Genomic DNA, 105855 nt, shown 5'->3' with positions numbered 1-105855 from the left:
GGTGGATTTTACGGACCAACCACAGAGATGAGGCAGGGACTCTGAGCATCATAATGCTATAAGATGCAGACAGCAGTGCCAAACTGTTTTTTACGGACCAACCATGTTCGTGTACCACCAGCCCTATAGGCACACCAAAAACAGTTTACAACTAAAGTGCGATCCTGCACACAAGTTTATAAAAAGAATGAATCAGACAATAAAAAATTATGCTTTTATTAATGTCAATGTTAGCAACAATGAGGCTCAGTTGTTTTCTTATACAACATTACGGTTCTGATGGCTGCAGTTATAGTGCATTGTGAAACACTGGGACACTTATTGTGATATGTGGTTCTTATATCACATATATATTTTATATCACTATTGTGTCCAATTTTGTCCAGACAGACCGAATAGATGTTCAATGCTAACACTAACATATATACAGTTATTTAAGAGTCATTAAGTTGGCAGGATTTTTTCAATAGTATTTGTTCACCAACACAGTTATTTTTCTCAATTGTTATACAGCTGAAGACATAACAAGCAATGTCACAGAAATTCATTATTCTTTTTTACCCTGGCAGTAAAATCAGATAAATTTCCCTTATGTAAAGTCCTTGGAAACAGCTTCTATAAAGTTCGGTGCTGACATCAAGATTGCAATTGTACAGATAATGGCAAAAAGCGAGAATGCTACAAGACACAGACGGTCAATGACTGCAGCAGCAAATTTCCATTCACTGCAGATCTCTTCACCTTCATCTTGATCTCTGAAACGCCGAGCAATGTACTGCACCTCCTCTAAGATCTTGGTTATTTCTGGCATGCATTCTCTCAAACATTTCTTCTGGATGAGATCACTGTCTTCCAGAGAAGGGCAGGTTACTCTTCCACACATTACCCCAGAGTCACTGTTAGGTGGACAGCAAGGGCTCTCCAGGTTGTGGTAACCACAGTAGAGAATGTTGCCATTGGTAGATTGGTGCCCGGATACAATGTTCATTTCAATACTGCTCATGCTTGAATGAGGATTTGGGTATATATACCTACAAGGGATTGGTCTTTTATTTTCCCCAGGTTTCCTCATCCTTAAAAACCATGCGCACCAGTTAAGCAAGATCACTCTTACCTGAAACAGAAAATTAGAGGGAGTGTTATTTCATGTCAACATTATTATCCATCTAGTTCTGTGGGGTGACAATGTGGTTAGCTTTTCAGGGTACAGGTGTATATATACACTTTCATCTGGCTTCTGACATTGTACTAACAGACTGACACATAGAGAGAGAGATGAGACAGATGAGAGATGATGAGATGCAGGAGATACCTATTGCAAAGAGGCATGGCTGAGAAGAGGCTGACAGACTTTTACACTGCCAGCTTTGCTACATCTCTGTTCTCACAGATATGTGCCTGCCTCCCCCTTCCCCCGGATCACTTATCTCCTTGTAGTTTGTAGTTAATAGCTCCTCTCTGCTCATGATTTGCTTGCATGAAGAGAATCAGTGAGTGTTTGTGAACTCCATGCAGGGGGCGTGGCTACAGGCACAGAGCAGAAAGATACAGAAATCTCAGCTCCACACTGTTACACAGAAATCCAAGATGGCAGGCACCCGCCATGGTTGTGTCTAGAGGCAACTGTCATTGTGCACACTAGGATCGATAGAGACAGGTTGGTCTTATATTTGTGAAATGACAAGAAACTTGTCTTTGTGGGAATACCCCTTTAACCACATAGTTTTTTTCTTGTTTCTATTATGATTCTTCACATAAAACATGTTTTTCCCAGGATCTGTTTAAAATATTTTTGAAATAGTGTGACCACACTAGCTTTTTTTAACTTTTTTTTTTTTTACATAAACTCTTTTTAGTTTTTGCATAATTATTTTACATGAATTAAGTAAGCCATGGTTGTAGATTCTTCTTCATTCTTATTTGCATTGAGAGTGATCCATTTTTTAAATAAATGTGGATCCCACATAATGGCCACTCCAGTCTCACATTTAGGGTACAATTTCACACATTTGCACTACACATTACAAAAGAACTTAAACCTGTAAATCTCTGGTTTTACCCCCACTGTGTCAGTAAGGTGCACATTTTTAATGCTTTATAAGTAGGTCTTTGGAGACAAGTGAAGCAGCCAACCATAATAGTATGGCAGAGACATCCGGACCAAATGGCTTTATCTGTTTTATATTTCATATTAATCATGCAGATTATAGTCTTAGTTACTTGTGCATCATGACTGGATTAAAAACTTTTATGGGCATTTTTATATCTTATCCTACCAAACATCAAGAATAAAAAATAATCATGAAGCCCTCTTACTTTTTATGAATACTAGGATGCTTCATACATGCTAACAAGGATGGGTGGAGGATGTCAGAAGTTATTAAGCCCTGTACTCTAGAAGGCTACAAAATAGAATTTTCGAAAATGTAATATTTTTTCACCTCTAATGTCAATGTTAACAAATAAGTGGAAAATTAAAAATAAGTGGAGATTATCTGCAAGTTATTTTTTTAATTGTTGCAAAAAATTATCCTAATCTCACTCCTGTAGGAGAAATTGGAGTAATAGGTCAGGACAAAAATGTTAGAATTAAAGGGATATTCACACCTGGGCATTCACATTCAGTTTCATTAATCTGCCATATATAAACATTTCTTCAATTAGATGTTATTAAAAAAAATGTTCCTGTGTGAAGATAATTTCTCATAAATGTGGTCTTATGGTGCCTTAGAAACAAGACTGATTCATCGGTTACGGCCACCTCTGCTGGAGGGATTGCACAAAGAAACAAAAAGTTTTTGTATATGAAATGTCCGGGAGTTACTGTATAGACTACAGCCGTCCTATGGTAATGATTGCTGAAGCCAAGTGGTCAGAATGGGGTCAAAAGTGCATGGTTGTATCTGAGGAGGTTATTTTGTTTGTAACTGACAGCAAGGTTACATTTATGAGAAATTATCTTCACACAGGAATATTCTTTTTAATAACATCCAATTAAAAAATTATTAAATTTGAATGCCCAGATTGGAATACCCCTTTAAGTATGTAAAAATGTAACCTAACTTTTATGCAATTTTACAACATTGGTGCTAATTAAGCCGCTTAGGCTCCAGTAATAAGCACAAAACACTCCCACATGATCAACAAAACAAATGTCAATAATGACTGACATAAAAAACTTTAATTCTCCATTTCACACAAAAGTTAGCCTCATATATCATCCAAGGATCATTAGATCTCTGCTCAAGCTTTTATTTCACTTGAAGCCTCATGAAGAAACTTATGAGATGTGCTGTCAGAGTTAAGACTGGAACATATGTTGCCTTCTACCTGCTTTATGTTTAGCTAAACAAAATATTCCGCCCAGTGTTTGCCATACCCTATGCATTAACTTTTCTGTTCACTAAAGCGTTCAAAGAATAATTATGCCCCTGCAGTTACTGTTTCTTACGACTTTCTATTGGCAATGCAAGTCTAGTTTACTCAGCAAACAGCAAACAAACCTACTGCAAATACAAAGCATGTTGTCGTCTTTAGCGAGAATTAAAACACTGAAAATCATCAGGCAAAAATATAGTCAGCTAAAGTGCAAACCAATATCCAAGACCTCTGATGGCTAACACCAATAATTTTTATTTGATTCACTTTCTTTGGTACTATAATTCCAAATTCTTTAATATTTGCTGACCTCAAGTTTTCATACTGATTACGTGAATGATTAGGCTTAAAATGTAGACATGACTCTTAGAGACCCAGGTCATTCTGCAAATCACTTGCTAGAATCAGGGGCATCTTAAATCATATTTCTTTTTTTGTTTCATACTTCAGCTAAATATATTTTTTAATTTTTTTGCAGCTTAAAGGGAATGGCCACTTTACCTCATGTCTTTTTGCATTGGGTATATACTTTTGCCAATATAAAAAGTATCTATAATTCTGATAACAAGTGATCTCGGCAGTTCATTTTACATGGAATATTATTGACACTTTACAAAGCTGCATTTTTTTTTCACTAGGAACTGATAATGTCAGTTCCACAGAATGCAGGACATGTGGGCCAATAATTTATATTCCAGGATTATGAACTTTGGATACAAAAACAAATGATGCTATAAATAAATGAATACAACAAAACTCAATTTAATTATCATAAAATGGAGCACATATAGTTTGCGTTTATGATTCACAAAAATGTATGGGCTTTCTATAGTAGGCAAAGTTATCTTTAAGATGGCCGGAATCTACAACTACAACTCCCATGATCCGTCAGTTCTCAGTAACAGCTCCTGTCTCTTCAGCTCTGCTCCCAGTGATGATATAGCATGCTTTCTTGCTCTGTTATGATAGTAATGATGTAACTGCCATCACTGCCCATCACCTCACTGGACATACTGGATGCATTGCAACCAACTGACTGCAGCCAAACATAGTGGTGATCACATGACCAGCCCAGGCAGGTGCTGGACATGTGATGTGGACATGTGACAAGCAGCCATCTTCTGTCCTGTGTCTCTTCCACAGGGACAAGGTCCCAGGACTGATTAAAGGGCCAGTAGCATTTTAATTCTTTATTACAGTGTATATTCACAGCATTTTTTCTGCTAAGGGGAGCAACATTTTAAATATGAATACCAATTCACCAGATCCTAAATGTACAATGCACGGCCTGCAAAACTCTAAATGTACCTATCTACAGACTTTAAGGACCTATCTAAGAATTTGTAAGGACATATAGCCATAAATCACAAACTGATTTATCAAAGATACATATTTTATTAACATAAACAACAAATATCAATAGTACGGTTACCATGACAATAAAATCAACCCATAAAAAACAATCCACATATCACATGAGTACATCAATGGTCAATCATATTTGAAAGTAAATACTAATCAAAATCGTATATTGGCCACTCTAATTGTTAACTTACAAAGAAACCATTTTTACATATGAATAAAGAGCCAGTACATATTGATCAAATATTAGAGCAAAGTGCAATGAAACTCTGAAAATAAATAGCAAAATGAAAAAGACACAGGTTTTAGTCGGTGGCAATATAAATGCAATACCGGACCAGACTATATATCAGATACATGTATACAAACACAATAAAAGTGCTTAGTGCATATCAGAAAGTGTTTAAATATACCGACCCGGCTGCATAGTGAGATGGACACAATTGATGTACCACAGAAACCCCGATGCACGTTTAATCGTCGCTTCCTAATTACATATAAGCTTATTTTCTAATGACCCACTTAAATATGAATTATGCTTATTCCTGGAATACCCCTTTAACTTCTTTGATGCCAAATCCCTATGCAGTACAATCTGCTGTGAAAGAGAGGACTGTAGATTTAAGCATTGGCTGCACAGGATGTAGATGTAGATCTACAGATTGGAGGAAGGTTATGAAAAACTTACCCATTTAGGCATTTTTCCTGCTTGTGGGTCATGGTGATGGAACTGTAGTACAAGCACTGTAACAACCACAGAGAGTCCTACAATGACCATGATACTTGCAAAATACTGAGCTGCAAGTTAAAGAAAAAAGTACTGTTACAACAATATATTGAATATATGAAATGCTGGTTTAGAAAATAAAAAAGTAATTTCAGTGTTATGTCATATTTGCATGTATCATATTTCCATGAAAGTGCAAGGGCAAAGGCTCTGAATGTTCCTAGAGGAACAGTGGAAGTTCAGGTCACAACTCCAACTTAAAGGACCACCGACTATATTGCTGAGATTTGGCAGAAAGAGGAAGCGATTACTGACTGCCACCGGATCACTGAGGAGGACAAAAGAAAGAAAATTCTCTAGCATCTAATAAAAGTATGAAGTTTAATCCATAACATTTAAAAACAGTATATTTGAGCAACCAAGCACAAAACAAGTAGTGTGACTGCCTCCCGCCTACATGTTTCAGACAGCAACGTCCTTATTCATGTAACAGAATTTTCTTTCTTCTTGTATACTTACCTGATGGACCTGATCAGTGTTTCTCTGTGCCTCCAAGGACATTCAAAGCCATAGACATCCTCCAGGACCAGGTGAGCTGGATAAAATTTTTACAGTGGTTTTCTTTTTTTTTTGTGAATAACTGAGGAGTAAGTTGATTGAAAATCCTTTGAGTGAGTGTACAAGACCTGCTTCAAAATTAGGGGGCAGCAGGCAATGAGGTGGTAGCTCTGGTTTTCATGGATTTGTCACCGTTATGTGCCACCGGCCTAAGGTGAATACTAAACATGGAGCAATCTCTGCCTACCAAGCTCTGCTGACCACAATGCATTCTAAATGCCTCCTCAATTATCCTTAAAACTATAAAAATAAACAAAGATTCCATTCTCTAAATCCATTAAACTGTAAGTTTCTGGTTCCAACAAATTCACCAATAATAACACCTTGCCTTCAGTAAAGCAATGATCTAGACGAGTGGAGGTGGAAGATAATAATAATAATAATTCTTTATTTATATCGCGCTCACAGATTACGCAGGCCTGAACAAAGCATGACAAATTAGTGATGGCCTTAATCAAGTGTCAGGAAAGCCAAGAGAACATCATGCCTGTAAGGAAGCTGAAGCTTGGAGGTCTCCAACAAGACAATAACCCCAAACATACCTCAAAGTCCACCAATTCTTGGTTGCAGCAGAAGTACCATATATACTCGATTATAAGCCTAGTTTTTCAGCACAAATTTTGTGCTCAAAAACCCAAACTCGACTTATACTCGGGTCAACTAAAAAATGGGCTGGGCTGGCTGTATACTACAGGGGCTGGGCTGGCTGTATACTACGGGGGCTGAGCAGGCTGTATGCTAGAGGGTCTGGGCAGGCTGTATGCTACAGGGGCTGGGCAGGCTGTATACTACAGGGGCTAGGCAGGCTGTATACTACAGGGGCTGGGTAGGCTGTATACTACAGAGGCTGTGCAGGATATATGCTACAGGGGCTGGGCAGAATATATGCTAATGGGGCTGGCAGACTATATAGTACAGGGGGCTGGCAGACTATATACTGGGAGACCACTACATTTCCCACCCTTGGCTTATAATAGAGGCAATAGGTTTTCCCAGTTTTTTGTGTTAAAATTAGGGGTCTCGGCTTATACTTAAGTATAAGTAACTTGAACTAGGCAGTTGCAGCATCCAGACTTAGGAATTTTACTAAGCTGGAGGTGTTTGGCTTTGCAATATTTTTGCAGCAGGTCATATTAGCAAAATGGTGCTCTGCAAAGTACTAAAAATATCTAAATCATCTATTTACCTATTATTTTCATTCAGACAGGTATTTGACTTTATTCATATATTATAATAATAAAATGACAGATGGACAGATTCGGATCATGAACTGTGTGAAGATGTGTGGATTGTTGCATGTAATTTATTGTGCACCCAAATATAAACAGGGAAATAACAGCAAACCTGTTCTCCCCTGACAATACCTTATGTCACAGTATAACAAAGTATTATGGCTGCAATCATCTGGAATATGGACAGAAAACATCACAAGATATTACAGTGTGCAGTATCAGACTGGGAGGCGATGAAGTTTGACAGAGAGGATGGATAGATGCCAACCATAAAAATAGATGCAACATGGTTATAAAAATAAGCAGTAATCGGCAATGTATACGCAACATTCTCAGGATCAGTCCATATTACAAGTAATAGGACATGGCAGACAAATGTTTCATGATAGCTTGGGCTGCCACACAGAACATCTGCACATGAGAATCAGCCTAACGCTGACCAAGGACACAGTCATAAGTAATGTAAAAATATAGTGGCAAATTTGTTAAGACTGGTGCTTGGAACAGTATGCAGCGAATACGTAAGAGGTGCAGCATATATAAGAGATTCGACCGCTTAGTAGGTCTAGAAGCGTGCTCCGCCAGGTAAGGCCAGTTTGGACCAGGACTGACCTAGCGGAAATTTCAATTATATAAAACTGGTGGAGACTATGGAAAATACATCAGGCTAGGGCATTCATACAACCATCTGCCCCTCGCCTGCCCCATCACGCCCAAAGTGATGTGCAGCAAGGAGAAAAAAAAACTTTTGGAAATGTAGCTAATCTGTAATTTTATTATGATATTGTTCTTATCGATTTTGTATCCATGATTATCAATGTAGTCATGTTGCTTGAGCTTTTGTTAACTGCATTTAAAGCTCTAATTTACACAATAACCTGGAGATAACCCACTGGAGTTTTTTAGACACGCTCAATATCATGTGCAGGGGTTATTGTGCAGAGAATTAACTGGAAAGGACCACCAAAGGACTGATGAAAGGAACAAAATGATGTAAACAGCAACATAAAACATAAAAAATAACATAAAATTAAACATTTCATTTTTATTGAATTATTGACTCCAATAGAATAATAATAATAAATAACCTTTATTTATATAGCACCATCAAATTCCGTAGCCTTTACAAATCATAGGGGACATATACAAATATAATATTACATTACAGAGTACAAACAGTCATATGGAACAATAGGAGTGAGGGCCCTGCTCGCAAAAGCTTACAGACTATAAGGATGAAGGGGGTGACACAAGAGGTTGTAGAATTGTCCAGCCATTCTTTATAAGGGAAAAGTATAAAATAATTTAATAAATAAAAATTCTGCGGAGAAAGTGACTGCAGGAAAGCTTGGAGCTTGGTGTATATCTGGTGTTTGCCGGATAACCGACAGGAGGAGGACGTAGGATGGATATGTAAAGACATTTCATGTAGTTAGCCAGTGTGATATGCTTGCCTAAAAAGCCAGGTTGGGTATTAGTCTGATAGTCCAGGGAAGATTAAGGTCAGAGAATTAGTGCAGCTCCGGAAAAGTCTTGGAGACGTGCATGAAAATTTCGAATTCAGGTACAGATTAATCTTATATCACTGGCAGATCGAAGAGCACGGGTTGTGCTATAGACTGAGATGAAAGAAGAGAGATAGGGAGGTGAGCTTTGTGGATAAGGGTTATTATTTTAAACTGAAACTTAAGTTTCAAGAAGAGAGAGAACATGATGTTAGAGACAGCAGAGAGACATTCACTAGTGTTCTGGATTAAGGCAGGGGTGATGTTATGTGCAGAAGTATATAGCTGGGTGTCATCAGCATAAAGATGATACTGGAAACCAAATCTGCTGATGGTTTGTCCGGTGGGGGCAGTATAGAGGGAAAAGAGAAGAGGGCCTAAGTTTGAGCCCCGAGGAACCCCAACAGTGTTAGGAAGAGAAAATGAGAGCGATCAATAGAAGTAGACACTGAAAGTGTGGTCAGAGAGATAGAAAGAAAACCAAAAGAGTGCATTGTCCTTTAGCTCAATGGAGCGAAGCATTCTAAGGATCTAACGCTGCCGAGAGATCCAAAAGAATGAGGAAAGAATAGTCACCTTTGGATTTAGCAGTGAGGAGATCATTGGAGACATGGTAGAATGTATGGTAGAAAAACAGAAAAACTGAACAGCATACTCCAGATGAGGCTGAACCAATGCTTTGTACAGTGGTAATATTATATCCCTATCCCTTGCTGGCTTTAGAGGCAGCTGATTGACATTGTCTGCTGTTTAATTTATGATCTACTAGTACCCCCAGGTACTTCTCAACAAGGGAATCTCTCAGATTTACTCCACCAAGACATATGTTGCATGTGGATTATTAGCCCCCAGGTGCATAACCTTACATTTATCCACTGTGAATCCCATTTACCAAGTGGATGACCAAACTCTCAGTGTGTCCAAGTCACCCTGCAGCCTATGAACACCCTCAATAGCCTGTATTACACTACATCTTTGTGTCATCTGCAAAAACAGAAACAATACTATTAATTCATACCTCTATATCATTAAAAAATAAATTAAATTGGTCCAAGCACAGAACCCTGGGGTACACCACTTATAACTGGTAAGGAGGAATCATTTACCACAACTTTCTGGATATGATCCTTTGGCCTTTTTCCAATCCAATAAGACAATTCCTTCCAAACCAATAGATCTGATTTTACCCATAAGGCGTCTATAAGGGACATTGTCGATTGCCTTTGCAAAATACAACAACACAATATTCACAGCAGCTCCTATATCCAGACATCTGCTCACCTCATCATAGAAGCAGATCAGGTTAATCTGACAACTTCTATCCTTAGTAAACCCATGCTGGCTGTCACTTATTATACTATTTGATGTCACATACTCCTGTGTGTAGTCTTTTAGTAACCCTTTGAATATTTTCCCCACAGTTGAAGTTAAGCTTAAGGGCCTATAATTGCCTACCAAAATTCTAGGGACTTTTATTTAAATATTCTTATACAGGAAAAACAAGTGTTCTATATATGAGCCAAAATGTCATAAAAGGAGCTATATTTATTTCTATCAAATACAATGATAAAACACATACAAGTTACATATAAGATACCCCTGAGGAAGTTGCTTGAGCAACGATATAGCCTACCACCCCGGTCAGGATTTGGATCAGTTGCCTGTCTTGTCAGGTCTTTTTCATTGATCATTCACTTGGTATTATACTTGGTACTACTTATGCTCGGTATATGTGACCAGGTTTCCAGCGACTTGGCCAGGATACATCCCATATAGGAATTTTATCTTTTATCATGTATTGTATTTGGTTCTTCTTTGAATTGCAATATCTATTTTGAGACTGACATACCAGGGACAAATAATCCTATACAATATTTCTCTGTGTTGGCTTCTTATTTATTGTGATACACTTGCCTGCAACTACCAGACTGTTTTATGCCTCATTAGGCATTAGGCTTGAGGTGTGGTGGATTCAGTGGTGTTAGCAGACTACTGTTTCCCTTTTTGTTCGGTGGATATTTGTACTTTTAATTGCTTTCAGAACTTATATGTATCAGTATTTTGTCACTGCATTTGATAGAAATAAAGATTGTTCCTTTTATGAGCTTTCGGCTCATATATAGCACAGTCTTTTTCTTGCATATTAAAGTGTGTGGGCGTTATCAGATATTTAGCTGTGCATACCCTTCTCTTTTCTAGACTTTTTAAAATATTGGCACCACATTCACCTTCCACCAGTCACTTGGCACCGTACCAGTCATTAGGGAATCTCTGAAAATTTTAGACACGGCACAGCAATAGCAGAACTTTGTTCTTTAAGAATTCTTGGGTGTAACTAGAGATGAGCGAGCACTAAAATGCTCGGGTACTCGTTATTCGAGACGAACTTTTCCCGATGCTCGAGTGCTCGTCTCGAATAACGAGCCCCATTGAAGTCAATGGGAGACTCGAGCATTTTTCAAGGGGACCAAGGATCTGCACAGGGAAGCTTGGCCAAGCACCTGGGAACCTCAGAAAAGGATGGAAACACCACAGAAATGGACAGGAAACAACAGGGGCAGCATGCATGGATGCCTCTGAGGCTGCTTAATCGCACCATTATGCCAAAACTATGGGCAACAGCATGGCAATGACAGAGTGACCGAATGAGGCTAGATAGCATCTAAAACATCCAATAATTGACCCTGACACTATAGGGGACTATGCAGAGGCAGCGGCAGCAGCGGCAGGCTAGAGAGTGTCTTGGCAACATACCCCAAATGGACTCAGGCTTAAAACCAATGGGTGGCAGAGAGGAACCAAAGGAGGTAAGCAAGAAGCGCTCAAATAATATCGGTAAATGATAAAAGTTTGCCAGTATATTTTGTGGATTACACAGCAGGGTGGCGACAAAGTTAACAAGTTTGATGAGGAAGCCATGAAAACAACCCAAAATTCTGCCTGACACAGCTCATTTGATAAGGGGACGATGTATGGAGGCAGTGAACTAGTAGTAGATTAAAGGTGCTGCAGTTAAAACTATGTTAGTTGGATCTTGGGATGGAGCTGGCGCTCCGCTGCCAGGCGAGCTTTCGCCAATCCAAGCCCCTGTCTCTAGGCTACTCCCCAAACAGCACTTCTAAGAACCTTTTGTATAAGATCAAGTGTAGTAGCGTTCTTATAAGTTTAGGATATGGCAGGTGAGGGGAATGTAAACAGATGCGCAAGAAGCGCTGAAATAATATTAGTAAATGATAAAAGTTTGCCAGTATATTTTGTGGATTACACAGCAGGGTGGCGACAAAGTTAACAAGTTTGATGTGGAAGCCATGAAAACAACCCAAAATTCTGCCTGACACAGCTCGTTTGATAAGGGGACCATGTATGGAGGCAGTGAACTAGTAGTAGATTAAAGGTGCTGCAGTTAAAACTATGTTAGTTGGATCTTGGGATGGAGCTGGCACTCCGCTGCCAGGCGAGCTTTCGCCAATCCAAGCCCCTGTCTCTAGGCTACTCCCCAAACAGCACTTCTAAGAACCTTTTGTATAAGATCAAGTGTAGTAGCGTTCTTATAAGTTTGGGTTCTGGCGGGTGAGGGGAATGTAAACAGATGCGCAAGAAGCGCTGAAATAATATTGGTAAATGATAAAAGTTTGCCAGTATATTTTGTGGATTACACAGCAGGGTGGCGACAAAGTTAACATGGAAGCCATGAAAACAATCCAAAATTCTGCCTGACACAGCTCGTTTGATAAGGGGACCATGTGTGGAGGCAGCTATATGGACTACTTTTGGAGGCAGCTATGGCGATGACGTGTGGAGGTAGCAATGGAGACAACGTGTGAAGGCAGCTAAAAAGACGACATGTGGAGGCTGCTATGGAGACAATTTAATTTGGATAGTGCCTGTATGTGGCAGTCCAAAAAAGTTTTCAAACCAGAGGAGCAGGTAGCTGGTCCTCCAGAAAAAGTACATAGATTGAGTGCCTGTATGTGGTAGTCCAAAAAAGTTTTCAAACCAGAGGAACAGGTAGCTGGTCCTCCAGAAAAATTACATAGATTGAGTGCCTGTATGTGGCACTCCCAAAAATTGTTTAAAACAGAGGACAGGGTAGTTGGCCCTCCAGAAAAATTAAATACATAGAGTACTATAGCCAGAGCCAGTTGGCCCTGGCAAAAAAATAGCCAGTTTCCTCTGCTTTAGTGTACAAAGAGGAGGAGAAGGAGGACAATGAGGAGGAGGAGTGCATACATTATTCAGGTTCAGCTCCTTTCACCTGGTGGAGAGTGGAAATGCGGAGAAATCCAGGCTTTATTCATCTTGATAAGCGTCAGCCTGTCAGCGCTGTCAGTCGACAGGCGTGTACGCTTATCGGTGATGATGCCACCAGCTGCACTGAAAACCCGCTCGGACAACACGCTAGCGGCAGGGCAGGCAAGAACCTCCAAGGCGTACAGCGCCAGTTCGTGCCACATGTCCAGCTTTGAAACCCAGTAGTTGTAGGGAGCTGTGTGATCATTTAGAACGATGGTATGGTCAGCTACGTACTCCCTCACCATCTTTCTGTAAAGATCAGCCCTACTCTGCCGAGACTGGGGACAGGTGACAGTGTCTTGCTGGGGTGACATAAAACTGGTAAAGGCCTTGTAAAGCGTACCCCTGCCAGTGCTGGACAAGCTGCCTGGTCGCCTACTCTCCCTCGCTACTTGTCCCGCAGAAGTACGCCCTCTGCCGCTAGCGCTGTCAGAAGGGAAATACTGTTTCAGCTTGTGCACCAGGGCCTGCTGGTATTCATGCATTCTCACACTCCTTTCCTCTCCAGGGATGAGAGTGGAAAGATTTTGCTTGTACCGTGGGTCCAGGAGAATGAATACCCAGTAATCGGTGCTGGAATAAATTCGTTGAACGCGAGGGTCACGGGATAGGCAGCTTAGCATGAAATCTGCCATATGCGCCATATGAGTCCCAACGCGCAAGAATTCACTCCCCTCACTGGCCTGACTGTCCATTTCCTCCTCCTCCAACTCCTCCAACTCCTCTTCTTCTGCCCATACACGCTGAACAGTGAAGGACTGAACAATGGTCCCCTCTTCTGTCTCGCCAACATTCTCCTCCTCTTCCTCCTCATCCTCCTCCACCTCCTCCAATATGCGCTGAGAAACAGACCTAAGGGTGCTTTGGCTATCAACATGTGAATCTTCTTCCCCCGTCTCTTGTGACGAGCGCAAAGCTTCCGACTTCATGCTGACCAGAGAGTTTTTCAACAGGCCAAGCAGCGGGATGGTGAGGCTGATGATGGCGGCATCACCACTGACCATCTGTGTTGACTCCTCAAAGTTACTCAGCACCTGACAGATATCAGACATCCACGTCCACTCCTCATTGTAGACTTGAGGAAGCTGACTGACCTGACTACCAGTTCTGGTGGAAGTTGACATCTGGCAGTCTACAATCGCTCTGCGCTGCTGGTAAACTCTGGATAACATGGTTAGTGTTGAATTCCACCTCGTGGGCACGTCGCACAACAGTCGGTGAGCGGGCAGTTGGAGGCGGCGCTGCGCTGCCCTGAGAGTGGCAGCATCTGTGCTGGACTTCCTGAAATGCGCACAGATGCGGTGCACCTTCGTGAGCAAATCAGACAGATTGGGGTATGTCTTGAGGAAACGCTGAACTATGAGATTTAACACATGGGCCAGGCATGGCACATGTGTCAGTCTGCCGAGTTGCAGAGCTGCCACCAGGTTACGGCCGTTGTCACACACAACCATGCCTGGCTTCAGGTTCAGCGGTGCCAGCCACAGATCAGTCTGCGCCGTGATGCCCTGTAATAACTCTTGGGCGGTGTGCCTTTTATCGCCTAGGCACTGCTGCTGTGCCTAGTGCTACCGACTGATGGCGCCATGCCCACGAATGGTAATTCAGAGGAGGAGGTGGAGGAGGGGTGGGAGGAGGAGGAGGCATAGTAGGCCTTTGAGACCTGGACCGAGGTAGGCCCCGCAATCCTCGGCGTCGGCAGTATATGACCAGCCTGACGCTTTCCCTGACCAGCAGCAGCTCTCTCCCTAGCGGCATCCAGACACAGAATGATCCGAGCAGCGCAGGCAGGGGCTCGTCTATTCCAGGGTCACCTGATCTGGCCAGCCAACCACTGCTATTGACGTGTAAGGGTACCACGTCATGCTGGGTGGAGTGCAGAGTCTCTTGGCTTGTGATTGGCTCTGTTTCTGTTTCAAAAAGCAAAACGGCGGGAGATGCCATTTTCTCGAGCGGGCGAAGTATTTGTCCGAGCAATGAGCAGTTTCGAGTACGCTAATGCTCGAACGAGCATCAAGCTCGGACGAGTATGTTCGCTCATCTCTAGGTGTAACCCATCTGGCCCAGAAGCCTTTTACACATTTATTTTATTGAACTTATATTGGATCATGTCTACATTCAGCCAGTCTAGTATATTACAGGATGCATGACCCGCAGCGGCACCAGCCACATCAAAAGTTCTTTCTTCGATTGTATAAACGGAGCTGAAAAAACCAATGTGGTTACATAAAGTATATAATGTGTGAGTGGTGTACAAAGGTGAGTGAAGAAGTGTGGCATTGATGTGGATAGTTGGTATTGGTGGAAAAGATGGACTGTAGGCGAGTAAAACAACCAAAGCAATCAGAGAGAAAACAGAAAAGATTTATAGTAACATTATTGTTAGTTTTTTCTTCTATCTTAGTCCTGTCTATCTGCAATGTATAACTGCAGCAGCATACGTGTCAGAATATTATAGAGAATGATAATAAGGATCTTATATACGGTTCTGCTATAGGTATCAACTGTTACAATCGTGCCAGACAGTTTACAGATATACAGCATAATAGGACATTACACATATAATAACCACCATCAATATTCTCCTTGCTCACAAGTGTCTTATCAATAGAAGTAAAAAAATCTATTCATCGAGTAAATTCGGTAAGAATATGGCATTTTTCAGACACTGAATTGAAACTGAATCTCCCCTTGCAAATTTTGGGACTGTATCTCGCCAGGAACTCCACCAAATCATATAACAACACTGATTCTATGTGTAACACTGTCAGGTTTGGTGTGGGGTAATAGAGAATGGGGTACTCAGTTGATTAGAGACAGTAGTGCCAGTGTGACAATTATCTGCGGAGAGTTATCCAATTTAAGTCTCAGAGGGATCCATATAAATGGGAGGTGACTTTTTTGCATTTGTAGTGTATGTATATATCTTGGTAACCATTTTTCTATTTTTTTTATCACACAATTGTATTTTTAATGACTGTACTGCACATTTGTGTATGAAATCTTAAAAACTTATTAAGTAGCTATTTGTAGCCTTAAAGAACATAAGTTCCTGAAGAGATAATGCTACTGGTATTATTTTTAATTAATCTTATAGCTAATTGGGTTATCTGTCTTTTAGGTCTCTAAATTGTTGAGGGATTCATGTAGAACAGCACCCATTTGCCTTCTTAACATGAATTAATAAGTAGTATAGGTGGAAGCAGTAAAGTTTTGTGGGTGCCAGGGCTAGGATAGTAGAATTTAGTATAAATACAACATCTTGCATTGATGGGTACAGTTTTATTTGCTAAGTTGCCAGGCCTTCTAGCATAAGTGCACCCCATGACACGACCTGAGAATGGAGGAACTTCACAGACACCAACTGTTTTGCAATTGAAATGTTGAAATCAAATTATCAAAATAGATCATAGTAGGCTGCAAGAAGAAGCAGGTCCATGAAGTCCAATTCTATAGGATTAAATAAGTGTTTTATTCCCATAACCCGTAATATTTTTTCTCTCCAGAAAGGCATCCAGGTCTCTCTTGAACATGTGCAAAGTATCCGCCATAACAACCTCCTGTGGCAGAGAGTTCCATAGTCTCACTGCTCTTACAGTAAAGAATCTCTGTATATGGCAATGGTAGAATCGCCTCTAGGCTTAGGTCACAGGCCTAGGTATAAAAAGACCTTTGGACAGATACTTAAAGACTTTCAGGTATTTGTGCATAGCAATGATATTTTCCATTAGCCTTCTTTTTTCTAAATAGAATAACCCCAAGTTTTGTAAAATGTTCTTTTCTAGTCCCCCCATTCTCCTAATAATCTTGGTTTCTGCCCTCCGTACCCATTCCAGTCCATTTTATACACTGGTTCCCAAAACTGTACACAATATTCCATGTGCGATCTGACAAGTGATTTGTATACATAGAAAACAATATCCTTATGATGATCAGCCATTCCTCTCTAACAAACCCTTTAAATATTTTTCACACAACAGAAGTTAAGCTCACAGATTTGTAGTTTCCAGGATAACTTTTTGATCCTTTTTGTATATTAGCACCACATTTGCCCTGCACCAGTCCTGTGGCACAGAACCTGTGAATTTTCTCTCCAGGTGATTACCCTGTTAGTTTATAGCCACCTTAATGGTAGGTAATGAATTGCCAAATTCCAAAATTTGTCTGGCAAACTTTCGCTGTCGACGATTTGGTGGCAGTTTTTATTTTAGCTGAACAAATACCATTATCATCCTGCCTACAATTCATACAATGCCTTGTCTAAGTGAAAGGCAACATGGGACTTTAGTAACCAAAGCTACAGTCTGCGGTTCATGAGTCATTTAGATTAAAACAGGGAGATAATAATTGAATTACGTGGAAATGTAGATAAATGTTAATAAAAGGGAACATTTTCATTATCACTTGTGGCAAAAGATACCAACATTTGTAAATTGATTCCAAATGCAGGGAAATGCTGCTGTGCGTTGTGCACATTGCTAACAGATGCTGAACTTCTGACCCTCCAAAATACTCTCTAAATTTTGTATCTTCAATTCTGCTCATCCTTTCAGCAGGAGTTATTTTAACAGATGTTGTCTAGAATATGCTACAATTTTTCCATTTTTCAATTTGTTCTGGTTACCACTCTATTGTCCCAGCCCTTTGGAAATAATAAACTGAGACATGTGTACAAGAATTTAGAGAAGATCTCAAATTTGTATGATTTATGAAGCAATAAATTCTGCAACTTACTAGCAATTGTGTAGACTTCTAATGTCAATAGTTCTAGACGAATGGGACTAAACAACAAATAGTATGTACAGAATGTACCCTCTTCATTTATTATTCCTTTGTTACTTCTGAGTTCTGAGTTATCATCACAGAAGTTTTCATGAAGATCTCACACTTTCATGAACCCTCACACTTATAAATATACATTAGATTGGCAATATTTGGAGAATTTGTCTTTGGGGCAGGTTTTACATTATTTAGATATTGTTTGCATTATACTTTTCCAACCAGCAGTCAACGGCCCAAGACCGGCAGATCTCTGTATAAACAGAAAAAAAAACATTACTTACCTTCACTGTTCCCCTGCAGCAGTCTTCTCTTCCTTTACTTCATTTCCACGTTAATGCACTGCTCTATTGCCAGAGTGCATGATGATGTCATCACATAATTTCTCCTGACAATAGCACCATGCACTAATTCCGAAGAGAAGTGAAGGAAGAGAAGACCGCTGAAGGTGTAGAAGATAGGTGAGTACTGGATTTTTTTTTCTTACAGAGTTTGGCTGGGAAAGGGCACATTGGAAGGAGAGGATGGGGGCAGCTAAAGGAAAGGGGATATGGGTGGGGTGCTACAGGAAAGGGGACAATATAAGTGGGGGCACTTCTTCAGGAATTGGAACAATATAAGCTAGGCACACAGGGAGTTATGGTGGGGCTTGCAAACATACCGTATTTTTCGGCCTATAAGGCGCACCAAAAATCCTTTAATTTTCTCAGAAATCAAAGGTGCGCCTTATAGGCCAGTGCGCCTTATATATGAACTTATACAGAAATGTACTGCAGACAAGATGTACTGTACATTTACCAATGTTTAAAAGCTCCATCCCCAGAAATTTCCTGCACCTTCCCACACATTATACAGGGTCCTTGGCTCCTGAAGTGCCCTGGTACCACAACTAACATTGTGCGCATCCTGCCCTCCGCTAGCACAGAGAGACCGGAGCTGACATAGTGCCGACCACGAGGCAATCATCATCATCATCATCAGTAAACAATCCCCCATACCTGACAGCCCTTTAACAGGGGAAAGAGAAGGAGCCAAGAGGAACCCCACAGGAATAACACCCTGGCTGAGGAGGGAAGGAGAAGGGGCAGAGGGAGACCGCTTAACCCCTGCAGCATCACCCTGCATTAACCCCCAGCAGCCCATACCTCTGAGATCGGAGCTCTCTGACACGCTGAAGACAAGTTTCCCGGGAAGTGTAGATGGCTTGAACTGTGCACAGGTCTGCCACCTGCTGGTCATTTTTAGGTACAGCATTTGATCCTGTGCCTTATACTCCAGTGCGCCTTATACATGAACCTAGATGTCTTAGCAGGCATTTATCAGAGGTGCTCCTTATAGTTCGGTGCGCCTTATAGGCCGAAAAATACGGTACATTTTTGGCTATGAAACTATGACACCAACCGCATGCCCCTCCCGGTCCCTGGAGAAAATGTATGTTTACAGCCGGTCCCTGGGGAAAAAACGGTTGGGAACCACTGTTTTACGTGTCACCTTGGTTTACAGTCTTTCACATCTCACTGTCACCACATTGTGACTCTCATTCTCTTATACTCTTATTTTAACCATTTAAGGGCACAACTGTTTTAAATTCGGTAGTGTCCCCATACAATAATAAAAAAAAAGAGTGTAATAAATATTTGTTGTATCTTCCCTCACTAATTCCTTTCTTCTCCTTATAAATAAATTATTTCTTGGCTTGGCAACAACACAATTGCTTCTGGCTGCCTTTACTGTGTAGCTCTGGTGATAGCAGGTACAGCTTTTTGGCAGAGGGGCCAAACTCCCAATATTGATAGATCATCAATATCAAAGCTCCATAAACTCATTGAAGGCCATTGTGGATCAATTTTATACGAGAATGATTGTGATGCAGCACTTGTAGGGTCACATTATTTGCTTTACAGGAGAATGTTTGTTGTGTCATTGTTTCAGTAAAAAAGTTTGTAGTCTCGTGTGGGATTTTGCTAAGATATTTTTGTAGGTTTTCAAAGGTATGCTTTTATAGATTTTTTTTTAATAAATATATTTTATATTTTTTACTCTAACCTGTATAGTTTGACATTTTTCCAAGATATGTTACCAATTAGAGAGGAGTATTGCTTCCTCAAGAATACAACAATCTCCAGCTTAGGTGGTGTAGCTTTACAATTTCAAGAATAACCAGGCCTAGAAATGTAACTACTGTTAGCCGTAGTTTATAGCACCATATAGATTGGCCCTACACACCATCTTAAAAGGGCATCAATTTGGAAAAAGCAATGCCTAATTCAGCACACTCTAAAATTACGAAATGTATTATGAGTTAAGCACAATTGAATCATTGCAGTCATGATCACAGTCTACGAATAACATTTTCATAAAGATTACAGATTATTTCATACTTATACAATGCAGTATGACTTTGTAATTCTTTTTGAGTCTTTATGAGCAATAGTCTATAAAGCTGGATTCTTTGTATTTAAGTGTTTCTGTTGCTAGCTTAGATAAGACAGCAAAAGATTTCATAAAAGAAGTCCAGTTATTAAATGAATTGTGAGAATACAATAACATTAAAAAATAATCCAGGGAAAAGTAATGCAAAAAATGCAAGGCACAGTATGTATTTTAAATCTTATTCCATTTTCAGAGGTTTTGTATTAATTTCTAAATTTAAAAAAATCGGAATACTTTTTCTGTATTTTTAAGCTAATGTATAATACCGGCGCTGACCTAAAAATCAAGCATTCATAAGCAATATGTTAAAACTATAAAGGAAAGCATAAATAGCTAACACAGTATCCACTGAATGGAGAAGCGGGTGTTTTGAGAACGTTATATCTAAAAGTTCTCTGTGGAATAGATAAAGGTGAGCGAAGCTTTGTTAGTTCCTTAAGATATGCTCTTCATAGTATATAGGTCAATCTTTATTACTTGTACACAAAAAAAATACTCTGTTTGACGGAAATACCAAAGACTAATAAAAAGGCTATCACCTAACGTGTTTTCAAAAGCAGTGGCTTCAGCCCCGCTGCTGAAGAATGAATTTATAATCACTAATGAGTGTACATCCGGTTCCTTCGCTACTAAGTAATGAGGACAATTGGAACTAAATGTTGAGTTTATTATTTGAACCCCAAACATCACCTCCATTCTTCTATCAATAATTATGAATATAATTATTCTTAAAGATGTTAATAAATGTGTTCTGGATAGGGCCTAACTTGCTGATCAGTAGGGGTCTCAGCGTTCGGCAATTTCAGTCAGATCCATAGAGATTAAAGGAGCAGAACATGTCATGTGCGGCCGTCTGCTCCATTAATCTGACGGAGTGACGATGGGTCCGACGGAGGTACGCGGGACCCCATCAGACCCTTCATTTTTGTGATTTGTGGGGGTCTCAGCACTGAGACCCCCACTGATGAGCAAGTTAGGCCCTATCCCATGGATAGGGCCTAACTATTCTTTGTGGGAAAACCCCTTTAAGGAGCTAACAAGGCTCCGCTCACCTATATCTATTCCACAGAGAACTTTTGGATGTCACGTACTCCAAAACCTGCTTCTCCATTCAGTATAGATATAGATACTATACTGTGCAGGTTATCTATTTAAGCTTTCCTTTATTGTGTTATCATATTGCTTGTGGATGTTTGATTCTAGGTCAACACAGGTATTATTAGTTTGATTATTGATTATCTCTTTCTAAATATGAGTAAGGGGCTAAGCAAAGTATACCAGCGAGGACACCACGTACCACTCCTCACTTATTTTGCCTCTACTATTTTGTCTCCACTATTGTTAATTTACAGTAGCTTTGCTGACGCACAAAACCCATCTATATAAATTTCTTCTTTATAATTGTCTGCCATTTTCAGATTATATATAACAATCTAACAAATGCCATTAATGGTTTTCAAATTTGAGACATAACTCTAATAAATAAACCTGTTTTGGAAAGAAAAACAGTCATGTAAATGATTCTAATTAGTGAATAAAATGTAAATTTTACATTTCAATGACTAATTATTGAACAGCACTTAGTTCTCCGCAATCAGTCTCACATTCTTTCTCCTAATAAGACAATCCCAATGTTTATGACTTTACTTTGAAGACACATTTTCATATTATCTTTCTTGCTCATTTCCCTCATAATGATACTAGTATTTTATACTGAAAACAATATTATGCCTCATTAGGAGGCGTATGGTAATTAGCTAGGAAAACAGAGTTAATGATAAAATAATAGAGAAAAGCAGTGACCTAAAAGCCTTGTTAAAGCGATTGTCCATTTTCATCAAATGTCCTTGATTGTATACAGAAAATATACTTTCTGTATCAATTTCCTCACATTTTTTTAGATCTCTGCTTGCATTATATTGGAAAAGTCATTGGGCCACATTTATTTAAGCGTGTGCGCCAGTTTTCTGTCTGACTTTGCACTAAAAAGAACATGCATACTGCTTGTACATGTATTTATAAAGTGTCTGCGCCAGTTTTGTGTCATGGCTGCACTGTGTCCAACAAGACAGAAACAATGTCCACCTAAAAGGGAGTGTTAGTGCTTAGTCAGAGTTTACGCCAGATTTATTACTGACATGCACCACAGTTCTGTCTGCGCCACAATTCTGCAGCATGAACAAAGTGCACCAAAAAAAGAATGGTTCGCACTTCCAGAGCAGTGTGGGGGGTGGCGGATAAATGAAAACCGTGTGCCAGTTTTGATTAATCTGGTATACCCGACACACTCCACAGGCAAACTGCACATAGTACAGATTGCTCTAGTTTTGATAAATGTGGCCCATTGTTTACTTCCAGTGGATAATAATCTGTCCAAAGTCATGTGATATCACATATGACTTATCATAACCCACAGCTCTGATTAGTGTCTGTGATACAAACCGTGCATCTGTGTGACTTTAACAATGACAGAATTATCCACAGGAAGTAAGCAATGAAACTTTCTATTGAATTATAGCAACTAGAGATCTCAAAAAACGTGGAAAACTGAAGGCAATGGCGCACATTTATCAAAGCTCCTGCACCAGTTTTCTGTCTGACTTGGCACTGAAAGGAGCAATCTGGTGCACAGTAGGACTGTGTGCAACATATATCATAACATGTCCAACAGAATTGTTTCACATGCTCTATGTTATAGATGCACAAAACAAAATTTGTCGGAGCAGTGCATTAATTGAGGCGCCCATTCTTCATGAACCCTGCACACTTGACAGGCAAACATAGTGAAGTTTGTACAGTTTTTGATAAATGTGGGGCAGTATTTTGGAATTGTATAACTTTGGATTATACCAACAATAATATGAAAGGGGTTGGCCACTTTTCAATAAATCTCTTCCATGTATACATATACATATAGAGACATGTCTAATGGAAGAGATTTATTGAAAAGTGGCCAACCCCTTTCATATTATTGTGTCTTTGCCTCCTGTGAGAGCCTCAGACTTTCCCTGTTATCCACATGCTGCACTTTGCATCTCTACATAACTTCCTGTTTCTCCCTCCTGCAGTCCATCCGTAATGGCAGCCTCCAGTGTGTCTTTTTTCTCTCAGTCTGTCTCGGGGAGAAGGTAGCAGGATGAGTCATAATCTCCTGCAGGTCCCTCCTATTTTCCAGTGTAGGATCTTTGTTTACATGACTATACAGACTGCACAGAGTCTACACACCGCAATAAAGGAAACATCAAGGATGATGAATCAATTGGGAGTATTCAGGGATTATTATTATGGGAGTAAAGGCAATTTATGTTAAAGAGTGGACAACCCTTTTAATTTGATAAAATTGGACAAACTCTTTAACTATATAATGTAATGTAAAACTTTAAGCCAAATGTTGGACAAAGACTCATTGATTTGTAAATAATACATCTTATCAACCACTACCACTGTAGCATTTGAAAATTCTGTTCATGCTCTATCTTGAGGTTGTCCATGACACAATGGGCCAAGGGCCTTGGTCTCACTGCACTCAGCCAAGGCCTTTGACTTGGAGTGGAGTGGCCTTACCGTTGGCTAGTGCTGGAGCGGTTTGGCCTCCCTAGGGAGTTCGCGGCCCGGGTTTGCCTGTTGTATCACTCCCATGTGTCCTCTGCTCTGGTAAATGGATTTCCCTCCAGGCAGCTGTCACTAGCTAGGGGAACCCACCAAGGCTGCACCCTATCTCCCCTCCTGTATGCTATTAGGGTTGACAATGGGTAGGGAGGTGGAAACGATTTGTTTATACGCTGATGACACCTTGCTTTTTTGGAGGCCTGGGGCCCCCTCTGAGTGTAGTGCTGTAGGAAATTACAGAGTTTGACACCCATTTGGGCCTTAGGATTAATTGGACTAAGTCACATATTCTTCCTATTGATTACTTTGTTCCCATGGCTGAAGCTGCATCTCAACCTCTTCATGTGACATCCTAGGATCACATACCTAGGAGTGCGGGTTACATGATCTATTGTGGACTACTATTCCCCATCTGGCCTTGGTGCGTTGCGCACAGTGGCATGGTCAAACTATTCCTATCTGTCCCTGTCTGTGTTAAAATGGTTCTCCTACCTAAAATCCTGTAGATTCTGCGCCAGTCCCCAGTGTATATTCTGTGCCAATTCTTGTCGGCCCCTATTCTAGTCTACATACTTCACATGAACCTTTCCTCTTTGGTGGGGACAGAAGGACCAGGGGACATCCCCCTTTCTGCACCAACTTCTTCTACTGTGCCACTGGGTTTGACAACTGCACCCCCTTGTGGAATAACCCAGCTCTTTCTGAACTTTCCCTGTTGCCTAGATGAAGGGCCAGGGGGATGTTCAAATGGGGGATGTCTGTATAGATGGAGTCCACCACTCATTTTAGCAGTTAAATGATTCCTATGACTTGCCAAACTCCTTCCGCCTGCTATACCTTCAACTCCGTCATGCTATAAACACACAGTTTCCAGGTGATCAGTTGGTAAAAAACTCCCTTCCTGTTCCCGTCCCGGAAGCCTTGGTTAGGGCCCACATAGCCTAGTTGTACAGCAAGTTACTATCCATACACATCAAACAAACACCTGCCCCGCTGAGGAAACGGTGGGAGAGGGACCCTGGTACCTTCACAGACGAGAAGTGGGATCCTGCCCTCTCTTCACCTAAGATGGCCTCCCCCAACTTGGGGGACAGAATGTCTCCAATATATATACTCTATCAAGCATACCTAACAACTAGTAGGATAAGTATATTTCTGCCTGGGTTTCCGGACCTCTGTCCTAAGTGCTCTGAACCTTCTTTCACCTATTATTGTCCTGCCTTTCACCGGTTCTGGTAGCAGGTTCATAAATTTATGATCATTAAAATGGGAGTAGCTGTCCCTGATGACCCTAAGCTCTGTCTCCTTCTAATAGACCCTGAATTGTTCCAATCCACTGCAGAGTGTGCTGTCAGTACCAAAACTTTGTATTAAGCCAATAATACAGTTGCTAGATTTTGGATGGCTGCACATCCCCCCTCTCTCTGTGACTGAATCAAAACAGTGAAAACACCATCCCGCTCAAAAAGTGGTTATTTATGCATAGGAAGAAGAATAGGAGGTTCCATTACATTTGGGATAAATGGCTTGACTCTTCCATTACTGCGGTTCCCCAAATACCCTAATATGTATGGGTCTTACTCGCCCTTATCTGGTTACACCATTAGATGGGTGCTTTGTGCTGTTTATATTTCAATTTGTTTGTTGTTAAAAGGTCATGTACTAAATTTTAATGAATTCTCTGTATTTTTCTCCTTTATGCGGGCTCCTGCAAGACCACCATTTATGTGCTGTGTATGTGTTTTATTGTTGATTTAAAAAAAAATAAATATAGATGTTCAGTTTAACAAAACCAAAAATTATGTTACTGTATATACCGGCGTATAAGACGACTTTTGAAGACAGAAAAATCTTCTGTCTTCTTTGGGGTCGTCTTATACGCCGGTAATCGTCTTATAGGGCGGGTCCCGGTGCATGGAGAGGGCTCACGGGCTGAGTATATAAGTTTATTATTTTCTATTAATGCTGGGCTGGGCTGTGCTGTATACTACTGGGGGCTGTGCTGTATACTACTGGGGGCAGTGCTGTATACTACTGGGGGCTGTGCTGTATACTACTGGGGGCTGTGCTGTATACTACTGGGGGCTGTGCTGAATACTACTGGGGGCTGTGCTGGATATTACTGGGGGCAGTGCTGTATACTACTGGGAGTTGTGCTGTATACTACTGGGGGCAGTGCTGTATACTACTGGGGGCTGTGCTGTATACTACTGGGGGCTGTGCTGTATACTACTGGGGGCTGTGCTGAATACTACTGGGGGCAGTGCTGGATATTACTGGGGGCAGTGCTGTATACTACTGGGGGCTGTGCTGTATACTACTGGGGGCTGTGCTGTATACTACTGGGGGCTGTGCTGTATACTACTGGGGGCTGTGCTGAATACTACTGGGGGCTGTGCTGGATATTACTGGGGGCAGTGCTGTATACTACTGGGAGCTGTGCTGTATACTACTGGGGGCAGTGCTGTATACTACTGGGGGCTGTGCTGTATACTACTGGGGGCTGTGCTGTATACTACTGGGGGCAGTGCTGGATATTACTGGGGGCAGTGCTGTATACTACTGGGAGCTGTGCTGTATACTACTGGGGGCTGTGCTGTATACTACTGGGGGCTGTGCTGTATACTACTGGGGGCTGTGCTGTATACTACTGGGGGCAGTGCTGTATACTACTGGGGGCAGTGCTGTATACTACTGGGGGCTGTGCTGTATACTACTGGGGGCTGTGCTGTATACTACTGGGGGCTGTGCTGTATACTACTGGGGGCAGTGCTGTATACTACTGGGGGCTGTGCTGTAATGGTAATGTTGTTGTTGTATGCCTTATGTTTATGAGCGACAGTTTTCCTGCTATATACCTGCATGTCATAAGAATTTAAATTAAAAAAAGGACCATGTTAAATTTAAATCTGTTTTTTATTAATTTTTACCGGTGTTTTGTATGCGTTGGAAAAGAGGTAGTCTTATACGGCGAATATATCTTAAACTCTATATTTTAAACAGGAAAGTAGGGGGGTCGTCTTATACACCAGGTCGTCTTATACGCCGGAATATACGGTAATGTGTCTGGGGAATGCATACATAAATGAGTTATGTCTAACAATGTAGTATAATGAAAACAACGATTTCTGCTCATTTACATAATGATTCTACCTCAGGATGTTTTATTATATTCTTTCGAATTGTGTCAGATTTGTAGCTAAACGGGTGTCCGGTGGATAGGGCCTAACTTGCGTTCGTGGGAAAACCCCTTTAATGAAAGAAATTATTACATTTAATTTCTTTATGTATGCTTTATGCTGTGTATATTGAGCTTTGGTTCACTTAAAGGGGTATTCCAGGAATAAGTATAATTCCGCTTGGAATCAGTCATTAAAATCTAAGATAATGGGGAGGATTTGTAGTTGCACTTGCGCCACGATTCTGGTGGTTTTGCGCCAAAAACACTGTCTAAAATACCTTGCACCACAGTTATCCAGGCTTTTAGACCCCTTTTTTTGGGACTTTCACGACTTGTCCGAATAAGGGTGCGTGGCCTCTTGGAGATGGGTGTGGCCTTGAAAGAAAGGTGGGTGTGGCTTGCAGGAAATCGTCCATGCGCCAAAATTCTGGTGCACAGTTTAGGCCAAATAAAAGTAGGTCTAAAGAAGGAGCCAACAGTCTTTTTCTGCTCCAGCAAAAGACAATTGTTTTCCAGCTAGAAACTGACAGAACTTTAAACACACTGTTTAATCCCCCCCTAATGGATAATTAGTTGTGAGTTAAAAATTTTGCTTCCCTGAGCAGAAAAACGCTGTGTACATAGACTATATTTAATAATTAAAATGGTACTGGATCTTGAATCAGTCTATTGATGTTGTCCCTGCAGAGGAGACACAGGACAGAAGACAGTCACTGGTCACATGTCCAAATCACGTGGCTTGCACCTGCCTGGGCAAGTCATGTGACCATCATTATGTTTGGCTGTAGTCAGTTGGTTGCAGTGCATCCAGTATGGCCAGTGTTGTGGTGAGCCCCATCTCAGTGAGGTAATGTGCAGGGATGGCAGTTACACACATCATTACCATGGTAACAGAGCAGGACAGTGTATTAGATCATCACTGGGAGCAGAGCTTAAGAGGAAGGGGGGTTACTGAGAAGGATCATGGGAGATGTAGTTTCCAGTGGTGGCCATCTTGGAGATAACTCTGCCTACTTTAGAAAGACCTATAAGAATCATAAAATTCAACTATTTAAAAGGGTTTTTTAAATAATTAAACAATTAAGGCCCTATCCATAAGATAGGACCTAACTTGCTGATCAGTGGGGTCACAGTAATGAGACCCACGAGATCACAAGCACTGGGGGTCCGATGGGTCTGAGTTACCTCCATTGGACCCCTCTTTGCTCCCTGAGATGATAGGAGCAGCCCCAAATGTCCGGGCTGCCCCATTAATCTCTATGGAGCTGAAAGAGATTACCGAGTAAGGTTCTCTGCAATCAGCTACATAGAGATGTATGGGGCAGCCCGGCCATGCACAACCGGCTGCTCCACTCATCTCAGGGAGCAAATAGTCTCCATTTTATGATTCATGACATTGAGTTTTGTTGTATTCATTTATTTATAGCATTATGGAATTTTGTATCAGACATGCATATTCCTGGAATACCCCTTTAAACGGTAGTCACACTGTAGGACTGAGATTTTCAGATCATCGGTATAATGCTGTGGCCATACGTACAACATGATAAAGTTGTCCAAAGCAGTTAGGAGTTACAGTTTTTTGTAACATTACTGTATTGAAATAGTTCCAACCCTCCTGAGTTATAGAACTCTAGTGAACAATAATGCAATGAAGTCCACTGCTCGGCGGAGCCTGGAGAATGTAGGAATAATTACATTGGATTGCTGCCCGTAATACAAGACAAGGTCATGTAGCAGGTGCCATCACTGTTATTGGGGATGCATTATCTTCAGAAACACGTCTCATCTAATAAAATGATAGCTATACATTTACATTCAGCGGCCACATTGGGAGAAATGAATGGGTACATGGAACCAGTTCCCATTGTAGTATTCCCAACTCTAGTCACAACTCTTCACTATCTCCATATTCCCAGCAGAATGATTTCCATTCTACAATTAGGAGAATCAGCTAGGGCTGTTTTAGACAGTCATTTAGAGATAGCTGCAGCCAGCCTCCAGGGCTTTTCAATTCTAGGGCATGAAAAGCTTTATCCTCTTATTTCACATGGGAAAGAAAAAATCTAATGAACAGATGAACAAAGTATGTTCTGACCTAAATGCCAACTTCCAAAACGCTGTATATCAAATATACTATTTCATATGCTCTAATTATTTAGCAATAAAGGATCTAAGGTGCAAATGTTAAGGTCATTAAGAACACTTAGATCTTTCAGGCGATGAAATCTTCCTTACAAACAATATAAGTGCTGTGTGATATAAAAATGCAGATAGTTTTGGAATTAAAAACTTTCAATTCTGTCATTCCAGTTCTCGCAACATGTATATTTTGTAGATTGCATATTTTGATTTTGTCATGCTTTGTTTGGAAGAGGAAAGTGGGGTTGAAATTTTATACATTTGTTTACTTTTTATTGAGATTTGGTTAAAATAAACATATATACATGACGTTTGCAATGCACAGTACCACTACTCTATGACTACATACAAGACCACTCTCCAGTACCACTAGTCTTCAACTGTATTCAGAGATAGTGCAAAGTATCAATGCTCTCCAACTGTATACATGGCCACTGCACATTACCACTACCCTGCTACTGTATTCATAGATACTGCACAGTGCCACTACTTTGCTACTGTGTACATGACCACTGAACAGTACAACTACTCTGCTACTGTATACATGCCCACTCCACAGTACCACAGCTCTATGATTGCATACTTGGGACCACTGCCCAGTACTACTATTCTGCTACTGTATTCAGAGATATTCCACAGCATCAATACTCTGGTACTGTATACATGGCCACTGCACAGTACCACTACTCTGCTACTGCATTCATTGATACTGCATAGTACCACTACACTGATACTGTATACATGGCCACTGCACAGTACCACTACTCTATGACTGCTTACATGACCATGTGAATGTATTTGTATACACAGGGTCTAGAGGGAAGTGCAAGATTATATATGTAGCATTTATGGCATGAACTTTCCCCTAGATAATGCTTGGGCATTGTTTAATTTTCGATATATATTCTACATCCACGTATGATAGTGTGTCTCATCCCTTGCTGCAATTTATGGGTATCAGGGGATGGTTGTAAAGGCTTTGAAGTCAATGTCACCAAATGGATTAGGGCCTGGTCTTCTTTCCAAAACTGTTGGATAATAATAATCTTTAATTATATAGCGCCATCAAATTCCGTAGAGCTTTATAGATTATGGGAAACATACAAATAATATATTACAGAGTAATAACATTGTCATATGAAACAACAGGAATGAGGGCCCTGCTCGCAAGGGCTTACAGTCTATGACAGGCCTTTTAGATATCGAGTGCCCAAACTACATCCAAGACCCACTTATTTATCGCAAAGTGCCAACACAGAAATGTAATTTGTGATTTATACTCCCTGCTCTGTCACAGTTTTCATTGATACCAGCACCTGAGGACACCAATAAAGCAGAAAATAGTCCCAGGTAGTCCTGTCACTTTAAAATAGCTCTGTGCACAGCAAGTCCTGGGCTGTCTGGGACTGCAGGAAGATACCTGGAGTCATCTCTGGTGATGGCCTGGGTGCCCACAGAAAGGGCTCTGAGTGCCACCTCTGGTTAGCCATCACTGGTCTATGAGATAACTGGATGATTCGGTACGTCCAGAAACTATGTTAGAGCATACATCATCCCAACCAAATCACACCCCTTCCCCCCCTGGGTCGCTAACCGCCAGAAAACAAGTGGATCTGGAAAGAGGTTTGATATGATAACATTAGCAGTCTATACATCCATAAATGCCTCCGTGTCCATTCCATGGATGTTTCTAGATCAAAATGCTTTGGCCAGATACAACTATTTACAAATTATATCACAAAAGATCATAAAATAATACCTTACATTTTATTTAGCATTTTTTTCCGAAAATGCAACATTCTATGGGTGTAACATTATTTATGGCATTTCCCCTATATACTTTAAATATTACAAATTGCACAAATATTACAAATTTAGAATATTAGCAAACATTTGAAACCCACAGTATTTAGAGGCAATTCAAAATGCAGTAAAAATAGTGAAGGAGCCATAGCTGTTTCCAGAGTTTTAAGAATGTGTCCCCGGTGTTAATCCATCTGAAAGTCAAGCAGTTTGGTCCTGAGTTTGATGTGTATTTTTTAAAGACAAATTCAAGGTTGAATCCTTAATAAAGTATAAAGGAAATATTAATCTGTCAAATCTTTTAAGTCATTCTATTTGACTAAAAACTATGGAAACCACTGTGCTGTGTATATCTGGCCAAATAAAGGAGGTAAATAGTTTTAACTCTTTGAGGAATGAGATTCATGTGCAATTATTTTTGTAAGGATTTTTTTTCACTCAAGTCATCTAATTCAATGATTATTTAAAGACCTTATTATATGTGGCCAGGAGGGGGCAGCTTAAAAAATAAACATTTACTTACCTCTGTGGACCCTCCAGGCGTCCTGTGCTGCCGTCTCTCCAGACCCTTCCCCCGTATGTTTGCAGGGACTCAGAAGCTCCAAGGTGGCCGGCCACATAAACCCAATACCATATCTCGGTGCATGATACAGCACTGGGAATATGGACAGGTGGTCTTGGACGGCCGCCTCAGAGGAGCTTCTGGAGGGATGGCGGCACTGTACCACGGCGTTAAGTAAATGTTTATTGTTTTAAGCAGCCCCATCCCGGCCACATAGAATTTTGTGGAATTCAAGAATATTCAAATTAGCAAGTAGAGATTTTTATGGTTTAATTTATATTGTACATGTTCAGGTCCACCAATCACCTACCTATATTCTGTTCGTTTCCTTTCCATTGCATTACTGTAGCCATTGTATAGATGGGAAGACAACAAAGTCACATAACACATAACAAGTGACTCACCAATTAGAGGAACTGAATCCGATGTTGCAGGCATAATCTCTGCCACCAGTAACATGAAGACGGTAAGTGACAGGAGGACAGTAATACCTGAATTAGAGATGCAAATTGATGACAATTTACACACATATATTGTTGTATAATGTTACCTTAAAGTGCATTCAGTAAATCAAATACATACATTTCAATTTGTTAAAGAGGACCTGTCGCCTAAAATTTCGGCACTAGGAGCTGCTTACTTTGGTAGTGCTTGAACAAACGCTGCAGTGTTAGAGTGATAGCGTTACCAGAAACCTAACACTGCGGCGGGGTGCAATGTAATCATCGGACCTCTCGCAAAGCGGTCCGATGTATTCATGAGGGGGCTGTCCGAGGCGCTGCCTCTTCCCCGGACCGCCCCGCTCGCTCCATAGGGTGGCGGTGACTGTCGCATGTCATGCGGCAGTCACCGCCCCTAACCACGCCCAAATACCGCCCCCTCATGAATATGTCGGACAGCTTTGCGAGCTGTCCGACAATTACATTGTATTGTGGTTTCCGGTAACGCTATCACTCTAACACTGCGGCGTTTGTTCAAGCACTAGGAGCTGCTTATTTTAGTAAGCAGCTCCTAGTGCCGAAATTTTGGGGGACAGGTCCTCTTTAAAGGCCTAGGGAATACATTATGATGGTGGTTGGAGAAAGATTTATAAATGAGTGAGTCTATGGGATATCTTGGATAGAAATAACTGGTGCCTTATTGTAGTGGAACCTTTTTGGCAAACAGCAACACTGTAGTAAGGCTACATTTATCTATTTTTAAGACTACCAAAATTTTCTGTGCCAATGCTTAACCCCTTCAGGACCAGGCCGTTTTCAGTTTTTGTGATTCTGTTTTTTCACTTCCCGCATTCCAGAAGTTTTTCTTATTTTTTCTTTAGATCAGATTGTCCAGATGAAAATTACCCTTTATACTTTAGATCAGTGCAGTCAAATAGATATCAAAACATGTCTATAGTTTTTACCTAACTTGGTTATGATTTTATTTGTTTACTTATATATGCATTCTAGGATAGCTACTTTTTTAAATTTTTCTACTTTTTAATAAATTGTTATTTATTGCTTTTTCAAGTCCTTTAGGGCTTTATCTTCTTCCTTACAATAATTTATCAATAATCATTTTTCATTTGGACGAGTTTACAGTTGGCTTTCTTCTTCAATTTCTCATTCTATTCTATAAAACTAGTGATCAAGCAACCAAATAAAGGAAATTTGCTAAGTGCTTTGAGAGAGGGATAATCAAAATGTAGTCAAGCTTGGAGGATTTGTATGTTTTACTGTCAGTGAAAAAAGTTTTACATTTTAGAAAGGGATACAGTATATTTTTACTATATTTTTACAAATCTTAGATGTCACAGATCTGAAGCTTTGTAGAAATAAAGTGACAAGATGCATTTCTACTTTTGATTGATTTTGATCCCATAAAGTGTACAGAACATTACTGTCCAATTTTACAAGCTGTCCCTGCTCAAAACTTGAAATATGACCATCTACCTCTGTGCTGCAGACATAGAGCTTTAGGTGATACAGTACTATGACATCTGTTGTATTAAACCAAATATCCTATCTACCCCTGAGGTTACCAAACTAATTTACTGAAACTGTGGTAGTATTATACTAAAAGAAGGCAGCTTTATTATATCATAAAAAAGTAAAGATTCTCTCTTCAGTGTCTACACATAGAAGAATTGTCTTTAACAATCAACATATCTTGGAAAATTCAAGCCAATGAAAATAACAGCTTTAAAGGGGTATTCCAGGAATCAGCATAATTCATATGCAAATGGTTTCTCAAAATATAAGCTAATGTGTAATTAGTTGTTATTTAAAATTTTGCTCCCCTTAGCAGAAAATGCTGATGACATAGAGTGTAATGAAGAATTAAAATGTTACTGGCCCTTTAATCAGTCCGTTAATTTCCTCCGCGCGGTCCGTCGCAGATCAGAAGATGGCCGCTGGTCACATGTCCACATCACATGTCCTGCACCTGCCTGGGCAGGTCATGTGATCACCACTAAGTTTGGCTGTAGTCAGTTGGTTGCAGTGCATCCAGTATGGCGCGTGTTTTGGTGATGGCGATTACACATTATTACTATGGTAACAGCAAGAAAGTCTGCTAGATCATCACTGGGAGCAGAGCATAGGAGGGAGGAGGAGGAGTTACTGAGAACTAAAGGATCATGGAACTTGTATTTTCCAGTGGCGGCCATCTTGGTGATAACTCCACTTACTTTAGAGAGGCCATAAATTTTGTAAATCATAAAATCAAACTATTTAAGCTCCGTTTTGTGATTAATGACATTGAGTATTGTTGTATTAATTTATTTATATCATGGGTTTTTGTGTCAGACGTTCATATTCCCAGAATACCCCTTTAATTCAAAATACTAATAGGACAACAGTGATGACAGAGGTTCCAAATGTAAAATAACTTTTTACATTTTTTATACTATGAAGAGAAAAATAGAAAGAGAGAGAGACAGAGATGGATTCTACTGTATTTTATTTTACAATGACCCAAGTTCCTTTCGACAAATTTCATGTAGTAATTTGCAGTGCCATTCCGGAAAAGAATAGAAAAAGGCAATGTAGGATCCTGGGTTAAAACCCATTCTAAAACACCTACCATGCCCAACCAGTATTGTGCATTGACCCAGGTATTAGCTACATTGTGGCAGTTCACTTTGAAGATACCAAGGTAAAAGCTATGAGTATCTATGAGCAAGTTCAAAGGCAATGTAAGATGCTGCAGATATTAGTATTCTTTATTTTCCCTTAGCTGCCTTATTTATATTGATACTGTTCAGAAACTCTTAAATGTACAATAAAATGTTTCTTTGTGACAGAGCCGAAATTTCTGGTTTCTCCATGTTTAGAATGGAAGACACCATTCCACCATCTCTTCTCCCCAGACCTGGGACAGTTAAGCAATTTAGATAAAGCTTGCAGAGAGAAAACTGATCAAACTGCAGACCACATGTAATGGCCGGAATAGTGTGCAGTATTGTTGAAATGTTAGTGACCATTTGAGAAAACTAATTTCTATATGTTCTGACTTCTAGTATAAAAATACAAGGAATGTTGTTATCTATATAATAAACAATTTTTACAGTGATGTAAGAGGAATAGCAAGCTTATATATTGTCACAATTACTTCCTCACTTACTATACTAAATTTCTACATCTAAAAGATTTGTTATGTCCTGGGAGCAGTAAGCAATATATTTTGTTTTCATGTTATAGTAATTGCATGATGATAAAATAAAAGAAGAAAATAATTACTCTGGATTTCTAACAAAATCCTACAGTCGCGTGCCTGACTTTTCATAAAGTTTCAATTGCAGTATTGCTCATTTTTATTAAAAAATAAAGTGTATACCAGGCAGTCACTAGGTTACGTAAAACATAGGTTATGTAGGTTTGTTCTTAAGTTGAATGTGTATGTAAGTCGGAACTGTATATTATACAATTCTAGCCCCAACCAAATTATTTTTTTGGTCTCTGTGACGATTGAATTTTAAAACTGTTGGGTTGTCATAAGAACCAGGATTAACAATAAAGCTTTATTGAAAACACATTTGATAATTGTTAAATCTGCTTATTGTAGCCTAAAGCAAAAGTATATTAAGTTACCTACATCCAGAGGTCAGTTTGTAACTAGGGGTCATATGTAAGTTGGGTGTTCTTAAGTAGGGGACCGCCTGTACTGGGGAACAAACCTGATGTCATTGTTCACTGAAATTTCTATGTATCTTCACACATTATCCCTAATATTTTGAGCATAATAATAATAATAATAATAATAATAATAATACTCCATAAAAATGATACAATAAATAAGACAGATATTAATAAATTAATGCATGTATACAATGCAATCTCAACAACACAATCTAATAAAACATAATAATAAAATCCTTAACAGACCAAACCCCATGATAATAAATAAATTCATTAATATACATTAAGCATTACAGACGGTCCCCTACTTAAGAACACCTGACTTGCATACGACCCCTTGTTACAAACGGACCTCTGGTTGTTGGCAATTTACTGTACTTTAGCCTCAGGCTACAATAAGCAGCTATAACAGTTATCACAGGTATCTACAATTAAGCTTTATTGTTAATCCTGGTTCTAAAGACAATCCAACATTTTTAAAATCCAATTGTCAGAGAGACCAAAAAAAATTTGGCTGGGGTTACAATGACAAAGTATACAGTTCCGACTTACATACAAATGCAACTTAAGAACAAACCTACAGACCCTATCTTGTATGTAACCCGGGACTGCCTTTACTACCTATGAGCTTTACCCTCACGGTGAAATCTAATAGAAAATGTGACGAAACTGTTCTTCATTTTTACTGTTTTGTAGTTCCAGTGATTGCACCTACCGCTGAATACACTTTTCTGTCAAATGTATCGTAATTCAGGTTCCACCCATAGGCAGTCATTTTCTTAAAACTTCTAAGTACATGTTTTCTAATCACCAACTCCCAAGATTCCAATGGAATTCCTGCCACGGACCCAGCCTTCTTAATCTGACTGCTAAGTCTAGATCTATCACGAGTTGTGATTCCTGCGCCCCACGCTGCAACAGCAAAAAACATCACGCTTTCCGATACCAATCGATAGAATCTATAATTGGCTGCAGACATTGAGCAATCTGAGGGAACATAGATGATTTAGCCTGCTTTGAAATTTTTAAACCTGTTGGTTAACATGAAAGTGCCAATCAAAGTACCCCTAACATGAAAGTACCCCTAAGTACTTGTATTCCGAGACTGCTCAACAGCAGAATGGTCTATACAAATGGGAGAACACACAAAACCTTTCTTCCGCCTAAAACCGAGCAGAAACTCTTTTGTTTTCCCAAAATTCAGCAGTAGCCCATTTACCTTACACCATTTGGCATAATGATTTACTGTGTTACAGTACACCGCTTCATCATTATTCTGATACCACTACCATATTGTCACTAAATTTCTGTAAAAAGCATTCCTTACTATTCTGTTTTATGTCTGCCTTATAGACACAAAACAGGAAAGGTGGTTATTGGTGGTTATTGGCTTCTAATATTTTATAGACATGTTATTACCTACCCAGTGATATCTTTTCTCCTGAATCAGCAGGAAGCAGGAACACCAGCAAAGCTAACCCAGATATAAGGACACAGGGTATTAATAAATTCAATCCATAGTATAAAGTACGCCTGCGCATTGTCACTGTATATGTAACATCTGGGTATGGCTCCTTACAGCATTCATAGTACAATTCATTTCTTTTTCCTGGCACATCTGCAAAACATAAATATAATGGATTTCATGGAGCCAATACACATCATTAAATACAATATATATATATAGGTATATTTTGTATATATCCCTGTCTTGTTACCAACCTTTTCTGCACAATCCATCACTAGCTTTTAAGCCACTAGACTAGCCACACCATCAGGACAGGTATGATATATCCTTTTTAGAATCCCCTCTTTTATGACACTGCGACTGTGATAATCTTATATTTGCTTTCCATGACCACCTTCTTTCTAAAATCAACTTTTAAAGTTATGCTCATGAGCCTTAAGGACTCCTGGAGGAATTACCAGAGCCCCTCAGTGGATTACTGTGAGCAAGGTACAAAGTTGGTATTCTTACTATGTATTAGACAGTGGTCATAACTAGAGAAAGAGGGCTATAGTAGAGTAGAGAACCTAATTGTAAGTTACACATTTTAGGGGCACAAAGAGGAATCATTATTGGGCGAAGGGCTAAGGAATTTTTCTTTGAGATAGACAAAATGGGGCATTGTGTGTTGCTCAGTAAGGCTGGAGGTGTGCATAAATTTTCAATGTACTGTTTGGGTATTAAAAGAGAACCTATCACCAGTGACCTTCCCCCACAAACCACAAACAGTAACTTTTAATTGTTTTTATACATATTTCACTGCTATCTCTATCTATGGGTTTAGACCCTCCATTCTTTTTGAAAAAAAGACTTTTATTGATGTCTTCTGTACCAGTCATGAAGGCGGGGAGTTGCAGTATACAGTCACGCTAGCCTGCCTCCCCACTGATGCTGACACTGCTAACCCAGCTGAAGTTAATTCCTCAGGGAGGGGTGAGTAGGAAGGTTGATTGTGTCACTCTCTATCCCCATAATCTTTAGGAAGTGGTTAATGATATTAACTTTGTGTGACTCAACTCTGCTATATCTCTCTCACCTTCTCCTCAACCCACCCTAAGAAATTTTCTGCAACCGGGTAAGCAATATAAGTGACGGGGAAGCATGACTGTATACTGCGGCTTCCCTCCTACATCTTCTTTTAGAAGAGTGGTGGCTCTATCCTCATTTATAGAGCCATCAGTGGAATATGTATAAAAATATCTTAAAGGTAGTGTGTGCGGTTTGTGGGGTGGTTGCTGGTGATGGGTTCTTTTTAATGCACAGTACATTTTTACCACATTCTTCCAGCAATTTTGTACTTGGCAATTAACTTACAAAGTACAATGATCTTAAAAGGAAATCTGCCACCAGGATGAAGGGTTGTAAACCAAGCACACTGACATACAGATGTGTGCCCTCTCTGGCAGATTCCACTATTCTTTAAGCAGTTTTTTTTTTAAAGGCTACAAATTATGCAAATGAGTCTGAGGGCCCCCGGGCTCAATTAACAGTTATGGAGCCCTTCAGGCTAATTTAATAAATGTTAAAGCCTTATTTGTTAAAGGAAAGCGCATGAAGGAGCTAAATGAAGAGTGGATCCTGCCAGAGGGGTCACACACCTGCATGTAAATGTGCTTAGTTTCTAGTCCTTTATCCTGGTGGTAGATTTGTTTAAAAATGTGTAGAGTATTTTCTGGCGTCTGTTTTATTTTACTAGGTCTTTAGTTTTTAGATGTTTGGAGTCTAATATTATCATGTTGTACATTATTTATTGCCAAAATGTCTGCCATTTGGATACTTCTGACATAACAGTTATTTTTAGGCTTGTCCTATATTCTGAATATGCTTTCCTCTCATTATAACAGGTATTTCTAAAAATGGTTCCATGATTGTTAATGCAGAAACATGGTTCTCCAGTCACATTGATTATTGTGCTGTCAGTAAACTCTCTGCCTGCAGGAGATCTGTTTTCCTGTTTACCACAGTCATCTATATGTTTTGCTAATAAATTAGAGATGTGCTTTATTCTTTTATAAATAGAATGAGATACAGTCTAGTATAATCCTGGGCATTTTGCCTCATTGCATGTAAAGATTATAACATGTGTCTAGATTTATGTAGATTTTATTTAGTTCATATAGTCCTGACTTTGTATTTGATTGTCATTGTTGAAATATTTCCATGGAATAACCCTTCAAATGCCAAGGATAAGGGATGACATCAGAACTTGCCACAACTGGAACATAAATGTTGGTACAATATTAAAGCTCAGAGAATGAATATTTTGATTTCTACTTATTTGGCGAAATTATATGCAGAGTAAACATTAGCATAAATAATCTGAATTATCTCATTTTGATTTCCTTTTAGCTGTTTTGCATCTAATTCTTGCTTGAGTCAGACTTTTTGCTAGAAACATGAATATTTATGGATGTTTTTACAATTAAACTGTTTGAATAACGATAATTAGCAAATTTGGATTATTTCTTATTATGTATGGTTAAAATTCATATACACAAGACTGAAATCTACTTGCTTTTTTGATTGATATTAAATATGAAATAGATTGGGTTGTGACATTTGACAGTGATTTGTAAAGCACTACGGAATATGATGGCGCTATATGAGTATACATAAATTTGACTGTGTGGTGCAGCATTGGATCTTGTTAATTTATACCGTACAGAACAAAAAAACTGTTTTTGTACATTCTTCCTTGAAAGTCTTACCTACTAAATCCCATTCTCCATTTGAAATATAGTTTGAAATATCTGCTTCTAACATTTGTAGATCAAGTAGCCAGCCATTATGTGTCCAGGAACCAAATTTTAGTTTGCACTTTTGAACATCAAAAGGAAACCATCGTACATCAATGTAACATGTGCTCTTCAAAATCCCTGAAAAAAATGAAATACATTTAGAATTGACTTACAAAATGTATGTAGTATTATGCTACAACGGTTGGCTACATATTTACTAAAATGAATTGCCTGGAAAAGGGGATCCATGTTTGTATTTCTTTTCCACTCATGTTTAGATGTTCGGTTTATTACTGTACAACCAACTATTTGTAATGAAGTATGTACATTTTTTGTTGGTACGTGGTTGTGTTCTCCCTTAATTCCTATTTGAACCATTTCTAGCTATTAGTTCTGCACCTTTTATGTAACATCTTAGATTACATATTGGCAATAATAGGACGGGATGATGTGATGACATTTATTCATAAATTGTTTTTGGCTACTGGCTTTATCCATCTCATGCTAGAGGGAATTATGTTGTGGAAGTCACTAGGTTTAACGTATCTTTGTACCATGTTAGCCAGATGTTAAATATATAAAAATTGAGAGTCCTCAGCTGTTAATGTCTATTGGACGTGTCCCATGGATTTATGTCATTTTATGATTCTTCAGAAATCTGATGCATAGTTCTGATAAGGTGATCCCAGCCATGGACCAGATCTCAATCAAGAATCAATGAAAGTCTCACAATGCTACAATGTTTACTGCTATTAGTGTTTACTCTTCTCTTAACATTAGATTATGTTACTTATTACTCCCTATTACTTATCTCATCAACCATAACATTGATTTTCCATTTGTCTATAAAAATGTGTTGTCTTCAGATGTTGTCTCATACCATGCCTGATGAAGACAAACTCAGTCACTGAACGCTCCAAGGTGGCATTCATCCTTAGCCTCCTCTCTGGGAAGGCCCTTGCTGGGCTACTCCGCTGTGGGACAGAGACGACTCAGTGACGGCTTCCTATACCACCGGCTGAATTTCGCTCTGTATTTGCTTGTGCCTCCTCAGCTGAAATGGCCCTGCTGAACCTGCGCCAAGGAGACTCTTCTATGGGCGAATATGCTGTAAAGTTTCGCAACCTAGCCTCCAAGCTTTCCTGGAATGATGCGGCCTTGTGAGCTACCTTCAAGCAAGGACTGTCTCCCCAGTTGAAAAACGCACTGGCTGCCCGTGATCTGCCAGCTACTTTGAGTGGTCTCATCACCCTGGCCAACCGGATAGACGCACGATTCACGGAACGTGATGGAGAATTGCATTACAAGCAACCTCAAGTCCGCCTTCCACGATGGCCACACTTAGCTCCGGTTTTCCAAAAGCCCCCTCAGCCTCCAGCAGCACAGACTGAAGAGGAGCCCATGCAGGTCAACAGAGTCCATCTCTCCATTGAGGAACGTTCCAGACGTCGTTGGGACGGACTTTGCCTGTACTGCGCTAGCCCTGAACACTTCATTGGGGCTTGTCCTGTCCGTTCTCCCACATCCAGTAAACTCTAACATTCTTGGGCTTCTAGGGGGTACTTCCTTTGGTGTTAATGCAGTGTCTCCACGTCTGTCGGTTCCTGTGCTCCTCGGTGTCGGTGCTCGCTCTCCTGTAAGAGTCTCAGCATTCCTGGACTCTGGTTCTGCAGGGAATTTTGTGGATGCCGCTCTGGTCTCCCCATATCACATTCCGGTGGTTCCTCTCAAGAATCCGTTATCGCTGTCTTCCGTGGATGGTCAGGTCCTGTCTGAACAAGTCCGGTACCGTACTGAGGCAATTTCTCTCCAGGTTGGGGCCATCACAAAGAGACTGTTGTTTTCTATGTCCTGCCACGATCCACATCGTCTCTTATTCTAGGTCTTCCATGGCTACAACTCCATGCTACTGTCCTCAACTGGAAGACTGGTGAGATCCTGAGTTGGGGACCAGATTGTCACTCTCGCTGCATGGCTTCACCACTTCCTGTCCTGACGAATTTCCAGCTTCTTAGTCCCCTCCAGAGATGTCCTGGGACTGAAAAGAATAAGAGGAGATTGAGGTAGAAGAGGGGCCCTAAATGGGGGAAGTACTGTCACGGATACACCCACAATCCTTATTGCAGATCGCGGGCACACTCGTTCCTCATTGTGTGGCGCAGCACCCTCTGGTCCGGACTTACCGTTCCACGACCCTGCTTTCCCGTCAACTAGGCCACGCATGACCCCACTCCTAGAGTGTGTGCGACCTCCTGATTGGCGCTGGTTACTCTGGCTCGGCCTTGTAATCCGCCACCTCCCTTCCAGCCTCGTCGGATCTTCAGCATCATTTCCTGCTAAGTGAAAGCCCTCCAGTGTTCCCTGTGATTCCAGTGTTCCTCCGTGTTCCTGCGATCCACTGTTCCTCCGTGTTCCTGCGATCCACTGTTCCTCCGTGTTCCTGTGACTCCCATGTTCCTCCTTGTTCCTGTGATTCCAGTGTTCCTGTTATTCCCGAGCCTCCCATCATCCGTTCCTGCCTGCCTGTTTTGTGTGCCAGTCGGTCCCTCCATTCCAGTACCGTGTGCCAGCTCCTGTTTTCCTGCCATGAGTTCCAGTGTATCCTCCCAAGCTGTTCTCCTGCTGTCACCCCCAGTCTCGGACTTTGTCCTGCATCTCGGTACTACCTTGGCTGTCACCGCTGGCCTAGTCACACCTGGTGACACCCCGCTGCAGTAGGACCATCCCGCTTTGTGGCAGGCTCTGGTGAAGACCAGGAACCACTTAGACCCCGGTCCCGGGTGTAGCATCATCTCCCACGGTGGTCCGGAGCGTCCACTGACTCTTCCCTAAGAGACTCTGATAGTTCGGCCCTACGAACTGTGACAATAACATTGGATCCATCCTTACTAGAGACTACTAATAACAATATTTTTCTGTGACATACTCTATTGAATATCATTCTTTTGGTAATTTTTAATACATTGTTGTATGTTTAATAAATTAGATAATTTTCATATGTGTTTAAAGAATTTTGAGACAGATTCTATGCAGTGCCCACATCTGTGTATACAATTGATAATATGCCATGCATGCAATTTCTATAGCCAACCTCAGGCCTTAGTGGCATTTGAACCTTGACCCCATGTAAGTATATACAGCATATACTCATTGCAGGGAGTACCATAAACAAAGAAGAGCAGGAAAAACCTGAGTTGCTCTGGAGCTTGTTCCTTGCTCTTGGTCAAATTTCCGTAATGCCTGTTCTGTATATCTTCTTTAAGAGATAGGTAACAAAATTTGATTTTCGTGGCAACATAAAAGTACATAAAGAGGAATGGACTGTATTATTACATGTATTACTGCCAGACAGAAGAGGCAGTGAATTCTGTGTTTATTATCACACAATGGGTTTACCTGGAGGAATATATTGACAAGCTCCAGAGGAATTCACCAAGACATTAGTGTGAAATGTTGCATCAAATCTTTCATCTGCACTAAAACACACAGAGCATAAAAAAAGAGTTAGAAAAGTATACAAATATTGTAAATAACAGGGTCAGAAAAGATCCAAATTTAATAACTTTTTAAGACTTCCATATTTCGATAGCAGTCTAGCACTTTTAAATATATCAACTATCAATATATATCAATTAATTTGAATATTTAGTGTCTTCTATGATAACACTTATTCATTTATATAGTGCTAAGATGAACTTTACACATGCAGGTAACAGGTCTCATTAGGACTTACAACCTATTTTGATTAGGTTAAGGAGTAGGGCTGAACAAAGATTGACAGGGATTGGAGTTGAATAAAGGACCCAAAGGAAGATAGCAGCATTACTGACCACTGGGCCACCATGCTGAATTTGTTTTCTGTATTGCCTTTTATGTCTCATATTGCAGTTAAAAAGTAATCCAGCAACACCACTTTAAGGGCTGTATATGCCAAATATTATATCCAAAAACATCTCAACACAGTTTAGAGTTTTCCTGAAAGTTTGTAATTCTATATCCAGTTTTGGAGAACTAGTATTGTAAGGACACCTTACCCAATTTGATGTGCCTTAGCATTTGGTTTTACATTTCCTAAGCAAGATGTGCATTTCTGCTATAGTCTGAATTTCAGTGATCCTGACCCCAGCTATGTTGTTGTGACATATGCTTGACCTGACCTTATTTACTAGACATACTTATGTTGCTGTTATACTACCATGTGTCATGTAAGTAATTGTTTTTACTTACCTATGCGTTTTTACACTGTTTTTGGCCTGATGATAGGACCGGTTCCTGAAATATGCTTAACCTTTTCCACTAATAAATGCTATACTCAACCAGACCAAGCTAGAGCAGTATGTGAATAACTTGACAGATTTTTCTACTATCCTCATAATGACCTGACCTTGAACAGTATCTGCTGGACCTGACTCCCAACTCCAGACAGTCTTTGCCTGGCCCCTATTGCTGTACACAGTTGTTCTCTGATCGGCCACCTTTCACCTATACCAGGACTACTCTGAAAGGTACTGCCATTGTGTTCTTGCCACAAAGAAGTTCAGATCCATGTACAGGAGTTAAAGAATGAAAACCATTGAGGTCATCTGGATAACGACTTTGAAAATGGCACAAAACCAAGATGGTAAGTTGACAAAGGTTCAAATCCCACTGCTTGCTATAGTTAAGTCAGGTCATAAATCTACTGGCCACGTTATGTAAAGTCCAGGTCATGCAAGTCTCTGTCTATGTTGAGACTAGCTCATGCAAGCAGCACATTTTATTGCTGCATGCCTGGAAAATATGTCTCCTCCTGTTTCTCTATCTCAAGTCACTCCTCAAGCAGCTACAGGTAAGTCTCCTGCACCACAGTCTCTTCCAAGTCCCCTCTTCCAAGTTCCCTGAGTGTAACCATGACTGGAACAAGGTATTTTGGTGGCATGGTAGACAAAGCTAAATTTCCGTAGAAAGTAAAAAAGTTTACAGAGCTGTCCGCTCACTCACATGGGCCACTGTTAGAAAGAAGGTAGGATCCTCTGCGTAGTCCCGGTGCACAAGTCCTATACAGCTTGTCGGAAAACCAGTCCAAATATCCAAGAAAGGTAGAGTATGACCGGCACTCAAAATCGCTTAAAATAAAGACTTTATTCCATATCCATTAAAATCAGGATGTTACATTGCAGATTACAGACGACCCACGCGTTTCGAACTTAGATATTTAGTTCTTATTCATGGTCTACCATGAATAAGAACTAAATATCTACGTTCGAAACACATAAGTCGTCTGTAATCTGCAATGTAACATCCTGATTTTAATGGATATGGAATAAAGTATTTTAAGTGATTTCGAGTGCCGGTCATACTCTACCTTTCTTGGATATAGCTAAATTTCCCCACACCATAAAGTAAATTCCTAATTATAGTGTAAGTGGTAAAGAAAATAAAATAAATTCCAATATTTTGGTTTAATACAAAAAAAGTATGAAAAATGCCTTTATTTGACAAAATTAATTGTTGAACCTTGATATACAAAACATCTTTTTAGATTTAACTTTCAGAACTTTGTCAATGATATTGTAAGTGTGCTTCATGACCGAAAAACCTGATGGAAATTTCCAATTTAATGTTTATCAATTTTCCCTTCCTCTTTTGAATAATTAATGACCTTCTTGCGTTTCAACAGGGTTTCCACTTTATTTCTAATTATGTAATCTACAAGACCACACACACTCTGTGGACAGGCATGGTAGTGTTTATGGCAGACAGCAGCAACACTTTTCTAACCCTAGGCAAACCCTTTCTAAAGCATAATATTTACTGGTGATTAGTATTATTTTGGGGTGTAACACTCTTGATTTACATTTATCATCGTATTATATGCACATTTTGTGCCATATCAATCTCAAAATAGTACTATAGTGCTAAAATATACTATATTATGATCTCTGTGATATGATTTATATTGTTGTCAGAATCAATAAGATTTTTTATCCAGTCCATTGTTATCATGAGTTATTTACATTTTGAGTGACATCTACATAGAACATTGTAATTGTTTCTATACTGGTCTTATTTGAACTTACCGTATATTTCACCAGTGAATTGTGCTCAGTGTGTATATAAGAAGTGATCATTAAAGAATGGAAAATCTAAGCTAATACAGGAAAAATACAAATTTATAATTGTAATTGTTATTTTGCAATTTATTTTGCAATTTATTGCTTAATTCAGGATTTTCCTCAAAAGATTGTTTCATATATTTGACAACTGATTGATTGATAATATGTATATAGTGTTACGTGATTTTCAAAATAATTAATTTAGACAAGATCCGCACTATGTTTCCAAATATATGCAAGTAACCTTTATAAATAAACAGGATGCAACTGTTAAGGCTATATGCAGCTAGTTCACAAAGGATAGGTCAGACCCCTTTCCCTATGGAGAGGGGAGGGGTGAGCAATGCTCACCCCTCCTTCTCCAGCCAGCTTGTGGCTCAGGCACATGTCTCTGATCGTGTGGATGTGTGCATGGAGCCTTACTCTGTGGATCCAGAAACCTAAATAATTACTAGACTCGTAAATTACCCCATTATGGAAACTATACCCCTCAACGTATGAAAAAGCACTTTTAAGGAGTTTGTTAACCCTTTAGGTGTTTTAAAGGGGTTAAAACAAAATGGAGGTGCAGTCTACAAATTGTAATATTTTTTGACAATACATTCATTTTGGGTGGAAAATTAAACATTTGTAATGGATTAAATGAAAAAAAGGCTCTCCCACTTACACTGATGCGATGGTAACCTGCTGTATGGGCGCACGGCCGGGCATAGAAGGTAAGGCGCCATCCAGAGCAGATTTGCATTGTCAAATTGTACAGCATATACATTTTAATTTAATGTGGACCTATAGGGGCTTATTTTTTTACCACATGAGATGCACTTTTTTGGTACGTAATTTTAGGGAATCTATAGCTAATTGGTGAGATTTTATTAACTCTTTGTTGGTGGAGGAAATAAAAATTCTTAGGAAGATTTTTTTGTGAGTTTTTTTTAGCTGTTTGCCATACCATAAAAATAGTATATTATTTTTATTCTATGGGTCGCCACGATTACTAAAATACCTCATTTATATAGATTTTTTTCCATTTTTACTGAATAAAAAGTAATTTGGCGAAAATATTGTTAATTTTAGCATCACCGTCTTTCATATGCATAACTTTTTTATTTTTCGCCTCACGAATCTGGTTAAGTTTACATAAAAATAGAAGCAAAAACACAGCGCTTCAATGATAGGGTGAAATAATACGATATTGTATGTCCAGGGATTATTATCAAAAAATAGATCATGACCCTAATATGAAACATCTGGAAATGCTGAAATCCCTCATCTCAACAGCCCATGGCATGGGGATTCTAACTAAAAAAGAGCGTGACTTTATCATTCCATCCCATCCACGGATGGCCTTATTCTACTACCTGCCCAAAGTTCACAAAGACCCCACCAATCCACCGGGTCGGCCTATATTATCAGGAATCAACTCTATTACATGCAACCTATCGGCATATGTGGACTCCTACTTGCATACTTATGTTAAAGCTCTTCCCACATACCTCCGAGATTCCTCCCAGCTAATTACAGAATTGGAACATTTCCATTGGGACACCTCATTCAACCTATTGACGATGGATGTGACTGCATTATATACCAACATTTCCCATGATTAAGGCATTAGAGCAGTTCAAAGTACACTCCAGAGAAATTTTTCAAGAGATACATTGACGATCTCTTTATCGTCTGGAAAGGAAACAAAGAGGAAGCAATCGACTTCGTTAATACAATTAACCAAAACGACTGGGGCATCTCCCTCACATTGAATTTTTCCACAACCCACATTGAATTCCTTGATCTATTGATATCAGCGAACACCGACAGGAATGGCCTCGTTACAAGTACTTATTTCAAATCTGTCGATGTGAATAGTTTTCTCTACTACACCAGTGCACATTACAGAAGCTGGCTAAATAATGTTCCCTATAGCCAATACAAGCGTATTAGAAAAAATTGCTCAGAAGATTCCACATTCAAAGAGCAATCAAAAATCCTACAGAGACGATTCCGAGAAAAAGGATACCCCAAGGAGATTCTGAAAGATGCTTTTAAAAAAAAAACAGAAGCTCTCCCAGAAAGAATGCCTAGCCCCTCGAGAACAACAAGACTCGACCGACAACAGAGCATTAAATTTCATCGCCACGTATACTTCAGATCACAAATTACTTAAATCAGTCCTAGCCAAACATTGGTCGATCTTAACTAAAGACCCTTACCTGGCCAAAAACATTCCGGCAGGACCTCGGCTAACCTATAGAAGAGCCCCCACACTAAAGAGCATTTTGGCACCAACTAAACCACGAAACCAAAAAACATCTAAACCAAAAACTTCACAAAACACCCTGTTTCCGGAATTGAAGGGAGCTTATCATTGTAATAGTAACAGGTGTCTAACATGTGACATCATGTTACATCGCACAAAGTTCTTCACCTCAGTAGCTACAGGTGAACGTTTCGAAATCAAGTGCTTTCTGAACTGTGCTTCCGATTTTGTAATTTACCTACTACAGTGTCCATGCACTCTACAATATATAGTAAGAACTATCCAGACTTTGAGAACTAGGATGAACACGCATCGGAACAAGGAGAAATCGGGTTTTTAACTGCACAGTGTCTCGAGGCACTGTACCTCGCACCACAATTCCAACTTCAATGTTCTCACTTTAAGTCCAATAGAACAGATTCCCAAAGATCATCCGGACCGATATAGACAACTAATCAAAAGAGAAAATTATTGGATTTTTATGTTAAATACAATGTCCCCATATGGATTAAATGAGACATTAGAAAGGGTCTAACCAACATCTTCCATCCCCCGTTTATACCACTATTCCCTATTCTCAATTCTATCACCAATATCATATAACTAACATTTCCTTTGTTTCTCCACACCGTGCCCCTAGCTCCACTTATACACCATCACTCTGATATATAATCCATCCTTAAATAAGTATTTTTCTCCCTGCCCTTGTCCCATCCTTATCTCCCCTCTCCCCCATAACACAATAACTCCAGCCTTACCCGGACATCACGATAAGGCATTATGTTCCATCACTTCTAACTATCACACAATGCGCAGGCGCGGGTCAGACTCCCTCCTGCGCATGCGTGATTTTTCGCGCATAAAAAGCCGACAGCGGGAGACGCGATCACACAGCACTCCCGACTGTCTCGGCTTTCTTAAGTAAGTATGGAACCTCCGTTCACAACTACCTCTAACAGTAAGTCTATTCTAACTTACTACCTCTCTACATAGGTACATTCCTCCTCCGGGCCAACTCCCAACTAGCCACGGCCGCGTTATCCTTAACCCCTTCATACCCGGGATAGGTTCATCTATTCCCAGCAAAATAAGATCGCATGCCATTTACAGTAAATAGGCTCACTGTCACTCTCCCCTATACCCAGATAACAATACCATCAATTAAGGAGGACTATATACCCCTAATATCCTCACAGGAGAGCCTAGGATCACTCTCGGTTTAGTGCAATATATCCACAACCCCTTTTCCTATCACACCATTTATTTGTTTATTTATGTTTTTATATCAATTTGTGTAAATATATAACAGAAGGAGAGGGGTGAGGGCGGCACAGTAAAGCAATCGGATTAAGATCCAGGTGGGTGCAAGCTCTATGGGCCCGACTCAAGGCTCAAAACAGATCCAAAGAAGACAACGGGAGAGCAGCACTCCGTGGTGATCAGTATTTATTCATTCTTTGGATGTGTAAATATATATATATAGGTTTTTTACATTTTCACACTGTCCTTTTATCTTTGGTTATATATATGAACTACAATATGTAATGTACAAAGACTATAGCATTACGTTTTAAAGAAAATAGATTTTAATCATCTTCTCATGCATTGTAAGATATGCTAAATACTGTTCTACTATGGATTTGTTCTGTCCCACTGAGACCAAAACCTTACAATTATGTATTTTTAACCAGAACCTTGTGTATTTTTATGGACCTGAGGAAGGGAGTGTTACGCCCCCAAAAACGCGTAGTCCAACTTCGAAATAAAGCATTGTCTGTCCTGAGAAGCGGGGATTTACGTCCTGTTTTTTACCTCTACGAAATCTGGTTAAGGGCTTACTTTTTGCGACAAGAATTGTTCTTTTTAGTGTTGTTATTTTAGAGTGCATAACACTTTTTTGGAGCGTTTTTTTTTTTTTTTTTATGGGGTTCACTTTGCGGACCTAATAACAATTTTGTTTTATAATGCAGATTGTTACGGACACAGCGATACCAAATATGTGGGGGTTTTGTGTTTTTTATACTTTATTAAGTGTTTTTATGAAAAAGTGGCATTTTAGGGGCTTATATTATTATTATTTTTTTTAAATTTATTATAATGTTTAGTGTTTTTAACTTTTTTTACTTCTACAAACTTGAACTTGAACCAGCGATGCTCTGATCGCTGGTTCAAGTCCAATACACTGCTCTACAATACTTTTTCATTGTAGAGCAGTGTAAACCCCGGAGCACTTGGCATACCTTAGGGCTGCCCAGAAGATGATCGGATCCCCAGGTAAGCAGCACGGGGGATCAAATCCACAGGGGGAAGACCCTTACACGCCAGAGTCATGCTTGACCGCAGCGTGTAAGGGGTTAACACGTGATCAGAGTCGGCTCTGATCGCAGGTGTTAGCGCGGGGTCTCAGCTGTGATATACGTCATATGCGTTATAGCATGTCCCCGTGCGGGAAGTATAACTTTTTTTTTTACTTTTTAATGAAATGTCTCAAAAATGTTGTACAAATGTCTCAAGTCTCTTCTTTTCATTTTCAAAGTTTTCCTTAAAGGACATCTACATCATCTACCACATAAGAAGTTCCCCAAGAATGACTTTTTTTAATTATAACTCGGAAATATAAGTTATACAAATGAACCTGGGACACTCATGCTATGTTCCCCGAGTGCCACAGTGAGCCTTGTATTTTAATTTATGCACTCCCCTCGTAGCGCTAGCTGTCACCCCAGGGTAATTAGCATAAATTTTATACCGCTATATTTCCACAATCACAGCATTTACAGTTCTAATAAAAGAAGGACTCGAGGAATGATGTTCCTCAGGAACGTCTTATTAGGTTGCATCTACCATCAGTAAACTAATGGTAGATGTCCTTTAAGTATGGGTAAGTAAATTTTAGACAATTTGAAAAGATAAATGTGATTTGCTACATTTAGCATATCTGGAATAGAGGATAAATGCGTCTTACTGAAGATAAACTAATGCTGGCGGGTTTTGGTGCACATTTCAAAAAGTCGCAAAAAAGGTACAATAATTGCAGTGCGCCAGAAAAAAACGACAAAAAAAGGAAGAAGAATAATGATAAATGACCTTCATTGTATTTGCAACCTAGGGGTTGCCTGTGTATGTGACACGTTCCAGCTCATGAGGCCCAACCATTATTTTAAAAGCCCAGACAACAAAAATCAGGTTGTATATATTATGAGATAAATATCTATAAAATGGCATGGACAGAGAAAGTGCAAAGGAACTTTACAGAATTTTAATATCTGAAAGGTACTGGCAGAGAAAGTGAAAATGTTTGCTAATAATCCAAATAATTGAAATCAAGTCTACAATATTACAGTGACCTTCATTTCCAGAATGAACACTGCAATGAATTTAATCATTTGTGATGGTGTCAAATCTCATATGCATCCAAATTACAATTGCCATAAACCTTGCGCTGTGAATAATAGGCTGGACAAATTATCTAATATGATGTGAAAGCCATCCACGTCATGCTGCCAACCATTGCAAACACAAATGATAAGCACAGCAAAAGTTTATCAGGTTGATGTAATGCATCTATCAAGCATGAAAGGATCTCTCAGCAATTAGCAATACCATTTACATGAACATCCAAGTGACAGTTCTGATTATTTAGAAATATTGACCGGCTGTCTAGAGATTTCAAGTAGAAAAGTGAAAAATTGAAAACTTACATATTTAAAGTGAACAGTCAGGCACAAGTTACAGTACTGCAAAAAGCAGATGCATAACCAGAAACGTTTTATAAAATGAGGGGTGAGAGATGGTTTTTGTCTTAGGGAGTATCTCTTTGGTGTTCTTCTAATCACTATACACCACCCTGTAAGGTCCCAGTTAGTATGGTTGACACTAGACCATGGCATAAAGCTTAGAGAACACTTACTTATAAATCCAGGCACAGTGATTGTGTTATCCATGACCTTCTTTTTTTCTAAAATCATCTTTTAAAATTATATAATGAGTGTGAAGGACTCTAGGGGTGTTTCTAGAGCCCCTCAGTGCTGTAGCTTCACAGGCTGTTACAATGAGCAGATCAGATCTCACCCAACACTTTGCACTTCCTGCTGCTGCTAGATTACAAAGGTAGAGGGAGGAGGGAGTGAGCAGGGAAAGGAGAGATATACTCTGTTAATTGTAACAGCCAGTGAATCTGCAGCACTGAGGGACTCTGGCAACACCCCCAGTGCCCTTCAAACTCATTAGCAAAAGTTGATTTTAGAAGGAAGGAGGCCATAGATAACACATTTAAGATCACCACTGTCATAGCGCTTGGATCTATAACTAAGTGTCCAAGGTTTATTGTACTTGATTTTGAGAGATTTCCTTTAAGGTGCTATCTGATTCTTCAAGTATGCAGTTCCCAGATCACTATCACCTAGTATAGACAATTGTTGGCAACAAAATATCCACTAGAAAAGTGATTCAGAGTCACAAGATCAGTCAATACCAAGAAGACAATAAAACCAGTAAATAGTAAGTAGTCAGAGCCATAAGACCAGCCAAGATCAGGACTATGAATACAAAGCGAGGAATGTCAGATTTCAGGTCAAAGGACAAGACTGAGCAAAGCAATTCATAGGGAATTTATACGAAATTTCTTAAAACTTTTTTCAAGAAAACAAATTTCCTATTGATTTGTGTAAAGAAAGTGTTTCCTAATATGTCGACTAACACAAGGCTGAAACGTGGGAATTAAAAGCCTGGCAGCAGCTACCCACCCCCATTAATGTCACTGGCTGTCACAGACACTTTTAGTACGATCTCTGCCATTTGCTTACTGACTAAGCTTAGGAAAAGAAGCGCAGGCTGTAGGGGCGAAGCAGAAAGGGTTAAACTTGTGGCTGGTGTACTGGGTGTAATCGATCATTTTGTGACAGGCTGTTTATTCCTGCTGCTGTCCTGATTTTTGGGGTCCATACACCCTGCGGGCCGCTGGTGGTGGGTGGTTTGTTTTCTGTGTCTGGTGCATTTCTATTTTCTTGCCCCTGACTAAATTTGTTGCACAGGGTCAGCCTGTGAGCCCTCTTCACACACCCTTGACAATGACCTGCCAGGGATGTGTACCAAAAATTAAGCAAATGCCCCTAAATTTGAGTGCATTATTCTGTCATAAACTAAGCCAACAGACTGAAGGTCCAAAGTTATTTTTAAACCATGCCAGATATATCATTCAGCATTATATGTGTCGATAAATCTGGTGCAGTTTATTTCACCAATGTTTGGATATATATATCTGCAATTGTTCTCAGCAATTCTTTTCACAACCTACATTAACTATGTGAACAGATGTTCAGAACTGTCGTATAACAAATATATCAGAAACTGTTTAAAGGAATAACATTAGGAAAAGTTTTACTACAATTTGTCTCTAGATGGAAGCATTTGGCACTCATTTTCAGAGCTGACATATCTGATAGATGTCTTATGTTTGTGGAGGTGGAATATGATTAGCAGCATCATATTGCTATAAAAAAGCATTTTGTGTTAAAAGCCTGAGGTTGTGAACCTGATTATTTACTATTATTCATCTTCACAGCTCATTTAAGTAATGTAACTATATCAAAGTGAATTCTATTTACTTGCTTCTAGACATAAAGTAATACCAATATGGAGATAGACTAAAGGCATATAAAAACAAGCGGTAGACATGGCTTATTTGAAAACATAACCAATACAAATTACCACATTCTACACTGATGCCTATTTTATTTGTAAATTGAAAGTGCATGTTAATAAAATCCTCTCTGTTTCATTGCAGCCAAGTAGTAAAATAAAAAAAAAGTTTCTTTTTTTTGCTCATTGAAGGCAGTCTGATGTGGTCTGAGGTACCTCCGTCGGATCGTCACTCTCTGAGATGAATGGAGCAGAATGGAGCTTCATTCATCTCTATGGATTATCAGAGATTGCAGAGTGCTGCGGAAAGTATTCAGACCTCTTTAAATTTTTGTTTAATTGCTACCAAAATCAAAAAAGTTATTTTTTGCTTATTAAACTATACTCTGAAACCCCATCCTGACAAAAAAAAATTTACATATTTTTGCTACTTTACTAAACAAGAAAAACTGAAATATCACATGGTCATAGATATTCAGACACTTTGCTATGACACTTTGGACTTGATTAGGAAAGGCACAAACCTGTCTATATAAGACCTCACAGCTCTCAGTGTATGTCAGAGCACATGAGAGTTATGAGATCTAAGGAACTACCCAAAGGGCTCAGAGACAGAATTGTGGCAAGGCACAGATCTGGCCAAAGTTACAAAAGAATTTTTGCAGCACTCAAGGTCCCTAAAACACCAATGGCCTCCATAATCCTGAAATGGAATAAGTTTGGGACAACCACAACTCTTCCCTGAGCTGGCCATCCAGCCAAACTAAGCAATCCAAAGTAAATAAAATGGATTGAAGTATTCTAACCAAGCGCCGGATCGCATCTTCTGATTATTTCTTCCATGGGAGAAGAGCCTTAGTAAAGAAGAATCCCAAGATCACTGTGACTGAGCTCTGGCAATGCAGTGGAGAGATGTGAGAATGTTCCACAAAGTCAACCATCATTGAAGGCCTCCACCAGTCGGAGCTTTAGGGTAGAGTGTGCTGTCTGAAGCCTCTCCTCTGCAAAACATATGTCTGCAAGGAAAGTCTGCATATAGTTTACAAAAAAACACATGAAGGAATCCCACACTATGAGAAATAAGATTCTCAGGTCTGATGCGACGAAGATTGAACTTTTTTTTTTTAATTCTAAGAGGTATTGTGGAGAAAACAATTCACTGCTCATCACTTGCCAAATACAATCCAAACGTGAAACTTAGTGGTGGCAAAAGATGGATGCGGCCAAGCACAAAGATATCCTGGAGTTCTCTGGACCACAGATTGGGCAGAAGGTTCACCTTTCAAAAAGACAATGACCCTAAGCACACAACAAAATGAACAAAGTAGTGGCTTCAGAACAACTCTGTGACCATTCTTGACTGGTCCAGCCATAGCCCTGCCCTAAACCCAATTTAGTATCTCTGGGGAGACTTGAAAATGGCGTCCACCAACATTCACCATCTACCCTGAGGGAAGTGGAGAGGATCTTCCTGGAAGAATGACAGAGGATCCTCAAATCCAGATGGGAAAAGCTTGTTGCATCATTCCCAAGAAGACTCATGGCTGTACTAGCTGAAAAGGTGCTTCAACTCAATACCACAGTTCACACTGGATTTTTAAACCTGTGACATATTCATTTAAAGGGATCATGTCACCAGGGAAAACACCCCAAACCCCAAATAGTACCTTGTTCTGTACGTGTTGAAATAATGCTTTGATATTGTTTAATGCAAAAATAACTGTTATTGCCCAATTCTCGGCCCTAACATCCAGTCAAAGAGGCAGCGAAACTCAATCATGCAGACAAGCTACTCCGCCTCTTCCCGGCCACTTAGTATTGTAACCCTGCCCCTACGCCACATCACTCTACCTTCAGGCATGGGGAGTGTGCACTATGAAGCAGGCATTAAAATAGCACACAGCAGAGTGATGCTCAGCCATGATGTGCATCTCCACACTGGAGACAGATTGCTGCACACTCCACTGCACTGTGAAGCCAGCACAGCGTATTGCCGGATGATCCATGCCATAGTGTACACTGCGCATGTCTAAGAGGAGAGTGACGTTGCATAAGGGCAGGGCTGAAAGTCTGAGCAGTTGAATGGATGTTAGGAAATTAAAGTTGTTTTTGGAAGAATATTGGCTGAAGAAAATGATATAAAAGTATCCCTTGAACACTTACACATCAAGGTACTGTTTGGGGGAGTTATCACTGGTGACAGCCCCCCTTTAATAAATGATTGTTTCCTCCATACATAAAATACTACCACATCAGATACTTTACCTGTTGTATAATAGAATATCAGGAACCCAAATTTGATCAGCAGGAAATCGCAGGGTTTGTACTCCGGGATACTCGGCTTGGTCCCATGTCAAATAGAAGTCATTCCAGTACTAGATAAACAATAGAGCAATGGTCAGTATTGCAATCCATTTATATTCTAGTTATTGGTTTATTCCTATTGGGGCACATTTACTAAGGCCCTTGTGCTAGTTTTCTGTCAGACTTTGCGCATTCTTTCTAGTGCAAACTGCCATTTAAGAAACGTCTTAGACACTTTTGTGACGCATGCAACCATTTTGTGGCGCAGATGCACTAGGCATCATGCAACACAAATTAGGGGGCGATCTGGAGCTCAGTCGGACTGTGCCAGATTTAATATACAAAGTCATACAGAAGTGTGTCGCATGCCCTATGTTAAAGGTGCACCAAAAAAAGTGAGTGACCAGTGCAGGGAAGTGGCAGATTCATGATTTCTGGCACCCATTGTTCATGAATTTGGAGCATCGATCAATATACACAGGCAGACCCACTTTTAGTGCAGTTTGCACTACTCTTAGCAAAACTTCCCTCATTTTCCTTACTTCTGACAAGACAACACAGCAAATGTATATTATACTCAGTGTTTACATTCATTGGGGATGTAGAGTATGCCCAGATTTACAGGATGCAAGTGTATTAATTTTTAGTTGCGTACATCTGACATTGACTGCTACTACAAAAAAAATTGCATTGTATTGTATTTATATTAAAAAATGCAGTTCCTAACTTTCACTAAAAAAACCGTTTAGCTCTACACAACACTGTATCTGAATGGGTTGGAAATTCTCCAATGTATTCCCACTTGAGACTTTGTTCGGCCTCACTGGGTGTCTAACCTATCTTTAGTAAATTTAAGAAAATTGTACATACTGCTTTGTTCCTTTCATTTATACCCATTTTATCATTAACACGTTTATTGGACCATAATATCTGTGAAAACCATTAACTTCAACATAAACAAGCATTAAACAGAGACCAAATCTGTATCTCCCAGCAGGTTAATTACTATTAATGCTTTCAATGAATGTATTTGGCTCCACTTTATAGAGCAAATTGGCTTTAATATGAAATAGTCTGTGGATAGTAGTATTACTGAATCTCATCATCAGCCTTAGTGGTTAATTAATTTCTCACATAGAATAATTTACTCCCACTAAATGACAGCATTGTTATATTGCCTAAATAATTAAGCATGTCAACGCTCACATATGCATGTCCTGCATAAATGGATTGTGCTTTTAGAAGTTCTCATGCCTATCACAAAGGTATACTAAAAGGTGTGTGTATATGCTGTAAGTGTGTATATTGTGTAATGTCTGTATTCACTGTATGTGTGTGTTTATATACTATATGAATTCACTGAAAAGATGGGATCACTAAAATGTAACCTTTATTGGTATATTTTAGGGCCCTTCACATTGGTGTTGATATTCAGCTTGAGTTGCTCATCCATTCCTTAATGTCTCCATTATGTCTGTTTTTCTTCAGTTTTTTCTCTGTTATGCATCCGTTTTGTCTCCTTGTCCACAAAAAAACTGAAGGTTTAACATTTCTTTGAAAACATCGCACCTGGTTTTTCAGTCTCATCAGTGTAAAAAAATGGATGTTGCATCCGTTTTTCTTTTGGACCCATAGACTTCTATTGCCTTCCATGATCCGCATCAGTGAAAAAAATAGGGCATGTTTCATCATTTTTTCCACGGACAACGGATTAGTGAAAATACAAGCCGATGTGAAAACACACAGAAATCAATAGTTTTGTAAGGCATCCGTGAAAATAACTTAACCACGGACGTGAAAAACGTCAATGTGAAAGAACCCTTAAAAAAACTGTCATTTAACTCTCACTAAAGGGATCAATAATATATATTGGTTAGTTTATATACAAAGGACAGGCACTCCTACTCTCTGATCAATACAGCTTGTACACCCGCTTTCTGAAAAGTTGGATGCCTATTATAGTCAAAGACCCTGATTTGGGCCCTACGTGTTTCGGTGAGTGCCTACCTCATCAAGGGTCTCTTTATACACTTAATGTTTCAAAATATTTAATAATACGAAAGGACTGACTAGAAAAATTAATTAAAATAGTTTTTTCAAAGCCCATGTGAAGCTTCACACTTAGGTTCCATAACAAACTCTATAAGCCTGGCTGATGCAGTGCATGTTCCTAGTCTGTCCATGCAATACAAGTTTTGTGCTAATTCACTTATTAATGTATTGTATTGCTTTATTATGATAACAATGTGTCCGAGTATTGGTTAGATTTTCCATCTTACTAGTATATTCTTGTCATTTTGTGCAACCACCAAATAGCCGTGCCACTAGCTTTTCTTTACTATCCCTGTCAAAGACATGCTCCGTATGTTAACATGACTTAAAGGGAGATAACTCATTTAGTTATCACAGAAAATGGGCAGTTCCCTTCATTCGCTTACGATACAGACTGAGTAATCACGTCTGGTTAATGGGTTAAATAAGTCATGTTATACAGTGCTGCCTCTGTACTGTATGTATGTGTGTTTATGCTGTATGTGTGTATATGGTTTGTTAATACTGTATTCATGTGTATATATGGTGTGTATGATATATATGGTGTGTGTATGATAATGTCGCAGCCCGATACCACGTGGAATATTGGGTACAATTTGGGCTAACCGCCTATGAGAAGGACTAGCTGAACTAGAGTAGGTGGGAAACAGAGTAACCAAGGTTATTATGGGAAGGAGTGGATTAGAATACAAAACAGAAGATCAAATTTGGGGTAATTCAGTATAGATAAATTAGAGAGAAAACTATTTACAATGTACAAATACGTGATTGAACAGACCAAGGATCTTTCTGGTGATCTACATATACTTGTACTTGTGATCTATACATGCTATGTGCCTCTGGCCAATGCAAGCATCATCTTCTATGCCTAGAAATGACTTTGTTTTCCCATTGTAACATAAAAGTTGGCCTCTATATTACACTGTGTCTCTTCAATAAGAAACAGTACCTATGTGAGCTACAGATAAGTATATTGGGTGTACTGTATGTCAGATGTACATTTTGGTTCATATGTGGATTCTACTGTGTACTCAATTATATTACAACTTGCAAATGATAAGATGCAGCATAAAATAAGTTGTAAAGTGAAGAGTTTCCTCAAAGAACAATATTCCTGCGTGAAACTGGAACACTGAGTTTCTAATTGCTTCAATTATCAGATGAGCAGGATTTGTCCATAATCAGGGAATATTTACAGTAATTCAGAGATTTATTAATGATTGGCGCTGTATATGTTGTAGGCTGCCAAGGCATTCTGTGGGCTATGTATCTCAGATTAAGCTATAGTAAAAGGGGACACAGAAAGTGTGTTTAATACACAGTGAGGTGACATTCCTGTTTATGCTGTTAAACTACCAATTAGATCTATATGTGATCCCTGTAGATCAGTAGTGTCAATCTCGCAGTCAAATTAATTTTGGGTCAAGAGTAAAAATCCTCACAGTACTCTGTTAGGCCCCTTCCACACTTGCGTTGCAGATCACGTCAGAGCTTGATCAGGGTGCGATCAGGGTTTGGTCAGTGAAAAACTGACAATATGCATCAGAGTGCAATCAGTTTGCAGTCAGAGTTTGTTCAGTGTCTCAGTTTTTCATGCACGTTTTCAATGCATTTTCAAAGCCAATGCAATGCGTTTTTCACGCGCAGAAAATGCGCGTGAAATGGACTCAGAACTGAGCTCTATCTTTTCTATGGCAATTGATGCGTGAAAAACGCATTGCACTTACATTGCACTTGCATGTGTCTCAGAGTGCGATGCGTTTTTGATGCATCTCCATAGACTCGTATGGTGCGTTTTTCACGCGCGTGACTTGCAAAAGTAGAGCGTGTCGAGATTTAAACGCGCTTTAAAAAACGCTCGTGTGTGCGTGAAAAAAATGCAAGTCTGAAAAGACGCATTGATTACAATGGATCAGAGTGCAATGCAAGTTCTGCACGTCAAAAGCACGCACAGAAAACGCGTGTGAAAAACGCAAGTGTGAAAGGGGCCTTATAGTACTAGCCACATCAGACAACCCCCCCTAAAAATGGCCAAATGAAAGGCTGAAATCAGAAGCTTTCTTGAAAAAGAGGGATGCACAAATATATAGTATAGACCTGTTTATCATATGTGAAGAGCAATATTCAAGGATTGTAGATGGAATTGGAGCACTCTGGTGTCTTATTGTGTGAGATCTCTTCACTAAACGCATCACAGCCATTGCCTCTGCTATGTGTAGCAGGCTTCTGTTTGAATAGCACAGCAGGTACACAGGTAGCAAGGGCTGTGTCTTGTCTAACAGGGTATTTTGTCTTACTTACGTGACATTATGTAGCCATTTACTAGCAACTGTGTTTATTTAAACTGTGACCTAGGGGATATTTTTGACAGCAGATATATATTACATAGTGTAACACTGAATCAAGTTACAAGTTACAATCAAGTTAAATGTGAAAAAGACAAAAAAAATCTGCAATATGATTAAATATGTTTTTGAACTGTGCTATAATTTTCTAATTCGCCAGTAACATATAATTATATTCTTACATAAAATGTACAAAGTAATTGACAGCATTAAAGAAAAGCTAATCACATAAAAGTGTGGTACTTACAATCTGAAGCCACGCATTTGTAATCAGGACTTGGTTCTTTTCATCCTGGAAGTGAAAGCAGAAATCACTGTGATGCTGATTACCAATGTGACACTGCAAATGCCAATGATTTTCCTTAACCCCTTCTAGAAATATGATGACTAGGGAGGAATTACTAATATTAAAGTGAAAGTAACCTTTTTTTTACTTTATTATCATTGATTATATAGATTGTTTAGTTAATATCAATATATCTATATTTAAGTGTATACTTTTTTATAGGCACCACTAAAAATGCTGTCACTGACTGTATTTAGTAGTATGGTTTATGGTCTGAATTACTTTACAAGTCTGGTCTGAGATCTACATTAATTTAGGGGCCTGGTCTGAGGTCTGAATTAATTGGAAAACTATTGGAAATTATTAAAAAAACTGGAGTTGGAGGCAAAAGAAAATGACCATAGATACTACTTTTCTTAGTAGTCAGTAGTTGTCAAGATATTCTGGGCTGTATGGAGAAGAAAATTAAAATCACTTCAGACATCATTTTACAACTCACTGGGTTTGTCAAGAAACAATGGGGTCACCTGACATGTCTCTCATATATACATACATACTGTACATAAACTGTGTCAAGTTTCTATGTAGTCAGCTCTGATTGACGGCTGGATGTAATATTATCACTTCCTTTGTCACAAGAATGTTTCCATACACAATCTGAAATTGTCAGTGATAATTGGGCACTGTCATTGTGCAAGGACATAGCCTTTTTGCAGAGTTTATGGCAATATTTTGCAGTCAATTTATTAATTCAAACAAAACTGCAGCTTATTTTCCTAGTCTTTAGGAGGTTGCAGTCGAGAAGGATGGGGCACTAGTTTGGTAAAACAGTCCTTTTGGTTTATTGAGGTGTTTTACTCCCATTACTGTCTGCCTTATTATCTGCTGAGATATTAATATTTAAAAGATCTTTCTTCTATAACCTATGTGCATTGTATTAGCACAGTGACATTACTGGCAGATAATGTCACAATCTAACCATTGTGGATGGGAATAATAGTAAAGCCTTTTGCAAGTTGCTTAAAAAGACAACACCAAGCAAAATGGTTTGCATTGCATGTTTTTTGCCTGTCACATGACTGAGCCAGCTGGCAAATGGTGGCTCAAAGTTGTGAGAAAAGTTTTATCTGGGCTTTGCCAAAACTGGATACATTGAAAAATGATTTCCAATGTGAGCCCTTCAGACTATGTGTGATCCTTAGACTAAAATATGTTCTGTAATTTCATATTTGGAAAGCATTTTTTGTTTAGAAGAATAGATAATAGTTAACCTTGTAATACAATGCTTCGTTCTCCTGTGGGAGCAGTGTATCTGAAAGCCTTCTAAGGTAGACCAAGAGGCTAATGACATAACTAGCATATCTCCCTAGAATCACCTATATGAGATTAGACAATCCAGGGACTGTCAGTAAAGGCTTAAGTCATTAGGAACATTATCAGATTGCTTTATTTATCAGATCACATCAACCTCAATAGTGAATGGGGAGAATATGAATTCAATGGAGGATGAGGGGGAGAAGAAGTCCATGGAGGCTGCTGTGGTTACATGTGATCAGATAAATGCATGCTGTACAGTTTGCTAATGTTAGGAGGCTAAAGGACATGTGAAGGAATGAGATGGGAGGGATTGGCCGAGATGCTAAAGAATATTAAATAAAGTAGATTTATGTGACACCAGCTGTATATGTGAAAATCTGGTGACAGGTTTTCTTTAAGCTTTGTTAAAATGTCATCAAAGGCGATATACATGATAAAATTGTTTAGGGGATCCAGTAACATGTCTATGAGAAATAAGATAAAACAATAAAAAAAATAATGAACTTATACCTATAACGTAGGTAAAAACACAGCATTGAGGTGTAATTTTCCCTTCGAGCAGGGGTAAATAGCAATCATCACTGTGTGCGTCTTATAAATGGACGTAGGCAGCAATGTTAATCTACCTGCGGCCTTTGTTTGGCCCAGGCACCGTCGGCGTTGTTGCTTAGGCATCTGGCATCCACTACTTACTATGACCCAGGCGCCAAAGCAACGTTGGCGATGTTAGAGCTTGGGTCAGAAAGAAGAGTGTGGGAGTGACGAGAAGGCAGCATTAGGCAGCACAGTTAAGCAAGAATTAATATTTTATTTTTGCTGTGACTACCTATCTACTGGGAGGCATATTCTGTGGCTATCTATCTACAGGGGAGCATGTGTTGCGGCTACCTTTCTACCAGGGGCATGTGCTGAGGCTACCTGTCTATTGTGGGCATGTGCTGTACCTAATTATCTACTGGTGGGCACATTGTATGACTTTCAGGGTATTACATTTTAAAATATGTGACATTTTTGGCTCTCTCAGCCAAAAAGGTTCTCAACCCCTGCTCTAGAGGGTAGCAGTTCTATTTTAGGTGCCCAGGGCATTGTAAAAAAAATATTGAACTTCTGTTTTAGAAAATGATTGTTTCACCAAGTTGTATAGTTGCATAGTTTTGTAAAGCAATGTATTCAAATGTTCTGCAACAGCCACAATAAGCATGTTGTCTGCTGGAATTGTGCCTTACAGTATTACTGGATGCATCATCACTGGATACACAAATCCTCTGCTGGTAAATGAAGCGTGCCTTTTTTCTTTGCTAAGACGATGCAAACATTGTAATGCAAAAGCATAACTGTCTAACAATATTAGTATACTCAAAAGGATGCACCTAGTAGTTTGGTCATAAGAAGATTAAGGGTCAGGTTGGTCACTTACGCAAGACATTTTGCATTACATTTTCTAGGGGGGTAAAACAAGTAAAGCATTAATAATGTTAAGTAAAAGTCTCTTAAATAACAGATGGTATTGGTATGGATCTGCCCACATAAGAAAAACAAATTTCAAGTTGAAGACAGTGCTGACTTCAGGCACAAATACACTGCTACCAGCTTACTAAATGTGAATATTTATATACTAACAGCTAAGTCATGGTATTCTTGCTCTTGACCACTAGTTGTTTTTGTTCCTCTTACTTTCGTGCTGCATTTTTACTCCTAAACACCAAGAGGCTGCTGAGTTTGCCCTCAGATTTGCCACTTGCAAATATAGCTGTTTTGTGTTTTGATTAGGCATGTTGTTTCCTATTTGGGCCTACATGAGACCATGTGGCAATGCAAATACTACTTAAGTATTGTAGCCTCTTGTAGTTCCCTGCCTAATTTATTTCGAAAACAGATTGACCTGGGATCAAGATAGTGGGGAGCCGAGCCCCAATGCCCAAGAAAGAAACACAGGGCAAAGATGTAAGAGGAAAGAAGAGGCGCAGCTATCGTGTGATATCGTTTGACACAATGGTAAAGGTATAAGTCAGGACTCTCACCTTGATTCAGATAATATAAGCGTGTAGCGATATGGATGAACGCAGCTGCCAATCCCGAGTGCCCTTATTCACTGAAGGACCAGGATCCCAGAACGATGTGAAGATATGATATTACCCGAAAGAATGGTTGGGATGGCGCTGTGCATAAGATCCACGCGGAGGTCCAATTTGATAAAGGAATCCGCTTTATTGTTAAAACATAGGACGCGACGCAAGCTGTTTACATCTACTCCATTCATCTCTGTTCCTTGCTTACTCTACCTGTCCACTGAATTCCAGCCGTGTTTCCCAGAATAGAACGCTATTATTCATGGTTTGCATTTAAAAAAAACACAATAGGTTTTTATAATAAAAAAAAGTCATCTGTAAGGCTCCAGTTACTCTCACCTATCCTCACTGGTGCCACTCTTTAGGAAAAGCAGTTTGAAGCCAAATACTTGAGAATGGGGCTTGGATTCACATAACAGGACAATGACCTTAAATTTAAAGCCAAAACTACAATGAAATGGTTTGTTAAAATGGCCCAGATATGAATCCATTTGAGAATCTGTGGCATGGCATGAAAATTGCAGATCAAAAACGTTCCCCAACCAATCTCTCTCAGTTCACCTATTTTGCAGAGAAGAATGGGTAAAAATTCAAGCCTCTAGATGGCAAAGCTGGTAGAGACACATACTTGCAGCTGTTGCAGTTGAAAGTGGTCCTACAAAATACTAGGGGAACATTTACTTACCCGGTCCTGTCGCTGTCGATCCAGACTGTCGGACAAAGATTAAGTCCGGCGCGATTCACCAAGATCATGCTCCCTAAAATCCTGCATATGTCGCTTCCCCACTGAGGTCCGCCGAAGTTCACCATCTTCTTCCTGGTGTATATGAGTGCATGTCTTACCGCACAATTTGTATTTTAAATCCTGCGCTTAGTCTGAATCAGTCGGGTTGTCCAACGGCCACGGCCCCTATTTGTGTCGCATGAAAGTCGGCGTGATCGCGCCAAAATCCGATCGCGTGCGCCAAAAATCCCTGTTAAATGCGGCGGAAATCGGAAATAGTCGGGAAAACCAACGGAAATGCGGTCTGTGAACCCTTAGTAAATGTGCCCCTTTGACTTTTAACTTTTTAATTTTTTTTATTTACAAATGTGTAAAACTACAAAATTTTACATTTTTATTACACCGCAAATATTTGATATTTTTGTTGTTCTATTACATAAAATTTCAAAAAAATAAATTTAAGTTTTCGGTTGTGTACTGAGAATACTTTTGCAACCTGCTAAAACATATAACCGTTTTCTTTTAAAAATAAAAACACCTTGCAGAATGACAATTTTCCAATGCAAATTGTGTGTGGTAGTCTAAAATAAGATGTCTCCATGTACCTGAATGTTAAATTGTGTCAGACCCCATAGCAAGAATCTAATGATAATATACCTGGAAGTACTCAAATACCCCATTCAACAGTTCTGATCATTTTCATCATTTAATACAGTAGGTGTCACTTCACTGATTGCACCGTTGTAGGAGTTTTTCCTCTCAAACCCCAAATTCCTGACTAGAGCCATAAATTCCATCACCCAATTTTACTTTCTTCTGTCACCTTCACAGTAAAGAGAACAGTCAGCATATTTGTTGACGAAAATAAAAGCACAAATTAGTGGGGGAGGGGGTAGAGAAAAAATTCAATAGTCTGATACTCTGTATAACTTTCTCTCTCTCTCAGCACTATAAGATATAGGATATAGGATATAGATCCTGCCCCTATATCCTGCATGTGTCACTCCCCGCTCACGTTTGCCGGAGTTATCCTTCTTCTTCCCGATGTATGTAACTGCTTGGCTTGCGACACAAATTTAAATGCCCCCCCCCCCCATTTGTGACGCGTGAAAGGCGGCGTGATTGCAGTACATTCCGATCACGTGCGACACAATCCCTGGCACAATCCCCCAAAAACTCAGGAAACACGCCGAAAATGAGGCTGCGGGTAAATAAGCTCTTATGAGTTTTATGTATATATTTCCCAACTGGTTTCTACTACTTATCCCATGCTCAATACTCATCCATGTTATAAAAGCAGTCATGCTAGTCACTACATAGATCCTGTATATTTACGTCTTGGAATATCATTCGATTTGCTGCTTGATTTCCTTCATGAGAGAATACAAGACATCATGGGAACTAGGGACTGCTTGTAATTGACTCAGATTTGGGGTAAAAACAGGTTATTTTCACTCACTTCACTGCTACTGAGGAAGATTTTTGGCAATTAACTTCAGAACAGGAAATTGTAGAAAGAAACTGATGAGCGACACAATATGGGAATTGTTCTGTTCAAAGAGGGAATCAGATGTGACAATTTTGTAAAAAAAACCATTCAGATACCTTTTAGAATCTGTTCTAATGGTGGATCATAGCAGATCATGTGATCACGAGAATCACAAAAAAGCATATTATCTGCATTTTTCCCTTGATTCCCACAGGCACTGCAGGTTTTGCATTCAATGCACTTCTACCACAAAACTTTTACATTGGATGTGAGCTCTGGGTAGAACTTTAGACAAGATGGATGACCACTACTACCACAGTCTGCACATGATATGAGCTCTTCTAGCTTTTTTTCATGATAAGATTCCTTGGTCCCAAGACAAAAACTACAGATAAGGAATGGGATCTGCTCGAGGCTGATCCTTTTAATGAGGGAGAAGGCTGACGGGAGCAAGGAGGTGGAAGAAGTACAATATCTAGATGAACCTTTTCCTTCCATTCCTCCATAATTAATTCTATACTGTGGACCATCTTTTAGCAGCCTTCTGTTAATAGCCCTCTTGGCTGCAAGGTGCAAGCATCTTTGGAAAATAGGGTTTGTACAAGCCCAGTCAATTTGCACTAGAGATGAACCCTTAGTCTAGGAAGGAGTTTATTCCAATCCACGCTTTGCAGGTCTAGGTCTATACTGACTGTCCGCTGTCCTTTGGCAGATTTAGACAAAAGGACTAGGTTTGGTGGTTGTAGGAGGCCTTTTAGGTCCTTGTAGGAGGCCACACCTTTATTAAGAACCTTGAGGACTGGCCAATTCTGTAACCTGGGTTCCAACTGCTCAAGGGCGAGTCTTTCATGAAGTTCGTGAGAAACACAAACAGCATGACAAATTTGGTCCTCTGATGGACACTGTTTTTGCCTTTTTACCTTTTGTATGACTTTAAAAATCCACTCCATGTACAGAGGGTTTAAAAGTTTCACCATGGTCACAAAAGTGTATCTGAAGCCAAGGTGCTGCCCATAGAGGTCATCTGTATGCCACTGTAAACATCCAGCCAGAGTGTATCCTAAGTTCTATTCTGTGACAGCACATACATATCCATTTTCAGAGCAGAAACCCATCAGGAAGGCACACATCAAAAGGAACAAGTGAAAATCGTAAATCATAAAACAAAATCAGTTTGTGAAATCATTATTACGATTCCACCTCTATTTTGTTGCTCCGTGTTTGGGTCATTGAAAATCAGTAATTTAAAGGCACACATTTCCTTTTTGCTTTTAGCAGTTTCAATAAGTCTGATTTTCATCCTTACTCTCACAGAAGACTAATAAAGTTTCTAAAGTTTCTAATGACATATTTTTACATACAATCACTAGCTGCACTTATCTCTATACAGAGGTGAATTATTAAGAGAATATGCTTTAGGTTTCAAAATGGTTAATGTTTAGCCTCATTAGCCATCTGCCGTGTATGTAACAGAGAAGGCTTTCAGAAACACTGCTCATTGCAGGAGAAGGAAGGAGCAGAAATCTTAAAACATGATAGTTACTTCAATTCAAATATACAAGTTAAAATCCACTACTGTGGTGGATGAAAATCTATATATAATAACTACAAAAATGGGACATAATTACTATTTAAGACACATTAGAATTATACAGTAAATCAATGTTCACTTTATATGTGGGGTGCATGCCTTACAACACATATTTTTTTATACAATTTGGGAATCATATTCACTCCTGATGAGGAGTGAAATGTAGAGTAAAATGCACAAAAGTTAGCAAAAAAGGGTGGGCTTATGATGCAACACTGTGCCTAATGGCACCTCTTTCATCTGAGACCATGGAAACTAATAGATGGTGTGAAATTGGACTAAACTGTGTAGACATGTGCTAGATTTATTATCCACAATCAGACACAGTTCTAAATCTGCATTAAGTTATTAAGTTACTGCATTAGACAGTATTAGTAGTTATTACTATATTTAGTCTGGTCATAAAGAGTTCATCTTCTGTTCAGTTGTTATTTGTTTATAGTTTTGAAGATGGAGTATTAATTCAAGACAAAATATTTCTCAACACGTGTAATCTAAAAATGTTAATTTTCAAAAAATGTTATTTACCTTAAATAGATTTAGCCTTTATAAATGATAATGTAATAAATGCTTTTCATTTATTTCTATATGCTTCTTTTTCATAACTTTTTTTTTCCATCGGTGTACACGCTAATCCCCAAAGGCATAAAGTCATAAAAGCAATAAAATGAAAGTATCTCTCTTAAAATGAAGAAGTGCAACATGGTTTTTAGGTTTCATATTTGCAAAAGTGAATCTTGACTTACCACATCTATTATTTGTAGAAGGGATAATTGTAGTTCTACAAGTAAGGGCTGGGAGTCATTCACTACAGGTCTTTCCAGACGATTGTAATTCCTCAGCAGTTCCCTGTAAAGTTTCCTTTGGTATTCACCTTGATGGGAGCCTTTAAAAAAAAAAAGTGAGTGAAGAAATGTGAGTGAATGTATGGGAGTTTGTATTATGTCACAAATGCATATTATACTACAATATATATACTGTATATACTACATATTATACTGTAATATACATATATATACATTCAATTTGACATAACCAAAACATGCTACTTACTGTATGTATGATGTAAGTTATTGTCAGTAAAAGGGACATCTTGTTGACAACTTTTAGCATGTTCATTCTACCACAACCATTCAGCCATCCAACCAAAGTCAACCAGACAAAAAGAAAATAGAAAATCAGAATTTCATAGGGGGTAGTTTGAAAACAATGCAGATGGAAGGCAACTACCCTGTTTCCCTGAAAGTAGAACATCCCTCAAAAAAAGGGCCTAGTGCCTCTTTAGGGGAAAAAATAATTGGGGAAGCACAGTAGCCCAGATAAAATTATAGTCTGACATAGGACGGTTTACCGATAACTGGCTGAGATGCAAATGTGCATACTCACTCGAGGTTTTAACCTTCACCTACCTCTTAATTCAGCAGTGCCATTAGAAGACATGACTGTGACACTTTTTTCAAAAGGCAAATAAAGCACGTTAAAACTGCATCGCAATCAGCTTTGAGGTGGTTTTAGGTGCAGTTTTGTCAATTGAACAGGTGAAAGACATTGGGGCAGATTTATCAAGCTGTCTGAAAGTCAGAATATTTCTAGTTGCCCATGGCAAACAATCGCAGCTCAGCTTTCATTTTACCAGTGCTCATGAATATTTTAAAGGGGAGCTATGATTGGTTGCCATGGGCAACTAGAAATATTCTGACTTTCAGACACTTGATAAATCTACCCCATTAACTGAACGGGTGAATGACATTTGTGGAGCAGGTTTCCCCTTCAAAATGAAATTCACTCATTCAGTTCATGTCTTTCACCTGACAAAACTGCACCTAAAACCACCTCAAAGCTGATTGCGATGCAGTTTTAACTGCAACGTGTGACGGTACTAATAGGGATTTTTATGCAGGGCCCCAACAGCCCTCTTGACTTTTGTAAGGTGAGTCCTAATTAACCCTTTGAGGGAGGATGAGATAGCTGCCGGCAGCGAGATGACAGAGTAGAAAAAAGACACAGTTCGGTCTTCCGATGCACTCAAATCACACTGTTTATTTAAAAAAAAACACAGCTGTATTTTAGATCAGAGAAATCAGCATTTGGGTTGTTGTATGAAAGGAGATAAGGCACTTAGATTCTATTGGCCATTATGAGTTCATCAGCACATTCTGGGAAAAAATTAATAGGTCTTGTTCACAGACATGCTTATCTACAGAATGTCTCCTAGAAGCTTCTTCATGACCAAAACAAAATAATAAGAAAACAGAGGCCGAAGGACATTAAAATGCCAAGGATAATGTGAAAGGCAAACAACACTTAAATAAGAAAAATAGCTGAATTAAAACATTTAACTCTATAGCTTCTGAGTGGGCAACATACTCCCCCCCCCAGGCCAGGCCTGTAATGGTGTCCCAGTTCTCTTGCTCAAGATGGCCGCCATAGAGGAATATATTACCAACAGTACCCTCAAGGGAGCCTATCTTCAGAATTTCACATTTTCACTTAATAGCAGGTTGCCATAGTCTTTTTAAAATTAATTACCGATCTGCTTTAATAATTAACATTATTGCTTCCGTTCACTTTTAAAAGTTAATAAAAGTATACCTGGCCCCATGCTAGTAAACTGCATTGAGTCATCTGCACACTGCTTTAACTCTGCTCTACTCCTCCCCTCCCCGCATGCAAACATGAGCTGGCCCTGTGCTCCACACATTTGTACAAGAGGGCGGGGAGAAGGGAGCAGGAAGAAGAGTTGTAAAAGCAGTGTGAAGATGATGATGACTCTATGACTCTTAATGCAATTTGCTGGCAGGGAGCCAGGTAAACTTTTATCAACTTTTAAAGTGAGTGGAAGCAGTAATGCTAATTATAATAAAAAACTGATTATTATTATACAGGTTATGGGAACCTGTCATTAGATGAAAATGTGAAATCCTGATGACAGGTTTGCTTTAACACATATATGCCCCAATAGGCTTTCATATGTCTGAACCATTGCACTGTGTGAGTTTCTAATCAAAGAACTTTACCTTCTTCACATTGAAAACATCAATTATGTTAAATTTCACAAATAGTATTCACAGTATTGACAATTTTCCAAAGCTTCTGGGGTACATTTACTAAGGGCCGTGTGTTAGTTTTTTGTCGAACTTTGCACCTTCTTTTAGGTGCAAACTGCTTGCACAGGCATTTAAGAAGTGTCCGTGCGACATTTCTGTTGTACGCAACCATTTTTGGGGCATCTGCACTGTTCTTCTTGTGACACGGATTTCATGTAACACAAATTTCTGCACTGAAGGGGACATACCGGTGCTCAGTTTGCCTGATTAAACATACAAAGTCGGACAGAAATGTGTTGCACGCCCCATGTTAGAGGTGCACAGGCGAACTGCATATAGTTTGCACTGTTCTTAGTAAATGTGCCCCATTGTGTGCAAAAATGTTATTGCTTTGTACTTGTGTTATAAAACACAGGGAAGAATAAGGAGAAAAAACAACACATTCTTTATTGGACATGATTACTACAATAATAATCTCTGTTGGATTTTTCAGTCTACTACACCTGAACTACACATTAGTTGGGCAAGCTGCCAATGTGAAGTGATCGATAGAGGAAATCTTTTCCAAAGACCAAAGAATTATAGCTTTGAAGCAGCTAATATATTCAATTATCTCTTTAAAGTACTCTCCCAGGTCCATATAACTATAAATTAATGTAACAATGATGTGTCTTTAACCCCTTCCCGACATTTGACGTAATAGTACTGCATCGCGGGAGGTGCGTTCCCGCAAAATGCAGTACTATTACGTCATGCTTCTGGCACCGGCTCCTGAACGGAGCTGGCGCCAGAAGCTGCAGGTGTCGGCTATATATTATAGCCAACACCTGCCTCTAACACCCGCGATCGGAGATTTCTCCGATCGCGGGTGTTAACCCCTGACACGCCGCGGTCGCGCTGACCGCGGCGTGCAAGGGGCATTTCAGAAGAATCGGACCCCCCCCCCGCGGTGCTTACCGCAGCATGCTCAGTGTGTTACATTACACAGTGTAATACATCTGTATTACACTGTGTAATGTGAAGGAGAGCTTGAACAAGTGATCAGTGGATCACTTGTTCAAGCTAACCTGTAAAAGTTAATAAAAATGTTAAAAACATTACATAAAATAATTTTTTAATAAAAATAATTAATTAAATAAACTTAGAGTCCCCTAAACACAAATATTCCCTATACACATGCAATAAAGTGAAAAAAACCACAAAATCGCCAAAAAAACCCACATATTTGGTATCGACGCGTCCGTAACAATCCGTACAATAACTCAGAAACATTATTGGACCCGCTCGGTGAACGCCGTAAAAACAAAACCCGAAAAACACGCCAAAAATGTACATTTTTCATAAAATCTCTACACAAAAATGTTCTAAAAAGTGATCAAAAAAATTTATGTGCGCAAAAATGGTACCACTGAAAAGAACAACTCAACACGTAAAAAATAAGCCCTAAACTAGCTCTGTCAACCAAAAAATATTAAAGTTACATCTCCGAAAAGATGGCGATGCAAAAACAAATGAGATTTCCTCTATATTAGTTTTTATCCAGTAAAATTGTAAAAATAAATGAAAAACTATATAAATGAGGTATCACCGTAATCGTAGTGACCTATAGAATGAAGATAATATAATATTTTTAGTGTACGGTGTACGACCCCCAAAAAATACGAAAAGAAAGTAAACCAAAATTGACAATTTTCTTTTCACCCATACATTCAAGAGTTAATAAAATCTCATCAAAAAGCTAATGACCCACTAAAATGTCGCAGAAAATAAGCCCTTATATGTCCAAATTGCCAAAAAAATAAAGATTGTATAGCCAATAAAAATTGACAATGCATAATCTGCTCTGAATGGCGCAGCTCCCCCCTCCATGCCCCGGCGTGTGCCCATACAGGAGGTTACCACCACATATGGGGTATTATTATACACGGAAGAGATTGGGTATCAAATTTTGTGGAGCGTTTTGGTATTTTATCCACTGAGAATTTGTAAATTTTTTGAAAAACATATTAATTTAGCCAAAAAAATTTTACTTTCAAAATTGCATCCGATTTTGTTTTAACCCCTGTAAAACAATTAAAGGGTTAACAAACTTCATAAAAGTTGTTTCACGTACGTTGAGGGGCGTAGTTTCTATAATGGGGTAATTTATGGGGTTTTACTTTTATTTAGGTCTCTCAAAGTGATTTGAAACCTGAGCAGGTCCCTCAATAGCAGGATTTTGCGTTTTTTATGAAAATGTGAAAAATCGCACCTAACGTTCAAAGCCCCATAACATCCTACAAAAATAAGAGTATGCATAAAAAACCATGTCCACATAAATTAGACATTTAGTGAATGTTAGTTATTACGTTTTTTTGCGGTTATGACTATGTATGGAAAAAATAGAACATTTTGAAGTTCGAAAATCAAAAATTTTTCCAAATTTTCACCAAATATCTGATTTTTTCATAAATAAATGCAAAACATACAACCCAAATTTTTCAACTAACCTGAAGTACGATGTGTCACGAGAAAACAATTTTAAAATCACTTGGATATGTTAAAGCGTTCCGAAGTTATAACCACTTATAGTGACACAGGGCAGATTTGAAAAAATGGGCCATGTCAGAAAGGTGAAAAGTGGCTTCAGCGTTAAGGGGTTAAAGGAAACCTACCACTTGAAGTGGCAGGTATAAGAGGGAACTACCGAGCACCAGCTCAGGGTGAGCTGGTGCCGGAGCTTATTTTTGTTAGTGTTTTAAACCGCAGTATCGCGGTTTAAAACACTTTTTAAACTTTATGGCCGAAGCTGCTTCGGCGCAGGGAGGTACGCGCTCGGCGCACCATGTGCGCGACCATGCGCGCGGCTCTCCTTCACTTCCTATGTAGCCGCGTGCACGGTCGCGTGCATGGTGCGCTGAGCGCGTACCTTCCTGCGCCGAAGCTTCGGCCAGAAAGTTTAAAAAGTGTTTTAAACCGCGATAAAATTAAACCGCGTTTAAAACACTAACAAAAATAACCTCCGGCACCAGCTCACCCTGAGCTGGTGCTCGGTAGTTCCCTCTTATACCTGCCACTTCAAGTGGTAGGTTTCCTTTAAGCCTCACATTGTGGCTGCATCCTAGACTTGTAGGCCCCTCCTTCTCCATGTATGGTGGCCCCTTCTCCTTCATACATTGCGGCTCTCTTATCTAATTCTTTAAATTGTGCCCCATGGCAACCAATCACATCTCCACTTTAAAATATTCATGAGCACTGGTAAAATGAATGCCGAGCTGTGATTGGTTGCCATGGACAACTAGAAATATTCTGACTTTCAGACAGCTTGATAAATCTGCTCCATTGTGTTCTCTCTCCTCCTCCTTACATTGTGGCCAACCTCCTATTCCCTCTCACATTGTGGCCCCTTGTTCTCTTCCTTACATTGTGTCCCACTCTTCCTCTTTAAATTGTGGTCTCTCTTCTACTCTCTGTCGCATTGTGATCCCACTCTTCCACGTTCATAGTGGTCCTCCTTACAATGTGACCCCCTCCTCCTACACACATAGTGACCATTCTCCTTCTGTTAAAATTGTAGGTGCTTCTCCTCCATACATTGCAGGCTCAAGTTCATCAATACATTGAGGCTCCCCTCTTTCTCACATTTTGACCACCCACCTTAATTGCACCACCGGTCAAAGGTCCTGTATTTTTGGTCACAGCTTTCAGGACAGTTTAAGATGTTCCATAAGACAGTACAGAAGAATGTAAGTACCAACTATTAGGCAGCATCATATACACAAGGAATATGAGTTGCTATTGCATGTGTCTCCAGCAAATACAAGTGTTTGACTTTAAAAATCCTTAGATTATAGCCCATCATTTTGTGAAGCTGCAAGAGATTCCAAATCACTGCAATAATGCAATCATGTTGGAAATTTTAGAGCTAATCATAGAAGAAAGAAGCTTAATGATGGCTTTAATTAATTAAATTAGTTGCTTCCCCATCTCATGAAATGGGTAAATCAGGTGTCTGACATTTTAGGTTTCTTTTCATAGAATGTTTTCAGTGTCATTTTTAACGTGGGTAACATACTAATATTAGTAATAGAACTTTAAAAAGTCTACCATCTCCCCACCATGGTATAGAGTTAGACATAAATATTGGCACAAAGCATGCAAGAATTCTGGAACATTTAGCTTAGTTAAAATTTTTGCATATTTACAAAGAAAATGTATTGCAAATTTTCTTTGAGACTCATTAGAAAAGGCAGCCAAATGTGTTACTTTACTCTCTTCATATTTTCTTAACAGCGGAGGCAGGGGGTAAATGCAATTTGTTGCATCTGTCTCCAAAGGTTCCTCCACAGTAGGACGGAGCAGGATAGAAAATCGTAAGCTTGCTGCATCCATCCTTTGTTTCCCACAGCATGCCATGTAAACTGCACAGACACATGCGTTCTTACTCCTCCCCTCTCAATAGGAGCCACACAGCTGCAAATCCAGAAAAACATAGGACATGTCATATCTTTTGTAATGTGGGTCAGTTTGTTTGATTTCCCATGCTCAACTTACAAACAACATAACTTTTTAATTTTCATTTGTCACTGGCGTATCAGGGCTTGTTTTTTGCAGTAAGAGTTGTATTTAACAATTGATTCATTTTTAGCTGACCTGCAGGTGAGCAGAATAAAACAGCTATTAAGTCACTTTTTTATTAAATCATATACACAGTAGACTGTATAGTATAAAAACATAAAGTTATTTTGTAGGTTAGTATGATTAGCCCCTTTCACGACCTATCTGCCCCCTGCAGATAGCAAGAATATACATGTCATGGCAGTGTCACACTTTAACAGGTCATATCTCCTGGACCATGGCACCTAGAAATACAATTCTTTTATCCTATTAAAGAAAATAATCTCCTGTTTCCAGATGAACCTGTAGCAGAAATATAAACTGTAAAATTTACAGCAAATAATAGATTTTTAAATACAGATCTGAATTGCCTATGGATATCTCTGATTCTCTTTCACTTTGAAACATATACCTGATATTATTTTAAAGGGGAAATTCTCCTCATTAATAGAATCCATGTCACCCTGCACCCCACATTACATCCATGTCAGCCTGCAACCCGCATTACATCCATGTCACCCTGTACCCCACATCACATCCGTGTCACCCTGCAACCACACATTATATACATGACACCCTGCACCCCACATTGCATACATGTCAGCCTGCACCGCACATTACATCCATGTCACCCTGCACCCCACATTACAACCATGTCACCCTGCACCCGACATTACATCCGTGTCACCCTGCACCCGAAATTACATCCGTGTCACACTGCACCCACACATTACATATATGTCACCCTGCACCCCAAATTACATCCATGTCAGCCTGCACCCCACATTACATCCATGTCACGCTGCACCCCCACATTACATACATGTTACACTGCACCAGCACATTTCCCCCCTTGCACTGGCCAGGAAATATCTTCCCATACCTCAGCAACACATGGCAGCTCTACCTGGGGACATCCTGTGTAGCTCCTCCCTGCACAGGAGTCACATGGTAATGACCTCATCAAAGGTCCTTCACCATTATACAGAATGGAGGATGTGCTCCATTATATACAGATTATACTGCATATTGTACATAATAATTGTCTCAGGTGCCCCCATGTCTTGGATTCCAGGCGCTCCCTTGTTCCTCCATGTGCCCCTTCGTGCAGGCTACAGTCTCACCTATCTCTCCATGTTCCAGAGGCGTCTCCCGCAGCTAGAAGGGGGGGGCACACGTAAAATTGAAAGGGCCAGCACACCGCTAATTGGTGCTGGCCACCTGGTACTTAATAAATAGCCAGTTTCTTCTCTTATGCCTCGCCAGATCTGTGTGCCTTGTGCCTTAGAGAAAGCTTGTTCCCTATGTCCTCTGCGTTTATTGTGATTTCCCGTTATGACCTTGATTCCGTTCCTGACTTTGCTTCTGTGCTGCTTGTCCTGACCTTCTGCTACATACCAGACTCTGATTCCTTGCTGCCTGTCCTGATCTCCTGCCTGTCCATGACTTTGTTTCTCCCTCATGATTCCACACCCCGCCTTGGATGCCACCATGGACAAAGTCACGCCTGTGGAGCCAACTGGCGGTACCATGCAGCAGCAACTCCAACCAGCTTTGCGGTGGGCTCTGGTGAAAACCGAGTGCCACTTAGACTCCACTCCCAGGTGTCGGCTTACTTCGTTGTCCGACACCTGCCTCACAGTACACAGCTGAGCCAGCAGCAAAGATAAGAAATATCAGTAGTGGAGGAGGGAAAGCAAAACCATCTCATCTCTACTTCATGCTGTCTACTTCCGTATGTGTTCAGCAGCTTCTCAGGCCCGGGATAAAGTCTGCCTGATCATCAACATCTAAACAAAGAAAACTCATTAAGAGAAAACAGAGCAGGTGTCTGCAGAAAAACCTTGTTTTCAATTTAAAAAAAAACTTCTTTTGTTTGAGTGTTGTCAGATGTTTTATTATACTCTGTAAGAAAAATATGACAAGAACATGACATTTAACATGTGTTTGCCATTGTTTCATGTCCCCATTCACTTCTATGAGCTTATGCATAAGTCTGTGGATTCCAAACATCATAAAAAGCACAAATGCTATGGATGAGATTATGATTATAGTATAAATTTGTAATGCTTGAAAAAATAATTGTTATTAAGTCTTGTTCTCTAAACTTTCTTGCTTGTATTTTTATTTTTCCTTTTATATAGTGCGGAATTTATCATTGTAGTTACATTAGTTTTCTGAAGTACACGTCTCACAATTGTCTCAACTGCTGACTTTTTTTTGCGACATTACCAACCTACTCCACTTTTCTTTTTAGCCTATTTATTCCAGACTTTTCAAGTGAATTCATATTGTAGGCAGTGGTAGACAGATTTGTGGAGTGCAGATTTAAAGTCGCAAATTTAGGCAGTCCCCTCCAAATACTTGCATAAAATAAGAATATGTTGCATAAAAATGTTTTGCAGAAAAGTCTCAAATCCATTGCAGACATTAAAACCTCATATACTATGTGTAACAAACAGTCTAAACCACTTTCATAAACCCAAAGGCTCATTCAGATGTTTTTGAAGTCTGTATGTTATCTGTTTCTTTTGTGAATAGCATATGGACTCTTGGGGCACATCTATCAAAGCCAAATTTTGACTTGCCTTTTTCTTTAATTTTTGAGATTTTCATGGCTCTTGTGCTCATTTGCGCCTTTTTTGCACCTAAAACTGTCACCATTGTTACATGAGTAATCACCTTAATCTATATGTGAAAGTTGCAACTTTTTAAAAAAAAGTTGCAAATTTTTGCACAAATCAAAGGCGTAGAAAGTAGCTGGAGAACTGTTTACAACTTTTGCAAATTCACTACAGACCAAACGCCACATGTATCAATAAAGAAAAAATTTTAAGATACATCTGACCTGCAGGAAAGCCAAGTCTCAAAAAACAGACAGAAAAAGCCAGACTTATGATACATGTGCCCCATTGAGTTCTAGGAGTCTCTTCACATTTCCATTACTTTTCACTGATGTGTGGACCATGAGAAAAAAATCTCACTATTTTTTTTCTTACATGTAGACCATGGACCTCCATAGAAGTCAATGGGGCAGATTTACTTACCCGGTCCGTTCGCGATCCAGCGGCGCGTTATCTGCGGTGGCTTCGGGTCCGGCCGGGATTCACTAAGATAGTTCCTCCGCCGTCCACCAGGTGGCGCTGCTGCGCTGAAGTTCCCCGGAGGCGCGCTGGAATGCCCTGAAATTCACCGGCCTATACCTGGTGAAGGTAAGTGTAATTTTCGCGACACATTTTTTTTCTTAAATGCGGCGTTTTTTCTGAATCCGTCGGGTTTTCGTTCAGCCACGCCCCCGATTTCCGTCGCATGCATGCCAGCGCCACAATCCGATCGCGTGCGCCACAATCCCGGGGCAATTCAGGTACAATCGGTGCAAATCGGAAATATTCGGGTAACACGTCGGGAAAACGTGAATCGGGCCCTTAGTAAATGACCCCCAATATGTCTGCATAAAAAAGGACAGAACATCGCTGATATCCAAGTGCGTTCTGTTTTTTCTCCAATGTTGATAGGTAACCAAATGGACAGGGCAAGAAGTAGATTATAAACCCATCAGATTCGTTTTAAAATTCAATAAAAATGTATCCAAAAATAAAAGTATAAATAAATATAGTATAACAGTTCTAATAAAAACACTACCTGACAACACAATTAAAAATGGTGCAGGTTTAAGAATAAAAAGCAGAAAGGAGGCAGGAAGGTTTCTTTTCATGCTTATACCTTCTGGTGTGGAGCAGACAAAGCAGTCGGCCCTATTAAGGGCTCGGATATAAATCAATTGATCTCTTCTATTGTTGGCACATTGTAAGCAATTGCTCTATTTTATCAATACTTGCTTAAAAATGGGCAGCTCAAAATCAATGTTCAGGGTTACTAAAACCTTAGCTCTGCTATATCTCAGGATATTATAGCGGTTTCATGTGGCAGCCATTCATGACCAGGTGACATATCACTGTAAACAGATAGTTCTGTAATTGTAACTATAGAAACTGAACCCATTATTGTGACAAGAAGGATTTAAGAGCACCTCTACTGGCAGAAAAGTTTAATTGCTACTTTAGAAAAGGCAAAGAAGCATAAAAGCTAGAATCGTATATGAAGCTGAATAATTAGAGGATATCAAACAAAGGGAAACCAAAGCTTCAGCTGTTACAAAACTAAGCACTGACACCAAATCTTAGTGGAAGGAAATGTCTAAAAGAAATGTGTCACCAAAAAAACCCACTGTTGTCTGATTAATTTCAATTTTATTAATTCATTTTATTAATTCATTTTTTTCACTTTCAGAGCTATTTTAATTTTTCATGGGGAATATTAACCCCTGAAGGACCAAGCTAATTTTCACCTTGAGGACCAACTTCGATTTTTCAAATCTGCCATGTGTCACTATATGCAGTAATAACATTAGAACGTTTGAACTTACCTAATGTACTTTATGTTAGTGGGAAATTTTGGTTTGCATTTATTTATGGAAAAAAATGAAAATTTTCTGAAATTTTGGAAAAATATCCCATTTTCAGAATTCTAAATATTATGCTTTTTAGACAGATAGTCCTGCCATCCAAAATAGTAACTAACTATAATTTCGTTACAATGTTTATGTTGGCATCATTTTATTTTATAAGGAAGTTAGGAGGTTTAAAATTTGTAATGGAAGATAAGAGGGGGTCATTTAGCTTTGGCGTTTCTTTTTTTATTTGAATCCAAATGTGGACATATTAAAAAATGCTATTTTGGTACAACAGATGGTTAAAAAGTTGCAATTATTGCTCAAGTAAACTCCATTCTCAAGCAGGTGTAGGCAAAAGTTTAGAAAGGGATTCAGAAGAATTTGTGACTTTTGGGTGTTTTTTTTTTTTAAAGTTGCAAAAGATGCACAGATTCAGCTGCCTGATATCCAAGGCAACAGAGCCACAATTTCATGGAGATTATACTGATCAGTGATGAAGCAATTGTCTTCATAAACAAAAATATTTTCATATTTTGTTTTATGGCACTGATCAACCTATTTAAGTACCATCTTCTTATTGAATTTTATAAACCCTTTGACACTATATTTTACAAGTTTCATTTTGTACCGTTTCACTGTTTAAGATAGATAACATGTTATTTTTGTTATACTGGTCACTACAATTGTAGCAAACCAAATGTTTAGTCATTTTGTACAATATAAACAGAAAAAAATATTCTTTTTGCAGTGCCATGTTCTGAAACCCACAATTTTTTCATCCTTTAGGCAAGATAAGGCACTAAATTACAGGGTATGTAGTTTTAGGACTTTGAAGAGTGAAAGACATCTGGGGAGAAATTCTGCAGCAATAAGTCATGGCCAGGGGAAGTCAGCCTGAAGTCATAGACCTGAAGGAGCAGATCATCATTATAACATAAGTCTGTCTTCTGAGTGTCTGTGGCACTGGTTGAGGGTGTTTTTTTGTTGTATTTTATTGTTTCACATCAGGGTTCTGTATTTTGTTTTACATGTTAAATTGATAAAATTAACCCCTTACATATACAGCCCTTTTTTTTTTTTTTTTGCGTTTCTATTTTTCACTCCCCACTTTTAAAATCCATTACTTTTTTATTTTTCCGCACAACAAATTGTACTTCTTAGTGACAGTATTTGATATTCCATACCTTGCACTGGGAAGCTGAAAAAAAATAGGTGAAATTGACAAAACACCACATTTGCACCATTTTCTTTTGGGCCTGTTTTTACAGCATTCACTGTGTGCTTCAAATGACACCTCCCCTTTATTCTTTGGTCCTGTACAATGATGGAGATAACAAATTTGTTTAGGTTTTATTATATTTTAGTAGATTTAAAAAATTCAAATCTTTTGTACAAAAAACAAATTCTTCATTTTGCCATATTCTGAGACCAATAACTTTTTAATATTTTGGTGTGCAGAGGCGTAATTTTTTACGGGATGAGACATTTTCATTTCTACCATTATGGAGACTGTATGACGTTTTCATGGCTTGTTATTAAAATTTTTATGTGTCGCAAAATGGCAAAAAGTGGGCAGATATTTCAGATAAAGGGCATTTCCATTATGTGGTTCACCCATGGGAAGAACTGTTTTTAAATATTGATGGATCAGGACTTTTGGGATGTGATGATACTTATCATGTTTATGATTTTTATTGTTTATTTAATTTTATGTCCATTGTAGGAAAAGGGGGGTATTCTCTAAAAACTTTTTAGATCCCTTTGGGTACTTTAATCCTAGGTTTTCTAACGGATCCTACCATATACTGCTATATTACAGTATAGTAGTTTATGGGGATTTTGCACATAATCTGTTACAATGTGCTGATGATGTCAAGGGGAGCGACGATCACAACCAAGATGGTGGCACCCACGCTCCACAGTCTGTTACACGCCGCAGGCAGCTAAGCCGGATACATGTAAAGGGTTAACCCCCGCGATTGGTGCCAGCACCAATTGCAAGTGTTAGTGGTGAATGTTGGGGAACGTCATGGTGGGGCAAAGGGTTAATATATAACGGTGGGATCAGGCATAGTGGGCTGTAGCTCAAGACAGGTTGTGGCCCACAATGTAAATATAGCAAAAGGCCCCCAGTAGCCTCATCCTGCTACTGATTGTACTGTAGTGTGTTCATCAGAACATGCATAACAGCATGGCAATCAGGTGCCTTAGGCTTCCCAGTGATACTGAAAAGAGCTTAGGGTTCCCATTTAAATGAGTACATGGGTGCCGCAGTCTGATGTCAGCAGTATGTGGTAGCTAAGGAAAATACGAGAAGAGCGATTAGAAAGAACTGATTTCCTGCTACACCATACATGAACCCTGTGGCTCAGAAAAGGTTAAAGTGGTTTATCTAAGATTTTATATTATCCCCAATCCACAGCATAGGGTAACATGCAGATGTATAGAGGTCGGACCACTGCCACCCCTAAAGCTCATGAGAAAGGTGGTGCGGTTCTCCCATTGAATGAGTATTTGTTAGCATTGCCCTTAAATGATTTGGGTCAGACTTTTCAGGTATCCTTCCACAAGCTTCTCAGAATAGTTCGTAAGAATTTGGTCCATTCCTTCTGACACCAGTGCCGCCTTGCTCACACCTGCCTTTTCAGCTTTGCCCTTTTCAGCTTTGCCTTTGTGAGGTCCATTTCAAAACTTGACTTTGTTATCCTTAAGCCCCTTAGTTACCACTTTGGCAGTATGTTTCAGGTCATTGTGCATTTGGAAGACCAATTTGCACCCAAGCTTTAATGGGTTGTTTACATTTCAGCAAATGAATATTATTGTTTGTATAATGAAAATGTATACAATTTATCAAATACTTTCTGTATCGATTCCTTAGGGTATTCTAGATCTCAGCTTGCTGTCATTCTATAGGAAGTTTTAGTATTAGTGGGGGTCCAAGCAAGCAGATTACAAAAGAGTCAAATATCAGGCCAACCAATTTATTAAATGAAGTTGAAACAAATGATGGAGAAACGATGTGTAAACATCTGCATTAAAGGGGTATTCTCACAAAGACAAGATTCTTAAATATACTCAAGATAACAAAGTAACACATTGAGTAATGTGATATTATTAACAAAAATACAGAATTTCACAGATATAATTTCAACTTGTCTCTATCAGTCCTGGTGTACACAATTTGGTTCCCTCTATCTTATCTTGCAATGCAGGAGAAGGGTAGGACAGCTCTACAGACACGGGTACTTCCTGGTTCAGTTGTGCTTCTACAGCTGCATGGAGAGGACACAGCAGCAGCTGCTCTACAAACAAGATAAGTTCTGGATCCCATGGGAGGGGGTGACATAGCAGTGCTGACTGTGTTTTATTGATAAGGTGAGGCAGCAAAGCTGAGTGTGTTATTGTGTTTTATATCCATCTCATGACTCTGATTTGTCTCATCTCTCTTTGTCTATGTGTCTGATACTAGTGAATGTTCAGAAGCTAAATGAAAGTATAGATACAGAATTAGATGGATCATGAGTGATAGGAGCAAAAGCAGTAAAAAAAAAACTGTAAAGTACGGGGTTAGAAATTATCTTTATTGTGTAAACATCACTATGGGATTAAATGAGAACTTTCTTTCATAACCCCTTTAAAGACTCAGTTACATTCAACAGAAAAAAGTGCTGTAAATATTGCTATTTTTTCCAGCAAAACTATGGGCACGATAGAAATCAATGGGGTCCTCCAGGTGTCATTGGTGTTTGTGTCACGTATCTGGAACTGCACCACGGTTTCCATTTTTAGTGAACACCGTGCCTTTATAAAGTACAGTGGTACAGTGACTTACATAAAGCACAGATAAAAACATAATAGCATAAACTACTTCTTCATATGACACAAACACATGTATAACTAAATATTATTTGTTTGATAATAATCTGCTGAAAAAATACTGCAAAAAGAAAATTAGCCATCCATCCATCCGTTACAAAAGTTGTATGTAACATCAAAACTGCATCTATATAAGTTATCAAATGAAGCAAGTGAAACACCTCCAAACATCTATCAAACATGATGTAAAATACACAGAAATCCCACGTACCAAAAATTATTAATTCAAGTCACAACATTGGAATCTTTTCTTGCTAAAATTATTCTATGATTCAGTTTCTCTAAATGATTCTTCTTATATCTTGTTTATAAAGTTCAAAATACCGAGAAACATTTTACATGTATACATTACAAATAAGAATAGACAAAATATGTCATTTAGACAGGCCAAGACAGATAAAGATGATTACATATAGTAGAGCTGAGTTTGTCATATAACTGCATGTGCTTTAACATTACAAAGTGGTAAATCTGGATTTCATATGATGTCAAGTGAACATTCAGACAAAGTTCATTTATTACAGTATGCAACAGGCTGGAATTTGTTCTAAATTTAGAAATTGCATAAGGTGAGTATGTTATGTAAAATAAGAATAACCACTTACCTCTTAGGAAGGTCAGAAATAAAAATATCCACAAATAGAAACCATAAGCAAGGAATCTCAGACACTTTCCTGATATCATTGTACTATTAGAGCAGGGCTCGAAAGATGATGGTTATTAAAATCACCCCCTGGATTCACAGCAATCCAAAGTAGAATGTTAGCTGTTATCCAAATAAAACATCTTCATTGAAAAAGCAATAGCAGCAGTAGAACATTATATCCCACAGGTGACATAAACTTCCTGAGCCAGGCAGAATTCAGTGTATGTACATTGCTAGAATGGAAGCATCTAGGAAAAATGAAAGCTGGAGAACAAATATTGCTCAGTGGATAAAGAGGGATTGTGATTTCTGCACTGTGCATACACAACATGCATTTGGAAGAGTAGGGGGAGTGAGGGAAGCTCAGAGCTGTGGAGCATAAAGCTGCCTTAACACCTACAGGAGCTGCTCCCCGCTTACACTGCTGCTCATAGCTCCAGTCCCTCATCAGAGGGGTCAGCAGGGGCACTATACAGTATAAATACCAGTAATGCACACATCTAGCTTTTCTACACTATATAAGTACCAGTAATTCTCACATATAGCTATGCTACACATGATAAGTTCCAGTAATGCACAAATACCTAAGTACTAGTAATTCACATATATGGTTGTCCTACACTATATAAATATCAGTAATTCACATGTGTGGCTATCCTACACTATATAAGTATCAGTAATCCTACACTACATCAATACCAGTTATTCACTCACATAGTTGTCCTACACTATATAAGTATCAGTAGTGCACACACATATAGCTGTCCTACACTATATAAGTATCAGTAGTCCACACATTTAGCTGTCCTATACTATATAGGTATCAGTAGTGCACACACATATAGCTGTCCTACACTTTATAAGTATCAGTAGTGCACACATATAGCTATCCTGCACTATATAAGTATCAGTAGTGCACACATATATAGCTATCCTGCACTATACATGTATCAGTAGTGCACACACATATAGCTATACTGCACTATACACGTATCAGTAATCCTACACTATATAAGTACTAGTAATTCACATATATAGTTGTCCTACACTATATAAGTATCAGTATTGTGCATATACAGCTGTCCTACACTATACAAATGCCAGTAATGCTCACACATGTATTATTAGTATTTATTTATAGAGCACCATTAATTCCATGGTGCTGTACAATCACATACATTACATTAAGACAATAACAAATGCAAGTACAAATAGAAGCCAAGTGGATGGAGAACCCTACCCATGAGGGCTCACAATTAGAGATGAGCGAGCACTGAAATGCTTGAGTGCTCGTTATTTGAGTCGATCTTTTTCCGGTGCTCGTTTTGAATAACGAACCCCATTGAAGTCAATGGGAGACTCGAGCATTTTTTTAAGGGGACCAAGGCTCTGCACAGGGAAGCTTGGCCAAAAACCTGGAAACCTCAGAAAATGATGGAAACACCATGGAATGGACAGGAAACAGCAGGGGCAGCATGCATGGATGCCTCTGGAGGCTGCTTAATCGCACCGTTATGCCAAAATTATGGGCAACAGCATGGCCATGACAGAGTGACCGAGTGAGGCGAGATAGCATCTAAAACACCCAATAATTGACTCTAACACTATCGGGGACGGCATGCGGGGGCAGCGGCAGTTTTTTTTTGTTTTTTAAATTTTTTTAGGAACAAAAAACGCAGAAGAAATCAGAAAGCAAACTGAAATGCGGATTGTTGAATGTACCGGTACTAATGTGAACAAAAAAACGTATTAAATTACGCCACACGTGACGTACAGTACGCTTCACCGGCAGAGAGAATGTGGATTGGGATTTCTGGAGACTAGCTTTCTAAACAGTAGCAGGCACAACCGTTCAACTACAGTAGACAAAATTTGATTGCTATAACGGAGATTTCCCACCTCAAAAAAAAAATAAAAAGAGAATTTTTTTTTTTTCATTTTTATAACTTTTTTTTTTGTTTTCTTAATTTCTTTTTGAACTAAACACGCAGAGGAAATCAGAAAGCAAACTGAAATGCGGATTGCTGAATGTCCCGGTACTAATGTGAACAAAAAAACTTATTAGATTCCCCACACGTGACGTACAGTACGCTTCACCGGCAGAGAGAATGTGGATTGGGATTTCTGGAGACTAGCTTGCTAAACAGTAGCAGGCAGACTAAGCTAGATGAAATTGCATTTGCACCACTGACAGCACACAAAAGGATTTTGTGCTGTGACTTTCACTTTCACTTTTGAAAAAAAAGAAAAAATCGGCAGACTGTGCCTAATTCTATCAAACCCCCAATAAATGGTCCCACTGTTTGAAATGGATATGTGTGTCACTAAGAGCCAAAAATAACGTTCGCAAGTCTCCCTGCAAATTCATCACAATATGGTACTAGCTGCACTACTAGTGCCAGCAAGCCCAGCCACAAGCAAATAAAAAAAAAATAAATAACGCTATTGTAGCCCTAAGAAGGGCTGTTGGGTTCTTGTAGAATCACTCCTGCCTAACACTATTCTAATAGAACACCCTAACGCTTTCCCTGACCAGCAGCAGCTCTCTCCCTAGCGGCATCCAGGCAGAGAATGATCCGAGCACCATGGGCAATGGCTAGTATATTCCAGGGTCACCTGATCAGGCTAGCCAACCACTGCTATCGACCTGCAAGTGTACCACGTGATGCTGGGTGTACTGCAGAGTCTCCTGGCTTGTGATTGGCTTGTTTCTGGCCGCCAAAAATCAAAACGGCGGGAGATGACATTTTCTCGAGCTGGCTAAATATTCGTCCGAGCAACGAGCAGTTGTGAGTGCGCTAATGCTCGAACGAGCATCAACCTCGGACGAATATGTTCGCTCATCTCTACTCAAAATCTGTTTGGGAGGGTAGATGGGAACCGATTTTACTTTACAAGTTCACTTCCCAGTAAAATACAGATCATCCCATTGATAGATGACAGTGTATAACTACTATAAAGAACCACATCAAAGGACTGAATGGCATAACAAATGCAAATTGATACATGTCTTTAATGCCATGTCTGTGATGATTTGCCAGCATTTAAAACTAAAACTCAAAGGGACACATTTACTAAGGGTCCGCGAACCGCATTTTCGCCGGGTTTCCCCGACTTTTTCAGTTTTGCGCCACATTTATTTGGAGGTTTTGGCGCACACAATTAGACTTTGGCGCAATCATGCTGACTTCCATGCGACACAAATCAGGGGGCGTGGCCGTCGGACAACCCGACTGATTCGGACTAAGAGCGGGATTTAACATTCAAAATTGTGTCGCAAGCCATGCACTTACAGGCACCAGGAAGAAGAAGGTGAACTCCAGTGTACCTCAGCGGGGAAGCAACACATGCAGGAAATTGGATACTCGTGTCCGAAGAGGATTCAAAGCTGCCACGATCTTAGTGAATCTCGACAGCTTCGAATCCTCGTCGGACACCGCACCTCGAGGATCCCGATGAGATGGGTAAGTAAATGTGCCCCAATGTTTTGTCTCAGCTTTCCAGAACTGAACCAGGTATTGGAGTATTTGCCATTCAGTGGTTTGGGAAAACAGGTATTAACTCTAGAAAAAGTTGTAATGGTGACAATAAAGCTTCTGACTGAATAGTTGAATCTTGTATTCACTTGCAGCAGATTTGTAGCAGAAGTTGAACATTTAGTTGATTTCAATAGACCTGTTTTGGCATACCGCCCCCTTTTTCTAAACCATGCCCATTATCCCAACCACAAGCATAGTATAATTGACAGTCCCCACATAGTTCAATGGCCCTTATTTTGGCCAACCCCACCCCCCTCCAATTGATGGGGGGGTTGTGTAATAGCCCCTAATGCAACTCTGCAACATATAAAACCCCTATCATTCCCTTACATTTGGTTTTCCACTTTTATTGATCTCCCCAAACATTCACATAATACTATCTGTACTCCTACCCCTTCGACCCCTCAAATGGTGCAGTCCCTGTTCACTATCCTCCGTCTCCTGTGGCCTTCTGTCCTCAATTTTCCTCCTGTAGCTTCTGTCCTCCAACCTCCTGTAGCTCCTGTCCTCCAGACTCCTCCTGTAGCTTCTGTCCTCCAGACTCCTCCTGTGGCCTACTGTCCCCCAGCTTCCGCCTCCTGTCCCCCAGCAGCCTCCAGCCTCCTCCTGTAGCCTCCAGCCCTCCTGCCCTCTATCCTCCTCCTGTCCTCCAGCCTCTTCCTGTAGCCTCCTGTCCTCCATTCTCCACCTGTCTTCCAGGCTCTTCCTGTAGCCTCCTGTCCTCCAGCCTCCTCCTGTCCTCTAGCATCATTCTGTGGCCTACTGTCCTCTATCCTTCTCCTGTAGCCCCATGTCCTCCAGCCTCCTCCTGTAGCCCCCTGTCCTTCAGTCTCCTCCAGCCTCCTGTCCTCCAGCCTTCTCATGTGGTCTCCTGTCCTCCAGACTCTCCTGTAGCCCCCTATCCTCCAGTCTCCTCCAGTCCTCCAGCCTCCTCCTGTGGCCCCCTGTCCTCCAGCCTCCTCCTGTGGGCCCCTGTCCTCCAGCCTCCTCCTGTGGCCCCTGTCCTCCAGCCTCCTCCTGTCCTCCAGCCTCCTCCTCCTGTCTCCCAGCCTGCTCCAGCATCCTCCTGTCCTCCAGCCTCCTCCTGTTCACTATCCTACTCCTTTCCTCCAGCCTCCTCCAGACTCTTCCAGCATCCTCTAGCCCTTCAGCCTTCTCCTCCTATCCCCCGGACTCCTCCTGTTCTCCAGCCCCTCCATCCTCAATCCTCCTCCTGTTCCCCAGCCTCCTCCTTCTGTCCCCCAGCTTCTTCCAGCATCCTCCTCCTGTCCTCCAGCCTCCGACTTCTCTTGTCCCCCAGCCTTCTCGTGTCCCCCTGACCCCTCCAGCATCTTTCTGTCCCCTAGGCCTCCTCTAGCATCCTCCTGTCCTCCAGCCTCCTCCTCCAGCATCCTCCTTCTGTTCTCCAGCCTCATCCTCCTGTCCCCCAGCCTCCTCCAGCATCCTCCTGTCCTCCAGCCTCCTCTAGCATCCTCCTGTCCTCCAGCATCCTCCTCCTGTCCTCCAGCCTCCTCCTCCTGTCCCCCAGCCTGCTCCAGCATCCTCCTGTCCATCTCCTCCAGCGTCATCCTTCTACTCCCCAGCCTACTTCAGCCTCCTCCTGTCCCCCAGCCTGCTCCAGCCTCCTCCTGTCCTCAAGCCTCCTGTTCCCCAGCCTGCTCCAGCCTCCTCCTGTCCTTCTGTCCTCCAGCCTCCTCCTCCTCCAACCTCCTGTTCCCCAGCCTGCCCCAGCCTCCTCCTGTCCTCCAGCCTCCTCTTCCTCCTGTCCTCCTAGTACATGTGGGTGTGCCTCAGGTCATTTTTAGTGAAATGCATGTGTTTGCTTACTGATCGCATGTGTTAAACTAAAAATGCAAATAAGATCGGGCCGAGGCACGCCCTCATGCGCTAGCGTTGTGTTTGCAAACTCAGCACTAGCGTTACGTGTGACCGCACCCTGATGAGTTCTCATGCAATAGTGCCCTCAGGAATGCCCACACTTGCCCACTCTCCACATTCAGTTGAGTTGGCCTAACTGGCAAAATAGTTGCAATTCCAGGAATTTACCCTCCATAATGCGTACTTTATTTTTCCATATGAATGGTGTGCATTAGTAGTTAGCAACAAATGATATGGTGTTAGAGACATTAGTATAAGGGTGTTGTCACACGTTTTGTAACTGAATCAAAACGCACTGGGCTGAGCCGTGGCCGATCGCATATGCTCGGCAATCGGCGCCTGGTGTCTTGCATTTGGACACTGAATACTGATTGTCAATTGCATACAAGCGCATTTGCAATGGGCTGCAAGCCAGCCAAATGCGTTTTGATTCCTTTACAAAACAGAATCAAAACGAGAATGTGTGACCGCACCCTAATCCCGTGTCACTAATGCCCTTTTGCCTTTTTGTGTTATTCGAGCCAAAGCTTTTTATATTTTTCCTTGTTCAGAGCTGTATGAGCTGCATGCCATGTACTGGGAATCTGGAAACAAATTCCAAATGCAGTGAAATTGGTGAAAAAACTATTTTGCGCCATTTTCTTGTGGGCTTTTACGGGGCACCCCAAACGACATGTCTCCTTTATTCTTTCCATCAATGTGATCACAGGGATACCAAAGTTATAGGTTTTATAATGTATTCATACTTTTACAAAAATTAAGACCTCCTCTTCATTTCGCCATCTTCTGATGCTAATAACATTTTCATACTTCGGTGCACAGAGCTGTGTTTGGTGTAATGTTTTTGTGAGATGAGATGACATTTTTAATGCCACTATTTTTTGGACAGTACAGCCTTTTGATCACTTTTTATAACATCTTTCATATTTAGCAAAATGGCAAAAAGTGTCATTTACTTTGGGCGCTATTTTCCATTATGGGTTTAAACTCTGGGAATAACCGTTATTATATTTCCATAGATCGGGCATTTTCAGTCTCGGTGGTACCTGCCGTAATGTGTTTAGTTTTTAGTACTTATTTATTTTTATATCAGTCCTAGGGAAAGGATGGTGATTTGAATATTTATGTTTTTTCCATTTTTAAAAAAAGTTGCTATTTTTCAGTCCCCTTAGGTTCTTTTAACCCTAGGTTGTCTGCAGGTAACACCAACCTTGTGTGGAGAGGGCTCAGTCAGTGAGCCCTTTCCATTGACCCACAACCGATGTGTGATGTACTAATATGTCACACATCGGCAAGGGGTTAACACCATTATGATGTACATCAGGAACGTCATAATTCATTAAGTTAATCACCTTGACAGGTATTCTTTAACCCCTTAATGACACAGCTCAGTTTTCACTCCCCACTGTCAAAATCTATAATTTTTTAATTTCTGTGTACAGAACTTATTGAGGGCTTACTTTCTTTATAATTCCATGCCGTGTACCAGGAAGCTGGAAAAAATTCCAAATGAGGTGAAAGTGAAAGTGAGTGTGAAGGGGTTAATTACTGTTCTCCAGCACCAATTCCTGCAGGATAAATACACAAAAACATATATTTACAATCTTATTTACACACATTTGGGATACATCTGGGCTGTGCAGCGTACAATGATACGTCATGCCCTGCACAGTGTGGAACTACTTAGTAACCTGCAAACTTTCTGTCATGAAAGTTCACAGGCTATAGCGTGGGCGCTGGCGCCACTGTCCGCTTCTCCTTCATGCCTTCTTGGTGTGGAGAAGGCGTGAAGGGCAAAATAATCGCAATGTCTGGCGGTTCGCAAAGCGTTGCGATTATTTCTGGTCTTTTACGTTACAAAACTGACATACAAGTCCTGATAGATGTCTCTTATCATACACTGACCTTTAGCTTTGTATGATGTGAGGGTCAGGCTGCCCTCCGTCATCCATGCTGTGGAGATGCTCCTTATAGACGTCTGTAGCTGGTGGAAGGGGGAGCCCATCACATAAGGTGCTATCTTTCCTCTCTGTGGTGCCACCCTCCCCCCTGCACATCCACAGCTCAGGTCAGGAGAAGGAGCAGAGGAGTCTCCAGGGTCTATGGTCGGGTCACATAGCAGCCGCTCTACTGGTGACCCCTCCTCGAGTCCTCCAATACATTGCGCGGCACAGCTCAAACAGGGGTAAGGGCCCGCCCGGGGGAGGAGAAGGCGCCTTGCTGGGAGCGGAGCTCCGGATCTAAAGCCACAGCAGCTGCACTGTCTCCTGTGTCTCTGCAGCCAGTGTGTACCGGGACAAGGAGACGGGACTCAGTCTCTTGGTCCAGGACAATGCGGGCCACAGCATGACAATCTCTCAACCTCCCGGGGCGGCGGGATAGAGGTTAAAAAACGGGACTGTCCCGCCCAATCCGGGACGGTTGGGAGGTATGTGTTTTGGTATAAATCACATGGATTTTTTTAAGCAGTATCCTGATAAATGGGAAAGTATTTGAAACTTCTGCAACATATCTTATGGGGCACATTTACTTACCTGTCCAAGGATTTCACAGAAAGTGAATTGTTCCAACGATAATGCACTCTGGCACAATTCACTAAGATTGTGCGCCTGATATCCCGCATGTGTTGCTTCCCCGCTCAGGTCCGCCAGAGTTCACCTTCTTCTTCCTGGTGTATGTAAGTGTATTGCCTTGCGACACAATTTGAATCTTAAATCCCACGCTCAGTCCGAATCAGTCAGATCGCCCGATGGTCCCCCCCCCCCCGATTTCAGTTGCAAGAAAGCTAGTGCAGCTGCGCCAAAATCCGATCGAATGTGACACAATCCCCTTCTAAATAACGTCGGGAAAACATAGAGAAGTCCAATGGAAATGCGATACGCTGACCCTTAGTAAATAAGCCTTCACGCCTCTGAAACAACCTTAAAGTAATAGGAGCAATAATTTGCATGGTCTCATCCATCATTTTATGTAAATGACCCACATTGTTCTGAGTTTTGTGACTATAGCTATTTTGACTTTATTGCTACTATTTTTGTGACTATTCTGGGCATACTTTACATTTCTGCTTTCTTAACTCTTGGTGTCATCCGTATAACAAATATACCCAGAAAACATCAGAAAGTCCACACCACATGCGTGAAGGCTTCTAATCCTGCTGTGTGGATATTCCTATAAAGATTTACCAGGAACACAAAGACAAAGTGTTGTAGAACTGTCTGAGACCCTCCACGCTCACAACGTCAAGCAAAGGAGCATCAGGGTGCTCATGCTAGGCCTTATGCTCCACCACTTCCCCATCTCCAGATTGCAAAGGTCCTATTCTTGTGATCAGTGAGGCCTCAACAGGCAAACACTCTCAAATTACCTTGTTATCCCCTGTTCTGTCCAATGTTGGACTGGAACACCTAGGGCCCACCAGTGAAATTGATTCTGCAGGCCCCCCAACTGCTACATTGGAATATCACATGCGAATTTTAAGCTGCCCTTAAACAATGCATATTATTGCATTTTGAAATTGCATTGCAAATGCATAGGGTAAAACACAGCAGGGGCATTTATCAATTTGGGCACAGGGTTACAGTGCTACATTTTTCAGTGTGATTTTCACTGTAAGTTTGTGACGCAAGGGATTAATGATTTGGTGCACAAACCAAAAGGTTAAGAACTGTCTCCCTATTTATGAAGGGATTGCAAAAGAACTTCCTAGACCTGCTTTTAGCTGCTCTTAAGCAACCGTATGGTCTTTTCTGTTCTATATATACGGCTGTATTCTGGCCGTAAACATGGGATGTATTGCAACACTATGGCAATGCATTCCACCGTACCTGTACCGTATCTGTATAAAATACGGTGGGCTGGCACATGATGGATGGCTGACTATTGGCTGGCTTACAGAATGCACCTCCCACTGGTTGTAGATACTGCACATATATAAATAAGAACACTTTGGGGGAGATTTATTCATCTGTACATGACAGAATTCTGTGGTACTTTGCACTAAAAAACAGTCTGCACCACATTTGTAAAAGGTTTTAGACAGTTTTCTGGCTCTCCTACAGCTCAAGGGGATTGGCCTATGAAACGGGGTGTGACCTTGTGCTATAAAGGTTGGTGCGGCAAAAATTCTGCTGACCAAACAGAATTTTGTCCTAGTTTTCTGGCGTAAAAAAAACCCCACTAATAGTAGGCGCTGAGTTCGCCTAGACAGTCTTATACTAGGACAGATTTATCATTTAGTATCAGACACTTATAAGAATCTGGCGCAGAATAAGACTCTCTTGTCTAACTCTGCTTAATACTTGTCTAACTCTGCACTGTTTAACCTTAGGACACTTTTAATAAATCTGCCCCAAGTTTGTCTCACCACGCTGTGACCTGGCTGGGAGACCGCACCGCAGGTGATAGGACATATCCTACCCATACTTTATCGTTTTTATACAGGTAACACACAGCCGAATTCGCTACAATGGGCATTACAATCACCCATTTATAAAAAATATACAGCATGCTCTATTTTCTCCAGTATTTCCTTTATGTGCACCCCATGGAGGTCTATGGGAACATTTAAAATATGCTTTAAAAACAGTTTTGCACCATATGCTGCAATATATTCGTGTGGTATCCAGGGATTTTGGGGATGAACAAACTAGTAACATCATTTTTCAATCCGCCATATTTTAGATGGTGACATAAATGCACATAAAGTTAAAAAATGTCATATATATACAGCCAAATATGACACTAAAATACATGACAGGAAAAAAAGCATATGTTCATGTGAAAGGGACATAAGAAGAATTTGTTCTTGAAGTATATTAGAAAAATGTTCACCACATCCCCACACACAATATAAAAAAATTATCTCACAAGACAGTTACGCGTTAACTATTTTTTGTTTACTTTTTTGTCAAATGTTCAATACCTATATTTAAAGGAAATCAAACACTTAAAGAACACCTCTCATCAGGTCTGTGTCACTTGTCCTGTCACTACTACCTGTTGGAGCAGCTCACAAGGATCCCATCCCAGCCTTTATCTAGTTATTTCATACATTAATCATTATAAAATCATCTATTCTTTATTATGTAAATGAGGCTGGTCACATGGTCAGAGGCAGTGATGTCACTCCTGTTCCCCCTTCCCCTGCTCATGTCTGTGTGTAATGTATAGTAAAGCATTTATGGTGTGTGTGCTGCATCTGCTGACATGCTGCATCCTCCTAATACACAGAGACACAGACATGAGCTACACAAGTACCTGACATGTTCTGCTATAACATGGCTGCCTGGAGCTGTTGTATCTCTCCTATACACACAGGCTGCAGGGGGCGCCAACACCAGGAAGCACATGGAGGAGCCATTACATCATTATACATCACACCATTATACAGGCTGTCAGTGAAGCACTGGGGGTGTGGCTGTGCCTCCCACTCATGAATAAGGTGGACAGCTTGAATATGATAATGCTTCATTGGACATTTCACAGGTCATTTGCATACAGCTTTAGGACCTCATTGCTTAAGTTTACAGGCATGTAGAGGGACAATGAAGGGATAGAGGCAATGCTTTCTAATGGCAGTTTATGAAAATTTATTTAGATTAGGGGGTTATTTTGCATGACGGGTTCTCTTTAAGAAACCGTGTAAATACTCAACCACACTTCTCTTCATCTTGATCCCGGTGCTGTCCGTTGCTAGTCTTGACACACCGGGATCACCTAGAAAATAAAGTTATAATTAGCAACACGGATCGCAGGGACAAGATGTCTGGGGCTGCTAATTATGCACGCCCCTGCACCTGTAATTCCCATGCTGGGAGCATGGGAGAGTGAGGTGACGTCACCTCCCTCTCCCAGCATGTGTGCATAATTAGCAGCCCGGAGCATTGGACATCTTGTCCTCGCTCTCCATGCTGCTAATTATAAGTTTGTGTCAAGACTAGTGACGGACAGTGCCAGGATCACTGAGTGGTTGATTTCCTTTAATAAAAAGTACTAGATCCTGCAATTTTAATTCTAGACTTTAAGCCTATTGATCAATGGACAATTGTTAATTCTTACAGGATTTTTTTATTTTGCAGCAGCCACCTTTTATATTACAGACAAGAAAGACAAAAAAATACCATACATTGTTACATCCTCTACTGACAATAGATCATATCCCAGATTATCAAGCCCGCCTCTGTGCCCACAGCATGGCTAGAGAAATCATACAGTCATGGCCAAAAGTTTTGAGAATAATGCAAATGTTAATTTTTACAAAGTCTACTGCATCAGGTTTAATAATGGCAATTTGCATATACTCCAGAATGTTATAAAGAGTGATCAGATTAACAGCAATTAATTGCAAAATCAATAGAAAATGAACTTTTTCCCCCAAAACACATTTCAACTTCATTGCAGGCCTGCCTTAAAAGGAGCAGCTAACATTGTTTCAGTGATTGCTCCATTAACAAAGGTGTAGTTGTTGATGAGGACAGGGCTGGAGATCAATCTGTCATGATTAAGTAAGAATCACACCACTGGACACTTTAAACGAGGCTGGTGCTTGGCATCATTGTTTCTCTTCAGTTAACCATGATTATCTCTAAAGAAACACATGCAGTCATCATTGCACTGCACAAAACTGGCCTAACAGGGAAGAGTATCGCAGCTAGAAAGATTGCACCTCAGTCAACCATCTATTGCATCATCAAGGAATTCAAGGAGAGAGGTTCCATTGTTGCCAAAAAAGGCTCCAGGGCACCCAAGAAGGACCAGCAAGTGCCAGGACAGTCTCTTAAAAGTGTTTCAGCTTCGGGATCAGTCTACCAGCAGTGCAGAGCTTGCTCAGGAATGGCAGCAGGCAGGTGTGAGTGCATCTGCACGCACTGTGAGGCGGAGACTCTTGGAGCAAGGCCTGGTGTTAAGGACGGCAGCAAAGAAGACACTTCTCTCCAGAAAAAACATCAGGGACAGACTGATATTCTGCAAAAGGTTCAGGGAGTGGACTGCTGAGGACTGGGGCAAAGTCATTTTCTCTGATGAATCCCCTGTCCGATTGCTTGGAACATCTGTAAAACAGCTTGTTCGGAGAAGACAAGGTGAACGATACCACCAGTCTTGTCTCATGCCAACTGTAAAGCATCCTGCAACCATTCATGTGTGGGGTTGCTTCTCAGCCAAGGGAATCGGCTCTCTCACAGTCTTGCCTAAAATCACATCCATGAATAAAGAATGGTACCAGAATGTCCTCCAAGAGCAACTTCTCCCAACCGTCCAAGAGCAGTTTGGTCATCAACAATTCCTTTTCCAGCATAATGAAGCACCTCGCCATAAAGCAAAGGAGATAACTAAATGGCGCAGGGAACAAAACATAGAGATTTTGGGTCCATGGCCTGAAAACTCCCCAGATCTTAATCCCATTGAGAACTTGTTGTCAATCATCAAGAGACGGGTGGACAAACAAAATCCAACAAATTGTTATAAAATGCAAGCATTGATTGTGCAAGAATGGATTGCTATCAGTCAGGATTTGGTCCAGAAGGTGATTGAGAGCTGCCAGGGAAAATTGCAGAGGTCCTGAAGAAGAAGGGTCAACACTGTAAATATTGACTTGCTGCAGTAACTCATTCTAACTGTCAATAAAAGCTTTTGTTACTCATAATATGATTGCACTTGTAGGGCAACAGATCATGTGAAAATATAATATTTGTGTCATTCTCAAAACTTTTGGCCATGACCGTACATCTTATAGGTCAGCTGTAGGTTATAGATGCCAATGGCCATGCGGCTGCTGTAGAGCATATCACTGCATGCTATTAGGTAAGGTAAGATCAGGAAAGATAACCATCCTTTTAATCATGGATAGGAAATAGCAAAAAAAATCTCCATCCAGAAAGTAAAAAAACTATTTACAACAAATGTAGCACAGTGCTTTGACTTCCTATGGACATACTCAAACTAGTTGAAGGAACCAATGTACTAGACAAATCAACACATATGAAAACAATGGAAGACAGAAACTTCTTCATTGAGATATTATTCATCATTTGTGTTATTATTCAGGTATGATTTCCACTGCTTTCACCCTCCAATAGACCGGATAAAGGAGATGGATAACACTGTTCATACCTGCAGAAATCATTGTTGATATGTCAGAAAGAAATGATATGAGCTTCTACTAGGCATTGGGATGCCAGGATGGATATATCTCTCTGCTAGGTACTTCAAAGAAGTCTGCACCTGTACACACTGTTGAGAAATCCTCGGGGGCTGCCAGGGAGTTCTGTTTTATTATGCAAAACTGTTGGGGAGAAGGTGTATTTACATAATGGGGTGCTATCCCTTAGGGAAGAGGTGGCAAACCTATGGCATGGGTGCTCAGAGGCTTCTCTATGGGCACCCACACCATCACCTGAGCGCAGATTTTGCCAGACATGACTCAAGGCCTCTTGCAGTTCCAGCCAGGCTAGGACCCTGAAAGAAAGCTACAATGATAATCCGAAACTTCTTCTCCTTCTACTGTATTGGCGTCTTCAGGTGCCTTTACAATTTAAACATGTGACAGACCAGGGAGTAATAAGTTACTGCTTAACTTGTCGTATTGGCACTGCACCTTGCGAAAAATGTGTAAGTTTTGCTTGTAGTTTGTGCACTCAGTGTCTAAAAGGTTTGCCATCACTGCCTTAGGGTATCTCCACATTAATTTGTTGCAGGTGAGATATCATTCCCATACATTTGAATGGTTCGATGTCAGATGTGATAATAGAAACAAATGTGTTGCATGCTATATTATGTAGATATTATACTGTACTATAATATTTAGATATTATACTATACTATATTATGTGGATATTAAAAGCAAATACATAATAGATTGCTCTGAAACTGGGTGTTTTTCAACATGTCTGTACCTGTTTCAATGTTTAGTTGCCATGGTAAACATTATTTTGAGAAAAGTGCAAGAATGGGGAAAATTTGCATATACCTCTGGACTGAGATGTGTAATGGGAAGTTTGTGGTCTGTAAACAGGAGTTCTGGGCTGTTGGCGTGTATTAAAGGGACACTGTCACCAGATTTTACCTTACAATCTACCCCCAGGTAGGATATGAAATATGCTTTTTAGAATGCATGTGATAAAAGAAGAGTCATATTTTGCCTGAGAAGATTCAAGTTTAGAGGCTGTAGGGGGAGTGTCACTTTAGACACCCCTATTTTTGGTTATAAATTATCTTGATATTAAATTAAAGATACAAATCTCTACTTTAAGATTGCATATGTGAGCTACAGCAGTGGATATACAGACAGTTAAAGGGGTACTCTACTTATTTTCACGTGACTTTGGAGGAGATTTGTTACAGGTAAATGGGTTGGATTTCACATAAAAGAGGGAATTCTAGAAAGGACATTTCATAATCTACCTGAGGCTAGTCTCTATCTTGAGTCTCTTCAAGATATGAGCTCTTAAAAAGTGCTGGTTTGGTCTATGAGTCTATATTTTATAGCATTTTCTTTTTAACCCCTAGGCGCACCAGGACGTTATAGTACGTCCCCGGGGCTAGATGCTTAGCGCACGGGGACGTTCTATAACGTCCTGCTTCTGGCACTGGCTTACGAACGGAGCCGGTACCAGAAGCAGCGGCTGTCAGCTGTCTAGTACAGCTGACAGCCTGCGCTAACACCCGCGATCGGAGCCGGCTCCGATCGCGGGTGTTAACCCCTTACACGCCGCGGTCAAACATGACCGCGGCGTGTAAGGGTGTTTGCGCTGTGGATCGGATCCCCCGTGCCGCTTACCGGGGGATCCGATCCACTTATGGGCAGCTCCGAGGACTGGCATGTGCCCCGGAGCTGCCCGGTCTCCATGGCAGCCAGACCCCTTCCGGGTCTGACTGTAAACTGTCTGAGCATGCGCCTGCTTGCTCAGACAGTTTACACTGCTCTACAATAAAATAGTATTGTAGAGCAGTGTATAGAACTTAAACCAGTGATCAGAGCATCACTGGTTCAAGTTCAAGTATGTATAATTAAAAAAAAGTTAAAAACACTAAAGTTAATACATTAGAATAAATAAAAAATAAATGCATTAAAATAAAAGCCCCTAAAATGTCACTTTCCTATAAAAACACTTAATAAAGTATAAAAAACACAAGAACACAAAAAAACCCTGCATATTTGGTATTGCCGCGTCCGTAACAATCTGTATAATAGAACAGAATCATTACTGGACCCGCACGGTATACGCCGTAGAAAAAAAACGCAAAAACGTTCCGAAAAAAGATCTTTTTAATTAATACCCTATAAAAAAATGCTCTAAAAAGTAATTTAAAAAATGTTATGCACTCCAAAATAAGCCCACTAAAAAGAACATCTCTTTTCGCAAAAAATAAGCCCCTAACCAGATTTGTCAGCCGAAAAATAAAAAAGTTATGCATATGAAAAGATGGTGATGCTAAAATGAACAAGATTTTCTCCAAATTGGTTTTTATTCAGTACAATTGAATAAAATACATAAAACCCCCACATATTTGGTATCCCTGCGTCCGTAACAATCTGCATAATAAAACAGAATCGTTATTAGATCCGCAAAGTGAACCCCGTAAAAAAACAAAACAAAAAAAGCTCCAGAAAAAAGATCATTTTCAATTAATACCCTATAAAAATGCTCTAAAATGGGATTTAAAAAATGTTATGCACTCTAAAATAAGACCACTAAAAAGAACAATCCTTCTCGCAAAAAATAAGCCCTTAAACAGATTTGTGAGGCGAAAAATAAAAAAGTTATGCATATGAAAGACGGTGATGCTAAAATTAACAACATTTTTGCCAAATTACTTTTTATTCAGTAAAAATGGGAAAAAAATAAAAAATCTATATAAATGAGGTCTTTTTGTAATCGTGGTGACCCATAGAATAAAAATAATATACTATTTTTATGGTATGGTAAACAGCCAAAAAAAAACCCATAAAAATCTTCCTGAAAAGTGATGATTTTCATTTCCTCCACCAACAAAGAGTTAATAAAATCTCACCAATTAGCCTATAGATTCCCCCAAATTAGGTACCAGAAAAGTGCATCTCATGTGGCAAAAGAAATAAGCCCCTATAGGTCCACATTAAAAAAAAGAAAAAAATTATAGCCTGTACGATGTGACATAGCAAATCTGATCTGGATGACGCCTCCTTCCCTTCTATGCCCGGCCGTGCTCCCATACAGCAGGTTACCACCACATATAGAGTATCCGTGTACTCGGGAGAGATTGGAGCCTTTATTCATTTAATCCATTGTAAATGTTTAATTTTCCACCCAAAATGGGTGTATTGTGAAAAAATATTACAATTTGCAGACTGCACCTCCATTTTGTTTTAACCCCTATAAAACACGTAAAGCGTTAACAAACTTCTTAAAAGTGGTTTTTGAGGTGTGTAGTTTCCACAATGGGGTAATTTACGAGTCTCACTATTATTTAGGCCTCTCAGTGTCAATTACAAGTTGAGCAGGTCCATCTAAATACGGGTTTTGGTGATTTTACAAAAAATGTGAAAAATGATACCTAAATTCTGAGCCTCATAACATTCTAGTAAAATATGTGGAATCTTAAAAAACCATGCCAACATAAAGCAGACATTTGGGAAATGTAAGTTATGAATTTATTTGGGAGCTATGACTATCTGCATCAAAAGTAGAGAATTTAAAATGTTGAAAATAAAGAATTTTTCCAAATTTTTGCCAAATTTTGTTTTTTTTCATAACTAAACGCAAAAGATTTCATCCAAATTTTTAAACTAATTTGAAGTACAATGTGTCACGAGAAAACAATCTCAAAATCCCCTGGATATCTCATAGCGTTCCAAAACTATAACCACTTATAGTGACACAGGTCAGATTTGAAGAATGGGGCCGCGTCCTTAAGGCCAAAAGAGGCTGAGTCCCGTAGGGGTTAAGTTGTCTGTACTCTGTGGTCAGTTGTGGGTTTCTGTATGGGTCTGTAGTGGAGAATTTATTTATGGCTCTGTATTCCTTCTGTGCTGAAGAGAACCATGCAATATGTATTACATTTTACTTAAATGCCATGTATTGGGTGTGTGATCTATATACATTAAGGTGGCAATTGAAAAGTTGCCAGGAATGATTGAATACTTCAAAATATTATAAACTTAGACACATATATTACTGCCTTCCTGCATGTCCACATAAATGATGCTGCTTCGATAAAACTAACTTTTAAAATTACGCTAATGAGCTTGAAGGGTTCACAAGTTGTTATAATGAGCAGAGCAGGTCCCCCCATGTACTTCCCGCTGATGCTAGATTACACAGGCAGAGGGAGGAGGGAGAGAGAAGGGGGGGGAGACACGTTCTGCTCACTGTCACAGCTTGTGAATCTGATGTAATAAGATTGCCACAGTTATTGCGCCTGGTTCTTTGAGGAGTTGCCCCTGGTTTATCATGCTGGATTTTGATGGTAGAATCCAAACAGTCAGAATCCTCCTTTGTCTATGCAACATCCCCCACCGGGGCCTAGCCTTTTCTTGGGGCCTGGAGTCAGCTTGGTATGGGGAACTGGAGGGCTGTCCTACAGCCTGGCAGGTCTCCAGCAGGGTGGTGTTGGCAAGAAATGATGAGGGAGTGGCTGCCATAGCGGTTCTCCCTGAGGCAACCCTTTGGTGTCTAGAGTATGAGTCTCTGTGTGGTGGACAGGGTGCCTGTGATGAGGGCAGCCGTGGTAGCAGGGACCAGACGGAGGCAGACGTTGAACAAAAACAACTTACAGTTCTTTATTGGAACCGCCAGGAACCGTAGCAACGTGCCTTAACAGGATGGTGGAGTTCTGGAGATGTAGTTGGAGGGAGCCACAGGATGTAGATCATCAGCCTGGATGCAAATGGCAGGCTGGGAGGTAGCTGTGTCCTGGAAGGATGCTTCAGCTTTATCCTGGATTGCTTCAGGTATCACCCTTAAAGGTAGGATGATACCCCTTTCTTCACTAACTAGCTATTAGTTCCACTCTTCAGGCAGGGAGCTGGCTCACCTGCTCTTGGTCTGGTGTGCTAGCTGCACAGACTCCTCTGAGTCTGTACTAGAGTAACTCCAGTCTGCTTCTGAGCTACTGCTCAGCTAACTGCTCTCTCTTCTGAGAGAGAACTGACTTCTTCTCCACTTTCCTGAACAGGGATCTTGTTACTCTCCCTGGTCAGGTGATGGCTACTCCTCCAATTACATCTCAGCTCACAGAAACAGAGTGTAACACATGTGATTGGCTGACACATATGACATCACACAAAACACTTAACTCCTGCCTTACCAGGCAGGTTCTACCACTGCAGTGTTCCCCTGTATTATCTAGTGTTATGTAGTGACATGCTGTGGGGCTGACCAGACCCTACACAGGCTGCAAGCTACATGGTGGGACGTATTCGCAAACACAGCTCTGCCTTGCATCGGCGAGGGTGTTGCATCTATGTAAACAATGGGGCAGATTTATAAAAAGTGTCCTAAGGTTAGACTGTGCAGAGTTAGACTAGACAGTCTTATTCTCCACCAGATCCATATAAGTGCCTGGTGCTGGGTGATAAATCTGGTGCAGAATAAGACTGTCTAGTCGTACTCTGCATCTCCTATTAGTTGGTTTACTTTATGCAAGAAAATAAGAACACAATTCTGTCAGGTCAGCAATGTTTTTGGCACAAGGCCACGCCCCTTCTCTTACTTAGGCCATGCCTCTTTTGTCGAGATAGTCGTAGGAGAGCCAGAAAACTGTCTAAAACCCTTTATAAATGTGGTGCAGACAGTTTTTAGTGCAAACTACAGCAGAATTCTGTCATGAACAGATTAATAAATCTCGCCATTGTGCTTACACTTAAATATACAAGTCTTCCCCTCTATATGGTGATTGACGCTGCAGTCATCATTTGTATATACAGAAACTAAGGGAGACCTCATATAGGTAAATCTAACAAGTAAAGGACATGGCTGTATCACCTTTCTAAACTACTTATTTATTCATCTAAATCATGAAACCATATATTTATAGTTAAAAATGTAAACTGCTTTTAAAACAGAGACATGACAAACTCTTCGTTATATTTCTATAAAAGCGATTCAGTGTCTTTACATTTCCAAGGACGTCCAAGCATTTTATGACCACTAGTGCTATAACTGCAGTAGTGAGTATAACACATGATTAATCTATGCTAATTTTTTTGAACAATTGTAGAAAATTAAAAAAGGATTGTAATCCGGCTGAATGCACATGTGGCATAGTAAATAAGTGTCATGCTGCCATCTTCTGGCCTGTTAGTTTCACTGTCGTCCTACCTACATTTCCACAAGCAAGTTTTAAAACTGGTACACTAAACCAAGAATTACTAACACACATACTAAAATTAAAGAAGACATGTCTCACCTCTGGAGTCAAGGTCTGACAAATCTCTAGCAGGGAAAGTGGCGACAACACAAAGAGTGAGTATTTGACAGAAGTATATCCCATGCAAAATGATTATTCAATGTAATCACTTCAAAGCATATATACATTGTTGTAACAGTTTGTGTAAATATACGATGTTCCATAGACCACATACAGTACTTGGTTTGGCAGATAATCATTTCGCCAATCCGGAACCTGCAGGCAACTACTCTGAGGCTTTTTGCACAATTCAGATGACTGAAAATTTGCAGTAGAAAATTCCTGCAACAGTTTCTCTAATCCAATTCTATTATATCTCAAATTTGATTGATACATCGAAAGGCAAAAATTTGTTTCATTTCACAGGATCACTTTCTATAACGTACCAATTTTTTTATTTAATAGTTAGATTTTTTCCATCGGCTGTATTGAATGATGAGATAACTCTCTTTTCATTCCTTTTTTTAACTTTACCTCACTAATCAGATATCAGGGTATGCTTGCATTATTAACCAATAATGTATCAGCTTGAATAGCATGCGTTTGTTATTCACTATATATACCTTTTAATCGTAGGAATTGTTCATAAAGTGATGTAATACATAATTATAACCTAGACACACAGCCTCATCATGTCCCCTTTGGTATTGGGGGGAGACATGCTGAGCAAAACTGAGAATTATGACTTTTTTAGTGACTTGTACAATGTGCACCATATCCCAACACCTACCTGTGTGGTGGTCATCAGCTGCAGAAATGCTTGGGGGGGCAGTTTTAGAATTGGGTTATTGACTAATAGGAGGTTTCCTTGAAATAACCTTAGATGAGGTTTTAATCACTGGGCCATTGGGATCCTTCTTACTAGAAAAATCATTATTATTTTTATGATAGATAAATAATAATAATTAGCAAATTGCTGGTTACCTCATTATGGAAATCATTATAATCATAATAATTAAAAAGAACGTACAGTACATAGCCTTTCAATAAAGATGTACTGTACATAAAATGGTCTTGTAACTTTATAGATCAAGCAAATTCTGTGAGATTACAAGAAGGGTCACTTCTGTCTGTAGGCTGTTATAGCAGATCATTCAAATTCACTTTAATGAAGTAAGCCAACACTAGTAGCAGTCTATAGAGATGTACTAGGGGGCTGTTCCTGCTCAACCTTGTAATAATTTCCATTGTTTCAACAAGTTATACACAGGCCTTATATTCCTGAATCCTTACCCTATGTTTTTAATGGTCTAAATTATATAGCAGCCAAACTAAT

At 39.9% G+C, this 105855-nt stretch overlaps 1 protein-coding gene across 2 annotated transcripts; it reads right to left on the bottom strand.

The window, feature by feature from the left end:
• Nucleotides 1-200: 200 nt before the first annotated feature.
• On the bottom strand, nucleotides 201-85180 carry LOC140069573 (neuronal acetylcholine receptor subunit alpha-7-like). 2 transcript variants are annotated; one of them, XM_072115424.1, is made up of 10 exons: nucleotides 84734-85180; nucleotides 68903-69042; nucleotides 60928-60972; nucleotides 56245-56354; nucleotides 43387-43466; nucleotides 39961-40128; nucleotides 37169-37363; nucleotides 32029-32115; nucleotides 5429-5538; nucleotides 201-1114 (listed from the first exon to the last, which is right to left on the bottom strand). In XM_072115424.1, the coding sequence occupies exons 1-10, from the start codon at nucleotides 84810-84812 to the stop codon at nucleotides 590-592; spliced, it is 1539 nt and encodes a 512-aa protein (XP_071971525.1). In that variant the 5' UTR covers nucleotides 84813-85180; the 3' UTR covers nucleotides 201-589. The 2 variants fall into 2 exon arrangements, with proteins under 2 accessions (XP_071971525.1, XP_071971531.1); XM_072115430.1 differs by lacking the exon at nucleotides 84734-85180 and adding an exon at nucleotides 69566-69611.
• Between the last annotated feature and the right edge of the window lie 20675 nt (nucleotides 85181-105855).

The sequence above is a fragment of the Engystomops pustulosus genome, chromosome 1, assembly GCF_040894005.1.
Source record: "Engystomops pustulosus chromosome 1, aEngPut4.maternal, whole genome shotgun sequence".
Classification (NCBI taxonomy): domain Eukaryota; kingdom Metazoa; phylum Chordata; class Amphibia; order Anura; family Leptodactylidae; genus Engystomops; species Engystomops pustulosus.
This window is presented reverse-complemented; position numbering and strand designations above follow the sequence as displayed.

Bases quoted from the DNA above. Each gene is read 5' to 3' on its own strand.
- LOC140069573 (XM_072115424.1), bottom strand. From the start codon at position 84,812: ATGATATCAGGAAAGTGTCTGAGATTCCTTGCTTATGGTTTCTATTTG. The intron at 60,973-68,902 runs GTAAGTCAAGAT...TTTCACTTCCAG, and splicing joins TTCTACAAATAATAGATGTG to GATGAAAAGAACCAAGTCCT. The intron at 32,116-37,168 runs GTAGGTAATAAC...TCTCTAATTCAG, and splicing joins AGGAGAAAAGATATCACTGG to GTATTACTGTCCTCCTGTCA.